General features: G+C 41.7%; 2 protein-coding genes and 3 long non-coding RNA genes across 5 annotated transcripts in view; all 5 read left to right on the forward strand.

The window, feature by feature from the left end:
• The first annotated feature begins 9,494 nt into the window (after positions 1–9,494).
• Positions 9,495–14,227, forward strand: LOC135092851 (uncharacterized). Its single transcript, XR_010263091.1, has 3 exons — positions 9,495–9,666; positions 10,107–10,191; positions 13,860–14,227. It is a non-coding gene; the product is annotated as an uncharacterized LOC135092851 (long non-coding RNA).
• An 11,336-nt stretch (positions 14,228–25,563) lies between these two features.
• Positions 25,564–36,014, forward strand: LOC135092780 (ionotropic receptor 93a-like). Its single transcript, XM_063991463.1, has 5 exons — positions 25,564–25,778; positions 28,256–28,436; positions 34,825–34,924; positions 35,455–35,584; positions 35,784–36,014. The coding sequence occupies exons 1-5, from the start codon at positions 25,596–25,598 to the stop codon at positions 35,868–35,870; spliced, it is 681 nt and encodes a 226-aa protein (XP_063847533.1). The 5' UTR covers positions 25,564–25,595; the 3' UTR covers positions 35,871–36,014.
• Positions 36,015–53,448: 17,434 nt separating this feature from the next.
• LOC135093122 (uncharacterized) lies at positions 53,449–106,985 on the forward strand. The gene is made up of 5 exons (XR_010263215.1): positions 53,449–54,037; positions 59,679–59,776; positions 72,959–73,391; positions 106,266–106,394; positions 106,775–106,985. It is a non-coding gene; the product is annotated as an uncharacterized LOC135093122 (long non-coding RNA).
• A 4,960-nt stretch (positions 106,986–111,945) lies between these two features.
• LOC135092861 (uncharacterized) lies at positions 111,946–113,939 on the forward strand. The gene is made up of 2 exons (XM_063991610.1): positions 111,946–112,339; positions 112,675–113,939. The coding sequence occupies exons 1-2, from the start codon at positions 112,149–112,151 to the stop codon at positions 113,894–113,896; spliced, it is 1,413 nt and encodes a 470-aa protein (XP_063847680.1). The 5' UTR covers positions 111,946–112,148; the 3' UTR covers positions 113,897–113,939.
• A 22,234-nt stretch (positions 113,940–136,173) lies between these two features.
• Positions 136,174–144,179, forward strand: part of LOC135092782 (uncharacterized) — a 19,476-nt gene continuing 11,470 nt past the window's right edge. Inside the window, exon 1 of the long non-coding RNA XR_010263057.1 lies at positions 136,174–136,258. This is a non-coding gene — a long non-coding RNA (uncharacterized LOC135092782). The remainder of the gene's footprint in view (positions 136,259–144,179) is intronic.

Below are 144,179 nucleotides of genomic sequence, written 5' to 3' on the forward strand. Positions count from 1 at the left end.
TCGTTTTAAAAACTGGCCCCTCATGATTCAAAAGTATGTCCACGGCGGAGCTAAGACCTCCCTCCACAACGCATCCCAGCCCAGACACCCAACCATCCAACACAAGAGGCCTCAAAAGATGGCCCCTTTGGTGAACGGCACTGCTGACCTGTACTGGCAGCCTAACTCTAGTAACCATTTAGTCTGGTCCCTCACTGGCAACCTTGTTAGCATGGGTAGCCCTCCCCCCCTAAATAGGGTAGAGCAGGAGCAGTTTAATGAAGACAATGGTAATACATCAAGTAGATGGAAAGTCATTAGACATTGTTCGCAACGAAAAGTTCTAAAATACAGGTGTATCATTTTTCAACAGGTTGCAGCAACAACAACGAAAGTGTTGGTCTTGGTGGCGAGCGACGACCCAAACTTCCTCAGCATTTTTGCCGAGTGGTCTCTGCGGAGCCACTTATTGGTGTGGACGACTCGGCTTCTTGTGTTTACACGACTGCAGGTTCAGAGAGTCCAACACTTACACGAGACCTTGTCCATGACTAACTCCTTGCTGCTTACACCAGCAATTAACAATGAAAGGTATGGTCATGCCTCTCTGTCTCTCCCTGTCTTTCTTGTAATGCAGTCTCTCTCTCTCTCTCTCTCTCTCTCTCTCTCTCTCTCTCTCTCTCTCTCTCTCTCTCTCTCTCTCTCTCTCTCTCTCTCGTTTGCCCGAAACCCTAATTTCTATCAAAATACACTAAAATGTGTGTGTGTACGCCCGATGGGAAAAAATAATATAACCGAGTAACTCCAAAGGCAACAACGCTCATAGGCTATTAATGTGACTTCCCCGGTCATAGCAGACATATTGCAAGTATGTAGCTTAATATTTCGCTCATACCTTTACTCCAAATCCAACTCTGGATGATTCAGGGTTTGTTGCTTATCTCTTTACCTCCAACTATTTTATGGGCCGCTTTTTTTTTTTTTTTTAATGGTGTTAATAAATCCCAACACCAAACTCCACGCCGTATCTCGTCTTACTAATTATGCAAATGCGTTTTTTTTTTTTTAAACACGGGGAAGGAGACACGATGTGGTATTAGGATAACCCAATACCAACAGCACTCTTCGCACATGCTGGTAGCTCTGAAGAGTCTCATGTGCCCGCCAAAGCGATCAGCTGATCGAGAGAGAGAGAGAGAGAGAGAGAGAGAGAGAGAGAGAGAGAGAGAGAGAGAGAGAGAGAGAGAGAGAGAGAGAGAGAATCTTTAGTTTTCCTGCATAAACAGTCTACATTGGACAGTGCATTCGCATATATATATATATATATATATATATATATATATATATATATATATATATATATATATATATATATATATATATATATATATATATATATATATATATATATATATATATATATATATATATATATATATATATATATATATATATAATTAATAGCCACTACACAGTTATCCCCCGGGTGAAAAAAAAAATCGACCAAGAACAGGCGAGCACGTAGTCGACAGACGTCAGGTACGAGTCCTAGATAAGCGCTACGAGGACTATTATACCACTAAAATAACTCACCCAAGATATTCCCTTGGTAAGGCTTCCCAGAGCTGTTCCCAGAGACCGGCAAAATCTGTTCACATGCAAGCCGTCACCTCTTTGTACACTCCAGCTAATAGAGATTAGAGAATGTACAGCCCAATTACGAACAGATAATACATATACATATATATATATATATATATATATATATATATATATATATATATATATATATATATATATATATATATATATATATATATATATATATATATATATATTATCTGTTCGTAATTGGGTTGTACATTCTCTAATCTCTATTAGTTGGAGTGTACAAATAGGTGAGGGCTTGCATGTGAACAGATTTTGCCGGTCTCTGGGAGCAGCTCTGGGAAGCCTCACCAGGGGAATATCTTGGGTGAGTTATTTTAGTGGTATAATAATCCTTATAGCGCTTATCTAGGACTCGTACCTGACGTCTGTCGACTACGTGCTCGCCTGTTCTTGGTCGATTTTTTTTTTTTTTTCACCCGGGGGATAACTGTGTAGTGGCTATTAATTATCTCTTGCAACGTTACATGATGGCGTGCCATCGTAATGTAATTCCCTGCTCGTTCACTTCCCACGTGGGTGCGTAGTGGTGTCTACAAGGGAGAGACATTCTTGTGTGCCGCTCACAAGCCACAGGCCTTCGTTACTGTTCTCTTTGTAAATATACCCTAACAAAAGAAAACGGTTCTTTCCTTTGAGTGTTCCACCCTTGTCTTCCGGGAGATTGAACCAGGAATTGCGTGTGACTGTGGAGTGTAAGTGCAAAGTAATCCGATCATATATATATATATATATATATATATATATATATATATATATATATATATATATATATATATATATATATATATATATATATATATATATATAATAGCTCTTAACATCTCTTCAAGAGTTGCAGAATTCATAAATATTGCACTGCGTAATTTCTAATTGAAGGAAGAATATCTAATTCATGCAATATATACTAATAATGAAAACAAATTGTCAGAAATTTTTTGAAATCTCCAGAAATTTAGGCAACAAATCTCCAAAAAAATTATCTATGAGCAGTACATCATTGAACATGTCCCAGGCCCAGAAGCAAATGCGTGAGATGAGGTGCTTGGCGGAGGAGAGGGGGAAAGACAGTGGTGTTATGTTTATGACGGAGAAGGCTGCGGCGCGGCGTCGGCGACTTCGTTACCGCGAACACCTAAATGAAAGTGTACCCACTGAAGAGTTATCTCCCAGCCCTGGGCGAGAGGGAGAGAGAGAGGGGAAGGGTGGTGTGTGGGAAGCGAGGTTATCACTGACATTTAGGTTCTATCCGATGTCAGTAGAAGGTTTGGCAGTGCAACAAGCCAGGAAATCCCGGAAAGGACAACGCCCAAACACTAAGGATAAAATGGTTAAACCATACATAGGCTGTACAACAGTCTAATGAAGACAAAAACATAACGAATCCAGTCAGTCGTACACAGCTACAGCCTCAAGGTCGCTACTACTGCCTCGCAATGCAGGAGAAAATATATAAACTCCAAACTTATCCAAACAGCTGGAAAGGACTCAAGCAGCTACACGCTAGGTGGGGGTGGGGGGAAGATAAGTGACTCCACACATTGAGGGTTTAATATTCTGGGAGCAACTGCCCACAGGGTAACCCTCCTGTGGCCAGTTGCTACCGGAATATCAAAGCCTCGTCCTTCAGAATATTACAGCACTACGAGTTCAGCTTATCTCCAGGCTCTCGGAAGACAGACTGTCAAAATGATTCCTAACTTTTTTCATCTTCTTACCCGTTGAGACTTTCCAAGATATTACCTTGAACTTTGAGTAAGATAGGATAAAACAAAGCTATAAGAAGATCCTGACTTATTGAAAATATTACAAATAAAAGACATTGAAAAATTCCAAAGAGCTTCTACAAGCACTAAAATTTGCGAAATCCATGGAACTACTGAGCATCATGCAAAACCTACTTATTCTTTCAGTGGGAGGGCTGACATTATTCTGCAGCCTGAAATACATCAATGCGAGGACCAATGCTCTACAGGAAACCCTTTCATGTCGGCGTCAATCACAAGCCTATTGCGTGCCTTCGTTTTCAGTGCCATCATTGCTGAGAATTCAGCCTCGCAGCGATAGATCGAGGGGGACTGGAAGAACATGATCAGTGCATGCACTTAAAGAAGAGGACACTTGTCCTTCGCTTTTACTGAAAATGTCGGCAGCTCTTGTTCTAATTCGTCAAACTACCGTCCTATTGCTTAAATTTCCTTCCTCTACATTTTTTTTAATCTATCCTCAAAAGAAAGGTTCTTGAATATCTATCACTTCACAACCTTCTATCTGATCGCTAGTAAGGGTTCCGTCGAGACCGTCCTACTGGTGACCTGGTTTTCCTTATTGCGTCTTTTTCATCCTCTTTTAGGGATTTTGATGAAACTTTCGCTGTTGACGTAAACGCTTTTGATAGTCTGGCACAAAGCTTTGATTTCCAAACTACACTCCTACGGTTTCTATCCTTCTCTCTGTAACTATCTCAAGTTTCCTTTCTAGCTGTTCTATTGCTGCTGTGTTAGACGGTCACTATTCTTCTAGGTCTACTAACAGTGGTGTTCCTCAGGGTTCTGTCCTATCACCCACTTATTATTCATCAATGGTCTTCTAAACCAAACTTGTTCTCTTCATTCCTATGCTGATGATACCACCCCTGCACTTTTCCACGTTTTTTCATAGACGTCCAACCCTTCAGGAAGTAAATAGCTCAAGCAAGGAAATCACAGAACGCCTAACTTCTGAGCTTTCTAAAATTTCTGACTGGGGCAGAGCAAACTTAGTATTGTCCAATGCCCCAAAAACTCAGTTCCTCCGTCTATCATCTCGACACAACCTTCCGATAATTATCCCCTCTTCTTCAACGACACTTAATTGTCCCCCTCTTCTACACTGCATATCCTCGGTGTGTTCTTTACTTATAATCTAAACTGGAAACATCACATCTCATCTTTAGCTAAAACAGCTTCCTGAGTCCTGAGTCGTCTCCAGTTTTTCTCACCCCCCAACTGCTAACTCTGTACAAGGGCAGTAGACACCTGCCGAAACGATAATTACTCCCAGTGAGGTCTAAAGCACTGTTCAGGGGGTGCTGTGAACTTATCATTAAACCCAGCTGTGACCTCACTGAACGTTTCCCTTTGTGTCTCACAACACAAGGGGGTAGTCACAGCCTGCCCTCTAAAGACAACTCTCTTCCTCCACACAAAACTACAAGCACCTAATAACACACACACCCTTCACTCCAAAAATTTTAAAATCATGGCGACTCCTACACCAGCCTCGGAGTCCCCATCTGGGGAGGGGACCATAAATGTCCCCAGGTCGGACTGCCTTTCCGTCGACGACCCTAAGTGTCTTGACACCCCCCTCAACTTTTTCTTCATTAACTTCTGCAACATTCGCGGTCTAAGATCTAATTTTCAATCTGTAGAACACCACCTCTCCTCTTCTAAACCTCATCTTCTTTTCCTCACTGAAACTCAGGTGTCTGAGGCAACTGACAGTAGCCCCTTTTCTGTTCCCTCCTACTTTCTCTATCCTCATTTTCGATCCAAAGCTGGATGCTGCGTTTATGTGCGCAATGACTTAACCTGCTCTCGTGCCCACGCTCTTGAATCTTCCGAGTTTTCCACCATCTGGCTACGACTACAGAGTCATTCTCATACTAAATTTATCTGTGCTGTATACCTCTCTCCTAACTCCTCTGACTATAAGAAATTCTTTGACTACTTAACTTCCAAAGTGGAGCACATTCTGACCCTCTTCCCTTTTGCAGAGATCTCCATTCTTGGAGACTTCAATGTTCACCACCAGCTTTGGCTTTCCTCTCCCTTCACTGACCATCCTGGTGAACTAGCCTACAACTTTGCTATCCTCCATGACCTAGAGCAATTGGTGCAACACCCTACTCGTATTCCTGACCGTCTTGGAGATACGCCCAACATTCTTGACCTTTTCCTGACCTCTAATCCTTCTGCTTATGCTGTCACCCTTTCTTCTCCGTTGGGCTCCTCCGATCACAATCTCATATCTTTATCTTGTCCTATCACTCCAATCCCTCCTCAGGATCCCCCTAAGCGAAGGTGCCTCTGGCGTTTTGCCTCTGCTAGTTGGGGGGACCTGAGGCGGTATTTTGCTGATTTTCCTTGGAATGACTACTGCTTCCGTGTCAGAGACCCGTCTTTGTGTGCTGAGCGCATAACAGAGGTGATAGTGTCTGGCATGGAGGCGTACATTCCTCACTCTTTTTCTCGTCCTAAACCTTCTAAACCTTGGTTTAACACAGCTTGTTCTCGTGCTATACATGATAGAGAGGTGGCCCACAAAAGGTACTTAAGCCTTCCTTCACCAGAATCTCATGCACTTTATATTTCTGCCCGGAACCATGCCAAGTCTGTTCTCCAACTAGCCAAAAACTCCTTCATTAACAGAAAATGTCAAAACCTTTCAAGATCTAACTCCCCTCGTGATTTCTGGCATCTAGCCAAAAATATCTCCAATAACTTTGCTTCTTCTTCTTTCCCTCCTCTACTTCAACCAGATGGCACCACTGCTATCACATCTATTTCTAAAGCTGAACTCTTTGCTCAAACCTTTGCTAAAAACTCTACCTTGGACGATTCTGGGCTTGTTCCTCCCTCTCCACCCTCTGACTACTTCATGCCTCGTATTAAAATTCTTCGTAATGATGTTTTCCATGCCCTCGCTGGCCTAAACCCTCAGAAGGCTTATGGACCTGATGGGGTCCCTCCTATTGTTCTCCGAAACTGTGCCTCCGTGCTTGCACCTTGCCTAGTCAAACTCTTTCAGCTCTGTCTGTCAACATCTACCTTTCCTTCTTGCTGGAAGTTTGCCTACATTCAACCTGTTCCTAAAAAGGGTGACCGCTCTAATCCCTCAAACTACCGTCCTATTGCTTTAATTTCCTGCTTATCTAAAGTTTTTGAATCTATCCTCAACAGGAAGATTCTTAAACATCTATCACTTCACAACCTTCTATCTGATCGCCAGTATGGGTTCCGTCAAGGCCGCTCGACTGGTGATCTTCTGGCTTTCCTTACTGAGTCTTGGTCATCCTCTTTTAGAGACTTTGGTGAAACTTTTGCTGTTGCCTTGGACATATCAAAAGCCTTTGATAGAGTCTGGCACAAAGCTTTGATTTCCAAACTACCCTCCTACGGTTTCTATCCTTCTCTCTGTAACTTCATCTCAAGTTTCCTTTCTGACCGTTCTATTGCTGCTGTGGTAGACGGTCACTGTTCTTCTCCTAAATCTATTAACAGTGGTGTTCCTCAGGGTTCTGTCCTGTCACCCACTCTCTTCTTATTATTCATTAATGATCTTCTAAAACAAACTTCTTGTCCTATCCACTCCTATGCTGATGATACCACCCTGCACTTTTCCACGTCTTTTCATAGACGTCCAACCCTTCAGGAGGTAAACATATCACGCAGGGAAGCCACAGAACGCCTGACTTCTGATCTTTCTAAAATTTCTGATTGGGGCAGAGCAAACTTGGTATTGTTCAATGCCTCAAAAACTCAATTCCTCCATCTATCAACTCGACACAATCTTCCAGACAACTATCCCCTCTTCTTCAATGACACTCAACTATCCCCCTCTTCTACACTGAACATCCTCGGTCTGTCCTTTACTTATAATCTGAACTGGAAACTTCACATCTCATCTCTAGCTAAAACAGCTTCCATGAAGTTAGGTGTTCTGAGACGTCTCCGCCAGTTTTTCTCACCCCCGCAGCTGCTAACTCTGTACAAGGGCCTTATCCGTCCATGTATGGAGTATGCTTCACATGTCTGGGGGGGTTCCACTCATACTGCTGTTCTAGACAGGGTGGAATCAAAAGCTTTTCGTCTCATCAACTCCTCTCCTCTAACTGACTGTCTTCAGCCTCTCTCTCACCGCCGCAATGTTGCATCTCTAGCTGTCTTCTACCGCTATTTTCATGCTAACTGCTCTTCTGATCTTGCTAACTGCATGCCTCCCCTCCTTCCTCGGCCTCGCTGCACAAGACTTTCTTCTTTCTCTCACTCCTATTCTGTCCACCTCTCTAACGCAAGAGTTAACCAGTATTCTCAATCATTCATCCCTTTCTCTGGTAAACTCTGGAACTCCTTGCCTGCTTCTGTATTTCCACCTTCCTATGACTTGAATTCCTTCAAGAGGGAGGTTTCAAGACACTTATCCACCAATTTTTGACCACTGCTTTGACCCTTTTAGGGACTGGCATTTCAGTGGGCATTTTTTTTTATTAGATTTTTGTTGCCCTTGGCCAGTATCCTTCCTACATAAAAAAAAAAAAAAAAAAAAAAAAAATCAATGTATGGAGTATGCTTTACGTGCGCTCTTTTAGACACGATGGAATCAAAAGCTTTTAGTTTTATCAATTTTCTTCCAACTGACTGCCTTCAGCTTCTCTTATCGACGCAATGTTGCATCTCTTGCTATCTTTTACCGCTATTTTCATGCTAACTGCTCTTCTGATCTTGCTAATTGCATGCCTCTCCTCCTCCCGCTTCCTCGCTACACAAGACTTTCTATTTTCTCTCACCCCTATTATGTCCACCTCTTTAATGCAAGAGTTAACCAGTATTTTCAATCATTCATTCCTTTCTCTGGTAAACTCTGAAACTCCCTGCTAACTCTGTATTTCCTCCTACCTGTCTTGAACTCTTTCAAGATAAGGTTTCAAGACACTTATTTGATAATTCGATTTGTCATCTATTTGGGAATTGGCATTCGAGTGGATGCTTTCTGTAATCGAAATTTTTGTGGCCCTCTTGCAAAAAAAAAAAAAAAAAAAAAAAAAAAAAAAAAAAAAAAAAAAAGTGCTATCTTGGATGATCTTGACATCATATTCTGGAACAGTCTTTTAGAGGTCATAATTCCGAATCGAATAATAAGAAAAAAAAATGTAATGAGTAGCCAAATAACAATACATTATAATTATAACAATACACAGACACATCAAGGGAAATCATCCATCTGTACATTCACCTAACAGGTGTTTCTGGAACGGTTATTGCCTGATACTTCGACTGAACTCTGTGGCTGCCATCTGCAAACTCCATCCATAGATCAAATGACTGGTAACAGAGCATGTGTGGTGGAGTTTATTTTCTTTTTAAAATTATATACTACCACAGCATTAGGCTTGAAGTGAAGGGATTAGTCTTTGATAAGATATGAAAAGTTATTGAGGTCATACCGTTTCATGAAACATGAAACATTAATTTTACTCTTTGCTACCTTAAACCTGTATAAGTTTCCATAATGAAACTTATATTATTATTAACGACATACTCCACTAGTAAAAAAAACACTACTGGCACTATTGCTCCACATAAGTTTGGCATTTGATGCACACACACACACACACACACACACACGCGTGAGTATATGCTGGTAATACTGTTGCAGGGTAGTGGCATATGTTGTGCTCCCGTACAGCAAACCTAACCTGCAGCCACTTGTGGTCGCCGTCTGGACGCCAGGCTCAGGAATGAACGTGACACAAGATCATCAGACTTTCCCAGAGAAGTTTACTAAGTTATTAAGAAGTGATATTCTGTTTTATAATTCAGCTGTTGATCGATAATTTGTAGAAAAAATAGTATCACTTTATTATCTATTTATTTTTTCTTTGTCACATAACGTTAATGAATTTACTGCAAATTTGGTATCCACAAATTAAGAAAAAAAAAAAAAAAAAACATTCTAGTATGATTTTAAACTTTGCAGGGTGTTGGGAATCAACTTTAGGCTACAGTATAAAAAAAAAACTTCCCAAGCCTTTTTTTTTCACTCACATAATTTGTTTATTATAATTAAAATGTGTATCATTCTTTTATGAATTTTCAGACTAAGCACCATGCCGAACCTTCTCGTGGCCATGACGGAAGACGCGATGCACCGGAAGTTCACTGTGGAGGACGCAACCTCCCACTCTGGGCAGAGAGTCGTGTTTGATGGTTACATGGTCGACGTGATGGATTACGTCGCTCAGGGAGTAAATTTCTCGTACGTTTTCAAACAAGATAATATTATAGCTTGTGCATTTATAAGGTGCATGCAATTAATAACCCTGAAAATATATCTTCATTTCTGTCACGACATCTCAAGTCCGGTCCCTGGAAATTGAACGAAGAAGCTACACGAGCAGACGCGAGTTTGCAAGTTGCACGCTGATTCGTTACTGCCAGGTCATAACAAGTGTATTTTTTTTTCTTGGTGTGTGTGTATTACATTTTCTTATATTACCAAACCATTCTGTGCCAACGTAAACAAATTTTCCCTACAAACACCATATACTCCGCATTTGTTGATAATGCCTCTCATGCTGAGATTGCTTTGACAAATCAGAAATCGGGCGTTCTGTGGCTGGTTTCGTGTATAATATGTAATGTACAATTTGCATATCACATTTGCACATCTCCTGAAGAATTATGTTGTCATTCCAGGTACAGTTTCGTCCATGATAACTCATACGGCATGAAGAGAGAAGATGGTACTTGGACTGGAATGGTGGGGCTGGTCTACAGAGGGGTAATTTTTTATTTTTTTTTCAAGCTTATTTTATTTTTCGGTGAATGAAGTTTGCTTTGAATTATTTGAATAATTTGGATAATAATAATAATTATATATATATATATATATATATATATATATATATATATATATATATATATATATATATATATATATATATATATATATATATGATAAACAGTGCTTTACATTTTTTTTTTTTTCATGTAATTTCATGATCTAGCGCAGTGGTTCCCAAACTGTAAAGCGCTCCCACACAGTGACGTGAGTAGGATAGAAGGCGTGGAGTCATGTTAGAGAAAAAAAAAAAAAAAAAAAAAATAGATAAAATAAATAAATAAACAATGAAATAAAAATAAATAAATAAATGAAAAATATAATAGTATGTATTTAATGAAATTACTCCAAGAACAAGTATCTGATCTGTACTCATCAGAAATCGAATTAATAGGCTCGTCATGTCTTCACAGTTCATGCTTAGTGTGCGGAATATATCATGGTTTCTGTTGCTGGAGGAAGTAGCGGTAATATGGCGATCGTGACCGGGTCTGTTTTTTTTTTTTTTTTTTTTTTTCGGAATCAGTATAAGAAAAAAGAAAAAAAAAAAAAAATCCGAACTTGCTCCCTATAATAAAGCAGGAATGAAAACGAAGGGAAGTGAGCCCCACGCAGCCGCAATACGCCATTCCGCTCGCGGCATGCCATGCCGCTGTGGCAGAGTGAACTGTCCAGGGTGTCCGGATGCGGATGCTATGTTCGCTGCCAGACGTGCGTGGCATTACCCACTTGCAGCCCACCAGTGCCCGACGCATATTTCCGAATACTTGCCAATCACTCTTGAACTTGCTAGACTGGTTTAGGCTAAGTTAGGAATAGGTTGGGTTAAATTTAGACTCATGAATAGGAAAGGCGTCTTAAAAATTGTTTGAAATCGTTACAATGGTTATAATAGTTAAATAACTTTTTAACAACAGAAAATGAAAAAAAAAAAAAAATGATAAGCTACAACCGAACGATGACGTACGTCAGCCACATTCCTTTAATATTTCCCTTTATAGTATCAATATACTTGTTACTCAATGATCTTGTAGCATGTTAATATTCGCGATACACTATTATTAGCGTTAACAAAACTTTTAGGGTATTAGGATAATGAATAACTAAAAAATCGAACTTCATATGAAACATCGTGCTGATTGATCCAAAATATCATAGTTTACTATATCAAACAACATCGTCAGCTTACCTCCCCCCTCCGACGCTTTGATAAACCACCTCACCGCACCCCGCTCCACGAACAAGTGTCTACGATAAGTTGGTCGCCCAGACTGTCCGGATATTTCATTCTGCCACACCGGTGTAGGTTCGTTCGAGGTCTATCAAGAACTCGGGATCAGCGCACGAGTGAACAGCATGCCAGATACAGTTCGATGCCTCATTTGCTCCACCATGCCGTCACAGAGTGAGCATCTCCCTCTTGCTCTGAGAATGAATTCGGCAGATGGTATATTCGGCTCATGGATTCTTGTGACAGTTTGAATTCTCAGATACATTATTTTCGTGTCTAGTGCTATTGCTCTCACGTTTTATGTGATCTTCGTTGCCTGAGTAAAGTCTTTCGGTTTCCAATGGACCACACTCGATAAGGGACGAATTCGCTTGTAAACACTATCACCTTTGCGCTTTCGCCATGTTCAGTATTTACATGAGAATTCGTCCCTTATCGAGTGTGGTCCATTGGAAACCGAAAGACTTTACTCAGGCAACGAAGACCACATAAAATGTGAGAGCAATAGCATTAGACACGAAAATAATGTATCTGAGAATTCAAACCGTCACAAGAATGTTTACTCTTTTGCTTCTTTTGAAGCAAATGTACACATACTAAAAATGCCTCGTGCCTATATTTTTATTATTATTTTTTTCTCTCTTATTTTATTTTATTTTATTTTATTTTATTTTTTTTAGCCCAGCAAATTTGTTTATTTTCTTAAACACCGGAAAGATACAAACTGTAAAAACATGGCTTTATTAAAATATAATGAAGAGGTGAAAGGGACGTGCTGTTTAAAGCAAAAGCGGGCGTTATGTAAGATAGTTTGGGAACCACTGATGTCCGTAGTGTGCACAATATTATTTAATGAAAACTAAGCAACGGTGAAATATGGAAATTGCATGGGCGTAAACTTCTTTTCCATGAAGTACATGCAAAAACTAAAAGTGTTACAAAGCACATGTAAAGCTTAAATCTAATCCTGGAAAGAGTGATGTTGCAGAAACAAGACGGCGGACTTGTCTGTTGATGACTCTTGGAACTAATAAAGACTGAGCAACAATTAACGGTTGTGACGCTTATGGGTTCCTATTTTGATCACTGACTGTGAACATAAATGTAATATCTGAATACTCCTAGGAAAGGAGTAGCCATTATAAATTTTCTGACACCATTTAGATTATACCAACCGTGATATTTTTCAAATAAAAATAAAACAAATAAAACAAAGGAAAACACAAATATAATTGTCACACACATCTCAGGCTACCCAGTTAAGATTTGAACTCATGTAAAAGTTACCAAATTTACGCAAGTGTCAATCATGACTGATATATTTTAATCAAATTAGTTTTTCTCGTCTTTACCAAAATAAATTGATTAATATTGTAAAACTCCCATGTTTATCATTATATAAGAAATCAATCAATGTATGAAATAGCTATATAGGCTAATATTGTATGAAATAACTATATAGGCTAATATTCTAATGTTTATTTATGTATTTATTTATTTATTTTATGTAAGAGGGCCATTGGTCATGGGCAAAAAAAAAAAAAAAAAAAAAATTAATAATAATAATAAAGCCCACTTAAATGCCAGTTCCCAGAGCAATGTCAAATAGAATTCAAATGGCAGAGGTTAAGTGTCTTAAAACCTCCCTCTTGAAAGAGTTCAAGTCATAGGAAGCAGGAAATACAGAAAGGGGCAGGGAGTTCCAGAGTTTTCCAGAGAAATGGGTGAATGAGAATACTGTTTAACTATTGCATTAGAGAGGTGGATAGAATAGTGGTGCAAGAAGCGAGTAGCGAGGCTTCAAGATCAAAAGAATAGTAAGCGTGAAAATAACGGTAGAAGATAACAAGATGCAACATTGCGGCGATGAGAGAGAGACTGAAGACAGTCAGTTAGAGGGGAAGAGCTTTGATTCATCATGTCTAAAATTAATGGAACCCCCCACCCCTCTATACATAATTAGTTAAATGTTAGTTTTGCATGACTTTTTCCATATCTCAACTGTCAACCATTATGACGAAATATATGAATTTGTTAGCTGTTTTTGCCATTATATTAGCACCCATTCTTATAGGTAATAAGGTGTACAAAATACACGTATGTATACCTCACATTAATTTCAATTTTATAATTTTTTTACGCACTTCATATAAAAATTCTGTAAAGAATGCATGTAAAGCTGATAAGATACTCGTATGTGTGTTCTTAACAAGTACGTTTTCATGAGAAACGATCGATGTTACAATTACAAGAGAGAGAGAGAGAGAGAGAGAGAGAGAGAGAGAGAGAGAGAGAGAGAGAGAGAGAGAGAGAGAGAGAGAGAGAGAGGGAGAGAGAGAGAGAGAAATATAAATATTGTTTTGGCTTGCTTCTACAGGACGTAGATATCGGCCTTGGCCCATTCACTGTGACAACTGATCGTGCAAGGGCAGTTGATTTCACTTATCCCGTGGAGGTAACCTCAAGTCGCATATTGGCTGGACAGAAAAAATTGGAGGTGGATCCTTGGGGTTTCGCGCTGCCACTCAGCCCCAAAGTGTGGATGGTAACATTTATCTCCCTCGTCATTCTGCCTGGAATCATATGTCTACTTATGTTCCTCTTCATTAGCAAGAAAGAAATAATTAGCCAGTGGAATAAATTACAGTTTGGTTTCCTTGTGATGTTTCTTCAGGGAAGTGAGTGTTTCTCTCTCTTACTTACACACACACACACACATACACACACATCTGTGTCCATGCACAGGTCAGGTACAGGTTTCTGCATAGTTATTAGTTTGGTGGTCTTCACGATATAACCATATTCTTGGTAATACACACAAAATATTATTACATGAACAGGTTTGGTCATGGGCATGATTAATATACTGTCTTAAGGAAAAATCAGAAATTCACATAGTAAATTCTGGCTGTTGCTTTAATTCACTCATTCAAAAGTTCAAAGCTGCTGTGTGTCAAAAGCTGAATATTAGTAATATTATTTATTTATTTGTTTTTCGTATAATTCAGTGTTGTAAAGATTTTTGTACAAATAAGATTATCACTACTGTACATACTGCTCTAATTATTTGTGATTCAAACTTGACACAATTTAATATTATATTGGGTAACATCTCACTTTAATACTTTATTATATAGTCAGGTTCATACCCTAGACAGGTTAACCACGGTTGTGGAAACTGTAAGAGCAATCATCACTAATTAGAAGCGCACTGTTTGCACGGATAGTGAAATCACGGTAAACGTCATAGCACCAAAAATGTGTCAATTCTGTCCACATACTAATGCAAAAGTTTGTCAATATCGTTCATCTCTTTTATTGGCAAACTCTGAATCTCTGTTCTGTACTGCCTGTTACCTACGAACAGAACTATTCAAAAGATGAATCTCTGTTTTACATACGTACTTTTTAATTTAATTTAGGAAGTGAGTAGAAGGGAAGGGAAAGGCATTCTAAGGAGGAATTTTATAATTTCTTTTGTATCCCCGGCCGGTGGCAGTAAATATATATATATATATATATATATATATATATATATATATATATATATATATATATATATATATATATATATATATATATATATATATATATATAGTCATAGGAAGGTTTAAATACAGAAGCAGGCAGGGGGTTCCAGAGTTTACCAGATAAACGGATGAATGATCGAGAATACTGGTTAACTCTTGCATTTGAGGTGGACAGAATAGGGGTGAGAAAAAGAAGTATATATATATATATATATATATATATATATATATATATATATATATATATATATATATATATATATATATATATATTATATAAATATTTATATCTATATGTATGTATCTATTTATCTCTCTCTCTCTCTCTCTCTCTCTCTCTCTCTCTCTCTCTCTCTCTCTCTCTCTCTCTCTCTCTCTCTCTCTCTCTCTCTCTCTCTCTCTCTCTCTCTCTCTCTCTCTCTCTCTCTCTATATATATATATATATATATATATATATATATATATATATATATATATATATATATATATATATATATATATATATATATATATATATATATATATTGTAATGAACAGCGAGATAACGGAATGAAGAAAGTAATAATGATGAAAGAGAATAGACAATAAACGATAAGAGAGAGAGAGAGAGAGAGAGAGAGAGAGAGAGAGAGAGAGAGAGAGAGAGAGAGAGAGAGAGAGAGTCAGCTGTTCTGTTCTGGAAGATTCGCCACTCAGGGAGTGGCGCGGGCCTTGATGCCTAAGAGCGGCCCACAGGTGATGTGTTCGTTATGGTGTTGGAGAGTACGGTCCCCTGCCACAAGAGGAGTCTGGCTTACTCGCATATAGCAGAGTGTCAGATACACACTCGTGGTCTATTGGGACAGTCTTCCCCTGATCAGTGATGTGTCATGCGGTTGTCATTATATGTTCTCGGCAGAGTTTTCTCAGAGTTACCTTGGTGGCCTGAACGCGTTCACGAGCGCTATGAGACTGTTTGTGTTTGTGTCGTGTATAATGTATGGTGCGTCATGTGTTTGTCTGTTTAGGAATGGAGCTGTTTGAGGGCAATCTTCTATGTAATGTCTTAGTGGCGTGTATGTGGGTGTGTCACAGTGCTCGCAAGTGAGAGGAAGTGTGTTGTTTAGTTCGGCAAGGCAGTGATAGCCGAGTCTCAGTCTGTGTAGTCGTGTTCGTGTGTGTCGTGGCAGTGTGTTGTCGAGTGGCGGGGTGTTGTGTGTTGCAATGGTGTACCAGTTTGAGCTCGGAGACCCTTCTGCTGCCTGGTTTCTCACTGCTTGTTTGTATAGCGTCCTGCAGGCATTTTTAGCTGTGCTGGTGATGTGTGCTCTGGATGGCACTACGTGATGCGTCACAGTGAGGAGTAGGAGGGCGTCTTTCGCTGCTGCATCGGCTTTGTCGTTCCCTGGGATGTTCGTGTGGCTGGGTATCCAGTTGAGTGTGATCTTTCTGTTTCTTCTCTGGATGGCTTGGGCGTTAGCGTGGATGCTGGTGATTAGGTTGATGTTGTCGTTTGTGTGTCCTCGTTGGAGGGACTGTATTGCGCCCATGGAGTCAGTGTGGATTACCACGTCCTTGTCCTTGTGTCGCGCGTCGTCAAGTGCCTTTACAATGGCTACTAATTCTGTCTGCAGCGTTGATGAGTGGTCTGGTAGGCGGAAGATGCCAGTGTTATCGTAGTGCACAAAAGCAGCAGCAGCTCTGTATGTCTCAGGATCGACTGATCCATCGGTGAAATATATCTCAGCGTCTGCATCATCCACGGCGCGGAGTGCCTGTCTAGCTTGTGCTGTGAGGTCGTCTGCGCTGAGGGACGCTTTGCTGGCTGTCAGCCTGGTTACAGAGAAGTGGTATAGTGGCTCCTGCCATGGCGGTGGGGGTTCGTAATCAGGGTGTTGGGCGTCTGTTGTTCGGGAGAGAAGAGGTGCTTGTACCTGCAGTGTTTTGATGCCCTGCGCTGTTGTGTGTGCCCATGTTCTTTTCGTGAAGAGGTCTTCATCCTGGGCGAGGCTCTGTTGCACCCTCCTGGCCGAGCAAGGAAGTGTTCATTGCGTGTACTCGATGGTTTATCTGCGGGAGGTCGGCTTCGGCTCTCATATTTACAATCTTTGTCCACCCTGGTGCGCCAAGCATGATGCGCAGCGCTTGATTTTGTAATTTTTCGAGGTGTTCCATCTCGTTTGGAGCTAGGGAAGCTATGAGCGGGGCAGCGTAGTCTACGATGGACCTAATGGCGTGTACGTAGAATAACTTTAGAACCTGAAAGTTGGCGCCACCCTCCGTTGAGGTGATTGCTCTCATGGTCTTTAGTCTGGTGGTTATCCTTTCCTTCATGGTCGTCACCTGTCGTTTGAAGTTTAGCTCTTTATCTATCAGTATTCCTAGGTAGGGGTGGTAAGATGTCCACTCTATGGCATGGGGCTCGATTTGGAGGGGCACTTGGGGTGTTTTGCCGTTGAAGTACACCGCCTTTGATTTCCCGAAATTGATCTTCAGCCCAAGGGCACTGCACTTTTTTGCAACAGTGGAGATGACGTTATTTGCCTTCTTTAGGTGGTGTGCCCCTGTTGTTATAATGGCTATGTCATCGGCATAACAGAGAATCTTGGATCCAGCTGGTAGTTGTAGAGTCACAAGTTCTTCCATTAGGGTGTTGAATAAGTACGGACTGAGTATGCTCCCCTGGGGCGTGCCATTTTCGAAAGTTTCGTAACTGGAGAGGCGCCCTTGGTAGCGAACTCGCGCCCTTCGGTCAGTGAGGAAGTCCTGCACCCATGTCAACAGTCTCCCTGCGACTCCCTTTCTCGCAAGGGTAGTTAGTATTGGTCTTGCATTTGCCAGCTCAAAAGCCTTTTCCATGTCTAGGAAGGTGACTACTGCCTTCCTTCCTGATATTGTTGTCATCATATCAAACAGACAGTCCCTTGTCCCTTTGTTCCGGGTGTAGGCAAATATGTTGTTGTGCAGCGGGCCGGCAGCCCATTGCAGCCTGTTTAAGACCATCTTTTCAGCAGTTTTGCCCAAGCAGCTGAGCAGTGAGATGGGTCTTGTTTTGCCCGGATCTTTCGGTTTCGGGACAGGCTGTATCGTCGCTTCTTTCCAGGCAGCTGGGAGGACTCCTGCTGTGTAGGAGGCGTTGATTAGGTTGAGAAGCTCTTCATGTGCAGCTTCTCCTGCTTGTCGTATCATTGCGTATGTGATTTTATCTGCGCCAGCCGCTGTGTCGGGTCTGGGCTGTAGAGCATACTTTAATTCACGCATTGTAAAGGCTGTGTCTGCAAGGTGCTGTTGCTCACAGGCGCGTCGGATGGTGGCGTCTTGTGCTGGTCTCTGCTCCTCTAGCCTGGCGCGTGTCTCGTGGCTGAGTTGTGCGTTGCTGGCTCTATCTACATAGGCTCTTAGAAGTCTGGAAGCTTCTCTCTCTGGTTCGGGGTGCGTTGGTGCTGCTGGTACTCTTCGGCCTCTTGCGGTGTTGACATGTTTCCACAATGCGCTGAGGGTGGTGTGAGCGTTCATTCCGGAGCACCATTCTATCCATTTTTCAGATCTGATTTTCTTCGTCCCCTCCCTCGCTGTTCTTATGGCGGCACGCAGGAGGTCTCTTGTGGCTTGTGTGTGGTGCGCTCGGTTGAGCTTTCGCGCCTGGTTGACTCGGTGGTGGTACTCCTTAACTCTCTGGTCGTAGTACCAGTGATCCTTGTAGTTTCGTTGAGGCTTCTTGGTTTTTGGTATAGCCGTATTCGCCGCACGGTGAAAGGCGTCTACCAGACGACGTTCTCTATCGTTGACGTTGAGGCCGGGGTCTACTTGTGTTAGATGGTGGAGAAGTTCCTCCCGGAATCTCGGCCAGTCGGCTTTTTTAATATTCCACCGAGGGGCGAATGTTGGGGTGGCAGGCTTCTCACACTCTATGGTGATGGCGGTAGCAAAGTGGTCGCTGGCGAGGTGGTCGTGCAGTTTCCACTTTGCGCCGTGGCCGAGGTGGGGTGAGGCGAATGAGAGGTCAAGGATCCCACCCTCAATGTGTGTTGGTTCTCCGGTGGTGTTGAGGAGGATCGCTTCGGGGACAGTGGCCATCACTTCAGCGAGGTGTCGCCCGTTTCTGTTGTTCCCTCCTGATCCGAGGATTGCATGATGGGCGTTGAAGTCGCCCCCGATGAAAGCCCCTGTTGTTGCACAGAGGGCTAGGAGCTCTCCGACTTCCAGTGGTGCCTCGCTGTGGTGGTATAGGTTGTACACCTGAATGGATTCGTGCCGAAGGTGGAGAGTGACGCCTAGTACTTCTGTCCGTTCACCGCAGTCGACAGGATGGGCTATTCTTTCGCTTTGTATGTTCTGCCTTACGAGGATGGAGCAGCCAAGTGTACGCCTGTCCCGGGCTGGTAGATGGTGAGCTGTATAGCCAGGAAAGCGGATGGGTGTGGTCTCGGTTATACTTGTCTCTTGGAGCAGGATGATGTCCCACCTTTCCACTTGTGCGGCAGCCATTAGTAGATAGTGTTTGTTTAGGATTGAGTGACAGTTCCACTGCAGGATGCTGAGCGTCTGTTTTTGTCTTTGTTCTTCTTGCACTGCTTCTTGTCCGTCTGTGTTGCCTGTGTTGTCAGTATTTGTGTCGTGTTCGTTGTGTGTTCCGGCGTTGGTGTTGAGGTTGTTGGTTGTGGTGTGTTGCGCTGGGTTTGTGTTAGTCCGAGGGCTGCCTTTTCTCGTGCAATGTTTGCTGAGGCTGGTGTGATTCCCCTGTTGGCCTGAGGAGCTGGGGGGAGAGAGTCAGGTTATGAACGCCTTATGTACGGTTAAGAGCGGCTGCTCGTTGCCATTAACTTACAATAAAATTTCCGCGCACAGGCATTCTCCTTTTCCGATTAATTTACCTTATTTCCCTTTGTTCAGTCAGTTTGAGTCTCACATAGTTCACAGCAGAAGAGTTGCCTCTGACTATGAAATAATCAGTGTTCATCTGGTCCACTTTCTTTGCTCAGGAGAATCTTTAAAAATAAAGTGGTTTATTCAAGTAGAGACCGCTCGAAAAGTGAGTGTGGGCGCGCGCGCACGTGTGTGTGTGTGTGTGTGTGTGTGTGTGTGTGTGTGTGTGTGTGTGTGTGTGTGTGTGTGTCACACACCCTCTTTGTGACCACCCATCCTTAACAGCAGTACGGGAAGGTAGTTACATAAGAACATAAGAAATAAGGGAAGCTGCAAGAAGCAAGCAGGCTTACACGTGGCAGTCCCTGTATGAAACACACCTACCTATTTCCATCTGCTATCCCCATCCATAAACTTGTCTAATCTTCTCTTAAAGCTCTCTAGTGTCCTACCACTAACTACATGATTACTGAGTCCGTTCCACTCATCTACCACTCTATTTGAGAACCAATTTTTTCCTGTCTCCTTCCTAAACCTAAATTTTTCAAGCTTGAACCCGTTATTTCTTGTTCTACCCTGGTTGCTGATCCTAAGAATTTTGCTTACATCTCCCTTGTTATAACCCTTATACCACTTAAAGACTTCTATCAGGTTCCCTCTTAACCTACGTCTCTCTAGAGAATGTAAATTTAACCGCTTCAACCTCGCTTCGTAAGGAATACTCCTCATCCCCTGTATCCTTTTAGTCATTCTCCTCTGTACTGATTCTAATAGACCTATATCTTTCCTGTAATGTGGGGACCAGAACTGCACAGCGTAGTCTAGATGAGGTCTGACCAGCGCCAAGTATAACTTTAATATTACTTCCGGCCTTCTACTTTTAACACTCCTAAAAATGAATCCTACTACCCTATTTGCCTTGTTTCTGGCTTCTATGCATTGTTTCCCTAGACGGAGTTCAGAGCTAACTATAACTCCTAAATCTTTCTCGTACCCTGTACCTACCAGAGTTTGGGTGTTTAATGTGTACCTATTGTGTGGGTTTCCTCTACCTACGCTAAGCACTTTGCATTTATTGATATTAAATTGCATTTGCCATCTATCCGTCCATTCATTCATTCTATCTAAGTCTGCCTGCAAGGCGATGGCATCCGATTCTGACCTAATTAATCTACCTATCTTTGTGTCATCCGCAAATTTACTAACATCGCTACTAATTCCACTATCCAAGTCATTGATATATATTAGAAATAATAATGGCCCTAATACTGATCCCTGTGGCACCCCACTAATGACATGACCCCACTCGGATTTCGAGCCGTTTATTAGCACTCTCTGTCGCCTGTTACCAAGCCATGACCCTATCCAACCTAACACCTTCCCATTTATCCCGTGCGCCCTAACCTTTCTCAGGAGCCTTTGATGGGGCACCTTGTCGAATGCTTTACTAAAGTCCAGATATAAGATATCATAACTATCACCATTATCTACTGCCTCGTACACCTTACTGTAAAAACTTAACAAGTTTGTCAGTTTGTTTCCCCTTCGTGAAGCCATGCTGTGACTGATTTATCAAGTTATGTTTGTCTAAATGTTCCCTAATGTTCCTGGCTATTATTGACTCTAACATTTTACCTACAACTGAAGTTAAGCTGACAGGTCTATAATTAGACGCTAAAGTTTTATCCCCTTTCTTAAAGATGGGTACTACATTAGCCTGCCTCCACATTACTGGTACCTCACCCGACTCCAGTGATTTCCTAAAGACAGAAACTAACGGCTCACTAATAATCTTTTTACATTCCTTCAGTACTCTGGGATATATTTCATCAGGTCCTGGTGACTTGAACTTTTTTAGCCTATCTATCTCCTGCTCCACTATCTCCCTAGTTATGGAAATATCCGTCAGCTTCTCATACTCATCTGCTCTAAACACCTGTTCACTATCTGGCATATCCTGCATGTTTTCCTGAGTGAAGACAGTTAAAAAATAATCATTCAGAAGTTTACTAATCTCCTCCCCAGAACTAACCAGCTCCCCATCTGCTGCCTTTAATGGACCTACAGTATCCTTATTTTTCGTCCTGTATACCTGATAAAATCCCTTGGGGTCCGTCTTCGCCTGGCTGGCTACCTTTAATTCATAATTGTCCTTAGCTTTCCTCGTTAACTTCCTGACTGTTCTAACTAATTCATTATACTGTGTCCTTAAAACTTCCTCACCTGCCCATAATCTCTTATATATACTTCTCTTACGCCCTATATAATGCTTTAACATAGCAGTCATCCATTTAGGGTCATTTTTTTGTGATCTTATTGTTTTATACGGGATATTTGCTAACTGACCTGTATGAACTTTATCTACGAAATATTTATACAATTCATCTACATTTACTTCACCTAATCCCCTCATCTCGTTCCCTACCATCCTCTCCCCTCCCTCATCAACTCGCCTCGACCTTACCTCTCTCATTTCAGCATGACCTGACATTCCAACATACTCACACCTATCTCCCCCCTTCCTCTTTCCTCCTCCCTTCTGGAGCCTCACCTCACCTCCCTCATCCTGCCTTATCTCTCTGAACTCCGTCCCTGACCTGACCTCACCCTGCATCCTTTGCCAGTCCACTCCTTGGAGGTACCTTTTTAATTCTTCAAAATCTGCTCTCCTAAAGTCAGGTATTTTACTAGTGTTTTTATTTCTAACAGTTTCTTCCCATTCTAGATTGTACCTAATTTCCCTATGGTCACTGTTACCTAGCTGTCCTCCAACCTCTACCTGCGTGACTGCTTCCTCCCTGTTAGTAAGAATTAAATCTAGAATATTATTCCCCCTTGTGGGTTCTACGACTACCTGTTTTAAAAAATTATCCTGAATTACCTTAAGGAATTCCTCTGCTTCCTTGTTACCCACAATCAGACTCCAGTCGATATTCCTAAAATTAAAATCTCCTACCACACATACCTGACTGTACCTGCCTGCTCTATTTAATTCCTGCCACAGTGAGGTGTTAATTTCCTCTGTACTGGTCGGTGGTCTGTAAACTACCCCTAGTACTACTGACTGCGATCCTTCCTTAATATCCACCCATATCGACTCTGCTTTGTTATCTGTTTTAATTCTATTGTTCATACAGCACTGTAATGTGTCCCTAACGTATAATGCGACACCTCCTCCTCTCCTGTTTTCTCTATCTTTATAGAACATTGTATACCCATCTATCTTAACCTCTGGATTAAATACTTTTCCTGACATATCTAACCAAGTTTCAGTTAAAGCAACGATATCAAATTTCTCTACACTCGCTATTCCTCTAAGCAAGTCTATTTTATTCAGAATACTTCTACAATTTGTGTAGTAAACACTTAAGCTATTTCTCACCATCCCTAAGCTAGCTTCCTTTCTAGATTTAACTAATTTGCCCCTTGCCTTCTCCTCACTACCCCTTCTTCCCTCCCGACTAACGAAAAAAGTGCTGGAGTGCAGTTACCTCCCGCTCGAGTGTTTCGGCCAAAACACGAACACCCTGGCGTGACAAATGCACTCCATCCCTGGCGTACAAGGTGTCCCTGCCATAGAAAAGGTCCCAGTTGTCGATGAACGTCCATCCATTACTCCTACAATGATTCGCGAGCCTGCGATTCACTGTAATAGCCCTGGACAGCCACTCAGCACCAACTCCCCTCCTCGGCAAGACACCACATACCACGGGGATCCCTCCCTTGTCCCTAATCCTGTCCAAAGCCTGTCGAAACCTCCAGATAAGCTCCTCACTCCTGACCTTACCAAGGTCATTCCCTCCCGCACTGAGAAAAACAATGGGCTTGTTCCCATCTTTTTCCAAGCACGTGTCTAGCCTATCAGCTACCTTCCCTATCCCGGCCCCCGGCAAACACACCCTCGACCTACGCTTCCTATCCCTAGCACAGAACGCACTATCTAAGTGCCTAACCTGACTATCACCAAACACAAGCACTCTACCTTGGGGCAGGGTAACTGCATCTGCCCCCTCCTTCTTGCCTTCTCCAGCCCTGTCCACCTCCTTCTCCTTCCCCTCCTCCAGCACATTGAAGGGATTCTTCGTCTCCACGGAAGGTGCCCTGAGCACCTTCACCCTCTTGGCTCCCCTGCACACAACCGACCACTGCTCCTCCGTCGCCTTACTAGGTAAGGTGACGGTGGGGCACGACCCTCCCACAGGTGCTGAGATCCTCTCATAGAACTCAGCCTGCAGGTCTGAGATCCTCTCACGAAACTCAGCCTGCACCTCCGAGATCCTTCGATGGAACTCAGCCTCCACCTCTGAGACCTTCGCAACGAAGGCCTCGAGAACAGGAGAACTAACACAACCTGTCGACTCAGGAACACAAGGCGCCATGTCTACACTAGCCAGCTATATTAGCGTCAGGTCACTGCTCACTAAACACGTCCGTTCACTAGGAACCCTGACCTGAGAACACTTTCCCATGGGGAATCACTACCCAGTCGTTGGAAGAAGCAAACGTACTGAGACATGGTCTAACATTTATCGGAGACTAATGCGGGATACCCCCAGCTGGGGATACCCCCAGCTACCCGCACTTATCCCCCTTAAGGGGGATAAGTGAACCATTACTGACCGTACGACCCGGCCTGTTTACATATAATAGGAGTCTCCATAGAAGTCTGCCAGTGAGGGTAGTTGTGTATACTACACACTATACCCAAGGAAGTGACTCCTCGGCAGGGTGTATGCATGCACTGTTTTTTGTGCACAGGGAATGGTGATTGATCCTTCTGTGTGTTCGTGGGCACTCTTTTGTTACATAATAGTTTCTTGTGTCTTTTGTTAATAACCCTGTTTGTCTTAAATGCTACTCTGGGCTGATGCAGTATAGCCGCAAAAGACCTAAGTAATTAGCTGCGTAGTAAACTTTACTTTCTCCCCAGGTCCTGACAAAGCCTGTCGCCCAGGAGGCAATAAATGATACTATTTGGCTTGAGGCTATAACACTCTGTTGGGCAGTGGGAGGACTGTCATGGTGGGTGAAAGTCCAACGGGGTATTATACCTCAATCATATTCGTGTTATTGTATGTTGACTGTTTTTTTCTAGACGTGGTTGTCGATTCTTCTGCAGCTATGGGTGTTAAGTGTTGTTTGAATATTTCCTTTGTCTGTGGGTAGGTAAAACAGACTGGCTACCTCAAATTAGTATGATTTGGAGTTACGACAGTTGTGAGAAGAGTGCAGGAGTCACAAGGGACCCTCTACGCCCATATTTGAGCACTGCATTGAGTCCACGTAGGAGGTGGCTAAGTGAACCTAGTCCAGGTGCAGCAGCCTGGTGAAGAGGATGAGAATTGTGGTCGCAATATATATATATATATATATATATATATATATATATATATATATATATATATATATATATATATATATATATATATTATCTATCTCTATTTATCTATCTATCTGTGTATCTATCTATCTATCTATCTATATATCTATATATCTATATCTATATCTATCTATCTATCTATCTATCTATCTATATATCTATATCTATATATATATATATATATATATATATATATATATATATATATATATATATATATATATATATATATATATATATATATATATATATATATATGAATCTATGGATAAATAAATATACATATACTTATATCCAATGAATCTGAACACACATCTAGGCATCACAATTGGACACAAGACATGGTGGTGGGAGCGGATGGTGGTGGGCGTTTGGCTGCTTACAACTCTGGTACTAAGGCGGAGCTACGAAGGTAACCTGATGTCCCTTCTGGCAGTAAGACACATACCTCAGCCCTACCAGAGCCTGAGAGCTGTCCTCGATGACCCATCCGTCACCATGATCTGGAAGAAAGGGGGTTCATTCATAGAGCTTATTGAGGTTTGGAATGACTTCCACAGCTTCGAAAGTTGAGCACATCGTACTACACTTATCTTTCAGGGAGATCTCCATTTAAGGAGACTGCAGTGTTCCTCACCACCTTTGCATGTTTTCTCTCTGCACTGATCAATCTTGTGTATTATGCTTTAATTTTGAATATATATATATATATATATATATATATATATATATATATATATATATATATATATATATATATATATATATATATATATATATATATATATATATATTGTATAGTAGAGCGTTTTTTATTAGATTTTTTTTATTATTTTTTGGCTGCTACAGAATAGGTGCTAGCTGGAAGGTGAAAATAAAAGTGCGAAAAGCATTTCTCTTTTGGACGATATCTTCTGTCCCCGCTAGCTCATCAGAGTTTGAAAAGTCTACAGAATGGGTAAACTTCCAATAATACCCATTTTTACAATTTATTATGAAATATTTGTGGCTAGTGTGCAATATTGTTTTCTAGTGTCATAATGATAGCATACTAAATCTGGAAACTATACAGATATATATTGTCTCCGCAATGTGCTTAAAATACTGAAAAATGTAATTTTTCTCAATTAAATTATTTATATTTATTTATTTATTTATTTTATTTATTTTTTTTGTTCCCAAAAGGTCAAATACAATGACTAGTTCCTAGGATATTTTACAATACATATACTTTATTTGTGTGATATTTCAGGGAGATTGGTTAACATTTTTTCCTACCATGTGACTTTTAAATATTATATAATTACATTTATTTATTATATATCGAAATTGCAAGTGATGCTAAAAGGGGATGTGCGTCTTAGCTTTTTTTCTAAGATATATCTAGAACAAATAATAAAGCACAGCCCTTTGCCTGTTTTTTTATTTACATTCTTGTAACTAGAAAATCGCCCAGAACTCACCACAAGTGGGTGGTTCCAGTCATTCACCAGCCCATCCACCCAACGTTAGGTTAGGTTAGGATAAGGTCACGTTAGGATTACTGGATTTAATTATATCTTGCATTACTTCTAGGTGTTGAACTTAGGGATGTTCTTTCTTGATTCCTATTGTGAATCCTTGTCTTTCTGTTTCTCCGGAAACATGCTTCTGGTAATTCAATTAATATTTCATCAGCTTCCGTGTGGCAGGGGATATCTTTGTAGTGTGATGATGGCATGCCTCCTGTCTGAATTCTTTTAGTTCTTTCTGACTAATGTTCTTTGTTTAATGGTGGATCTGTTACTTCTGTGTTTTGCCTGTTGATCATATCTATGAATGTAGTGTAATTTAGATTTATCTTAAATACTTGAAAACTTCTTTTTTTTTTTTTATGTAGGAGGGACACTGGCCAATAACAGTAAAAATCTACCTTCTCCCCAAAAAAAGTCCACTGAGATGCCAGTCTCCGAATAAGGTCCAAAGCAGTTGTCAAAAACTGAAGGATAATTGTCTTGAAAACTACTTCTTGAAAGAATTCAAGTTATAGGAAGGTGAAAATACAGAAGTTAGGTGGGAGTTCCAGAGTTTACCAGAGAAGGGGATGAATGACTGAGAATACTGGTTAACTCTTCCATTACAAAGGAGGAAGTCTTGTGCAGCGAGGCCGTGGGAGGGGAGGCAGGTAATTAGCAAGATCAGAAGAGCAGTTAGCATGAACATAGAGGTAGAAGATAGCAAGAGATGCAATATTGCGGCGATGAGAAAGAGGCTGAAGACACTCAATTAGAGGAGAGGGGTTGATGAGGCGAAGTTTTCCACTCTGTCTAGAAGAGCAGTATGAGTGGAACCCTCCCTCCTCCCAAGACATGTGAAGCATACATGGACGGATAAGGCTCCTGTATTGAGTTAATAGCTGGAAGGGTGAGAAAAACTGGTGGAGATGTCTCACTTAATTTCATAGAAGCTGTTTTAGCTAGAGATAAGATGTAAAGTTTCCATTTCAGATTATAAGTTAGGACGGACTGAGGATGTTCACTGAAAAAGAAGGAGACAGTTGAGTGATACTGAAGAAGACGGTATAGTTGTCTGGAAGGTTGTGTTGAGTTGATAGATAGAGGAACTGAGTCGTTGGGGTATTGAACAATACTAAGTTTGCTGTCCCAATCAGAAATTTTAGATAGATCATAGGCCAGGCGTTCTGTGGTTTCCCTGTGTGAATTCTTAATCTGTCTGATATTCCGAGCCTCAAAAAAAATTTCGCCATCCCAACTCTGATATTCTTATACACATCATTTATTATATAAAGTCGGATGTTCTCCAGATAGCCAAAGTACATATTTCGCTGAATAACTATTTAGCTATTGCAGCTCTTGTAACAGTTTTATGAAGACGTTCTACTCCAAAAATAATTGATGGGTCGCTTTTAATTTAAATTCCATTATGTATTTTACTATTGTTTGTGTGTGTGTGTGTGTGTGTGTGTGTGTGTGTGTGTGTGTGTGTGTGTGTGTGTTTAATTATCGCTTATCATACAGACTTCAAAATCTGGAATCTTTCGGGAAGTGATGGACACGGAAAAGAATGGCCGACTTCGATTTCTGCTTGTGAAAGAGTACCTGTCTGTGCTTGATAAAGATGTAATCGAAGGGAACCAAGTAATCATCGACTTCGCGTTTAATCTTGTGCCAATCAGTGGAAATTACTTCTCTGATACAGGTACAGTACGTACGTTGTGTCAGTGTATTAGCAGATATGCAAGGCTGATATCCGCAAGAATACCAAGACCTCATGAATAAATTTCTCTATCTGTCTCTCCTTTTCTCCCTCGTGGCGCTTCGTGTTGCTGTTGAATCTCCCGGCGGTATTAGCCCTTATGATTTACTTGATCTCGTTGCTGCGAGTGATTGATTGATTGATTTAGGTTATGGCGCCGCAACATCGCGGTCATACGGTGCCGCTACAAAACTTTAAAAGCAGCAAACATATAAGATTTAATTAGTGATATCAAAAACAAAATTATAGGTATGGTGAAAATGTTATAAAAAACACATGAAAATTAAAAAAAAAAAAAAAAAAAAGGGGATGAAGCATCGTAACCCTAAGTGCTGAAAATGAAAGGGTTGACATTTTGATGTATTATTTAATTTAATTTAATTTAATTTAATTTAATTTAATTTGAAGTGACTGGGTACTGACACCACTGACCCAGAACACTATGTCTGGCGTTGTTCTTTTCGCACCTAAGACATGGTGACCCCACTGAACCAGATATCTGGCGTTGCTCATTACATGTCCAAGACAATGACCCCACTGAACCAGGCCCCAAGACGCAGCGTTGTTCGTTACGTGCCTTATGTGCTTTCCTCTATGTTCTTCCCAATGCAAGGATAAACTGCCCAATACTTTATTTTTGATATAATAAATAAAAGAACAGTTGAAAGGTAATCAATAATTTGTTTAAAAGATCAGCCTTCTCCACAAACATAAGAACCTCATGTCTCGGGAAGAGAGCTCTCTCTCCAAGTTTCTACGACATTTGGAAAGTCCGATCCTTATCGCAATGACGGAAAAGATATCGCTCCCACAGCTCCATCAGAATAGAACACTCCACAAGAAAGAGTCGCACTGCAAGGGTAACTAAATAGTCATCACAAAATGGTTGGGTTTCCTGGGACACGAGGTAACCATGGATAGGATGCGTGTGACCCGTCCGGAGATGGACTAGTGGAGTCTCTGAGCGATGCTCCTCCACATGGACGCCCACAGACAGGAAGAAAGTGAAGTAACCTTGCCTATCTTCGTAGTGGCAACGAAAGCTTCCTACCCATTCTCCTAATTGTTATGAACTGCCCCCCTAATGCTGGAGTATAAGTTGTGAAATGGGATGGGGTTGGAAGGATTGATTGTTTAATTTGGGTTATGGAGCTGCAACATGAAGGTCATATGGCGCTGCTACAAAACTTAAAAAGCAACAAAGATTGCGGTTTAAAATATTGATATTAGAAACAGAATTATAGGTATGGAAGGAATGTAAAAAAATAGATAAAAATAAATAACTGAAAAAGGAAACACACACACACACACACACACACACAAAAAAAATGTACCATCAAAACCTAAACTGCTAGAATTGCTTTTTTTTTTTTTTTTTTTATGTAGGAGGGACACTGGCCAAGGGCAACAAAAATCAAATTAAAAAAAAAAAGCCCACTGAGATGCCAGTCCCAGAAAAGAGTGCCATACATCCAGTTGGATCTTCTCTACATCATCAGGATTTCTGATTAACAAACAGGTCGGCAACTGTCTTAGGGTCTGCTACCGTGCCCCCTCATGGGATAAAACAGGTGGGGGAGGTGCAGAATATTTATCAGATATCTTGCGAACTTCGTTGAAGACCTCGATGAGTGGAGTGCGAATTGTGATGGAAGACATAACTCTTCCAAGACTCCCGCTGAGCCCAATTTAAGGTGCGATGCGCGCAGGCACGCGCTTGTCAAAAAATCTCCAAGCATTGGCCATCCCCACGATGTTGTTGAAGACGAGAAAAGGCAGCACGCTTTTCTCGAACAGCGGCTGTACAATCCGCATTCCACCAGGGAACACGACGTTTAGGAAGCCGGCCAGAGGTTGTAGGGATGGATTGAAGAGTAGCGGAGTGTAAAGCATCAGTGAAGTATGCAGCAGCCTCATCACAATTTCCTGTCTCATCTACTGAGTTCCATGAATAGCTGCCTATCTACCTTACTAGACACCACCGGGGGAAGACGTGAATATAGTGCAGAATCTGTTGACTTTAATGAAAGTGGGAAGTGATCGCTTCCATATAAATCTGGTAAAACATTTTATCCAATTAAAATCAAGAAAGGAATTAGAGGTACAGAGAGAAAGATCTATTGCTGTAAAAGTACCAGTTTGACTATGGAAATGGGTCATGTCCCCAGGGTTTAAAATCTTTAATCATGAATCCTCGATAAAACAAGGAAGTAAAAGACCACGATGGTTGACAGCGTCATTATCCCACAAAGAATGGCGACCACTAAAGTCTCCCAGTAAAAGATGAGAAGGAAGATCATTTAAAAGGTTATCAGATTCATTCCTTTCGATAGGGTCACTGGGAGGCAGACAAAGGCTAAACAATGTATAGAAACGATTTAAAAACCTTAACAGCAACAACCTGCAGCAGCGAGTGGATTTGCAGGAGGTGCAATAAAAAGGAGATCTGTGCGAATAATGATGGCAGTGCCACCGTGGTGGCCATGATTAGGAAATGGAGAAAAAAGTATGATACCCAGGAGGACTAAAGTCCTCCACGACGATTCCACTGCAGGATCTTGAATGCTTTTATTTTGAGCTCGTTTTCAAGTGAAGCTTCCATTTCGCAACCTGACTAGTTACTTTATTCGGGTAGCGAGGCTTATTCGAATCTACGTTGCTTGTAGGCACAGAAACTTGAGATTGAATAAGTGGTATGGGGATAGCTACCTGCACACGAGCCTCTGAAACTCCTGACAAGACCGGAGAAGGAGGAGGAATTCTCGGCCTTGACGTTTTACTATTGCTCATGGAGGAGGACCTATTGGGAAGATGGGCAGCGAGACCCTGTATATGCATTTCAGATGTGAAAGAACCGCTATGATTAATTATGTCCGGCATAGCGTCATCTGATGCTCCCACAGGGATCCTTCTAGGGGCACCCATTGAGTCTAGGGACTTAGCAGAAAGTCAGGAACGTTTCTGGTGGCATTGCAGAGGGAGCCTGGGGGACATTTGTATTTGTCTGTGGACATCTGCAATGTCTAATTTTGTATGAGAAGACTGTGATGTAGCTGGTGAAGAAGCAGTGGAAGGCTTTGCTGGAGATATAGTGGAGGGCTTGGCTGAAGATGCAGAGGAGGTGACACTTTCCAAAACAAAATTTGTTGGACACTGTAAATGAAGGAGCGGCTACTCACAAGAACGGGAGAAAATACATGGTGGTTGAGAAAGGCAGGAAAGTGTTACAGCCTTATTGCCTGTGGTAGAGGAGATCCAACTGGAGTGGAGGGAAGAGGCATAGGTCTCTGCCCCTGCATCTTTTCTTTTTTTTTTTTTTTTCTAAAGAAGTTCCTGCCTGGCACTACCAAGACTAATGAAATGAGAATTAGTCAGGTGAAGAATGTCATGCTCAAGACAGTACCTCTTGCATTGTCGAGAACGTAGCGGGTGAGCCTCCCTACACTAGAAGTCATAGGGTTCTGATTCGCACTCGGTAATAGGGTGTGTAATAGTGTGTGTGTCAAGGGCTGAACAGTGACCGTACCGGAGACGGTTGGGATTGTTCTTCCTTCCATGACCGAACTCATAACACCAATAGCATTGTAGAGGTCGATCAATAAAAGCTTATACTGCGAGAGAAAGACAACCAGTCCTAATACGGTCAAATAGAAAAGAACCGTAGAAAGTGAGTATGATCATGTTACTATTTTCTCTAATTTTGGTTTCTCGTTGAACATTATCAGGGAATAGCTGAAAGAAGTCATCTTTTGAAAATTCGTACAGGTCTTCGTTGTAAATGCGTCCTTCCCAGTAAATGAATATTTGGTGTGGCTTGATGGATTCGAAGATTCCTTCAGAAGGGCAAAGTTGATGGAGGAGCATCATTGCCTGTGTTAAATCTTTAGCTCTGATAAATACACCTCTGCCATATTTTTCGATGTTATTTGTAGGGAGGACTCCAATCTCCCTTTCTAGATACTTGACTGCTGGAATAAAGTTTCCTCGATCTTCCCTATAATATGCTACAAGCCAGTAAGGTGTAGGTGGGTGCCAAACTTTGGAAGCACGTTCTTCAGCATCATCAAAGACATTAGGGTAATTACCATTCTCGTTGTCCACTACATTGCTTGATCAAATGATTTCTGCAATTAAATTGTTGTCTCCAAGGGGCAGAGAATTTATTGCCTCAAGAGCAGCTTTGGTGGCAACGTCAGATGTAAATGTCACATAGCACTGATTAGATAGATAATCACTGTCGTACTTAAGATAAATACGAGAACCGTTCCAAAAGGCTTGAAAACTGTGCGGTTGACATGGAGGCATAGACACTGATGATCATGAGTGTCAAGACAAGAATTGACCCATAAGGTTTTCTCCCATGGGAAGCAACAGCAGGGCGAGTACGAGCTCCTCCCTGCACATCACCATTGTGACCAGAGGATGGCGTCTCGAGGGCATAGTCGACCGCCCCTCGTGAACCAGAGGCGTTTTTATCTTTACCCATGAGGATATCATAAAAATAAAAATGGATCCAGGGGCCAATGGAAGCCATCTATCGGGATTACAAGGGGGGGCGAGCTCTAGCCGCTGCGAAGGGGGTACCTCGTCCCCATGGAGGCCACTCGTTTTAGAAAGTGGCCTCTCACGATTCGAAAGTTTGTCCACGACGGAGCTAAAACCTTCCCCCAAAACGCATCTCAACCAAGACACCCAGCCATCCAACACGTGACGACTTCAAAAGGTGGCCACTTTGGTGAGTCGCACCATAGATCCGTACTGGCACCCTAACTCCTGGAATCATTTAATCTGGTCCCTCACTGGCGACCTTGTTAGCATGGGTAGCACTCTTCCCCTAAATAGGGCTGAGGAGGGGCCGAAGCCCACTCTAGCCTTGCTCGCCAGGTCATAGGGACACACAAGCCCCCCCACCACGACAAGGCGGTTCCCACCAACGGGTGTGCTACGAGCGAAGCGAGAGCGTGGGATGACTTGAGCGTTTTTTTACTACACAAACTGTAATTATCCTAAATAAACATATCTTCTTAGAAGCCTGGCATATGTAGAAAATTTTGATTTTGTCAAAGAACGTGGATGGAGACCAGAAATTAAACTAATCTGATTTAGGAGTGATAAGTCCTAAGTGTTAGTGGTTATTTTTTTCATTAGTCCGACTAAATTTATGATTATGCTATTATAGTTTTGGGCGCGATTTTTGAAAAGACTGTTCTCTTAAGGTTCTCGTAAAGGTTTTTCACATTGACAGTATAAAATTTTCAATAAATTATGACTAGAATAACGAAAAGTACTTTTGAAAGCATCAGTAATTTGCACGAGAGCCTCTTCAAAGTAGTCGATAGGACATCAAAACATTTAAGAATGTATATTACAGGAGGTAATATACATGTAGGATTGTTAATTATAGAATGACTATGATACAAGGGATGAAAAATGCACTTGATAAGACATAGGTTAAAAGGGTATCTGTGGGAAATCTTCAGTGGCATGAAAGAAAAAAAAAAAAAAACTATAAAAGGTCCTTCTGGTCAGTAATCTGAGGATAGGATTAAAAGTAAGGGGTTTAAAATGAATAAGATGAGATTTGAAAAGAGGTAGAAAGAAACCGGTTCTCAAAATAGAATGGTGGATGACTTGAAGACTCGGTAATCAGATTGCCGGTGCGAGTCAATAAGGAACTTCTTAAAGACCAGATAAATTTATGGAGAGGGTTGATAGATGGCTGTAGGTAAGTTTCATGTCGGGACTGCCGCGTGTAGGCCTAAAAGCTCTGCAACTTTCTTTATTTTCTGATCTTAAATATATTTTCGTTTTACGTAAACAAAAGCTGAGAGGTGTTAACTGTAGTGTCTTAAGTACTTGCTTCTAACATTAAAACACCTTTGATAAACTCACATTTCATTGTTAGTAATTTGTCGACTAAGTATTATTAACTGTTTTCTGCGATATATATATATATATATATATATATATATATATATATATATATATATATATATATATATATATATATATATATATATATATATATATATATATATATATATATATATATATATATATATATATATATCCACTGTATTTAGATAAGACAGCTGCCAACACCTTGCAGTAGAGACCTGAAACATTTCAATTTTACTTGTCCTCTAGCGAGGAGGGAGATAATTTGTTTGAGATCATTGAACCTGTCGACAAGACTTTTTCTTGCCCTCAGATAAAGATGAAACTTATATTTAGAAAGAATTTTGTATCTCCTTATTCAAGATCGATATTTGGAAAGATCCCAAATTTCGAGAAAAGAACAAAGTTTAATACCACTAACATCTTTTTTCAGGCAAATGCAACTTCTACATTGGACGAGAAAGACTCGTGGCACAAAGTCTTGGTATGATTGGAAAGAAAGGAGATCCCATTGTTCCAGCAATGACCAAAAGGTAACAAGTTGGAGAGAGGAAAAAAATTTGAAATAAAAAAAAATAAAATAAATAAGAAATAAATAAGAAAATAAAATAAAATAAAGATGGTAAAGGATTTAGTCACAACCGTGAATAATGAAGTTCGTATCTCGCTCGTCAACCGACGTAGAAAGCTATAACTGTATGTGTGTTTAATTATCGCTTGTGCGTGTGTATGTGTGTGTGTGTTATCCACACTAAGCCTAAGTAATATCTATTGCACATAACGACGAAGACTGCATGAAAGAAATGCATGCGCGAATTACTGAGTTAATAGATGGATGAAAGAGAAGCAAGTTGTACACTGACAGACTTTTGAAGATGACAGTGTATGCCAGCAGCAGGAGCAGTTAAACACACGACTCTTTTACTTCACTAAGAACATTATGGTTTTGTAGTCAGTGCCTTCTGTTAATTAGGACTCAGCTGTTGTAACACATTGTTAAAAAAAAAAAAAAAAATCGTACTTGCTATAACTCTAATGTTTCTTATTTATTGGTCTTATTTAGGATCATGGCCATGATTGAAGCTGGTCTTTACCACCACTGGTACATCCAGGGCATTCCGAACGCTACGTCATGTGATTCATTTTCAAGCAAAGTTACTGTCATCACATTGTTTTCACTTAAGAATACATGGGTACGTATCATTTACATGACTTTCCCTCATTATTTCCTCCGTTAATAAAACTTAAACTAGATGCACAAAATATTATTCCATCACTCTCTCCAGCTGGTGCTGGAAGAAATGTGTCTCATCCCTGGACATGAGGTTTCTCTTGCTGGGGAAAGTTGGCATCCTCAACACTCTTATGTTTGTATCCTCTTTTCCTTTCCAGGCCATGTTTGCAATACTTGCTGGGGGACTTGCAGTCAGCTTCGCTATTCTTATTTTAGAACACTTCGTTTGGTGGATAGTGAAATAAACATCTTTAAATGGACAAACTCTATGAGACTGCCACATAAGTCACTATATGTATTATCGGAAGAGGGTCTACGCTAAATATACCGCTTATTATGTCCATTAATGTAGTATCGATAGCTAAAATTTGATATACTATATGGTGTAATTCATAATATCCATAACTGTAGTACACAAGTATTCTTCAACATCAGACATCTCATAGAAATTCAAAACAATAAAAGGCTAGAAAACATGATCCTCGTGTTTGATCAGACCTATTGTTGGAATTGCTTTGAACATAAGAACATAAGAACATACGAAATAAGGGAAGCTGCAAGAAGCGACCAGGCTTACACGTGACAGTCCCTGTATGAAACACACCTACCTATTTCTGTCTGTTACCCCCATCCATAAACTTGTCTAATCTTCTCTTAAAGCTCTCTAGTGTGCTAGCACTAACTACATGATTACTGAGTCCGTTCCACTCATCTACCACTCTATTTGAGAACCAATTTTTTCCTATCTCCTTCCTAAACTTAAATTTTTTAAGCTTGAACCCGTTATTTCTTGTTCTACCCTGGTTGCTGATCCTAAGAATTTTGCTTACATCTCCCTTATTATAACCCTTATACCACTTAAAGACTTCTATCAGATCCCCTCTTAACCTACGTCTCTCTAGAGCAGTGGTTCCCAAAGTGGGCGGTACCGCCCCCCTGGGGGCGGTGGAAAGATCTGGGGGGGGCGGTGAGGAAGAAGGGGGTGGTAGGGGGGCGGCAGTCCGAAGTCGAAGTCAGAAGTTCGAACGTTTGTTTGACGATTTGTACACAACACGTGCAGCAGGACGAGTCAGTGGACGACGCATCAGGGTCCGGTTACTGCACGCCGCTCTGGCCCAGTCAGATCCGACAGCATATGACTACAAAAGCAAAAGCTCAGGTTTGTAATTTCAAACTTGTAATGTTCAGAATTTTATTATATAATAAAGATATAATGGAAGGACGCCAAAGGGTTTCACCATTAAATTTAATTTGGAAGTGTTACTGTGCTAAGGCTGTCCTTGCACATGCTTGCACCACTCTTCACAGGAGTATTTGGTGATGGTTAAGGGAGGTGGTGGTTAGGGTGGTGCATTCACTGATATATATTGTTACGAATGTATATGACTTTGTACCTGTGTGTGCATGAGTGTGTGTGTGTGTGTGTGTGTGTGTGTGTGTGTGTGTGTGTGTGTGTGTGCGTGTTCGCGCGTGTGTCATTGTGTGGGTGGCGAGGGCGGCGTGCCTTAGATCATGTCCGCCACCATTTTGTTTGTTTCCATATGTGTCTGTGTGTGTGGGGGGGGGGGCGCTAGGAATTCACCGGGGAGCCAAGGGGGCGCCAGCCTGCAAAAGTTTGGGAACCACTGCTCTAGAGAATGTAAATTTAACAGCTTCAACCTCGCCTCGTAAGCAATACTCCTCATCCCCTGTATCCTTTTAGTTATTCTCCTCTGTACTGATTCTAATAGACCTATATCTTTCCTCTAATGTGGGAACCAGAACTGCACAGCGTAGTCTAGATGAGGTCTGACTATCGCCAAGTATAACTTTAATATTACTTCCGGCCTTCTACTTTTAACACTCCTAAAAATGAATCCTAGTACCCTATTTGCCTTGTTTCTGGCTTCTATGCATTGTTTCCCTAGACGGAGTTCAGAGCTAACTATAACTCCTAAATCTTTCTCGTACCCTGTACCTACCAGAGTTTGGTTGTTTAATGTGTACCTATTGTGTGGGTTTCCTCTACCTACGCTAAGCACTTTGCATTTATTGATATTAAATTGCATTTGCCATCTATCCGTCCATTGATTCATTCTAAGTCTGCCTGCAAGGCGATGGCATCCGATTCTGACCAAATTAATCTACCTATCTTTGTGTCATCCGCAAATTTACTAACATCACTACTAATTCCACTATCCAAGTCATTGATATATATCAGAAATAACAATGGCCCTAATACTGATCCCTGTGGCACCCCACTAATTACATGACCCCACTCGGATTTCGAGCCGTTTATTACCACTCTCTGTCGCCTGTTACCAAGCCATGACCCTATCCAGCCTAACACCTTCACATCTATCCCGTGTGCCCTAACCTTTCTCAGGAGCCTTTGATTGGGTACCTTGTCAAATGCTTTACTAAAGTCCAGATATAAGATATCATAACTATCGCCATTATCTACTGCCTCGTACACCTTACTGTAAAAACTTAACAAGTTTGTCAGGCAAGACTTCCCCTTCGTGAAGTCATGCTGTGACTGATTTATCAAGTTATGTTTGTCTAAATGTTCCCTAATGTTCCTCGCTATTATTGACTCTCACATTTTACCTACAACTGAAGTTAAGCTGACAGGTCTATAATTAGACGCTAAAGTTTTATCTCCTTTCTTAAAGATGGGTACTACATTAGCCTGCCTCCACATTACTGGTACCTCACCCGACTCCAGTGATTTCCTAAAGACAGAAACTAACGGCTCACTAATAATCTCTTTACATTCCTTAAGTACTCTGGGATATATTTCATCAGGTCCTCGTGACTTGAACTTTTTTAGCCTATCTATCTCCTGTTCCATTATCTCCCTAGTTATGGAAATATCTGCCAGATTCTCATTCTCATCTGCTCTAAACACCTGTTCACTATCTGGCATATCCTGCATGTTTTCCTGGGTGAAGACCGTTAAAAAATAATCGTTCAGAAGTTTACTTATCTCCTCCCCAGAACTAACCAGCCCCCCATCTGCTGCCTTTAACGGACCTACAGTATCCTTATTCTTCGTCCTGTATACCTGATAAAATCCCTTGGGGGTCCGTCTTCGCCTGGCTGGCTACCTTTAATTCATAATTGTCCCTAGCTTTCCTCGTTAACTTCCTGACTGTTCTAACTAATTCATTATATTGTGTCCTTAAAACTTCTTCACCTGCCCTTAATCTCTTATATATACTTCTCTTACGCCCTATATGATGCTTTAACCTAGCAGTCATCCATTTAGGGTCATTTTTTTGTGATCTTATTGTTCTATACGGGATATTTGCTAACTGACCTGTATGAACTTTGTGTACGAAATATTTATACAGTTCATCTACATTTACTTCACCTAATCCCCTCATCTCGTCCCCTACCATCCTCTCCACTCCCTCATCTACTCGCCTCGACCTCACCTCTCTCATTTCAGCATGACCTGACATTCCAACATACTCACACCTATCTCTCCCCCTTCCGGTCACATCTTCCCTCCTTTTGTCCTACACCCTCACGCCTCACCTCACCTCTCTCATCCTGCCTTATCTCTCTGAACTCCGTCCCTGACCTGACCTCACCCTGCATCCTTTGCCAGTCCACTCCTTGGAGGTACCTTTTTAATTCTTCAAAATCTGCTCTCCTAAAGTCAGGAATTTTACTAGTGTTTTCGTTTCTAACAGTTTCTTCCCATTCTAAATTGTACCTAATTTCCCTATGGTCACTGTTACCTAGCTGTCCTCCAACCTCTACCTGCGTGACTGCTTCCTCCCTGTTAGTAAGAATTAAATCTATAATATTATTCCCCCTTGTGGGTTCTACGACTACCTGTTTAAAAAAAAATATCCTGAATTACCTCAAGAAATTCCTCTTCTTCCTTGTTACCTACAATCAGACTCTAGTCGATATTCCTAAAATTAAAATCTCCTACCACACATACCTGACTGTACCTGCCTGCCCTATTTAATTCCTGCCACAGTGAGGTGTTAATTTCCTCTGTACTGGTCGGTGGTCTGTAAACTACCCCTAGTACTACTGACTGCGATCCTTCCTTAATATCTACCCATATCGACTCTGCTTTGTTATCTGTTTTAATTCTATTGTTCATACAACACTGTAATGTGTCCCTAACGTATAACGCGACGCCTCCTCCTCTCCTGTTTTCCCTATCTTTATAGAACATTGTATACCCATCTATCTTAACCTCTGGATTAAATACTTTTCCTGACATATCTAACGAAGTTTCAGTTAAAGCAATGATATCAAATTTCTCTACGCTCGCTATTCCTCTAAGCAAGTCTATTTTATTCAGAATACTTCTACAGTTTGTGTAGTAAACACTTAAGCTATTTCTCACCATCCCTGAGCTAGCTACCTTTCTAGATTTAACTAATTTGCCCCTCGCCTTCTCCTCACTACCCCTTCTTCCCTCCCGACTAACGAAAAAAGTGCTGGAGTGCAGTTACCTCCCGCTCGAGTGTTTCGGCCAAAACACGAACACCCTGGCGTGCCAAAGCACTCCATCCCTGGCGTACAAGGTGTCCCTACCATAGAAAAAGTCCCAGTTGTCGATGAACGTCCATCCATTGCTGTTACAATGATTCGCGAGCCTGCGATTTACTGTAATAGCCCTGGACAGCCACTCAGCACCAACTCCCCTCCTCGGCAAGACACCACATACCACTGGGATCCCTCCCTTGTCCCTAATCCTGTCCAAAGCCTGTCGAAACCTCCTGATAAGCTCCTCACTCCTGACCTTACCAAGGTCATTCCCTCCCACACTGAGAAAAACAATGGGCTTGGTCCCATCTTTTTCCAAGCACGTGTTTAGCCTATCAGCTACCTTCCCTATCCCGGCCCCCGGCAAACACACCCTCGACCTACGCTTCCTATCCCTAGCACAGAACGCACTAAGTGCCTAACCTATCACCAAACACAAGCACTCTACCTTGGGGCAGGGTAACTGCATCTGCCCCCTCCTTCTTGCCTCCTCCCGCCCTGTCCACCTCCTTCTCCTTCCCTTCCTCCAGCACATTGAAGGGATTCTTCGTCTCCACGCAAGGTGCCCTGAGGACCTTCACTCTCTTGGCTCCCCTGCACACAACCGTCCACTGCTCTTCCGTCGCCTTACTAGGTAAGGTGACGGTGGGGCACGACCCTCCCACAGGTGCTGAGATCCTCTCATAGAAGTCAGCCTGCAGGTCTGAGATCCTCTCACGAAACTCAGCCTGCACCTCCGAGATCCTTCGATGGAACTCAGCCTCCACCTCTGAGACCTTCGCAACGAAGGCCTCGAGAACAGGAGAACTAACACAACTAGGTAGCTTTGCAGGTAGCTTTGATTATACTTAGGTAATCTTTGTACCTGTCATATATATATATATATATATATATATATATATATATATATATATATATATATATATATATATATATATATATATATATATATATATATATATATATATATATATATATATATATATATATATATATATATATATACAAAGTGTCCATAAAGTCCGTGTGCACTTTTATAATTTTATAACAATACTAGTATTTGTGATAAAAAATCTGTAAAAAGTATTAAAGAAGAAAATCTATACATTTTTTTTATTGTTTATTGTATTTTTTTAAGTTTACAAATGTCCACCATCATTAGTAATACAAAGGGTAATATGATTTTGCAGTTCTCTAAAAACATTTGTTAATTGATTTACAGAAGTACCTGAAAGCACTTTAGTTATTTTAGCTTTCAATTCGTCTAACGAAAGAGGTTTGGTTGCATACACAATTGTTTTCATGTCCCCATAAAAAGAAAAAAAAAATCTAATGCAGTGAAGTCTGGCGAGCGTGTAGGCCAAGAAAAAGGTCCACCTCTTCCAATCCATCTGTTAGGAAATTTTTGGTTTAGAACTTTCTTGGACTTGCCGTGAAGGATTCTTCCATGGATGCTACACTTCGCTGACGCGTGGCCTACTGGACCGTAGGCCATCATGGACAGAGCCTGTCTCTTTGAAATTTTTTAATCCATTTGGCGATAGAGTTCCTATGAGTTTTTTTTTTTTTTTTTTTTTTTTACTGTATTCAGTTCTAAACTTTCTTTATACAGCAACAGTAGATTTCAGTTCACCCAACCAAAGGACGCAGTTTACTTTTTCTTCCGTTGAAGCCATAGGTCATAAGTACGTCTGAAAAGGAAGAATTTTTAAAGTTTTGTAAAATTGTTAAAAATTGTGTTGAAAATACTAAAAAAATATTAATTAAAATTAGGTGCACTAAGCTCTCTAATACTTTTTAAAGATTCTTTCTAGCACAACTATTTACAAAGTTATGATTTTTTTTTAAAGTGCACAGGGGCTCTATGGACACGCACTATAGCACTTTGTCGTTGATAGGCTACTCCTCCACGTTCGCCAGACTTGGCTCTATTAATTTTTATTTATTTATTTATTTATTTTTAATTTTTTTTATGGGAACATGAAATCAATTGTGTATGCAACCAAACCTCGTTCGTTAGACGACTTGGAAGCTAAAATAACTAAGGTGCTTTCAGATAATTAACGAATGTTTTTTTAGAGAACTGCAAAATTGTATTACCCTTTGTATTACTAATGATGGTGGACATGTGGAAACTTTATATATATATATATATATATATATATATATATATATATATATATATATATATATATATATATATATATATATATATATATATATATATATATATATATATATATATATATATCATGGCCAGTGAATTACAGGCCATGAAGCCATGAAGCCAGAAGATCACCAGTACAGTGGTCTTGACGGAACCCATACTGGCGATCAGATAGAAGGTTGTGAAGTGATAGATGTTTAAGAATCTTCCTGTTGAGATATATATATATATATATATATATATATATATATATATATATATATATATATATATATATATATATATATATATATATATATATATATATATATGCGGTGTGGCACCACCAGATCTGCTTCTGACCGTCAGGCACAGCAACACTATTATGCTTTATTCCTCCCGCCGGCCTCTTGATGAGACAAGTATCGCCACAGCGAGCTGACGGCTGTTCCTTTCCAGGACACAGCACACACGGAGCCAAACAAACATACATGGCCGTCACAAAACAAACCCCGGCTCCAACATGAGCCCGGCCAACGTGCCACTGGGCCAGTCCCACTGGTCTCAGCAACTGTTCACTTGTGCAAGCCTCTCTCATCACACCCGATACCTTGTCGCTTCGAGAAAGCCGACATCCATCATCACATACTACACTTCTCTAGCTCAGCACCTGACAAGTACTAACAACAACTCGGCCACAGGCAACCCCCAGCAACATTGAGGGTACTTCCTGAGCTGCAAGCAACACATTCACCAGCAGCCTACACAGCAGGACAAGGCGCAGACAGATTTGTCGTCTTAGAGCGAGTAACAACAAGAACAGAGCCAGGACTCTCAGCAGCCTCCACATCCAGGTCGGCGTCCGCGGACGGGAGCTGCACCCAGACTCTTCCACCTGCCAGGTCATTCCCCAGAAGGAAATCAAAAGTAGACACTGGCAGGTTCTCCGCCAGTGCCACCCGTGCCTCCCCAGTCTTTAGCGGGCGTGACAGCCTAATCTTCGCCGTGGTGAAGCTCTCCGCGGCGCCAGTTCCCTGGCACCAGACAGGCAGACCGGAGGCAACTCGCCTCCCAGTCATATTCCTGCACAGCGTCTGCTGTGCCGCTGTCTCTCAAAACTGTGACAGGATATGTAACCCCATTAATCTCAACAGTGTCCTTATACAAAAAAGACGGCACCAGTCCAACTCAGACCTCAGAGGGGACAGTGAGGTAACAACAGATGAGGGGGAGGCCACACCAGCCTTTCCACCCTCCTAACTAAACACTGGCCGGATCTCGTCACCCTGCTGGTCCCGACCCTGGGACACAATCAAGGCCACCAGCTTCTGGGACGTCTTTGAAGTTGTGACTGTTATTAATTTGGGACAATTAAATTTGAAGTATCCCGTACTTCTACAATAATAACATGTGGGCTGCACACTATACCTGGGAGTGCTGTGTTGCATGCTCCCCGACTGTCTCCGTCGTGGGCTGGGTGGAGACTTGTTACCTACAGGGCTGACTCGCCCAGACTTGTTACTGGAGCCACTACTATAACGTGGACACCCAGGCAAACTGGCGCCGTCCGCACCACCGGACATAATATCACCAGCCCCTCCAGACGTACCACCAATCCACCGTGGCACAGGCCAGTGCGGCAAGACGTGCCAATCTGCCCACGTAGCTGCCTCCTTCAAGATTTTAAACCTTTCCTCGCGAACCAACGGTACTAACTCCTCGGCTACATTAAGAAACTGCTCCATTACCATGAGTTCCTTCAACTTACGGAAGTAGGAGGTGGCCTGTTCGCTAGCAATCCACTTTTCAAATGTCTCCTCCAGATAGTGAGCACACTCAAGATATGAGTCACTAGGCCCTTTCTTCCCTCGGCGGAACTGCAGCCTATACACCTCTGGCTCATATGCTCTCAGGATGTCAGTCTTAAACTCTTCATAATCCTCCAAATCCTAAACTGACATCCTGTCATACACTTCCAAGGCCTTACCTTTCAACATATTAGCCACCAGGACAACCCACCTCTCCTGAGGCTTTCTCAAATCTTCTAAACCACTCCGTCATCCTCTTTTAGTCAAACTCAGGAATCAACTTCAAACCCCTCACCATCTGGCTTTCTACTGTATCCTCCTTAATTCCTTCTCCTCTCCTCAAGCCATGAGATGAACTGAATTCAATCCGAGTCTTCTCCAACTCAAACATCCTATTCTTCTCAGCCTCCTGTCTCTCATATATCTTCGCCTCCTTCTCCGCCTCAAGTAATTTCATTTCGTTCTCCTTCTCGTCCTCAAGTAGCCTCATCTCTTTTTCCTTCTCAACTTCAAGCATCCTGGCTTCTCTAGCCTCCTCAGTCTTCGACCTCCTTTCCTCGCCTTTAGCTTCCAACTGGAGCCTTCTTAATTCTCTCTCCCTCTTGTCCTCAAGCTCCATTCTCATCTCCAACTTAAATCTCATTTCCTAAACATGCCTTCGGTCTGGGAGAAGCCACCAACGCTGCGGGCAGGGCTAACACGTCCGTGGACGCTGTGTGTGGGACTAGGTGAAATCACAAGCATTTAGGTCTGATATGAATCTAAGTTTTCACTTTCCCTCATACGTTTTGTATCCATCTCTCTACACCTTTACTTCAGGTTCTGGTACTTCTATTGATTATATATATATATATATATATATATATATATATATATATATATATATATATATATATATATATATATATATATATATATATATATATGATGCTGTAGGTCTGTAGCGCTGGTAGAGAGTTCTACTGCAGCATTTTCGCTTTTAAAGGCTTAGGTGTTCAGATATATTAGTCGAGGAATAACTGGTGCGTCCCAGCCCGTGGTGTCGCCAACAGTACATTTTTGACTGATGCCTTTGCAGATGCTCATGCTATCGGATAGATGATTAATAAGAAGCATGTGGATATTCTTTGGCACAACATTGCACTTACTCACATCTTTATCCTGTTTATCATAAAAAAGCAAAAAAAATCTCGATTTTTTGTGATATTGGCTGATCTCTGAACTTGACAATAGTCAGCTGGTTAAGTGTGTACAATGCGTACAAAGATAAAGCTAGCCATAAAAAAATGCAACGCAATAATAATTATTTAAGAAGGAAAAGAACTGAGGAAACGCTTGCAAAAAAGAAAAAAAAAATATAATAGACAAGAACTTTAACTTCTCTCGGCCAATAACACTAAATCAAAAGGATAAAATATGAACAAGGAGAAAGAGGATTATTATTATTATTGTTATTATTATTATTATTATTATTATTATTATTATTATTATTGTACTCGTGTGTGTACACACACACACAGAGAGAGAGAGAGAGAGAGAGAGAGAGAGAGAGAGAGAGAGAGAGAGAGAGAGAGAGAGAGAGAGAGAGAGAGAGAGAAAGAGAGAGCCTCTCCGGGAAGTACGAGAGTTTAGGTTGAGATGACCAATATAAAAACCTCTGCGGGTTGATGCGAGGCAGCGACTGCTGCGTTTCGTCAGCGACTGGACAACAAAGGTGATGTAACCTGGGAAGTGAGAAACATAATTAGCGAATATGGTGTGTGTGTGTGTGTGTGTGTGTGTGTGTGTGTTTGTTTCTCTTCTGCCATCTAACGCTCTCCTAGCATTGTTTTTCCCCTTGTGCCATCTAACAATCTCTGCATTATCTTCTCTTCTCAGTCATCTTTCTTTTAACATTGTTTTCTCTTTCTCCTCTGTAATCTTTTAATCGCATCATTTTTCTCTTCTCTGTCATCTAACGTTTTCTTTGCATTGTTTTCTCCTCCTTTGCTACCCAACGCTCTCTTCGCATTATTTTCCAATTCTCTGCCGTCTAATGTTCTCTCATTATCGTTTTCCCCTTCTTTAAAATAAACGTTCTCTTAGCATTATTTTTCCTTCTCCGGCATCTAACTCTCTTTACATTGTTCTTTCCTTCTATGTCATCTGACGCTCTCTTCGTCCCTGTCGTACATCTCTTAACATTACATTCAATAACTTCTCGCAAGTCGCCCACACTTGCCGGAACCATCGTAACATTTCCTATCCTTTTTTTTTATTTTTTTTTTATTATATTACGTTTTACACTGTGTTCCCTTGCCCTTGATTCCTCATTCGATTCTTACGTTTGTGCAGTGGCGGTGTAGTCAACGTAAATGGACTAAATGAAATAAAAAAGTCGCCGCAACATTGCGGTCATATGGCGCCACTACAAAATACTATTAATTAAATTGGGTAGAATAAAAAAAAATATTAAAGTAACTAATAGTAGAGTAAAACAATAATGATACCAATAACAATTCTTTGGTAGAGTAAAAATATAGTAAGAGTCATTAAGTAAGAAAAGGCGCAAAAGTAAGTTGAAGATGAATTCAAACTAGATTCGGATTAGAGGCTGTCAACCCATTTGAACTACGGTGAATTATGGTGATTCATTTGGTAACATTCGAGTGTTCTGTGAGCATGTCGATTGTCGGAACGTTCCCTCTCAGAGACTAATCTATTGCATCTGCGTAAAACACTAACTTCACACACACTCCCCAAGTACATCATTATCTCCATTGCATTGAATGTCTGCTACTCCGAAATTCCTTTTCTCTGTAATAATAAAGCAACCGATGCGCACACACTCTTAATATATGTGTGTGTGTGTGTGTGTGTGTGTGTGTGTGTGTGTGTGTCTGTGCTCGTGCGCGGTTTCAGTTTTGCTTTTACACCTCAACTGAATGTATCACCATATGGCATATATATATATATATATATATATATATATATATATATATATATATATATATATATATATATATATATATATATATATATATATATATATATATATATATATGGTCCCGCGAGGTAAGATTCATAATTTGGGATATAATAATTTAAGTAATTCCAAGTCGAAAATACTCTATATACATATGCTGTGCTTTGTTTTATTTTGCGAGAAATTAACGTGTAAGTTGTGTGTTGCAGGAACCGCTCGCCTTGGTGGGGCTCCGCCTTCTTTCCCTCCTCGGCTTGCTACATACTCAGTGGCGCCGCGCGGCAATGTTATTATTTTTTGTGTACAATCTACGCCGTCAAAGCCGTATAAGAAACAGCAAATGACAGATTAGATTTTTGTATGTGTCAGTAAAAAAAATGTACATGTAACACGGTAATACAGAAGATGTTAAGTGGTCCTTCTTAAACATACATGGCAGCGTCATGACCGCCTGGTGTTCCCGTCACTCCTGTAAATGTCCCTTTAGATTATTTGATATTCTTTCTAACTGATATCAAATTGTGCTATGTTCCAAGAATTTTACCCCTTTATGTATTTGTTTGTATTCTTGTACTGATGGTGGGGCTTCGTATTACCATCCGGACAATACCGCCTTGAGCTGCTCCAATACGTTCAGCTGCTGCAGAAGTACCAGGAAAACATCCTCTCTTACTCTACTATCTGGATGTCTTCTGTCTGGGTACCTGCGTTTGTATTCTGCTGCTGCAGCCCGGGCATCCCCATCACAGAATGAATATCATGTCATGAATATCATCACATGAATATCACGTCCAAATACTCAATGTTATTGAATGTGAAAGGCATCTTCACTGTAACAAAAAGATACACTTTGGTAGTCAGCTAATTTGCGAGGCCTGTCACTTAAGTTGTCAAGACGTCAACTGATGAATGTTGAGAGGATGACAGTTGCAATGAGTTACCATGTCTGTTTAAAAAAATAGCACGTAGTAGCACTGTATTGGTGTATTGCCTGTACGTTTTCTTCATTGACACATACAAAAATATAATCTTTCATTTGCTAGAGAGCTTTAAGAGAAGATTAGACAAGTTTATGGATGGGGATAATAGATGGAAATAGGTAGGTATATTTCATACAGGGACTGCCACGTGTAAGACTGGTCGCTTCTTGCAGCTTCCCTTATTTCTTATGTTCTTATCTTCTTATTTGCTAACTGTTTCCTGTAAGGTTTTGACTGCGTAGATTGTATACACACACACACACAAATATTCTTTTTATGTCGCGCGGCGCGACCCGAAGAGGGAACTGATTGATTGATTGATTTAGGTTATGGCGCAGCAACATCGCAGTCATGTGGAGCCGCTACAAAACTTTAAAAGCACCAAATATTGCAATTTAAATTATTGACATTAAAAACAAAATTATAGGTATGGTAAAAATGTTAAAAGACCACTAAAAGGTGAAAATGTCAAAAGACCACTAAAAGGTAAAAATGTTAAAAGACCACTAAAAGGTGAAAATGTTAAAAGACCACTAAAAAGTAAACAAAAAAAGGAAATGGGATGAAGCAACAAAACCTTAAGTGCTAAAAATGAGATAAATTAAGTTGTGCCGCCGCAACATCACGGTCAGATGGTGCCGCTACGAAATTTTAAAAGCAGCCAAGATTGTTGGTTAAAATATTAATATAAAACAAAATTATTAAAATATTAAAAAAAAAAATCTTTAAATATTAAGAATCGCTGAAAAGAGAATGTACACACAAAAAACAGGAAATGGGATGAACCATCAAAACCTTAAGTGCTAAAAATGAAAGGATTGGTATGTTACTGTATTAATTAATTTGTTTTGATTTAAATTGAGGGGGTACTGACCCCACTGACTCTAGACCAGTATGTTTGGCGTTGTTAGTTTCGTACCCAAGACACTGATCCCAATGACCCAGATCCCAAGACTCAGCATTGTTCGTTACGTGTCTTCCTCACTCGCGCCGAGGAAAGAATGAAGAAGGAGGAAGCTCACCCAGGCGAGCGTCTCCCGCAACACACACGTTAATTTCTCGCAAAATGAACAAAACACGCCATGTCTATAGAGTATTTTCAACTTAGAATTAGATAACTGTCAGATCCCGAACTATGTACCTTGACTCGCGGGACACCTTGTATTGATATATATATATATATATATATATATATATATATATATATATATATATATATATATATATATATATATATATATATATATATATATATATACAACGATTTTTTCACTTCATAACCCCACCTATAATGTGCACGAGACTCACAATCAGTCATTTTCAGCATATGTGGTATTATTCCTAATTAATAACATGTAAGTTTTAAATGCAATAATAGATAATAAAGATAAAGTCATAAATAATGCCGACCGGCCAGATATCCTTTGAGGTCAAACACTCGTACGTCACTCAGGCTTTTCCCGCATTTCCTTCACTGCAATGGTGATGGAACCCTTTGTCCTCTAGCTGGGGACAATCAGCTTCCTTCCTGGCACGGCCACGAGAATAACATGAAAAGAACACATGAATAGGAATTAAGTCGTAACATCACGGGAGACTGCATGTGTAGCACCAACGGGCGGGACGGGTCATACATGTCAAAAAACGTAGGCGGCACATTATTTTTCGGAGAAAAAATTGTATTCTGGATTATATATATATATATATATATATATATATATATATATATATATATATATATATATATATATATATATATATATATATATATATATATATATATATATATATATATATATATATGGATGGATGGATGAGTGTACGTGTGTATTACCTTTGGAAAAAAAATTACACATATATATATATATATATATATATATATATATATATATATATATATATATATATATATATATATATATATATATATATTGTAAGTGAAATGGGGCCTGTAGGCATTGTCTACGTGCAGAGGTGTAAATATGTATGTATGTACTTTGCTTATGTAGAAGAGGGGTTCTCAACCTTTTGCAAGTTGGGCCCCCCTCAAGTTGGTTCAATGCAGTTGGGTCCCCCTCCTCCCTGCGGCACCCACTCATCCCTCCCCAAGTGTGCCACCAGAGACAGATAGATAGAATCAGATAGATAGATAGATAGTCCTTGCTGCATCTCCTTTGTGCTAATAGGCAGTAAGTCCGTGATTTTTTCCCCTTCCGTCCTGTGTTCGCGTCCCCCCCGGGAGAGTGTCCGCGCCCCCCCCAAGGAGGCGTGCCCCCAAGGTTGAGAATTACTAGTGTAGAACACCAAAATGTAATGTGAGTGTAGACAGCGCCTTGGAGAAAGTGATCTGCTGTCGTGATCATTAACGGGAAAATTCCATCAGAGCCATAAGCTTTTCATAAACCAATGCCAGAAATGTCACAGAAAACAATATTATGAAGGAATTTCTTACCAGGCATGATGCGATCTGGAAAGGGAAAATGAGGGAGGAACAAGTCCTGAATCTTCTAGTGTGGAGTTGTCGGCAAAGGTCTGAGAGCTGAAAAAGTAGAGATAGCAGTGATTTAGAAAAATATTTGGTGGTTTTGATGAAGATGAACTGTGTATATTGTGACATTTCCTACTGATGAACGAGTTTGGTTGAAAAAGATAGTGAAGAGATCTGGCATGATTTCAGGATAGAGATACAAAGACGATTCTTAAAAGGCTTATCGGTCTGATGAAGTCCCTCTTATCGCTTTCTGTAACTGTGCTTGCGTGCTAGTTTGACTAAAATGTAATCCATAAATTTCCTACAGACTCTCATCATCTTTGTTTTACGCCGAGAGGAAATGAATCACCGCCAGCCGTACAATAAAATATGCATGGCGGAGCGCATGTGGTTCATGTGGCAGTGGAAGCGTGGTCATTCAATTAGAAACATCGCAAAGCAGACGCGGAGAAGCCCCACGACAGTCAGAAAATGGGTAAAACGATTGCAGAAGGAGGAACACCAGGTCACTAAAGGAATCAAAGACAAACTTATTGTACCTTTTTTTAACTACACGATGACAAATCTGATGAGGTACAACAATGTACACGTGGGATGTTTCCATCCAATGCGTTTAAATCACCTAGCCAACAATGAACACTTGAGAAGCATTGGATTCTCTCCACATTTCTCGTCAGGTTTAAGCGATACACTATCGCCAGTCATATAAAGTAGTATCTCTGCTCTTTAATAGTCATGTGAATCAATCGAAAAATAGTGATTAATTTTTCGCGATGATTTTCATAAATACATTTGTGATGGTAAACAAATGTAAGTACCGTTTTAAACTTGATGACACCTCTGTTAATAAACCAAATAAAATATAGATGTCTACTAGGTATTGAATATTCACTCACTTTAATATTCACGCTTTTGTTTTTCTTAATTGCGAGTGTAATGTAAGTAGAAGTTCTTATAAAATACATATTATTATCAGCATTGCCATAAAGCTCATTATTATGAGAACTTAACTTATTGTAGTTTGAAACTGAAGCCAAGAACTACATCAACATATGATGATGACGATAATAACAATAATAATAATTTTAACAAAAGCAACAGCAAAAACAATTATAACTATTCTGTACTGTTGACAATAAGTAACAAAATATAAATATTGAAAGTACCCAGAACACCATATTGGGCATAGACATACTTCATAAAAGCAATGTAGCTCAACAGTTACTTTCAGAATTTGACACACACACACACACACACACACACACACACATACACACACTCCTTCATTAGGTATTTTGTTTACATGTAATGACTCAAATATGGTGATAACACACATTCAACCATTAAAAATGTAGTGATGTCAAATAACCACAGACGATTAAGAAGGATCTCTCTCTCTCTCTCTCTCTCTCTCTCTCTCTCTCTCTCTCTCTCTCTCTCTCTCTCTCTCTCTCTCTCTCTCTCTCTCTCTCTCTCTCTCTGTATATAGATACACTGAATGAAATATTTCGTGCATTACGCTGCAGTAATATGGTCATAAGGCGCCAGATATCTACTATTAATTGAAATGATTCATTGACAGAATGAGAGACTGATTGAAATATTTCGTGCATTGCGTTGCCATAACATTCTAGGAATAACAGGCAATAAGGCGCCAGATGTCCATTATCAACTAAAGGATAAAACAAATACATTATATGTAAAAAAAAGAAAAAAAAGAAAAAAAAGAAGAAAAAAAGAAGAAAAAAAAAAAAAAAAAAAAAAAAAAAAAAAAAAAAAATATATATATATATATATATATATATATATATATATATATATATATATATATATATATATATATATATATATATATATATATATATATATATATATATATATATATATATATATATATATATATATATATATATATATATATATATATATATATATAGAAGTATGAAACCAGTGAAAATGAAAAAAAGACTTACTGAAAAGCCAAACACAAGAATCTCGTGCCTCTGGCAGAACTAAAAAAAAAAAAAAAAAAAAAAAAAAATAAATAAATAAATAAAATAAAATAAAATAAAATAAATAAATAAAATAAATAAATAAATAAGAATAAATAAATAAATAAATATATAAAAATTAAAAAAAACAAATAAATGAATGAAAAAAAAAAAATCTTTCCTCTCTTGGACATTGGGAGAGGTACCGCTCACGTACATCCTCTAAACCCTCTTCCAACAAGTGTCGTACAGTGAGCGGGACCAAGCAGTCATCACAGAACGGCTGCATCTCACAGGACACAAAGTACTTTCTCAGACGCGTGTGAGCAATCCAGTCAAGTCTGAGCGACGCCTTTTCACATGGATATAATTCCATGTATGAATTATTGACATCTCATGTGCAATTTTCTTCCTCACTCATGCCCATAGCAAGAATGACCAGTATTCATTGTGTCTTTGGTGACGCGGAACTGACTTTTTTTCTCGTGTTGAAATGCATTATGTTCTGTTCATGCTATGATCTTTGGAGTGATGAGTGCGAGGCAGACGTCACTGTGATATCATTTAATCATAGATCTTCACATGTTGGACTTGAATGGCGTCGATGTAGCAAAACGTGAATTAGAAAACAAGAAACTTCCAGAACTTAATACGAAAATTCGTCAAGATGCAGTAGAGATCTGTCTTCTCAGTCACGGTGGTGGCATTTCCACTGCTGCTTCCCTTGAGCTGCCTTGCTGTAACAGCGAGTCAGATTAGAGTCCAACTGCCTTCTTAGAGAGGCTAGAAGCCGTGAGGTAAAAATTATTCACTGCGTCCCTTGATGAATTTTTCATTTGACGTTCTGGCAACTTTGCATTTTCAAATAAACGTTTTCCTATATCGACACCATTCAAACCCGACATGTGAAAATATTAGAATGAACATGAACCGAACAAACACCACAGCATGAACAGAACAATGTGTTTCATCCCGAGAACAGAGCCGATCACGCGTCACCAGACGCGTGAATGACAAGGAAAGGTGCAGGTGAGATGCCAGTAAATCAATTTTTCCCAGCCCGATTATTGTTTGTCAGGAGGCCTAAGTAAAACGCACTTCCCGAGTAGCGTGTCATTCCGACGAAAGATCGGCGTTCGCAGATTGTATGCTGCCAGTTGCCAAGACCTGCCACACGAATGGGAAGAACATGTCAGAAGAAAGGACGAGGAGTGTGAGGGGAAGAGAATACTGGAGATGGATCTGTTCGGTAGGAGAATTAGAGGGAGACCTAAAATGAGATTTATGGATGCAGTAAAACAAAACATGGTTGTAATAAGCGAGGTTGAGGAAGGTGCACAAGACCGAGCACGTTGAAGATTAATCTGCTGCGACAACCCTTAACGGGAGTAGCCGACAGATGATAGTTTCTTTTTTTAATAATTACTGATGTAATGAATATGTTTTCAGATGCAGCCGAGTGTGGTCTTATCGATGCTCTGGCTGTCTCCCGCCATCATAACATACGTTTTTGCGAGACTGCCACAGATTCACTGTAAGTTGTATATAATAATATTTACTTTTTTTTTATTTATTTGCTATGCATGCACCTATCGTCAGTGATGATTCCTTTCTATGAAATTAAATGAAAGAAAACTATGTTTCGACTGGTTTCGAAAAAGTTAATGGTAATATTGTCAGTGTATTTATTTTTTCAACGATGCGGCTCGCAGGAAAAAAAAAAAAAAATCAATACACTGTTAGGTTCACGGAGGATTTGGCTTATTTGTTATTCTATTGCTACTTTTAAGATTCACCTTTTATTCCCCAGGCGGAGCGATGGGGGTTTCTAATTTTGTCACCGCATATCGCTACAACCCACCGCTCCGCCTGGCCCCTGGACAGTACAACGATGGATTTAGCCAGGAGCACCTTTTAGTGTCGCATATAAAAATTGCGATTTCAGTCTCGGAAATATCTAGTAGGTAACGTTTGACGGCGCATCTTTCTTATTTTAAGACGTCTTCGTCAGACCCACCGTTTTGCCGTACTTTGCATATTTCGACTTATCGCGCGCGAGAAATGCGCGAATTATATGCCATAACTCACTTCATATACGGGATAGCCAGTTTTGGTTACCTGCTGGGAGGGGTTTCTGAGACTGAAATCACAATTTTTATATGCAATGGACACCAAGAGGTGCTCTTGGCCAAATCATCGTTGTACTTTCCAGGGGCCAGGCGAAGCGGTGGGTTGTACAGATGTGCGTAACAAAATTAGAAAGTAAAAAAAAATAATAATAATAAAAAAATAAATAGATAAAATTATAATAATAATAAAAAAAATAAATAGATAAAATTATAATAATAATAAATACAAATAAATAAATAAAAACAATAATAATAAAAACGAATGAATAAATAAATAAATAAATAAATAAATAAATAAATAAATAAATAAATAATTGTAACTCTATTAGCTCTTACCTTAAAACAAACACTCCAGTCGAGAAGGCAGAGCCAGAAGAGAGGGTTGGCGAACACAAGCTTTCGGCTTGTCCAAGTTGGTGATCACCAAAACGGATTGAACGCCTACGGTGCAGCACATTCCCTGATACCTAATATTATACATAATATTATACAACACTTTTATGATGCCAATTTATACTGTACAGGCCAACAATTTGATCACTGTGGGCCAGAGCCAACCTACAACAAGCTATCGTAAAAATTTAACTACGAACCCCAGCTTGTCTTCTTTGTACTCGTTAGAAATAAATAATTTGCGCATATTAAATAAAACTAACATACAACACTAAACTGAAAAGTAAAAAGAAAAGAAATAATGACGTGACGTGTCATCCAGAAAGCATCGTGACGAACACAAACGGCTCAAGTAGGCTGTGTGTGTGTGTGTGTGTGTGTGTGTGTGTGTGTGTGTGTGTGTGTGTCTGGAGAGGAACAACTGAGTGAGATGGCTCTCTGTGCACCAAGTCTCTACAATCTACAAGTCTCTCTCTCTCTCTCTCTCTCTCTCTCTCTCTCTCTCTCTCTCTCTCTCTCTAATAAGGTATGCATAATATAAGGTAACTGTGTAACCTGTAACTCAGTTCAGAGTGCCTCAGTCTCAGGTCAGAGTTCTTAGCGAACGGAAGTGTTTAGTGAGCAGTGAGCTGACGCTATAGCTGGCTAGTGTAGACATGGCGCCTTGTGTTGCCGAGTTGTCTGGTTGTGTTAGTTCTCCTCTTCTCGAGGCCATCATTGCGAAGGTCTTATAGGTGGAGGTTGAGTTCCATCGAAGGATCTCGGAGGTGCAGGCTGAGTTTCGTGAGAGGATCTCAGATCTGCAGGCTGGGTTCTGAGAGAGAATCTCAGCACCTGTGACGGTCGTGTCCAGCCGTCACCTTACCTAGTAAAGGCGACGTAGGAGCAGTGGTCCATGTAATCCATGTGGCTCGACTTAAGGCGAGCCACGTGGAGACGAGGAATCCTTCAGTGTGCTGGAGGGAGTGAAGGAGGAGGATGTGGACGTGGTGGGAGGAGACAAGAAGGAGAGGGCAGAGGCATTTACCTTGCACGAAGACAGATTGCTTGTGCTTGTTGATAGTCAGGTTAGGCACTTGGATAGTGCGTTTTGTGCCAGAGATATGAAGCGTAGGTCGAGGGTGTGTTTGCCGGGAGCTGGGATCGGAAAGGTAGCAGATAGGCTAGACACGTGCTTGGAAAATGATGGGACCAAGCCCATTGTTTTTCTCAGTGCGGGAGGGAATGAGGAGCTGTTCAAGAGGTTAAGGCAGGCTTTGGAGAGGATTAGGGACAAGGGAGGGATTCCTCTGGTATGTGGTGTCTTGCCGAGGAGGGAGTTGGTGCTAAGTGGCTGTCCAGGTCTATTACAGTGAATTGCATCTCGTGAGTAATGGATGGACTTTCATCGACAACTGGGACCTCTTCTATAGTATGGACACCTTATATGCCAGGGATGGAGTGGATTTATCACGTCAGGGTGTTCGGGTTTTGGCCGGAATACTGTAACTGCACTCCAGCGCTTTTTTCATTAGTCAGGAGCGAGGAAGGATTTGTGAGGACTAAATGAAGAACCATTTAGATAAACCTAAAAAGGTATCCAGCCCAGCGAAGTCGAATAATAGCTTAAGTGTTTACTACAGGAATTGTACAAGTATTTTGAATAAAATAAGATTGCGTAGAGGAATGGTGTGTTTTAGAAAATCTTGATATCATTGCTTTAATAGAAACTTGGTTAGATATGTCAGGAAAAGTATTTAATCCAGAGGTTATACACTATTCTATAAAGACAGGGAAGACAGGAGAGGAGGCGTCGCGCTGTACGTTAGGGACACATTATAGTGTTGTATTAACAGTAAAATTAAAACTGATAGCAAAACGGAGTCGATATGTGTAGATATTAAGTAAGGAACAAAGTCAGCAGCACTGGGAGAAGTGAATAGACCATCGAACAGTACAAAGGAAATTAACACCTCACTATGGAAGGAAATAAATAGAGCAGGCAGGTACAGTCAGGTATGCGTGGTAGGAGATTTCAATTTTAGGAATATCGACTGGAGCCTGATGATGTATAAGAGTGAAGCAAAGGAATTTCTTAAAGTAATTCAGGATATTTTTTTTTTTAAGCAGGTAATCTTAGAACTCACAAGGGGGAATAATATTATATATTTAATTCTAACTAACAGGGAGGAAGCAGTCACGCAGGTATAGGTTGGAGGAGAGCTAGGCAACAGTGACCATTGTGAAATTAGGTACAAATTAAAATGGGAGGAAACTTTTAAAAGCAAAAACGCTAGTAAAATACCTGACCTTAGGAGAGCAGATCTTGAGGGATTAAAAACGTACCTTCAAGGAATTGACTGGCAACGGACGGACGGGGAGGTAAGGTCCAGGACCGAGTTGAGAGAGATAAAGCAGGATGATGGAGGTGTGGTGAGGTGTAAGAGTGCAGGGCAAGAGGAGGAAAGAAGTGTCAGGAAAGGTCGGATGAAGGAGAGAGGGGGAGATATGTGTATGTTGGAGAGTCAGATCATGCTGAGATGGGCGAGGTGAGGTCGAGGAGAGTAGATGAAGTGGAGAGGATAGATGGGGCCGAGATGAGAGGATTAGGGGAAGTAAATGTAGATGAGTTGTATAAATATTTCGTTGATGAATTACATACAGGACAATCAGCAAACATGCCTTTTACAGCAATAAGATCACATAAAAATGATCCAAAGTGGACGACTGTTATGTTAAAATACTACATAGGGCGGAAGAGAAGTATATATAAGAGAAAAGAGGCAGGGGAAGAGGTTTTACGACCACAATATAATTAATTAGTTAGAATGTCAAGAACTTAACGAGGAAAGCTAAAAACAATTATGAATTAAAGGTAGTCAACCAGGAGAAGACGGACCCCAAGGGATTTTATCAGGTATATAGAACGAAGAACAGGGAAACAATAGGTCCATTAAAGGCAGCAGATGGGGAGCTGGTTAGTTCTGGGGAGGAGATTAGTAAAATTCTGAATAAGTAATCTTTAACTGTCTTCAACCAGAAAAAAACATGCAGGAAATGCCGAATAGATTAGATCAGAAGAGAATGGGAAGCTGATATATATTACCATAACTAAAGAGATAGTGGAACAGAAGATAGATAGGCTAAAAAGTTCAAGACACCAGGACTAGAGGAAATATATCCCAGAGTACTTAAGGAATGCAAAGAGGTTATTAGTGAACCGTTAGTTTCTGTCTTTCGGGAATCATTTAAGTCAGGTGAGGTACCGGTAATGTGGGGGCAGGCGAATGTAGTACCTATCTTTAAGAAAGGAGATAAAACTTTAACGTCTAATTATAGACCTGTCAGTTTAACTCCTGTTGTAGGTAAAACAATGGAGTCAGTAATAGCAAAGAACATTAGGGAGCATTTAGATAAAATAAAACTTAATAAATCAATCACAACATGGCTTCACAAAGGGAAAGTTTTGCCTGACGAACTTGTTAAGTTTTTACAGTAAAGTTTACGAGGCGGCAGATAAGGGTGATAGTTACGGCTTCCTAAATTTGGACTTTAGTAAAGCGTTTGACAAGGTACCCCATCAGAGACTCCTGAGAAAGGTTAGGGCGCACGGGATAGATAGTAAGGTAGATGTTAGTCTCGTTAAGGCGACAGGCGACAGAGAGTTGTAATAAACGGCTTTAAATCCGAGTATGGTCATTTAATTAGAGGAGTGCCACAGGGATCAGTATTAGGGCCATTGATGTTTTTAATATATATCAATGACTTGGATAGTGGAATTAGTAGTGATGTTAGTAAATTTGCGGATGACACGAAGATCGGTAATTAGGTCAGAATCGGATGCCATCGCCTTGCAGGCAGATTCGGATAGGATGAACAAATAGACAGACAGATGACAGATGCAGTTTAATATCAATAAATGCAAAGTATTTAGCGTAGATAGAGGAAAACCACACAGTAGGTACACAATAGACGACAAAGCTCTGGTAGGTTCAGCGTACGAAAAAGATTCAGGAGTTATAGTTAGCTCTGAACTCCGTCTAGGAAAGCAATGCGGAGGCCAAAAACAGGGCAATCAGGGTATTAAGATTAATCTTTAGAATTGTTAAAAGTAAAAGTCCCGAAGTAATATTTAAGTTATATTTGGCGCTGGTCAGACCTCATCTAGACTACGCTGTGCTGGTCTGGTCCCCATATTACAGGAAGGATCTATTAGAATCAATACAAAGGAGAATGACTTAAAAGGATAAAGGGGATGAGGAGTATTCCTTACGAAGTGGGACTGAAGTTGTTAAGTTTATATTCTTTAGAGAGACGTAGGATAAGAGGATACCTGATAGAAGTCTTAGTGGTATAAGGGGTATAACAAGGGGTATAACAACGGGTTCACGCTTGAAAAATCTAGGTTTAAAAAAAGAGATACGAAGAAATTGGTTCTCAAACAGATTGGTAGATGAATGGAACGGACTCAATAATCAAGTTGTTAGTGCTGAGTCATTGGGGAGCTTTAAGAGAAGATTAGACAGATTTATGGATGGGGATGATAGATGGAAATAGGTAGATATATTTCATACAGGGACTGCCACGTGTAGTCCTGATGGCTTCTTGCAGCTTCCCTCATTCTTATATTCTTATGTTCTTATGTTTATCTACATAGTTTGTGATATATTTCAGATGGAGGTAAGACGATCGAGGCTGAATCCATAGGTACAGTACTTCAGTCAACTTCTGAAAACCACATCGTCTTATTGATTCATGACCAGATTTATTCGGTAATGCATTCCATTAAGAAAGATTCTCTCTCTCTCTCTCTCTCTCTCTCTCTCTCTCTGTAGTAGTAGTAGTAATAATAGCACTCTCTCTCTTTGTAGTAGTAGTAGTAGTAGTAGTAGTAGTCATTGTGATACTACTATTACCACATCGTCTTATTGATTCATGACCAGATTTATTCGGTAATGCATTCCATTAAGAAAGATTCTCTCCCTCTCTCTCTCTCTCTCTCTCTCTCTCTCTCTGTAGTCGTAGTAATAATAGCACTCTCTCTCTTTGTAGTAGTAGTAGTAGTAGTAGTAGTAGTCATTGTGATTCTACTATTATTACTCGTACTATGATACCAATATAACAATTTATACTACTAATACTACTACTACTACCACCGTCACCACCACTACCACCACCACTACTATGCACACAAAAAGATAAGAAAATAAATAAAATAGATAAATAAAAATAATAATAATTAAGAATTTTATTATATGATGGCATTCATGGTACAATAATATATCTGAATATGAAAACATTACAGGATGGTTAAAATTAAGACTTCAATAGGATTCTAGGAACAACTAAAGCCTAATCAACGCTCTTTCGGTATGTACGTGTGTGTGTGTGTGTGTTAATAATAATAATAATAATAAACGGTTTATTATTTAGGCAGTTGACAAACTGAAAATGTACATAGGGGATGGGGAAAAACTTAACATTAATCCTAAAGGTAAGTCTAATCTAGGAGGGAAATACTATTGATTGATGGCTCGTACCATGGTGGGAATCGCACTGAGTCTGTACCGGTCCGTGCGCGGCGCCTTCAGGGGCGTTATTTTGTTGTGGTGGCTGGTGGCACGGACCGGGCGAGGCGCGTCGGGCGGCAGCATGTTTCTGAGCCGCGGATGATGCAGTAGTCCCCTCCCAAACTTCTCCAGAGCCTCTCGGTGCCTGGTGGATATTCTGGACAGACTCAGGGTGGTCAGGGCTTCTTCATAGGTGGTGTATGCAGGGCCAAGGATGACCCTGCACGCCCTTTTCTGCACACTCTCTAGCTGTAGCTGTTGAGTGTGTGTGAGGGAGGAGGACCACGCTGGGGAGGCGTACATGAGTTTGGGGAGGATGAAGGTAAGGTACACCCCCCTTAACTCATCTGTCGGCGTCCCCAGCGACCTGAGTCTGCGCAGCATGTACAGCCTGTAGGTAGCTGATCTCACGGTGCTGGCGACATGCTGCTTCCAGGTCAGCTGGTCGTCCACCGTGACTCCGAGAAGCTTGGCACATTGGACCACCTGGAGGGGGTGAGGGCCCACTGTGAGCCGGGGAGGGGGCACTGGTACAGAGGAGGTACAGAAATGCATCACCACCGTTTTGCTGTGGTTGATGGTCATCCTGCTCTCCTCTGTCCACGTCTGCAGTCGCTCCAGAATTGCTTGCAGTGGCGAGTAGTCCGGGTTCTTGGTGGAAACTGGGACGCCCACGGTGCAGTCGTCCACATACTTCCAGCGATGGGGGGTGTCGGTGAGGGCGTCGTTGATGAGGAGGAGGAAGCATAGAGGACCCATCTTGGTCCCCTGGGGGACTCCACATGTCAGCTGTTGGAAATTAGAGACAGAGCCCTGATAGCGAACGGCCTGACGTCTCCCTGTGAGGAAGTCGGCTAACCACCCTATCAGATTAGGAGGGAGACCCAGACTTACTGCCTTGCTGATGACAACAGTGTGATCAACAAGATCAAAGGCTTTTTTGAAGTCCACAAAAGCAACAGCTAGAGAGGTGTTTCGCTTGTCCAGGTGGCTGTGGATGAATTCAAGGAAGCTGGTCAGGTAATGTGAGGTGGAGGTGGCTTTAATATTTCCGAATTGTCTGATATCCACGGTGTTACAAATTTTGGTGTATGCCCAGTCATATACAAAATCTTCACAAATAAGGCTAGGGATGGGGGTGATAGAGACTGGCCTGAGGTCACTGAGTGACTGAGGACTGGAAGTTTTGGGGATGGGGGTGACGTAAGATGTCTTCCAGTCCGCAGGGCAAGAGTGTTGGGAGAGTGAGGCGTTTATTATGGAGCATAGCGGTGTTGCTAGCTCTACAGCAAATTCCTTGTAAATTTTTATAGGAAGGTCAGTGGGTGTGGTGGATCTTGGTTTAAATTTAAGTATTCTCTTAAAAACATCCATCGCCTGGACAGTGTGTGGAGGGGAGGGAGCGGGAAGATAGGCAGGAAGCGGAGTGGTGTGGAGGGGAGGAAAGGTTTGACAGATAGCAGCAAAGTGATCGTTCATCTCCTGAGCCGCGAGATTAGCAGGAAGGTGTGAGGTGCAAGGAAGAGATGAAGTGTGCTTTTGTAAGCCACACAAAGCTTTGATCTTAGCGTACCACTGCCTGTTGTTGGTCAGCTTGAGGTGGTGAATCTTGTCTGGGTAATAGCTTGCCTTTGCATTCTTAATCTCCCTGATTACTCTGTTTCTTAGTTTCCCGTAAAGGACCGGGCAGGAGTGGAACGCCCAGGTCCGCTGACGCATGAGTCTTTTAATGCGGGGCGTCATCCAGGGAGCATCAGACGGGTGCGTTGTGACGCTCTTGGCTGGGAAGTAGTGGTGGAAGGCTGCTGTGGTAGTGGCGACGTAATTTTGCCATTTTAAGTGGACGTCCTCCTCATCCAGCACCTCGGTCCACGGGTGTTGTGTCACCCACTGCCCAAACTCCCTCATGGCTGAGTCAGGCATGGGGCGGTGGGTCCTGGTGACAGCTGACCGGGGGGTCGAGGTGGTGGGTGTGGGTGGCCACAGTATGGAGAGGTGGGTGCTCCGTCCCATGGGAGGCAGCGGCTTGGGTGGCGAGTACTGCTGGCCCAGGTCTGTGAGTATAAGGTCGAGGATGGCTTGCTGGTGGGTGGGGAAGTCCACGACCTGGGTGAGGTGGAGCTGGTGTAGGATATCGTTGATATCTAATCTGTTAAAGTCCCCACAGATGACCAGCTTGGCAGCAGGATACCTCACCCTCAGGGCATCAGCAGTGTTGATGATGTGAGCGGTGAGTAACTGTGCAGCGGCGGCTCGTGGGGGGTGGTACACGACGCAGACTATGATGGAGGCCGTGTTGCTGGGATGGGAGGGGGGCGTGACTCTCACCCACAGGGCCTCCACACCGGCAGGAATATCGACAGGGAGGTGTGAGGGGCTGAGGGTAGAGCGGCAGAAAACGGCCACTCCCCCCCCCCTGCGTCCTGACCTGAGGTGATGGTAGAGCTGGTGGTCCTGCATCGTGCACACCTCAGGAACAATCTGCCACGCTTCAGTAACCGCCACAATGTCCGCACAAGTAGATCTCACCGTCACAATCAATTCGTCCATCTTGTTGGCCAGAGACGTTGCATTAAATAAGAGGAGTGAGGGAAGACTATACCACATTCTCGGCACCTCAAAATGTTTGTATTCCCTCTTCTCCACCCTGCGGTCGTCTCTGGCACTGGAGGTCACTACCTTGATGGGACGCACTACACTTTTGCCTCCTCTCGATCCTCGGTTTCGAAATAGTTTCAAGGACTTAAGGCACTGTATCACGTTGGGTGGCGGGTACCCAGATCCTCGTCTGCGACGCAGGAGGTAGTTGCGTTCGTACGTTTGCACTGAAGCACTCATATTTCTTTATGTATCACACGCATTCGCTACAAGCGTTCACAAAAACAACAATCCCACCAGGTCGAGCCTCAAACTAAACGCTAAAAGTTGAAAACAGAAAAGGAAAAAACAAAACAAACTGAGGTCACTATCACTAAGGGGCGGGGAAGGCCAACAAGCTGGCCGCGGCTGCTCGAGAGCGCCTAAGGTCACACGTCCTGCCCGTGTGAGGTCAAGACGTGTGTGTGTGTGTGTGTGTGTGTGTGTGTGTTGTTATGTAGGGCATAAGTAGCGGGGGAGTAAGATTGATTGATTTAGGTTATGGCGCTGCATCATCGCAGTTTTATAGCGCCACTACAAAACTAAAAACACCAAAGATTGCAATTTAAAATACTGATATTAAAACAAAATTAGAGACCACTAATTTATTGCAGTTCTTAAAATTTTGATATTGTCGGTATAGTAAATATGCTAAGAGACCACTATAAAAGTAAACATAAAGAAGGAAATGGGATTGATTGGTTAAGTTATAGAGCCGCAACATCGCGGTCATATGGCGCCGCTATAAACCTTTTAAAGCGACAAAGATTGCAGTTCTTGAAATATCGGTATTAAAAACAAAATTATAGGTATGGTAAAAGTATCAAAAGACCAATAAAAAAAATAAAGGTAAAAAAAAAGTAAGTGGGAACCGCCATAATGCGGCGCATTAAGCTGATTTAGCTTAATCGCGGTCATATGGCGCCGCTACAAAAAAAAAAAAAAAAAAAAAAAAAAAAAAAGCAACAAACTTTGAAGTTTAAAATATTGATATTAAAAACAAAATTATAGGTATGGTAAAAAATGTTAAAAGACCACAAAAAAAGGTAAACATAAAAAAGGACATGTGAAGAACCATAAAAAAAAAAAAAAAACTGCTAAAAATGAGAGGCTTGGTATATTAATGTTTTAACTATTTAGTTTGATTTAAATTGAGGATGTACTGACCCCATTGACCCAGACCACTGTGTCTGGCGTTGTTCGTTTCGTACCTAAGGCACTGACCCCATTGACTCAGATATCTGGCGTTGTTCGTTACGTGCCAAACACACTGACCCCACTGACCTAGACTTCTGGCGTTGTTCGTTACGTTTCTTCCTCACTTGCCGCCATGTTCTACCAGTGCAAAGATAAAGTTCTGTCCAATAATATATTACTGATAAAATAAATAAAATAAGAACAGTTCAAAGGTAATCTATAGTTTGTTTAGAAGACCAGCGTTCTTCATAAAATTAAGGAGCCCTCTCTCCACGTATCAGCGACATCTGGAAAATTCCATCCTCATCCCGGCAACGGAAAAGATATCGCTCCCGCAGCTCCACAAGACTGGGACACTCCACTAGAAAGTGTCGCACTTTAAGGGGAACTAAGCAGTCATCACAAAATGGTTGATTTTCCCGGGACATGAGGTAACCATGAGTGAGACATGTGTGACCCGTCTGGAGACTGGCCAGTGCAATCTGAGTGGCGCTCATGCACGTGGAAAGTTACAGAAGTTATCTCACCTATCTTAGTGGTGGCAACCAAATCCTCCCACCTGCCCTGCCAACTGGCAAGAACTGGAGTATAAGTCATGAAAGGAAATGGAGTTGGAAGGAGCAACCTGAATTGCCGCCTCTTTAGCCTTCTCATTTCCCTGAACTCCAACATGTGCAGGGACCCAGTAAAATGCGACATAGTAGCCTCTACGCTGCAAAAGGTATAGCAACTCAAGAATCGATAAAACAAGTCAGTGAAGGGAAGAAGAGCTAAAATATTGAATAGCAGAAAGACCACTGCGAGAATCGCTAAAAATTGTAAAAGATGACATGGGAAGAGTTAAAATAATTCTTAGATCTAAAGTAATGGCAGACGTAAAAACGGAGGCAACACCGGGAAAGCTACCCTCCATAGAATGAAGGAAAGATAACACCAAATCCGACTCCATCTTCGGATTTTGAACCGTCCATGAATCAAGGGATGGAGTCGGAATGTGTGGAATAGTGTTCCAAGAAACGGATTTCATAGAACGGTAATATTCGCAAGTTCTTATTAGAGATAGCAGAGCCGTAGACAAAAATATCTGGGAATTACCAGTAACCAATTGTAGGATATCTACAGGAACGGAGGGTACATTTAATGCCGCCATACCAAATGCAACCCTAACACCAAAAGGTTTACGCAAACTCCGATGAGACACATATAAACGGGGACGTAAATCACAGGAAACAGCCACACAAGGAACAGAGTCGGGAAGACGTTGAACACGATACCAGCAATTCAATATTATAGACTGGACGCAAGTCAAGCGGGAGGACACCAGCATCCACCAGTAAGCTAGGGATTGGGGTTGAGCGCAATGCACCAGTTGTGAAGCAAACACCGGCATGCTGCACTGATTCCAATACACGAATCCGAGCCTCAGTATTAAAGGATTAAATTTCACAACCATACTAAATCTTTGAAAGAATAAGATTTCGGTGCAAGAGAAGGAGGGTTTGTTTATTAACTCCCCAAGAGGTATGAGCCAAGCCCCTAAAAAGTGACAGCGCCTTCGTACAGGCTGCCTTAGTATAACGAAAGTGAAGTACCCAAGTCTGTCAAATACAAGTCCCAGGAAACGAGTTTCCTCCGCACAAAAGATTCTTCCATCATAGATATAGATTTGGATCAGAGTGAACACCACGGAGGCGGCAGAAATGTATGGCCACAGTCTTCGAAGCTGAGAAACGAAATCCCTGAGTTGCCTCCCAATGAGAAATCCTATTAGATGCAAACTGCAATTTTCTCTCAATCAAAGGCATCCGCGCCACAGAAAAAGAGATCAACAAGTCGTCGACGTATAAGCTACCACGAATTGCTTCAAAGGCGGCACGCTTTTCTTGAACAGCGGCTGTACAATCCGCATTCCACTATGGAACAAGACGTTTAGGAAACCGGCCAGAGGTCTTAGGGATGGAATGAATACCAGCGGAATGCAAGACATCAGTAAAGTATGTTGTAGCCTCATCATTTTTTCCTATCTCATCCACTGAGCAGGCAGGCGTACTGAGTTTTGTGAATAACTGCCAATCCGTCTTATCTACACCCCACCATGAAGGACAATGGCTGTGATATAGAATCAGCTGACTCTAATCATACTCGGAAGTGATCGCTTCCATATAAATCAAGCTCATTCCTTTCAATAGGAACACTGGTAGGCGGATACAGACTGCACAATGTATATAAACGACTTATGAAAACCTTAACAGCAATAACCTGCAGCGGCGAGTGAACTTCTAGGTGGATAAAAGGAATGTCTTTCCTAACAAAGATGGGAGTGCCACCATGGAGGCCCTGACCAGGAATTGGAATGGAGAAGAAAGCACGATATCCAGGAGGACTAAAGTGAGTGGAGTCTTCGAGCATTGCCTTTTGTAAACAAATGCAAACAGCAGAAAACCTAGAGATCAACACCGTTCCTCCCAGGAGACACATAAACCGCAATAATTCCACTGCAGAATCTTGAATTTTACTATTTTGAGGGATTTTTAGGGAAGCCCCAGAGAGAAGCTTCTCTTTGCCAACCTTACTCGGCCGGCGAGGCTTATCTGATCCTACATTACTTGTAGGCGCAGAAACCTAAGATAGTGTAACTGGTGTGGGGATAGCTACCCACACACGAGTCTCTGAAACTCCTGTAGACCCAAGGAGGAGAATTCCTTGACAAAGACGTATCTGTATCGGTCTTGGAGAAGGACTTATTTGCATGACGGGCGGAGAAACTCTCTGTACCATATCAGAATTCAATGAATTACGTTGATTACTTCTGGCTTAGGGACATCTAACGCTCCCACAGGAGAGTTGAATTGAGTCTTAGGGACTCAATTCAGACCCCCGAGAACGTTTCTGGTAGGACTGAACGGGATGCATGGGAGAATTGTCAGTATGTGGCTGTGGCAGCTTAAAAGTCTTGAAAGTTGTTCGTGGTTGGGAATCCATGGGGATGTGGACTTTGACAATATGTACTTTAGTACGAGGAGTCTGTGATGTAGCTGGTGAAGATGCAATGGAAGGCTTTGCTGAAGATGTAGTAAAGGGCTTGGTTGAAGATGCAGAGGTGACACTTTTCAAAAGACAAAAACCTGTTGCAGACAGTAACTGAAGCAGCGACATTCTCAAAGGAACGGTAAAAGAAAGGCGGGAAGGTGTTGCAGTCTTATTACCTGTGGTAGAGGTAGAAAAACTAGAATGGACGGAGGAGGTGTATGTATTTGCCCCTCCATCTTTCTGTCTAAAAAGTTCCTTCCTGGCACTACCAAGACTAATGAATTAAGAATTAGCCAGCTGAAGTATGTCTTGTTCAAGGCTGTACCTCTTACATTGTTGAGAGAGCAGTGGATGAGCTTCCCTGGAGAAGGAGCAATAAGGGTCTGATTCGTATTCAGGAGTAGGGTGGGAGTCAAGCAAGGGCAGAGAAGGGCCGCACCGAGGAGACTTGTACAGTTGTTCCTCCTATGACCGAACTCGGAACACCAGTAACACTGCAATGGACGATCGATGAAAGCCTTTACTTGGAGGAAGAGAGGACCGATCTTAAGCGACCGTAGGTGTACAAGAGTGAAGGTTTTTAATATTTTTCCATTCTCACTGGTAATTTCATGGATGATTACCCATTACATGATAGTTTAAGTCCAGAAGCCGTCTTATTTTTCTCAGGTACGTATTAAGCGTAGTGGATTTTTTAAATTACTAAATTGATATTTAAAAAATACACTTCTGTATGGAAATTTAATCTTTAAGGCTCTACTGGGCAGTAAATGGAAGTTTAAAGTCTGGGGAACAAAAGTACTAGGGTGATTTGCAATGAAATGCTCCTGTGATTTTATATGAATTTATTCATGCAAACAACAAAAATTTGGCAACTTAAAGTAATAATAATGTAATAATAAATTCACAATTAATCCTCCCATAAGCAAAATAAAAATTCGTTTTGCAAAATTGAAGAGTAACCTTTACTCTTTTAAACAAGAGCAAAAAGAACAAAAACGGTCCATAAATAAAGAAGAAGTACACAAAAATAGAACAAAAACTTGAATTTTACAGGACGGAGGATTTAAAGTTTCCGCACGCCATTTTTAAAACGCCCTGGCCTCGTAGTCCCCCCTATCTTTCTCTTTAACCCTGTTTTCTTTGGCCTTTAACTCCTTTTCACGTAATTTGTCCATTCTCACAAGGGCAGACTGCTGAATATGAGTGGAAGGCTCCCCAAGTGATGGAAGGACAAAACCATCCTGGTAGCCAACATTGTAGTCAATGACAGCTTGGGCAGCAGCGAAGTCCAAAATGTTCTTGTTTGCATTCTTGTATTTAGAACAATATCGCCATACTCTTGAATGCGAATGCGTCGTGGCATTGTGGAATAGAGAATAATAAGACAGAACTCCGTGATAACTGCGACCACCTGGACTGATATACTCACTCTCTGACTGTCTGTTGGACACTGAGTCTGTACAAAGGCTCATTGGCTCACGTGTGGTTGTCTGGTGGTAGGAAAAGATGCCAGCAACCTCCAGACACATAGTTTATCAGCCAAAAACCAAAATTTTTTGATTAATTTTGGGTTTTTGGCAATGTAAACAAGGAGTAGGGATTTAAAAGGGTTGCCAGATATTGCCAATATTTCATCTATTATAATTTTTGTAGGAAAAACTAAACGAATTCCAGTTATAACACTTGGTGAGAGTGAAGTCACCTACATAGTGACGCTAGCCATAGGTTTTCCTAAAATACGTTAATGTACCAGATTTTTTCGATTTTTCGCCTCCTACGGTCCCTTAACATGGTCAGGGAGAAAAGAGCCATAGGTGAACATTATCATATTACCATTGCGTTTAATCTTGGCCACTCGTTGAACATTATCTGGACATAATTGAAGGATGTCATCTTCTGAGTGTTCGTACAGGTCATGGTTGTAAATACGTCCTTTACAGTAACTGAATGTTCGGTGTGGCTTGATAGATTCAAAGATTCCATCAGAAGGGCATGATATATGGAGGAGCATCATCGCCTGTGTTAAATCTTTAGCTCGGATCACGACACCTTTGGCATATTTCTTGATGTTATTTGTAGGGAGTACTCCAGTCTCCCTTTCTAGATACTTGGCAGCGTGAATAAAGTTTCCTCGACCTTCCCTATGTAAGGTCTGGGAGCTTGTTCTTCAACATCATCAAAGACATTAGGACAATAATCATTCTCGCTGTCAGCTGCATTGCTTGGTCGAATGACCTCAGCAATTCATTGCCTCAAGAGCGGCTTTGGCAGCAACGTCTGATGCAAATGTCACATAACATCGATTAGAGAGACAATCACCATCATATTTGAGACGGATACGGAGAACTGTTCCAAAAGGCTTGAAAACTGAGTGAATAGCACGGTATGACATGGAAGCATAGACATTAATGATCAATGAGAGTGTCAAGACAAGACTCAAACACTGACTCAAGTCGTCTTTCACCTTGGAAAACAACAACAGAGGGAGTACGAGCTCTTTTCTGCATAACTCTATCACGAGCAGAGGTTGACGTCTCGAGGGACCTGAGGAGTTTTTATATTTATCCATATGGATACTATAAAAATAAATTGGCTCCAGGGACCAAGGGAGACCGCCCACTGGGATAACGGAGGGAGCGAACGCTAGTTGCTGTGAACGTCCCCCTGGAGACTTCTCGTTTTAAAAAGTGGCCCCTCGAAAATTTGTCCACAACGTGTGAACTTCCCCTCCACAACTCATCCCAGTACAGACACCCAACCATCCAACACAGGACGTGGCCCCTCTGGTGAGTGGCACCGTTGGCCCGTACTGGTAGTCTAACTCTAGGAACCATTTAGTCTGGTCCCTCTCTGGCGACCTTGCTAGCGTGGGTAGCCCTCTCCCCCCACTAAAGAAGGGTGGGGCAGGAGCCGAAGCCCCCTCTAGCCTCGCTCGCCAACTCGTAGAGAAGCACACCTACCACGACAAGGCGGTTCTCACTAGGGGGATGATGGATTCGAAGATCCTATCAGAAGGGCAAGGCAGATGGAGAAGGACCATCGCCTGCGTTAAATCTTTAGCGCTGATCAAGACACCTTTATCGTTATTCTTGATATTATTTGAAGGGAGATGACTCCAATCTCTCTTTCCAGATACTTGACAGCCGGGATAAAGGTGCCTCGATCTTTCCTATAATATGCTACAAACCAGTAGGGTATAGGTGGGTGGCGAGCTTTAGGGACACATTTCTCAGCATCATCAAAGATATTAGGACAATAATCTTTCTCGCTGTCAACTAAAATGCTTGATCGAATGACTTCAGCAATTTAAGTTGTTGTCTCCAAGACGCAGAGAATTTTTATTGCCTCAAGAGCAGCTTTGGTAGCAACGTCTGATGTGAATGTCACATAACATCTATTAGAAAGACAATCGCCGTCATATTTGAGATGGATACGGAGAACGGTTCCGAAGATCTTGAAAACTGAGTGACCCAGAAGGTCTTCTACCATGGGAAACAGGAGCAGGGGGGAGTGCGAGCTCTTTCCTGCACATTGTCATCACAAAGGGTGACGTCTTGAAGGCCTGGTCGACCGCCCCTCGAGGACCAACGGAATTTTCATTTTTACCCAGGAGGATATCATAAAAATAAAATGGCGCCAGGGGCCTACCGGGATTATGAAGGGAGAGAGCGCTGGACGCCGCGGATGGGGTACCTCGTCCCCATGGGGGTCACTCGTCTTAAAAAATGGCTCTTCATGATTCGAAAGTTTGTCCACGACGGAGCTAAGACGAATAAGTAATTTGCTTGCTGTCCTGTTTGCCGCATCAGTGAATGAGTGTGCAAGTTTAAGATAGCAGAGAGAGAGAGAGAGAGAGAGAGAGAGAGAGAGAGAGAGAGAGAGAGAGAGAGAGAGAGAGAGAGAGATTCACGACTTGGCAAGGATTCTGGGTGCCTATCTGTCAACATGGCAGAGCGGACCGAGGCGACGCCACACTCGCCCCGGTCATGCCAGGTACTCTTCCCATGGCGGCGCTGGTGATAGGATACTTGTGTGTGACGTGTGGTTGATTCTGAAGTGCATTTACAGTGTTGGGTTTATGCTGTGCATTGAGGAGAGGAGTGTGGTTATATTGTGAACCAGCGCCGTCTGAGCTATGGGTAGCAGTCAAGGGCTTAGGTGATGATAGGCGGGAGGTGTGAAGAAGTGTGTGGCTGTGGACGTGGACGTGTGTGAGCAAGCTGCTATGAAGATATCGGTGTTGCTTCTGTGTTGGTGAATGGTGGATGGCAAACAGTGAATTAGGTGGCGTTGGAGAATGAACGAATTGTGATGGGAGCAAGTGATATGTGTAAGTGGGCAGTCGTGTTGCGTATTGGGGATGTGGAGGTACTGGTGTGTGAGTGGGGCGATTGCATTGAAAGTTGTGACGGATATTGTGGTGGTGGTCATCTGATGGGTTCAACATTTCTTCTATTTCTCTTGTAAATATATGTAAGTATTATACTCCTGATTGGCATACTGAAGTTAACTGGATGAAGGGAGCGCAACACATTTCTAATTGTTCCTCATTTTTCAAGGTGACGCTAGTGACAAGGGTGGAACTTACCATTGTTATCTAGCAATTTTCACTTTGTTAACAAGGCTTGCTATTTGGGGAACTAACCCCATTAGTTGGGGTATGAGATAAGGTAGACTCCAGAGTTTGGTACAACAGTTTATGGGGTTGTGACAGGTAGTAATGACCACAGTGACCAAAAATAGTACACCTGGTGTTGTTGTCTTCGTAACCCAATGACCCAGATACCTGGCATTGTTTATGTGCCCAAGACATTGCCCAACTGACCTTTGTGTAGTTTGTTATGTGCCCAAGGCACTGACCCCACTGACACATACCTGGCTTTACTTGTTATGTGCCCAAGACACATATATATCTGGCGTTGTTTGTGATATTCCCAAGAGGCAACAGACCCAGTGGTCTGTTGCCTCTTCCGCACTGGTTTTCCGGTTAGCAGTGATACAACGAACGACATGTAGCAGCTCTTAGAATCTAGATTATTGAGTGAATGGTATCCTTTACGATTTATGTATGAATATTAATTTTCGCTAGGTAATATTATTGCAATATGTTCACCATCTATTGTCCCAATAATTACATTGAAAAAATTACCTTTCGTTTATTTATTTATTTTTTCAAGAAGTGGGTTAGTGGGAACTATCTTAGCGGAATTATATTACAAGGAATTGGAGGCCACTTGGATCAGTAGACAGCAATAACAATATTATGGGAGGTCAGGATGGGAAGTGAATGGATATTTATGCAGCTGATCGCGGTTAAAATTTCGTAAGAAATGTTATATTTCTTCTTTTCAATTACATACATGTCCTATATGCTATTATAAAATCGTGGTTAGGGCATGGCATGAATTTTTTTTTTCTTCAAGATAAAGTCCTTCCTGAGCTTTCTCTCTTTCCTACCTCATTCCAGAACAAAGTTATTTATAAAATTTAAGTTACAGTTTGGCGTTGCCTTGGCAGAGAGGTGACATTTTGCATCACATAAGAGTGCCACGGGGTGTCGGACTATTCGAGATGGGACGGCAAGCCATGGATGCTAATTCCACTCATATACAAGTAACCTCGCTCATTAGGAAAGCACACTTGGCAAGTTGACTATCAATATTCTGGTCAAAAATAGCTATGAAAATATGGTTTATTTATAATGTTGATACAGGTGTATCATCTTTCAACAGATAGCAGCGACAGCAACGGAAGTGTTGGTCTTGGTGGCGAGTGACAACCCAAACTTCCTTAGCATTTTTTTCGAGTTGTCTCTGCGGAGCCGCTTCTTGGTGTGGACGACTCGGCTTCTTGTGTTTACACGACTGCAGGCTCGGAGAGTTCAACACTTACACGAGACCTTGTCCATGACCAACTCCTTGCTGCTTACACCAGCAATTAACAATAAAAGGTACGATCGTGCCTCTCTGTCTCTCCCTGTCTTTCTTGTAATGTAATCTCTCTCTCTCTCTCTCTCTCTCTCTCTCTCTCTCTCTCTCTCTCTCTCTCTCTCTCTCTCTCTCTCTGCCTGAAACCTCGATTTCCACTGAAATATACTAAAAGTGTGTGTGTAGGGTAGTTGTGGTATACACCCAACAATAAAATAAAGTGGTGTGGTAAATAGCTGGGTGACAAGAAATCGGTGGAGATTCCAGATGGTTTGTCTAAGAACCTCCACAATCGAGTTCTGGCTGACTTTGCCGCCAGAACAGAAGTGACATATAACTCCCACTCCCATAGCTCTCCCACAACTCAGGAATCACCGGTTAAGAAATCTGTCTGTGAAACAGTACATTGCCCCTTCTTCAATGTTTAATTCGTGTTGCAGTTGGGCTGCTTCACTTTTTTTTGTTTTTATATAGGAGGGACACCGGCCAAGGGCAAAAAAAAAAAAAAAAAAAAAAAAAAAAAAAAAAAAACCCACCGAGATGCCGGTCCTGAATAGGGACCGAAGTGGTGGTCAAAAATTGAAGGGTAAGTGTCTTGAAACTTCCCTCTTGTAGAAGCTCAAGTCATAGGAAGGTGGAAATACAGAAGCAGGAAGGGAATTCCAGAGTTTACCAGAGGAGGGGATAAATGACTGGGAATAATGGTTAACTCTTGCATTAGAGAGGTGGACAGAATAGGGGTGAAAGAAAGAAGAAAGTCTTGTGCAGCGAGGCCACAGGAGGAAGGGAGGCATGCAGTTAGCAAGATCAGAAGAGCAGTTAGTATAAAAATAGTGGTAGAAGACAGCATGAGCTGCAACACTGCAGCGATGAGAAAGAGGCTGAAGACAGTTTGAGGAGAAGAGTTGAGACGAAATCTTTTAATTCCACCCTGTCTAAAAGAGCGGTATGAGTGGAACCTCCCCAGACATATGAAGCATACTCCATACATGGACAGATAAGGCCCTTGTACACAGCAGCTGTGGGGGGTGAGAAAAATAAATAAATAAAGGAGGGAAAGAAGAAAAAGCAAAGTTATTGGAGATGTTTTTCGCTAGATGCTAGAAATCACGAGGGAATTAGATCTTAAAAGATTTTGACATTCTATTAATGAAGGAGTTTTTCACTGGTTGTAGAACAGATTTGGCATTGTTCCGGCCAGAAAGCAGAAAGAGCATGAGATTCTGGTGATGGAAGGCTTAAGTACGTTTTGTGGCCCTCCTCTCTGTCATGTATAGCACAATAATAGGCTGTGTTAATCCAAGGTTGGAAGGTTTAGATTGAGAAAAAGAGTGAGGAATGTACGCCTCCATGCCAGACACGATCATCTTTGTTATGCACTCGGCCCACAGAGACGGATCTCTGTCACGGAAGCAGTAGTCATTCCAAGGTAAATAATTAAAATACCTCCTCAGGCCCCTCTCAACTAACAGAGGCAAAATGCCAGAGGCACCTCTGCTTAGGGGGATCCTGAGGAGGGATTGGAGTGATAAGACAGAATAAAAATATGAGATTGTGATCGGAGGAGCCCAATGGAGAAGCATAAGCAGGATTAAAGGTTAGGAAAAGGTCAAGAATGTTGGGGGTATCTCCAAGACTGTCAGGAATACTGGTAGCATGTTGCAGCAGTTGCTCTAGGTCATGGCAGATAGCAAAGTTGAAGGCTAGTTCACCAGGATGGTCAGTGAAGGGAGAAGAAAGCCAAAGCTGGTGGTGAACATAGAAGTCTCCAAGAATGGAGAACTCCGCAAAACCTTTAGAGGGCAGGCTGTGACTGCCCCCTTGTATTGTGAGACACAAAAAGAAACGTTCAATGAGGTCACAGCTGGGTTTAATGATAAGCTCATAGCACCCCCTGATCCAGTGCTTTAGACCTCACTGGAATTACTTATCGTTTTGGCAGGCGACTACTGCCTCCTTCCTGCCTTATTGCTTAAAATGTAATTTCCTGCCCTGCTTTGTTTGTGTTAGTGCCTTAATACCTGAAAAAATGTACTGTTCTGCATATTGAAATTATTTTGCTAGCATGATATGAGTTCAGTAGCGTATCAGATATGCAAGTAGTCATGTGGTTTTAATATTTAATTTCAGCATACTTTTATCATGACTTTCTGACCTCAACTCTTCTCACAAGTAACTAATGGTTATATTTCTTTTAAACAGCAGTGTGTTTGTGCTTAATTTTGTAAATATTCTTTAATCTGCCCCCCCCCCAAAAAAAAAAGAAAAATAAATAAGTAAATAAAAAAAAAATACAAAAAAAAAAAATAAAATCCTGCTAAGTATTGACTATTTTATTAGCCTGATTGGTATATATATATATATATATATATATATATATATATATATATATATATATATATATATATATATATATATATATATATATATATATATATATATATATATATATATATATATATATTTTTTTTTATAGTAAAATACAGAGGATGGAGTAATTTAGGTGGTACAGACTATGAAACATAATAATCGTTTCAATTAGATACGTTTTTTGCTATATAATCTTTTCGGCCTAGGTGGTAGCACTGTTCGGTCTCGAAGCTTTACTGAAGACTTCCTTAAATATTTATATTTCTTGGTCAGAGACTGGTCAGGCATGGAGGAGGGTACACGCCCTAATACAGGAAGGGGAGGGGGACAAATGAGAGATCAGGAAGTTTTCTTAGGGTCAGATTTTCCAGCCAAACCGCTGTAAGGAGACCAGACGCTGTTATTTCACCCAAAAAGCGCGCTCACTGAGGCAGATCCTCCATAGGTGCGAATAATTCTTAAAGCTAAAATAATGGGTAATATACAGCGAGATAATATAATGAAGAAAGTAAGAATTATTAAAGAGAAAAGTTAATAAGAGAGAGAGAGAGAGAGAGAGAGAGAGAGAGAGAGAGAGAGAGAGAGAGAGAGAGAGAGAGAGAGAGAGAGAGAGAGAGAGAGAGAGAGAGAGAGAGAGAGAGCAGGCTAGGGTAAGCACACCAGATGTATTTTAAGAGTGGCCGCTTGCTGCCACTAATTTACCATAAGAGTTTCCGTGCCCAGACACTCATTTTAAGATAAATTTACGGAATTTCCCTTTGTTCAGTCAGTTTGAGTCTCATATAGTTCAGAGCAGAAGAGTTGCCCTTGACAAAGAAACAATCAGTATTCATCTAGCCCCCCTTGTTTGTTCAGAAGAACAATCGGAACGGGTTCCGGAACCGATTTCGCTGGTAATCGGTAGAGCGCGGCTGGTGAATACCGAAGTCTCGGAATCGCCAGCGGGGTGCTTCGCGGTTACTACGGTGCAGCGGTTCCGAAACCAGTTCCGTGGGGAATCAGTAGAGCGCGGCTGAATGATTACAGAGTACCGGCTCCCGGTGCCGAGAGACCGAGGCTCTGGGATGGATACTGAAAGGGTGCACCATTTAGTTGATGTTTACTCTTATCTCACACAGGGTTCAATCAATAATAAACATGCTTGAGTTCATATCAACTCACATATTCAGTGGAATGTCTGGTGCAGAAGTGTTTCATGTCTGATATAATTCCATTGCATTTCAGCTTGTCTTTACAGACTTTTGCATACAATGCATCAGACAGCGTGTGCTCTAAATAATTCCACACTGGAGCTGATCTAGTTCTCTTTGATGTCATTTTGTTAAACTGACTAGGTTTAAGTGTGATAAATACCGCAAGTTTATATATAATATCGATATGTGCATCTTTAATGCGCTGCATTTGAAAAATCCTTGGTGTTTGAAAAAGTGTTGCATTATACTTTGGGACAAGAAGGATTACAGAACAATCAACATATTAGATATTTTATATATCTATGCAGATAAGGTTTTTATTTACTCATGAGGACAAAAGTCATAGCCCCCTTTCGTTTGGCAGTCTTAACTCTTATGATATGTCATCAGGAGTGCGCTAATATATAAGTTATTATGTCAGGTATCTACCAATCAAAGTACAAAAAAAGATTACACTTATGGGAACACTAAATAGGTGCCTCATATTGGCTAACATGAACAAAATATTTTCATATTATTTACGCAATTTCTTTAAATACTAGACACAGGGACACATGAATATTTGATTGTATTACACTACTTCGTTCATTGGTACATACCATTTGCAAAACTTCCTAAATAATATTAATGATTACATACATATTTTAAACACTACATAATTGATGTAAGCGTATCTGCCATCAGTACTTGTTTGGAACCGTTAAGGTGGAACCGGCTCCAAGACTTGGAGCCTTAAGTTGCCTTAAGGGGAATAAGTGATTCATTACCGGCCGTACGCCCTGGCCTATCTATATATATATATATAATAGGAATCTCCATAGAAGTCTGCCAGGAACGGTAGTTGTGTATACTACGCAATGTACCCAGGAAAGTAATTCCTTTGCTGCGTGTGTGCATGCTGAGTTTTGTGCACAATGATCGGTGACTGACCCTTCTGTGTGTTCGTGGGCACTCTTTCGTAGTTGTTTCATGTGTCTTTTGTTAATAATCCTGTTTGTTTTAAATGATACTGATGCAGTACAGTAGCAGAGGACCTAAGTAATTAGCTGTGTAGTTAACTTTACTCCCCCTCCAGGTCCTGACAAGGCCTGTCGCCCAGGAGGCGGTAGACAATACTACTTGGCTTGAGGCTATAACACTCTGTTGGGCAGTGGAAGGACTGTCATGGTGGGTGGAAGACCAACAGGGTATTATACCTCGATCATGTGTGTTATTGTGTGTTAACTGCTTTTTTTTCTAGACATGGTAGTCGATTCTTCTGCAGCTTGGTGGAGGGGCTGGGGATTGTGGTCGTAACAGAAATTGGCGACCTCACCAGGATAGCTGGGAGCTTCGTCGCCACGTGGGAAAGACAGTTTATCGTTTGTTTGATTGTTTCATGTGTGCTCACATTTAGTGTAAATCATGGAGGGCAGGGCTGGTAGCAGGGATGACTCACGAACCGAGTCCCCTCAGATACCCTCTGCTGGGTATCTGTCTGCTTTGCTTGGTGTCTATCTCGTCGATTTTTTTTATGGGTGCAGGTTGGTGGCGATCTGTCAGGAGTTCACCCACTTGATGATGGTGTGCCGCAAGGAAGTATACCTAATATCACCCGTTTCGCTGTAGCTATAAACAGTGTCATTGGTGTACTTCCGAAAGGAATTCGTGAGATCCACAAGTCATTGACATATAAATGTCAATGACTTGTCATTGACATATAAATGTCAATGACTTGTCGATCATTTTCTGCGGTGCGGATGCCTTTGATTGAGAGGAAACTGCAGTTAGCAATTAATGGGATTTCTCATTGGGCGGCAACTCGAGGATTTCGTTTCTCAGCTTCGCAGACTGTGGCCATACGTTTTAGCCGCCTCTGTAGTGTTTATTCTAACCTTATCTATACCTGTATGATTGAAGAATCTTTTGTGTGGAGGAAACTAGTTTTCTGAGAGTTGTATTTGACAGACGCCTGGCTTGGGTACTTCACCTTTGTTATGTTAAGACAGCATATATGAAGGCGCTGTCACTCCTTAGGGTCCTGGGTTATTTGGGGAACTAATAAACAAACCCTCCTTTTGCACCGAACTCCCATTCCTTCAAAGTTGGAGTATGGTTGTGAGGTTTATTCCTCTGCTACTGAGGCTCGGTTTCGTGTGTTGGACTCGGTGCACCATGCCGGTGATCGCTTGTCAACTGGTGCATTCCGCTCATCCCCAATCCTTAGCTTACTGGTGGATGCTGGTGTCCTTCCACTGGACTTGCTTCCAGTCTATATTATTGAGATGCTGGTATCGTGTTCAATATCTTACAAACTCTGTTCCTTGTGTGGCCGTCTTCGTGATTCATATTCCCGTTTATATGTCTCACAAAAGTTTCCCTAAAACTTTTGGTGTTAGTATGGCGGCATTAAATGTACCCTCCGTTTCTGAGACTCCCTGTAGATATCCTAGAGTTAATTACCGGCAGTTCCCAGGTCCGTCTGTCCATTTGATCATCCTATCCGAATCTGTCTACAAGGCGATGGCATCCGATTAATTAGGTCAGAATTGGATACCATCGCCTTGCAGACAGATTTGGATAGGATGAACAAATGGACATGCAGATGGCAAATGCAGTTTAATATCTACAAATGCATTGTACTTAGAGTAGGTACAGAAAACCCACACAACAGATACACACAAAAAAAACAAAAAACAACGAAGCTGTGGTAGGTTCAGGATACGAAAAAGATTTAGTAGTTAAAGTTAGCTCTAAGAAAGCAATGCATAGAGGCCAGAAACAAGACAAACAGGGTATTAGGATTAATTTTTAGGAGTGTTCAAAGTAGAATTCCCAGAGTAATATTAATGTTGTATTTGACGCTGGTCAGACCTCATCTAGACTACACTATTAAATTCTGGTCCCCATATTACAGGGAGGATATAGGTCTATTAGAATCAGTACAGAAGGAAATTAATAAAAGGGTACAGGGGATGAAGAGTATTCCTTACGAAGCGAGACAGGAGCTGTTAAATTTACATTCTTTAGAGAGAGACATAGGTTAAGAGAGGACCTGCTAGAAATCTCTAAGTAGTTTAAGGGTTGTAATGGGGACATAAGCAAAATTCTTAGGATCAGTAACTAGGATAGAACAGGAAATAAAGGGTTCAAACTTGAAAAACTTGAAACTTTAGAAAAAAAAAAAAAAGAGATAGGAAGGAATTGGTTCTTAAATAGAGCGGTAGATGAATGGAACGGACTCAGTAATAAAGTTGTTAGGACTGAGTCATTAGGGTCTTTAGGGGAAGATTAGACGGATTTATGGATGGGGATAATAGGTGGAAACAAGTAAGTATATTTCATACAGGGACTGCCACGTAAAGGCCTGATCGCTTTACATCTTATGATATTTCTGTCTGCGGCTCTGCTATCCCTAATAAGAAATTATTACCGGAGTGAGTCCTGTGCATTATTCTTGGAACACTTTTCCACATATTCCAACTGCCTTAATGTAACGAAGGTGAGGTACCCAAGTCAGGCGTCTGTCAAATACGATTCCCTGGAAACTAGTTTCCTCCACACAAGAGAATCTTCAATCATATAGATATAGATAAGGTTAGGATAAACGCTACGGAGGCAGCAAAAATGTATGGCCACAGTCTGCGAAGTTGAGAAACGAAATCCCCGAGTTGCCACCCAATGAGAAATCCCATTAATTGCTAACTGCAGTTTCCTTTCAATCAAAGGCATAAAAAGGCATAAAAAGGCAAAAGTCATCAATATTTATATGTTGATGACATGTCGACCTCACGAACTCCTTCCGGAAGTACACCAATGACAGTTTATAGCTACAGCGAAATGGGTGATACTAGGTTTACTTCCTTGTGGGACACCGTCATCAAGTGGGCAAACTCCTGACAGATCGCCACCAATCTGCATCCGTAAAAAAACAACGAGATAGAAACTGTTGTATAAAAATAAGGAGTCGGTCACAGAGACCAAACTCGAAAAGACTAAGTAAAATGCCATGATGCTAGGCTGTCGTAAGCTTTCTCTCTAAAAAAAAATAAAGAAAGAAAATGAATAAAAAAATAAAATAAACTGACATTGTGTTGCTTATTAGCTAATGCCTCTGAAATAGAAGATTCCAGATACAATAAATACATAAATAGTAGTTGTAGATCGCATTTTCCAGAAACCATACTGAACAGGAGACAAGTAATTGCCTTCCTTCAAGTACCGAGCCTGATAGTCACCATTTTTTCCAGCAACTTACAAATACACTACCTTGAATAAATGGGGCGATAATTGGTCGATAGCTGATCTTTTCCAGGCTTTGGATTGGGAATAATTACAGCACCACCCCAAGATGGAAAATCACCGGTATTCCAAATAAAAATGATAAAAGTTGAGTAAAAACGTAAAAGCTTCATCGGACATGTGGCGCAAATAGTAATATGGGATTTCATCAGGAACCGTGGATGAATCATGGCACTGGGACAAATCCATGCGTAGCTCAGACCGAGAAAATGGGACACTATAAAGCAAAATTAACGCCAGCAGATTCCAATGTCGACGATGAAGTGCCATAGGTGCTGTTGGACACTTGCAAAGTACTCAGCAAGCAGCTCGGAAACTGTCTTTGGGTCTGCCACTTGTCCCAGTCATGGGATAAAACAGATGGGGGAAGTGCAGAATACTTACCAGGTATTTTGCGGACTCAGGTCTGTCTGTCCATTCGTTCATCCTATCCAAATCTGCCTGCAAGGCGATGGCATCCGATTAATTAGGTTAGAATTGGATGCCATCGCCTTGCAGGCAAATTTGGATAGGATAAACGAATGGACAGACAGATGGGAAATGCAGTTTAATATCACAAATGCATTGTACTTCGAGTAGGTAGAGGAAACCCACACAGTAGATACACAACAAACAACGAAGCTCTGGTAGGTTCAGGATACGAAAAAGATTTAATAGTTATAGTTAGCTCTAAGAAAGCAATCCAGAGAAACCAGAAACAGGCCAAATAGGGTATTAGGATTAATTTTTAGGAGTGTTAAAAGTGGAAGTCCCAAAGTAAAGTTATATTTGGCGTTGATCAGACCTCATCTAGATTACGCTATGCAATTCTGGTCCCCATATTACAGGAAGGATATAGGTCTATTAAAATCAGTACAACAGGGAATCAATAAAAGGATACAGGGGATGAAGAGTATTTCCTTACGAAGCAAGATTGGAGCTGTTAAATTTACATTCTTTAGAGAGAACATAAGAACATAAGAACATAAGAAATAAGGGAAGCTGCAAGAAGCGACCAGGCTTACACGTGGCAGTCCCTGTATGAAACACTCCTACCTATTTCCATCTGTTATCCCCATCCATAAACTTGTCTAATCTTCTCTTAAAGCTCTCTAGTGTCCTAGCACTAACTACATGATTACTGAGTCCGTTCCACTCATGTACCACTCTATTTGAGAACCAATTTTTTCCTATCTCCTTCCTAAACCTAAATTTTTCAAGCTTGAACCCGTTATTTCTTGTTCTACCCTGGTTGCTGATCCTAAGAATTTTGCTTACATCTCCCTTGTTATAACCCTTATAGCACTTAAAGACTTCTATCAGGTCCCCTCTTAACCTACGTCTCTCTAGAGAATGTAAATTTAACCGCTTCAACCTCGCTTCGTAAGGAATACTCCTCATCCCCTGTATCCTTTTAGTCATTCTCCTCTGTACTGATTCTAATAGACCTATATCTTTCCTGTAATGTGGGGACCAGAACTGCACAGCGTAGTCTAGATGAGGTCTGACCAGCGCCAAGTATAACTTTAATATTACTTCCGGCCTTCTACTTTTAACACTCCTAAAAATGAATCCTACTACCCTATTTGCCTTGTTTCTGGCTTCTATGCATTGTTTCCCTAGACGGAGTTCAGAGCTAACTATAACTCCTAAATCTTTCTCGTACCCTGTACCTACCAGAGTTTGGGTGTTTAATGTGTACCTATTGTGTGGGTTTCCTCTACCTACGCTAAGCACTATGCATTTATTGATATTAAATTGCATTTGCCATCTATCCGTCCATTCATTCATTCTATCTAGGTCTGTCTGCAAGGCGATGGCATCCGCTTCTGACCTAATTAATCTACCTATCTTTGTGTCATCCGCAAATTTACTAACATCGCTACTAATTCCACTATCCAAGTCATTGATATATATTAGAAATAACATTGGCCCTAATACTGATCCCTGTGGCACCCCACTAATGACATGACCCCACTCGGATTTCGAGCCGTTTATTAGCACTCTCTGTCGCCTGTTACCAAGCCATGACCCTATCCAACCTAACACCTTCCCATCTATCCCGTGCGCCCTAACCTTTCTCAGGAGCCTTTGATGGGGCACCTTGTCGAATGCTTTACTAAAGTCCAGATATAAGATATCATAACTATCACCATTATCTACTGCCTCGTACACCTTACTGTAAAAACTTAACAAGTTTGTCAGGCAAGACTTCCCATTCGTGAAGCCATGCTGTGACTGATTTATCAAGTTATGTTTGTCTAAATGTTCCCTAATGTTCCTGGCTATTATTGACTCTAACATTTTCCCTACAACTGAAGTTAAGCTGACAGGTCTATAATTAGACGCTAAAGTTTTATCCCCTTTCTTAAAGATGGGTACTACATTAGCCTGCCTCCACATTACTGGTACCTCACCCGACTCCAGTGATTTCCTAAAGACAGAAACTAACGGCTCACAAATAATCTTTTTACATTCCTTCAGTACTCTGGGATATATTTCATCAGGTCCTGGTGACTTGAACTTTTTTAGCCTATCTATCTCCTGCTCCACTATCTCCCTAGTTATGGAAATATCCGTCAGCTTCTCATACTCATCTGCTCTAAACACCTGTTCACTATCTGGCATATCCTGCATGTTTTCCTGAGTGAAGACAGTTAAAAAATAATCATTCAGAAGTTTACTAATCTCCTCCCCAGAACTAACCAGCTCCCCATCTGCTGCCTTTAATGGACCTACAGTATCCTTATTTTTCGTCCTGTATACCTGATAAAATCCCTGGGGTCCGTCTTCGCCTGGCTGGCTACCTTTAATTCATAATTGTCCTTAGCTTTCCTCGTTAACTTCCTGACTGTTCTAACTAATTCATTATACTGTGTCCTTAAAACTTCCTCACCTGCCCTTAATCTCTTATATATACTTCTCTTACGCCCTATATTATGCTTTAACCTAGCAGTCATCCATTTAGGGTCATTTTTTTGTGATCTTATTGTTTTATACGGGATATTTGCTAACTGACCTGTATGAACTTTACGAAATATTTATACAATTCATCTACATTTACTTCACCTAATCCCCTCATCTCGTTCCCTACCATCCTCTCCCCTCCCTCATCAACTCGCCTCGACCTTACCTCTCTCATTTCAGCATGACCTGACATTCCAACATACACCTATCTCCCCCCTTCCTCTTTCCTCCTCCCTTCTGGAGCCTCACCTCACCTCCCTCATCCTGCCTTATCTCTCTGAACTCCGTCCCTGACCTGACCTCACCCTGCATCCTTTGCCAGTCCACTCCTTGGAGGTACCTTTTTAATTCTTCAAAATCTGCTCTCCTAAAGTCAGGTATTTTACTAGTGTTTTTATTTCTAACAGTTTCTTCCCATTCTAGATTGTACCTAATTTCCCTATGGTCACTGTTACCTAGCTGTCCTCCAACCTCTACCTGTGTGACTGCTTCCTCCCTGTTAGTAGGAATTAAATCTAGAATATTATTCCCCCTTGTGGGTTCTACGACTACCTGTTTTAAAAAATTATCCTGAATTACCTTAAGGAATTCCTCTGCTTCCTTGTTACCCACAATCAGACTCCAGTCGATATTCCTAAAATTAAAATCTCCTACCACACATACCTGACTGTACCTGCCTGCTCTATTTAATTCCTGCCACAGTGAGGTGTTAATTTCCTCTGTACTGGTCGGTGGTCTGTAAACTACCCCTAGTACTACTGACTGCGATCCTTCTTTAATATCTACCCATATCGACTCTGCTTTGCTATCTGTTTTAATTCTATTGTTCATACAGCACTGTAATGTGTCCCTAACGTATAACGCGACACCTCCTCCTCTCCTGTTTTCTCTATCTTTATAGAACATTGTATACCCATCTATCTTAACCTCTGGATTAAATACTTTTCCTGACATATCTAACGAAGTTTCAGTTAAAGCAATGATATCAAATTTCTCTACACTCGCTATTCCTCTAAGCAAGTCTATTTTATTCAGAATACTACTACAATTTGTGTAGTAAACACTTAAGCTATTTCTCACCATCCCTAAGCTAGCTTCCTTTCTAGATTTAACTAATTTGCCCCTCGCCTTCTCCTCACAGCCCCTTCTTCCCTCCCGACTAACGAAAAAAGTGCTGGAGTGCAGTTACCTCCCGCTCGAGTGTTTCGGCCAAAACACGAACACCCTGGCGTGACAAATGCACTCCATCCCTGGCGTACAAGGTGTCCCTGCCATAGAAAAGGTCCCAGTTGTCGATGAACGTCCATCCATTACTCCTACTATGATTCGCGAGCCTGCGATTCACTGTAATAGCCCTGGACAGCCACTCAGCACCAACTCCCCTCCTCGGCAAGACACCACATACCACGGGGATCCCACCCTTGTCCCTAATCCTGTCCAAAGCCTGTCGAAACCTCCTGATAAGCTCTTCACTCCTGACCTTACCAAGGTCATTCCCTCCCGCACTGAGAAAAACAATGGGCTTGGTCCCATCTTTTTCCAAGCACGTGTCTAGCCTATCAGCTACCTTCCCTATCCCGGCCCCCGGCAAACACACCCTCGACCTACGCTTCCTATCCCTAGCACAGAACGCACTATCCAAGTGCCTAACCTGACTATCACCAAACACAAGCACTCTACCTTGGGGCAGGGTAACTGCATCTGCCCCCTCCTTCTTGCCTCCTCCAGCCCTGTCCACCTCCTTCTCCTTCCCCTCCTCCAGCACATTGAAGGGATTCTTCGTCTCCACGGAAGGTGCCCTGAGCACCTTCACCCTCTTGGCTCCCCTGCACACAACCGACCACTGCTCCTCCGTCGCCTTACTAGGTAAGGTGACAGTGGGGCACGACCCTCCCACAGGTGCTGAGATCCTCTCATAGAACTCAGCCTGCAGGTCTGAGATCCTCTCACGAAACTCAGCCTGCACCTCCGAGATCCTTCGATGGAACTCAGCCTCCACCTCTAAGACCTTCGCAACGAAGGCCTCGAGAACAGGAGAACTAACACAACCTGTCGACTCAGCAACACAAGGCGCCATGTCTACACTAGCCAGCTATATTAGCGTCAGGTCACTGCTCACTAAACACGTCCGTTCACTAGGAACCCTGACCTGAGAGACATAGGCTAAAACCTGAGAGGAACTGATAGAAATACCTAAGTGGTATAAGGGTTGCAAATGGGATGTAAGCAAAATTCTTAGGATCAGTAACTAGGATAGAACAAGAAATACCGTGTTCAAACTTGAAAAGTTTTTGTTAAAAAAAGAGATAGGAAGGAATTGGTTCTCAAATAGAGTGGTAGATAAATGGAATGGACTCAGTAATCAAGTTGTTAGTGCTGAGTCATTAGGGGGCTTTAAGACATCCATTAGACAGACTTATGGATGGGGATGACAGGTAGGTATGTTTCATACAGGGACTGCCATGTAAAGGCCTGATGGCTATTTGCAGTTTCCCTTATTTCTTATATCTTATTTCTGTCTGCGGCTCTGCTATCCATAATAAGAAATTACTACCAGATTATGAGTCTCGTGCATCATTCTTGAAACACTTTTCCACATATTCTGACTCCGTCTCTGTATTTAGGGACGGTTCAAAATCCGAAGATGGAGTCGGATTCTGTGGAGGCGGTAGCCTCCCGGGTGTTGCCTCCATTTTTTATGGCAGAACTGTTAGCCATTTGTTACGACCATAATTAAGTCCCTTCAACAAGCTGCCGCACCTGGACTAGCTTCACTGAGTTACCTCTTATGTGGACTCAGTGCATGGCTGAAACACGAGTGTACATGGTTCCTTATGACTCCTGCTCCATTATCACAACAGTTGCAACTCCAGGTCACACTAATTTGAGATCGCCAGTCTGTTTTGCCTTCCCACAGATAAGGGAAATACTCAAACAACACTTAACACCCACAGCTGCAGAAGAATCTACAACCACGTCTAAGAAAAACAATTAACAAACACTAACATGCATATGATCGAGGTATAATACCCTATTGGGATTCCACCCACCGTGACAGTCCTCCCACTGCCCAACAGAGTATTATAGTCTCAAACCGTTTACTGTCTCCTGGGCGTCAGGCGTTGTCAGGACCTGGGAAGGGAGTAAAGTTTACTACATGGCTGTACTGCATCAGCTCACAGTAGCATTTAAGACAAACTTGGTTATCAACAAAAGACACAAGAAACTACTACGAAATGAAAAAGTGTCCACGAACATATAGGAGGGTTGGTCACTGCCCACTGCGCACAAAACTCGGCACATGCATACACGCATCGGAGCAATCACTTCCCTGGGTATAGTGAGTGGTATTTTTTTTTTTTTTATGTAGGAAGGACACTGGCCAAGGGCAACAAAAATCTAATAAAAAAAATGCCCACTAAAATGCCAGTCCCATAAAAGGGTCAAAGCAGTGGTCAAAAATTGGTGGATAAGTGTCTTGAAACCTCCCTCTTGAAGGAATTCAAGTCTTAGGAAGGTGGAAATACAGAAGCAGGCAGTGAGTTCCAGAGTTTACCAGAGAAAGGGATGAATGACTGAGAATACTGGTTAACTCTTGCGTTAGAGAGGTGGACAGAATAGGGGTGAGAGAAAGAAGTAAGTCTTGTGCAGTGAGGCCGCGGAAGGAGGGGAGGCATGCAGTTAGCAAGATCAGAAGAGCAGTTAGTATGAAAATAGCGGTAGAAGACAGCTAGATATGCAACATTGCGGCGGTGAGAGAGAGGCTGAAGACAGTCAGTTAGAGGAGAAGAGTTGATGAGACGAAAAGCTTTTGATTCCACCCTGTCTAGAAGAGAAGTATTAGTGAAACCCCCCCCAGACATGTGAAGCATACTCCATACATGGACGGATAAGGCCCTTGTACAGAGTTAGCAGCTGGGGGGATGAGAAAAACTGGCGGAGACGTCTCAGAACACCTAACTTCATAGAAGCTGTTTTAGCTAGAGATGAGATGTGAAGTTTCCAGTTCAGATTATAAGTAAAGGACAGACCGAGGATGTTCAGTATAGAAGAGGGGGACAGTTGAGTGTCATTGAAGAAGAGGGGATAGTTGTCTGGAAGGTTGTGTCGAGTTGATAGATGGAGGAATTGAGTTTTTGAGGCATTGAACAATACCAAGTTTGCTCTGCCCCAATCAGAAATTTTAGAAAGATCAGAAGTCATGCGTTCTGTGGCTTCCCTGCGTGATATGTTTACCTCCTGAAGGGTTGGACATCTATGAAAAGACGTGGAAAAGTGCAGGGTGGTATCATCAGCGTAGGAGTGGATAGGACAAGAAGTTTGGTTAGATCATTAATGAATAATAAGAAGAGAGTGGGTGACAGGACAGAACCCTGAGGAACACCACTGTTAATAGATTTAGGAGAAGAACATTGACCGTCTACCACAGCAGCAATAAAACGGTCAGAAAGGAAACTTGAGATGAAGTTACAGAGAGAAGGATAGAAACCGTAGGAGCGTAGTTTGGAAATCAAAGCTTTGTGCCAGACTCTATCAAAATCTTTTGATATGTCCAAGGCAACAGCAAAAGTTTCACCAAAATCTCTAAAAGAGGATGACCAAGACTCAGTAAGGAAAGCCAGAAGATCACCAGTAGAGCGGCCTTGACGGAACCCATACTGGCGATCAGATGGAAGGTTGTGAAGTGATAGATGTTTAAGAATCTTCCTGTTGAGGATAGATTCAAAAACTTTAGATAGGCAGGAAATTAAAGCAATAGGACGGTAGTTTGAGGGATTAGAACGGTCACCCTTTTTAGGAACAGGTTGAATGTAGGCAAACTTCCAGCAAGAAGGAAAGGTAGGTATACACAACTATGCTTCCTGGTAGACTTGTATGGAGACTCTTGTTATTTCTAAGTAGGCCAGGGGCGTACGGACTGACTTACGTTTCTTGAGGCAACTAACCCGGCTACCTAGTATCCCTCTTTAAATGATAAATGTTAGAGCACATCTCAGTACGTCTGCTCCTTCCAGCTACTGGGTAGTGACTGCCATGGGAAAGTGCTCCAACTGCCTTCCCACGCTGCTCCTAAGGAGGAGGTACAAGGAAAGAGGTGGGGGAGGGGGTTGCGACACACACACACACACACACACACACACACACACACACACACACACACACACACACACACACACACCTGCTCCTTGTGCGGTTTCTACTTGAATAAAACACTTTACTTTAAAAAATTCTTCAGAACAAAGAGGGTTAGATGAATACTAATAGTTTACCAGTGGTTTCCTCGTTTATGACGTCATCTAGCAGCAGCAGCAGCAGCAGTAGTAGTAGTAGTAGTAGTAATAGTAGTATATTGACAAAAAAGCTATATAAATTTTGGCCAACTTAAATAGAAAAATATAATATCATTTAGTGGGCTATGTAAATTAACCATTATAGTAAAAAAAAATAAAAATAAATAAATAAAATAAAATAAAAAAAAAAAAAAAATAATAATACCAATAAAAACTGACTATCGCTTATGAGCCGCAAAATACGTAGAAAAATAAAAGTTCAACATTTATAGAAAAAATTAAAAGCTATAAAGAACTACAAAACTATAAAACGATAAAGGCTATATATATGAGTTATATATGAGAAAACGCTAAAATAGAAACCTAATAAAAAATACTAATACATAATACATCCCAACAGAAAACATATGCATGCTAAAATTAGTTGTATATAACAAGTCACCAAAATAGAAAACGCTAAAATTAGTTGTATATAACAAGTCACCAAAATGGAAAACTGACATGACTTACTTTCATTCTACTAAATTAGTTATATATTTCAAGGGCAGCATATACATAATTGAATAATTCCTCCAAGCAAGTTTCTTCACATCACCACCCCGCCTCTGTATTGACCTCTTGAAACGTTCTTGTAGACATTAAATCCTGGAACCTTTAAGTTGAAATATTTCCTTGCCTCAAGAATCCATACTATATCATACTGTAAAATAAACGAGTATATTCTGCTCCTGCAGCTTATCCTCAAGTCCAGCGACATTCCATGAACACAGATTTATGTTATGGGGTGGGGTGAGACTAGAAAAAAAAAAGGGTGAAAACCTGTCTCTTACCATCCCATCTCTCAGCAGCACCCGGTCTTTCCAGTCATATTTAATGTTTATTCCCACGTTTTCTGGCTTCTCCTTCTCCTCTCTTTCTTTCTTTCTAAGATGTGCAGTTTCTTTTCTAATAGCAGGATGAATATCTTTCTTAATATATACTCTTGACAGTGATTCGTTTGCTGCCTTCAGATACTTGGCCATTTTAAGGATGCTGTCTCTGCTTCTGGTCGTTTACAGTAACGTGGATCGGGCGCATGTTCCTTTTGTTTGGTTTCCTTAGACGCTTCATTATCCAACCGCTTCGATCATTTGCTTCAGTAGATCCCGCTGCTTTTATCACATTCCCAATCTTGTCCTCGCCCGTCCTGCCGAGCTCGTCAGCAGCATCTGGCACTCCAGTCACGATGAGACGTTGGTTACGATCTCTACTGTCCAGTGCCTCCAAGAATAGTTGCTACTAGTGAATGATTTTGTACGCATCATCCAGCTTCTCAGAGAGGCATGTCACCTGCTACTTCAGTGTTGTCAGCTGATTCAGTGATTGCTTTATGCTCTGTATCTCAGCCAGTAAAACAGAGTTTGAGGGTTCATCATTTCGACTTTCATTAAGAAATGTAGCCAGTGCTTGCTACAATTGTGCATTCTTTAGTTTTTCTATGTCGCCTGCAGCTAATGAGACATTGACATTTTTAAGGTCAGGTGAGTCTGCCATTCTGTTGTGTTCGAGCTTTCGAACTTTCGAACCGGGTCGCAGGGAAGGGTTAGCTAACCATCCCAAAATATTTCGGGTTAGTTTGACTAAGTTCAAAAAACATTAGCGTCACCACTTTTAACCTTACCAAGTTCTAGCAACTCTTACACATCTTTTTAGACCAACAATGGTCTGCATGTTCTTAAGAGCGTTGAAACGGGGAAAATATGAGGAGCTGGCCAGCACACTATTTTGGTCTGAGCGCGCCCTCTACCTCCACTCTACACTACACTTGTGATCGCCTTCGGCACCACAAAATAGATAGCAGTGTCTGCCCGCCGTGCATTTGCCCTTCATGTGGAAGGGGCTTATATGTGGAAGTGAGGATATTTGTTTCTTGTTGCAATAAAGGGTTGCTTTACTTTGTGGTCACAAAAAAACTGCCCCCTGTGCGGGTAGCCCATGTGTGTGTGTGTGTGTGTGTGTGTGTGTGTGTGTGTGTGTGTGTGTGTGTGTGTGTGTGTGTGTGTCCTATTTATTTTAGACCATTTTTCTGTGGCGGCCATTGACCGTTAAAAATGGTTCGTGTGGAGCCAGCCTCAGGCCCTTTTTACCCCGTCCCCTATTTTTTTTTTTTTTAACAAACGTTTGGGATGGAGGGGAAAATATAATGAAGATGAATAAAGAAGGCCTTATTTATGAAGTAGGAAAATGCCTAGCAATTTGGTTCTCTTTGGTTCTCAAATAGAGTGGTAGATGAGTGGAACGGACTCAGTAATCATGTAGTTAGTGCCAGGACACTAGAGAGCTTTAAGAGAAGATTAGACAAGTTTATGGATGGGGATAACAGATGGAAATAGGTAGGAGTGTTTCATACAGGGACTGCCACGTGTAAGCCTGGTCGCTTCTTGCAGCTTCCCTTATTTCTTATGTTCTTATGTTCTTATGTTCTTAATTAAGTATTTATCCACCGATGATTACAGCAATAACACAGAGGAGGAGCGCCTCCTGGTAAGGTTGAGAAACTCGTGAAAGCTTCCTCAAACGAAATAAATAAAAAGAATTTATTCTAATCAGCACATAATTCACTGTGCTATGAAGTAGGCTTCTGTCCATTCTAAATAGAATCTGATGCACATATATTGCCTTTCGAGTGCTTCTCTTTTTCCTTGGCCAGTAAAGTAAAGATAAACAGCTCCTCCTTTGACGCCATCCTTTCGAGTGACAACAATGAAAAGCATGACACGAATTAGTAGCGACCATCGGTGTTGTTATGAAAAAGGGTGTGACGAGCCGAGTGCGCCTCTTTTCACTTCCCTCTCCAACTAGAAACCAGGAACGCCAGAGCAATATTGAGTGAGGGCCGTAGGTAAGGTGGCACAGGTATATATGAACAAATGTGAGGAGATTCACCGAGACACTACTCGCTCACATGATCCAAGATATGTAAAAACAACAACGAAGGAACTCCACTCACTACTGCCCGACACACACCACTATCCTCTCGGATTTACTAGTGTGAGAACATACACTGGTACGAGAATCTTGGAGAAGCAGACCGAGAACAATGACAAGACGCCACTTGGAATAAGCAGGGAGGACTCAACCTAGTCGAGGAGAGCGAAGAAGCAGTGTTATGCCACGTCCACACGGTCTAGCTGTGCCTGGCAGAGTGTGCCCTTACCGGGCAAAGTCTGCAGACTCTGCCCGCGAAGGTGTCCACACGGCTGACGATGGTGGTTAGAGGTTAGTCGGCTGTAAGCAGAGATTGTGAGCGAGTTGTTTAGCGCGGTACGATAACCATGGTGCGCGCCATACTTCGAAAGAGGATAGCACTTTATAGCATTATAATTGCTGCCTGCATTAAAAAAGAAAAACAAGAGATCACGGAGACATGTCTGGTGCCAGGAGTGGTTACAAAGACGTGAGGCATTGGGAAGCTCTGTGACAATCCTACGTGAATTCAGGATGAAAATTAACATTTGCTTCGCAATTACATGAGGATGAACACAAACAGGTTTTATGTTCTCCTGTCGAAAGTGGAGTCATGCATACAGAGGCAAGAGACAAATATGAGGAAAAAGCATTGCACCAATAGCACGTCTAGAAGCAACTCTCAGATACCTGGCTACTGGGTGTTCCTACACATCACTACAATACGGTACGAGGATCTCCAAACAGAGTTTGTCCATCATCATTCCAGAAACCTGTGATGCTATATATGAAGTTCTGAAGGATGATTACATGCAGGTAAGCTATGTAGATATCCTATTTACTACTGAAAATGTGATTATATATATATATATATATATATATATATATATATATATATATATATATATATATATATATATATATATATATATATATATATGAGAGAGAGAGAGAGAGAGAGAGAGAGAGAGAGAGAGAGAGAGAGAGAGAGAGAGAGAGAGAGAGAGAGAGAGAGAAAATACTATCAAGTTTCAATACGGAATGTAATTCTGGATATACTGATCAAAAGACATTTCGCTGGCACGTTGTATTGAATATAAACAGGCTATTGATAACAACTATTTAGTACAGCAATAATTACCTTAATGGGGCTAAACTAAACACGGATGAGTAGCTGAGGGAGAAGGCACGGCCGTTAGTCAAACAAGGACATTATACAGTAAATATGGTTAATACCATATATATTTGTTTATGAAAAATATAACTTAGAATAACATAATTCCCTGAAAATTACATATTCTATGTAATATTGTATAATGTTAATGATAAGTAGAGACACCTACATCATTTGCGAAATGACACTTACTTTTAAATGAGTGATAAGAGCTACAACTAAGTTGGGTTTAGGAAGGGGGATAAAAACCCAGGGAGGAGTTAGGATTCTTTTAATCTCTTTTTAATCTCAAAGGTTCAGAGATTAAAAGAATCCTAACTCCTCCCTGGGTTATTATCCCCCTTCCTAAACCCAACTACTTGTCAACATGAACAATTCACAGCTACAACTAAATATCAAGTACATATTGCACCTTCAACAAATTATCACACATTCCTAACTCCTATCACCTGCATATACCACTTCTCTACTCCATTTTTTTTTTCTATATCGGTACACTTTGTGATACAGTCGTCTCTTCCGTGGTCCACTCCAATTCTGTTTCCCATTATTCGGTCAGCTTTGTCGACGCTGTTAGGTTACCGAGTTTACCCATAAATGGTACATCATTAATAAGTTTTTCTGCATATATTTTACTGCCTCCATGGATCTATCGTAGACCGTTTGCGACTACAATACCAAAATCATCGTCGCAGTCATGTGTAGATGACAATGCATTCGGTTGTTCGAGAGCTTGTTCAATGGCTTTTTATCTGTGTCATTTGATACCCGATCCCTCTTGGTGGGTCTTTTGATAATGGATGGCACAGGAGAGTGTTCGCGTATACGGGTATTGTCCATACGACAGCCAGAAGTGGATGCAGTTGAAGAAGCTCTGTAGGAGTCCTGTATTTCGATCAGATCGGTAAAAATCTGTTAAAAAAAAAAGGGGAACATGAATGTGTGCCACAGATCATATTTTTACCTCTATAGCATGTATGATAACTTTTTATATACTTTAGGATAGTCAATGAGAACCTAAACACCTGTGCAAAGGTTCGGATAATTCTATTTAATTATCTTCCTACCCTACATCAGTAGTTCCCACCTTCCCTTACCAAACATGCTCCCTCATCCCTCTCGCACACCCATCCTTCTATCACCTCTCCCCCCACCCACTCTCTCTCTCTCTCTCTCTCTCTCTCTCTCTCTCTCTCTCTCTCTCTCTCTCTCTCTCTCTCTCAAAATTGCACATAGTGAGATATTGCACATAAATATTTATTTATTCTATTTATCTATTTTTTATGTAGGAGGGGCACTGGCCAAGGTCAACAAAAGTCCAGTAAAAAAAAAAAATGCCCACTGAAATGCCGGTCCCATAAAAGGGTCCAAAGTGGTAGTCAAAAAACTGAAGGAAAAGTGTCTTGAAATCTCTCTCTTTGAACGAATTCAAGTCATAGGAAGGTGGAAATACAGAAGCAGGCATGGAGTTCCAGAGTTTACCAGAGAAAGGGATGAATGATTGAGAATACTGGTTAACTCTTGCGATAGAGAGGTGGACAGAATAGGGGTGAGAAAAAGAAGAAAGTCTTGTGCACCGAGGCCGCGGGAAGAGGGGAGGCATGCAGTTAGCAAGACCAGAAGAGCAGTTAGCATGAAAATAGCGGTAGAAGACAGCTAGAGATGCAACATTGCGGCGATGAGAGTGAGGCTGAAGACAGTCAGTTAGAGGAAAGGAGTTGATGAGATGATGTCTAGAAGAGCAGTATGAGTGGAACCCCCCCATATTATAAGAAAAGGACACACCGAGGATGTTCAGTGTAGAAGAGGGGGACAGTTGAGTGTTACTGAAGAAGAGGGGATAGTTGTCTGGAAGGTTGGGTCGAGTTGATAGATGGAGGAATTGAGTTTTTGAGGCATTGAACAATACCAAGTTTGCTCTGCCCCAATCAGAAATTTTAGAAAGATCAGAAGTCAAGGGTTCTGTGGCTTCCCTGCGTGAAATGTTTACTTCCTGAAGGGTTGGACATCTATGAAAAGACGTGGAAAAGTGCAGGGTGGTATCATCAGCTTGAGATGAAGTTACAAAGAGAAGGATAGAAGCTATTGGAGGGTAGTTTGAAAATCAAAGCTTTGTGGCAGACTCTATCAAAAGCTTTTGATATGTCCAAGGCAACAGCAAAAGTTTCACCAAAATCTCTAAAAGAGGATGACCGAGACTCGGTAAGAAAAGCCACAAGATCACCAGTAGAGCGGCCTTGACGGAACCCATACTGGCGATCATATAGAAGGTTGTGGAGTGATAGATGTTTAAGAATCTTCCTGTTCAGAATAGATTAAAAAACTTTAGATAGGCAGGAAATTAAAGCAATAGAAAAGTAGTTTGAGGGATCAGAACGGTCATCCTTTTTAGGAACAAGCTGAATGTAGGCAAACCTCCAGCAAGAAGGAAAGGTAGATGTTGACAGGCAGAGCTGAAAGTGTTTGGCTAGGCAAGGTGCAAGCACGGAGGCACAGTTTCGGAGAACAAAAGGAGGGACTCCATCAGCTTCATAAGCCTTTCGAGGGTTTAGGCCAGCCAGGGCATGGAAAACATCACTGCGAGTAATTTTAATAGGTAGCATGAAGTAGTCAGAGGGTGGAGGAGAGGGAGGAACAAGATCAGAATCGTCCAAGGTAGAGTTTTAAGCAAAGGCTTGAGCGAAGAGTTCAGCTTTAGATGTGATAGCAGTGGTGCCATCTGGTTGAAATAAAGGAGGGAAAAAAAGAAAAAAGCAAAGTTATTGGAGATATTTTTGGCTGGATGCCACAAGTCATGAGGGGAGTTAGATCTTGAAAGGTTTTGACACTTTCTATCAATGAAGGAGTTTTTGGCTAGTTGGAGAACAGACTTGGCATGATTCCGGGCAGAAATATAAAGTGCATGAGATTCTGGTGATGGAAGGCTTAAGTACCTTTTGTGGGCCACCTCTCTATCATGTATAGCACGAGAACAAGGTCTGGAAGGTTTAGGTCGAGAAAAAGAGTGAGAAATGTACGCTTCCATGCCAGACACTCACCTCTGTTATGCGCTCAGCACACAAAGATGAGTCACTGACACGGAAGCAGTAGTCATTCCAAGGAAAATCAGCAAAATACCTCCTCAGGTCCCCCTAACTAGCAGAGGCAGAACGCCTCTGCTAGTTGGGGATTGGATTGGAGCAATAGGACAAGATACAGATATGAGATTGTGATCGGAGGAGCCCAACGGAGAAGAAAGGATGACAGCATAAGCAGAAGGATTGGAGGTCAGGAAAAGGTCAAGAATGTTGGGCGTATCTCCAAGACGGTCAGGAATATGAGTAGGGTGTTGCACCAATTGCTCTAGGTCGTGGAGGATAGCAAAGTTGAAGGCTAGTTCACCAGGATGGTCAGTGAAGGGAGAGGATAGCCAAAGCTGGTGGTGAACATTGAAGTCTCCAAGAATGGAAATCTCTGCAAGAGGGAAGAGGGTCAGAATGTGCTCCACTTTGGAAGTTAAGTAGTCAAAGAATTTCTTATAGTCAGACGAGTTAGGTGAGAGGTGTACAGCACAGATAAATTTAGTATGAGAGTGACTCTGTAGTCGTAGCCAGATGGTGGAAAACTCTGAAGATCGAAGAGAGTGGGCACGAGAGCAGGTTAAGTCATTCCGCACATGAACACAACATCCAGCTCTGGATCGAAAATGAGGATAGAGAAAGTAGGAGGTAACAGAAAAGGGGCTACTGTCAGTTGCCTCAGACACCTGAGTTTCAGTGAGGAAAAGAAGATGAGGTTTAGAAGAGGAGAGGTGGTGTTCTACAGATTGAAAATTAGATCTTAGACCGCGAATGTTACAGAAGTTAATGAGAAAAAAGTTGAGGGGGGGTGTCAAGACACTTAGGGTCGTCGACTGAGAGGCAGTCCAACCTGGGGACATTTATGGTCCCCTCCCCAGATGGGAACTCCGTAGGAGTCCCCAAGATAATTTTGAAATTTTTGAGTGAAGAGTGTGTGTGCTATTAGGTGATTGTAGTTTTGTGTGGAAGAAGTTGTCTTTAGAGGGCAGGCCGTAACTGCCCCCTTGTGTTGTGAGACACAAAGGGAAACGTTCAGTGAGGTCAGAGCTGGGTTTAATGATAAGTTCACAGCTCCCCCTGAACAGTGCTTTAGACCTCACTGAGAGTAATTATCGTTTCGGCAGGTGTCTACTGCCTCCTCCTGTATATAATATTAGACATTTATTCTCTGGTAATTGTGATGAATAGTTACAGATACAAATGAAGGATGATATAATGATTCGATGGTTAGCGGACTAGACTGCTTTGACTATGTTGCCAGTGTGTTGTGTAATTCAGACGAGAGAGAGAGAGAGAGAGAGAGAGAGAGAGAGAGAGAGAGAGAGAGAGAGAGAGAGAGAGAGAGAGAGAGAGAGAGAGAGAGAGAGAGAGAGAGAGAGAATGGGAGGGGGAGGTAAGAACAGCCTGTCATTGTTATTTGAATTTTCCTATTTACAGGTGCCTATAACCCCAGTGGAATGGATGCGTGTGGCACAAGGATTTTTTACAAGATGGAACTTCCCCAATTGCCCAGGTGCCATAGCCAGGAAACATATATTAATAAGGCCTCCACAAGACAGCGGGTCATATTTTTTCAACTATAAGGGTAGCCACAGTATTGTCTACTTGCAGTATGTGATGGTAATTTGGAATTTATTTATATAGACACTGGTGTAAATGGAAGAGTTTCAGATGGTGGAGTGTGGAGCAACAGTGATCTCTGCCATCATATTGCAAACAACACTGCAGGCTTACCAACAGACAGAATTATTCTGGGGAGTGACAGAATCTTGCCGTACGTATTTGTGGCAGACGATGCTTTCCAGCTGCAGAGGCATATAATGAAACCATTTCCACATCATAACCAAACACGAGGAAAAATTTTTTTCATATAGACTTTCTAGTGCTAGACGCAGTATTGAGAATGTATTTGGCATTTTCTCTATTTTTTCTAATAGGTTTATTTTTTATTTATTTATTTTTTTTTGGCGCCAATTGAAAATTGAAAAAGTTGTCCTTGCATGCACGGCGCTGCATAACTTTCTCAGACGGGATTTTGCTAGCCACTACACGCCTGAGGGATTTGTGGATTCAGAGGATTTTATTGGGGATACAGTAACTCCGGATGACTGGCGCGTAGCATCGCAGTTGACTGGACTGCAACGATTGGGTTCGGGCGCCATCACTGTTGGCAACAAAATCCGTACCGAGTACATGAACTACTTCAATGTAGAGGGCGCTGTGTCATGGCAATATAGAATGCCAAATGTAGTTGCGTAGCTGCCCCCACTCCTCCTCCAGGTTAACCCTCGTTCCCCACCCTCTCCACCTCGGCCTCTCTGCCATTTCAAACTTTTCCCTCCTCCCCGCCCTGTCTACCATCCCTCTGGAATTGTGTTAACACTCCCATTTCCACATTTACATAAGAATTATGTATAAATTAGTGATCGAAGTATTGTGCATATTATGATAATGTACATTATGAATATATTCATTTCAGACATTGAAGCCATTCTAGCCATACAGACAGTAAAGGACAATGCTACTATGAAATGCGTGTTTAACGTTAACTATTTAAGTTTCAATAGACTCAAAAAACCTGTTTCACATTACTTGGTAAAACTCAACCCTGGGTTATGTTGAAATATATACAGCCAGTCTGAAAGTTAATGGTTGAATTTTCTTACCCTAATGTTACAGAGATAATGGAAAATTACAGTGACATAACGGGGGGGGAGAGAGAGAGAGAGAGAGAGAGAGAGAGAGAGAGAGAGAGAGAGAGAGAGAGAGAGAGAGAGAGAGAGAGAGAGAGAGAGAGAGAGAGAGAGAGAGAGTATACGTACCTCAGAATCAGAAACATCATCGGATACCGTTGCTGTAGTCTGCTGATTGCTGGCAGTGTTTGTCATATTTGACACCGATAGCCGCACACAGTCACCATCATTGTGGAGTGACAGTATGTCAAAACATCACAATTTAGGTGTGCAGATTTCTTCCGTCCCAGCTCCTGACTTCTGGGATGTGCCCATTAACCTCATTTCCCTCCGATGTTGGTTTCTGAGGGAATCTAATTTCTTTTTCACATCGCTCTCACTCCTGCTTATTGTCTCTGCTACGTGTTTCAATGCTGCAGCACGTTTGTCTCTATTTTTATAGTCAGCACACTTCACATTCCATAAACATTTGTGCGCTCTATATAAATCAACCAATGTTACTGCGTCTTGTCGAGAACAGTATACACTAGTACTAGGTGTGAACATTGTGTTGTTAACTTCGGTCAGTAATTGAGTGGGTCTGCTCGCACCTTACGTCGTGTCTTTGGCAGTGATGTCTGATCTCTATCCACTGCCCGCAGATAGCGCCGGGAATGGACAGTTTGATGGTTTGGCCCTGAAATTACCCGTTGGCGAGCAAAGCCTTCGTGTCCGGCGGGCAGTGCTCGACCGTGGACGTGGCATTAAGCTTCCAAATATGGGAACTCTCTCTACCGTGGACACGGAAAGCCAGGCGACACGTAGCCTCGGACGGAGTCGAATGACTCTTGGCCTAGAGAAGCGTCGGCACGGCGATGACGTGGCCAGCCAACGGAGTAGAGCTGGCTTCGGAGTGTGCCAAGACAGAAGAGGGAGAAATGGGTAGACAGACCAGCAGCGAAGTAGCAGTTGGGTGGTATAGAGTTTCCCCCCTACAAAAAGGGTCTTATCATCGAAAGATATATGGTTATCATTAGCTTCAGTTTGCCTGGTGCAAAAGAGGTGGACTGTACGAAGTTAGTAAAGGTGCAGTGCTAATTATCTGTATCTGGTGCAACGTTCAGATCTAAGGAGCCTCTCCATCTTCAGCTAAACGAAGATATTATTGTGGTGAAATTGAATAAGAAAAAAAAAAAAAATCCTTCTTTTCCTTAATGCTTTACTTGACAATAAACCCAGCGTGTGTACAGAGGGATTGCTGAAGTTAGCGCAATAGACCAAACATTATACGAGTAGCTGCGTGCGACAAGGGGCCAAGCGCCAACTACCGTGAAATGTATTTTCTTCCATAATTTACCCTACTTCATAGAAATAATATTGATGTGATCGTATGTCTATTGTGCGTGCAGCTGAGGTCCATTAATCACAGTAGTGTATACCTCATCAACCATGCTATCGCCATCACTGTCTCATTCGGTAAATATCAGATGTTTGAAGAGGTAGCTGTTGATAATGATGGTTAATTCTAACGCAAAAACATTAGTATACACTATTGTTAATAACTTTCATGTTACACACATGAAAGTTTCCATAAATGAATTAATAAATAAAAATAAATATATCAATAAGAAAAAAGTTTAATTAGAAGGGGCACGCTAGTTATCTATATCAACAAATGCCACACTAGCCAGCCCAAACTGTCGTACGGCATTGCTAATGCCAATATGCTTATGTTTTGTGTTATTATAATAAACTACGTTATTAAGGTTCAATTATTACTTATTTATTGTTATGACACACACACACACACACACACACACACACACACACACACGCACTCTCATAGCAATAGATAATAGATAATATGTGATTTTGAAAAGCAAAGGCAAATCAGTTACGAATCTTTCAAAGGTAGAAGATAAAAAGACAACAGTGTCAGTCAACATCACAGTGTCAGTCAACGTCACAGTGTCAGTCAACGTCACAGTGTCAGTCAACGTCACAGTGTCAGTCAACATCACAGTGTCAGTCAACATCACAGTGTCAGTCAACCTCACAGTATCAGTCAACGCCAAAGTGTCAACCTCACAGTGTCAGTCAACGTCACAGTGTCAACGTCACAGTGTCAGTCAACGTCAAAGTGTCAACCTCACAGTGTCAGTCAACGTCACAGTGTCAACGTCACAGTGTCAGTCAACGTCAAAGTGTCAACGTCACAGTGTCAGTCAACGTCAAAGTGTCAACGTCACAGTGTCAGTCAACATCACAGTGTCAGTCAACGTCAAAGTGTCAACCTCACAGTGTCAGTCAACGTCACAGTGTCAACCTCACAGTGTCAACCTCACAGTGTCAGTCAACGTCACAGTGTCAACCTCACAGTGTCAGTCAACGTCACAGTGTCAACCTCACAGTGTCAGTCAACGTCAAAGTGTCAACCTCACAGTGTCAGTCAACGTCACAGTGTCAACCTCACAGTGTCAGTCAACGTCACAGTGTCAACCTCACAGTGTCAGTCAACGTCACAGTGTCAACCTCACAGTGTCAGTCAACGTCAAAGTGTCAACCTCACAGTGTCAGTCAACGTCACAGTGTCAACCTCACAGTGTCAGTCAACGTCACAGTGTCAACCTCACAGTGTCAGTCAACGTCACAGTGTCAACCTCATAGTGTCAGTCAACGTCACAGTGTCAACCTAACAGTGTCAACGTCACAGTGTCAGTCAACATCACAGTGTCAGTCAACGTCACAGTGTCAGTCAACATTATAGTGTCAGTCAACCTCACAGTGTCAGTCATCATCACAGTGTCAACCTCACAGTGTCAGTCAACATCATAGTGTCAGTCAACCTCATAGTGTCAGTCAACATCACAGTGTCAGTCAACGTCACAGTGTCAGTCAACATCACAGTGTCAGTCAACATCACAGTGTCAGTCAACATCACAGTGTCAGTCAACATCACAGTGTCAGTCAACATCACAGTGTCAGTCAACGTCACCGTGTCAGTCAACATTATAGTGTCAGTCAACTTCACAGAGTCAGTCAACCTCACAGTGTCAGTCATCATCACAGTGTCAACCTCACAGTGTCAGTCAACATCAGTGTCAACCTCACAGTGTCAGTCAACATCACAGTGTCTATCAACCTCATAGTGTCAGCCTCACAGTGTCTATCAACCTCAGTATCTATGAACTTCACAGTGTCTGTCAACCTCAATGTCAACCTCAAAGTGTCTGTCAACCTCACAGTGTCAGCTTCACAGTGTCTGTCAACATCACAGTGTCATTTTCACAGTGAACGTCACAGTGTCATCCTCTCATTGTTTGCCAACCTCGCACTGTCTGTCAACTTCACAATGTCAATCTCACAGTGTCTGTCAACATTGTGGTACCATTCAACCTCACATGTCAATCTTACAGTGCCAATTAATCAAACTAGCATTGTTTGTCAACCTTAGTGTCAATCAACTTCACAGTCCGTCTGTCAACCACACACTGACTGTCAAGCTCACAGTCTGTGTATCAACATCAGTCTTTCTGTCAACCATACAGATTTACTATCAACTTCAATCTACATATCTATTCTTGCTTCTTTTCTCTTACGTGTCAAGTGTCTGTCCAACCTGTTGGAGTATGCAAACGAGATCCTTATTATTATTGTTATAATAATAATTATTACTACTACTACTACTACTACAAATACTATTATTATTATTATTGTTATTATTATTATTATTATTATTATTATTATTATCATTTTACAATTTTTTTTTTTTTGAAAGCTGCTGACGATGTACGACCCTGCCAGAGCAGTACAAGTAACAACATCCTGACACACACACACACACACACACACACACACACACACACTCGGCTGTGTTAGGTGACTACGAGGACCGGAGACGGTAACGCACGGAAACACCATTATCAACTTTTATCTTTGATTATAATATAATTAATGGGAAAACTCAAGGTTGTTTCAATATTCTTACTATGAATCAATTACATCAGGATTATACATTTATTTTCACTTGACTGCCAGAGCAGTAATATGACATGGCGTGACCTGCAGTATAGTGAGTCGTTGCTTGACATCAATTCACTTTCAGACTTGACAAACATTATTCATGTACTGATGATGAATTACCATCAATGATTGCTCTTCTGAGTGTTGGGGGTAAGGTTTCTGTGAGGTTGACTCTGCTGAGTGTTTTCTGTTATAAGGGTGACATAACTGAAAGATTCACATGATAAAAAAAATAAAAAAAATGAGGATACGTACAATCAAAACACTGCCAAGGAGTTTGTAATGTCTTGTTTTACCAGTAACATTTATGGCAATAGTAAGAGTGATTGAGTGAAATGAATAATAATAATAATAATAATGTGGTAATTGTAAAACCCTAAGCATTCTAGAGAGAGAGAGAGAGAGAGAGAGAGAGAGAGAGAGAGAGAGAGAGAGAGAGAGAGAGAGAGAGAGAGAATAAAAATAAATAAATAATAATAATAATAATAATAATAATAATAATAATAATAATAATAATAATAATAATAATGTGGTAAGCATTCTAAAGGAGAGAGAGAGAGAGAGAGAGAGAGAGAGAGAGAGAGAGAGAGAGAGAGAGAGAGAGATGAAGGGGAAAAAAATAGTGGAAGATATCGTACGTCTGGCAGCGCCCTCCCTCCCTCTCTCTCCCTCTCTCATTAATATCAAGTTTGTGTTGATTCCATCTCACATCAATATTACCGGCAGTGACAGAGTTGATGCTCTTGATAAGGCCGCCGGCAACTTGCTTCTTCCCGCGGCTGGCTTGGTGCCCTCACTCTCAGGTGCCCTAACTGGCATTCGAACTGTTGCCTTCTGCTAAATCGATCAAGCCTGTGATCCCCAAAGGGAAGAAAGAGAGTGTCACCACCCGGCACTATGACACCTTTCTCTACCATTGCTACAAGTATCGCCGTAAAAGGACTTATTGTGAGGAGGAAGAATGTGCTCATCCAAGCTCCGTCTTGGCTACAGGCCAGTGTGAGGAAGTTGCGGGACTGCCAGACGTGCCGCATTTCTCTTCCTGTTCCCTGTGTGGTTCCCCTGACTATAACACATGGAACGCCACGGTCTCCACCACCTTTTGATGGCTGACAACCTGGACGTCATCCTTGCACGTTTCCCTGAATTCGGTGGTTGCTGACTTCCGTTTGTCCGTTCTTTAATTTGATATGGAACCACCAGAGGCCTAACAGCATCTCCACACAACACCACAACACGTTCCGCCACCATCGTCACAAGCACCGTCGGCGGGTTTGCCTCATTTCTCTTGCCCTCTGTGTCACTCCCCCAACAACACACTAGACCATTACTGCCTGCAGTGCCCGGACTGACGCTAGCACAACTGTGTCAGCATCTGAACCACGACACCTAGGTGAAGCCCTCGTCCGGTTCCCTCGTCTTGGTTGTTAATGGATTGCCTTACGCGACTCATTTTGTTTTCTCTACTTATATTCTTTAATTCTTCCCTGGTACTGCTGACTGTTGTATATTAAGTTGTCTGCCGAAACAGCACAACTGAGCCAGCGGGAAACACTAAAATTATTGTCATAGACTGTTTTACTTAGGAGTCTGAGTCTGTCCTTTATGAATTATAAGATGTTGCATGCCAATAGATCTTTTTGTCCTAAGGTTTACTGGGCCATGTGAAAGCTTCAATATCTAAAAAAAATGTTTCCTGCTTAACACACCATTATCCCTCATTTTCTCTCTAATTACTCAACATAATGAAATCAGATGTATATCACGTGAAAACCAAGTAAATGTAGTCTACAACGAGGTATAACAAATAACTGCATATACTCTTGTCTAAGACACACTAGACAGGTAAAATAAAGCGATGATGAACGACCGACGCACGCTGTGCTTATCTTTAAGTGCGATTTACTCGTTTACTTTTGGCGCTTGACCCCTTGTCACACTCAGCGCGTCATATGTTCGTACCAGAATCACAGACGCTTCACAACACACGCTTATAAACCACCGAACAGAATCAACTGCCAGTTTATAGCACCACCACAATACTTGTGCACAGTGGTGGTATCTATTTGTCTATTGTTTTTCATTTATTTATTTATTTTTGTTACTAATTTTCATGTATTTTGTATATCATAGTGATATCTGTATGTAATCAAGGAATAAAATAGGAAATCGATATTTGACAGTAATAGTTTGTATTGCATGATGATTTTAACTTTCACTACATCGATAGATATTATAAATGAAAAGCTTTTTCTGTCTTGGATTGGTAAATGCGCTGGTGGAGTTTTCAGCTTCCCGGAATATATTCTGGCCTTTTCCAGATGATCCAAGAAAATCATATCACAACTTGATCATCTCCAACCCCCTCGTGTCCTCTCGGGGCTCTTAACATAAAGTTTATTGTCACCGTCCCATGTTCAGTTCTCATTATTCTGAGACGCCCAATTGCCGGCATTGGGTTAAATAAAAATTAGCTTACCAAAAGCTGTGCAGTCACTTGGAGCAGAATCCATTTCTTTTGTTCTCTCAAGCATATTAGCAATGATGTTTTCTTGTATTAAGTCTACCTCTGCTGTCACTAAACAGGGCCAGTGGTTGGATGTTACCTAAGATCAGCAAAACTTGCCTTGACAATATCATCGACGTCCTTGTAAGTAACCATAAAACTGATGAACTGGTCACTATTCGGTTCTGTGATTCACCAAGGTATGTAACCAGCGCATCTTTCAGAGCCGACATGCAGAAAGCTGTACACCTAGCAGGAACTTATCCTTGATCAAAACCAAAGTCACTAACTCAATACTCTAGCAAAATTTTGCCTTTGGAAACTTCGGCGAAGTTAGATAACTTCACTGACTTTTTCAGGTCTCAGGAATTTTTGAATATCATGATGATTCATACTATAATGACACACGTATATTATATTGATCATATTGTTGCAGGTTGGTGGCATCCGCTGTGCTCCCGTACAGCGAACCTAGCGTGCAGCCCCTTGTGGTCGCAGTCTGGACTCCACGTTCAGGAATGAGCCGAACACAAGATCATCAGACTTTCCCAGAGAAGTTTACTAAGTTAATAGAAATCCATGCAGTATAATATTTTATATTTCTGGTGGTGATCAAAAATTTGCAATAATCTTTAAAAGATATCAGCTTGTAAATTATACTTTCTGCTTCTATTTGTCATAAAAAAAAAATAAATAAATAAAGTGCCAATATACATACATTAATTGATTGAGGATTTGGTATTTATAAAGTGAGGAGAACTGAAAATAACTGACAAGCCTTAGGACAGGTTGTACAAGGCATATTAATGCAAATAAAAAAAATTGACGTTAAATGTTTAGACTGCCGCATAAAAAACAAATGGCTTGAGACCTTTTGTTCATTTGAACACATTGTGAACGCTTCTCGTGCTGAAGAATTTATATATAGTGTGCATTAATTTCCAGACTGAGCACGATGCCTAATCTTCTCGTGGCCATGACGGAAGACGCGATGAACCGGAAGTTCACCGTGGAGGACCCAACCTCCCACGCTGGGCAGAGAGTCGTGTTTGAAGGTTACATGGTCGACGTGATGGATTACGTCGCTCAGGGAATAAATTTCTCGTACGTTTCCAAAAAAAAGATAATCTTATAGTTGGGTATTTATAAGTTTTTAGATTCCTGCAATTGAAATCCCCAGAAAAATGTTCTCATCTCCGTCGTGGTTTTTTTTTCTTTTTTATTTCTAGTCAGTCTATTGGCAGCTGAACGAGGAGCTGCACAAGACTAGGCGAGTTCGCAAGCTTAAAGGTGATTTGTTACTGCCACATAATAATGTATTACATTCTCTGATCTTACCTTCGCCTCCCTCATTTTGCACCTATTACGTGAATTTTCCCTACAAATACGACACTTCATTAATCTTGAAGGTAAAAATTTAAAATAATTCCTCCACTTTTGCGTCAGAAAGCGAGGTCTTATGAAGGGAGCCAAATTAGGCCAAATTTTCGACATTCATGAAAAGTCTAAGTATGACAAATTAGGACATTTTTAGCTTAAGCTGTGTTTACCTTACCTAATTTAACGTCATTCGGGATTTCGGATCCCTTTGGAACCTCTTTAAGGAGACACTAACCTAACCTACCCGGGAGTGTAGTTACGCGGTATTCCTCGCCGGGCCGGCATCTGAAATTATCATATATTAAGAAATAAAATACATAAACACTCACCAATAGAGGAAATAGTGCTAAACTTCAGGGTTGTAAAGATGAAAGCTCCCATTTTCAAAAGCATAACAACAAACGTAAATCACAATCTTGCAAAGTCTCCGTGATGACGGCTGGAAGACTGGTCGTGATTCCCTCCCTGATGGGGCAGCGCGGAATAATAAACTCGTAGTGTCCTTTATATATCTCGCAAAAAAAAAAAAAAAAAAAAAAAAAAAAAGTCCCTCACAGTAAAATGCCCATAATAAAATGCTTATCATTCAGTAGTTTCGATACAGCGAACAAGCTGAAGTTATGTATGGACAAAACAACGACTTTATATATATATATATATATATATATATATATATATATATATATATATATATATATATATATATATATATATATATATATATATATATATATATATATATATATATATATATATATAATATTATATATATATATATATATATGAACTACTTCCTGCGGCGCATAAGAAGTGTTCCAGGGCTCAGTGTGTGAAAGGAACCGTACTGTGCACCCAGTTTGTGGCCTTGGCTCTGGGTGGCACCTCTAATTTCAACGCAGATTTGTGAGTTAACTATAGGAGGACGCTGTCTAAAACTTTAACAGACACACACTACAGTAAGTATACTATATCATCATGTCAGTGTTCAGCGGCAAAGAAGGAAGGGATTATTGTAACATTAACCATGGTAGCTGAGAGAGGTTTGTGGAGAAGTCAGCGGAGTGTGTGTGTGTGTGTGTGTGTGTGTGTGTGTGTGTGTGTGTGTGTGTGTGTCACATTAAACTCTTCGGCTGTCATAATCATTCACTTCAACCTGAAAGATAATCTTACGTTCTTCACGTCTGCGATTCCAAGCACAGGAGACAGGCTCACTGTCCAGACAACTCCTCTTACTGTTGCTGTTATCGGCGTAAATGGTGTACACAAAGCTATACTGTTACTTACAGGACTCGGGCACCAGCTCCACAACTGATACGAACATACTTGGGCACCCGGGCCCTAAGCACAGAACACAATATAGGCACAATTATGAGGCACAGTACATGGCACAGTTACCAGTTCATGGACACGTCTCTCAAGGTACAGAAGATGAAAGCTTGATATATATAACTCCCTCACGCGCTGACTTTACTAGACTTCTACAAGCACTTCCCCGTCCTTCTATGTTCAGCCGCCAACTGCCGGGTCACGTTTGCGGCTTGCAGAGTTCAATGCCGCAGTTGTCATATACACCCGTCGAAAATTATCGTATTTCAACCTGTCTACTGTCACTGACTGTCTATTGTCTGTCACTGACAGGTTCAGCTTACCTCCATTTGTGAAATTTATGCTGACCAGAATCACGTGGACTTTTACAATAAATCTTAGTATCTAAAAACTCAGCAAGGAACTCCACATCCTCTTTCTTCATAGCTACTTGAGCATGGATAAACTGAGCTGCGCTTGACATAGTCTTCAAAACATATTTGAAATCAAGGAGACGGCGCAGGCTTTCTGAGGCTGTCAAGTAAAAACATTTTCTAAACAGTCCCGAGTGAATCTTGAAGTGAACAGAAAACTGTGACCAACATCGTCTCTGGGACCGAGGATGTTGAAATGGTTGCTCTAGTCTGAATGGGTTTCCAGTCTCCTTTGGTACCAATTTTCATACTACTGAATATGTGCATCACGTCTTGTAGGAAATTTACTGCTTCATCATATTTCTTAGAATCCATTCTACTAAGTGCCAACACAGGATGGCGACTGGTCATAAGCTGAAACCAATAACTTATTACTTCTATTAGCCATGCTGCAGTAAAATATTCTTCCTTCTTTATCAACTAAATATTTCTGACCACAGCTCTCATGACGCAAAATTCGTTTAGGAAATGCAACCATCTTATCAAACTGATTAGTTGTAATGCTGACATGGTTATCTTGGGATGCTGCTTTCAAGTCTAAATTTTCCTGAAACTTATTTCAATCAGTGATTCAACATTATCAGTACTAGACTTTAGCTGGTGCTTCTCTACTGTTTTGTCAGAAAGTGTGAAAGTGTTTCCCCTAACAACAGCTGACTTGATGCTCTTGAGTACATGTGCTAAGAAGTACAGCCACTTACCGGGAGCTTCAGGATGAGGTATTTTGTTCACAGTCTTACAATTCCTGCCACGTGTCACCAAAAATCCTCCACATCGAGCGATTAGAAGTCCCCATATCACAGGTAACTGCAGATCTATATCAGCAGCACGATGTGGATAGTGTCTAGAATCATGCTTCTGAAGACTGTGCCATCTGTCTCAAGGTTTGTGTAATAGTATGCTACTGATTCCTCCTTACATGTAAACGAGAGCATGATCAGCACTGCCAGTGTGCTGTGGTAATGTCACACAGCCTAGTTAATTTCCACTACTTGCATCATACTTCACATCTGCTGAGAGTGACAGCTCGTCATGTGTGAGGCAACATTTTTTTTTTTATTATTAATTATTTTACCTTCATTTCAAGCATATAAAGATATTAGTTAGAACCCGAGGTTCAAATGATATGTTTTGCAGACTTCTTCATAATGTTGTTTCAGAGGGTAATGGTACTGGTGCTACAAAAGGACTTTATATTCTGATGCATCACATGCAAATCGCAATTGAAAGGCTTTTCTAACTGTGCCTGATGACCAGTAAACCCCTCTCATGTTAAATTTAGACAGTGCTTGAAGCTGATATGGTTTAAATAACCTTAAAATCATTCCCTCCTGCCTTGCCTTTGCCTTAAGTAAGGTAATCTGTTTCTTCACCTTCCAAAGTTCTTTTTTTCAGTTCCGCGAGTTTACTGCTAATTTCATCTGATCTTGACCCTTCACCTGGAACTTTGACATCTTCATCACACTCGTGGGTACTGTCCAAGGGAGGTGGGCAAGGTTTTCTTTGCGAGTTTCTTGTTTCTGTTTAAATTTATTAGGCTTCAACTAATTTTTTGGTACTGATTTAAAGTTGGTATTGAAGTTCTTGTGCTTTAAGTTTAAAGTTCAATTTATTTATTTATTTATTTTTTATTTTGTCAATAAAGATTAAAAGGAATTGACATAGTAGCTGCCACCTACCATGATTTCTTTTTGCCTAATATATATATATATATATATATATATATATATATATATATATATATATATATATATATATATATATATATATATATATATATATATATATATATTTTTTTTTTGTATGGTAGCGTTTTAGCTGAAGGTCTTTAAAGCACTGGAAAATTCCATGACGGCCAGATTGAGTTTTATTGATGTTGGTCTCTAAATGACAGTAAAAAATTCATATAACTTTTCTCTTGGAACATACACTGATATATCTAATAATTAATTCTGTTAATGGAAACAATGTTATCTAATCAGTTCACGATAAATACTTTGAATAAATATTTTCCACCACTAATTTGAATGTGCCAAGAATTCCTTAATTTTCATAAAAGAGCATCCTAAAAACAGTGCAGATGTTACATTAAAACAAAGTATGTATATATCACTGGTTATCACTATTGCATAACAAAAACAATTCACACTAAAAGTTCACATCCTAAATTTTGGGTTTTTCCCTCCCTAAAGACCTGAGTAAACTTATTTCAAGGTGGATTTACATATCTCTAGTAAAAAAAAAAAAAAAAATCGCCATAAATGTTACATTAAGTTTTGGTTCTACTCCCTCTAAAACACACACAAAAAAAAAAAAAAAAAAAAAAACAGCTAATTTGGCCGGGAAATTTACGTTTTTTTCTCTTGTATGTCACGATGATAGTCGGTTAGCGTCTCAATATATATATATATATATATATATATATATATATATATATATATATATATATATATATATATATATATATATATATATATATATATATATATATATATATATATATATTATATATATATAGTTTGATAAGTAGAATGTTTTGAAGAAAACGTGTTTTATTCAAGTAAAGACCGCGCGGGAAACTGTGCGGACGGTTGTCCGTATGTATGTGTGTCGTCCTCCCCCTCCCCTTTCTTGTTCCCTCTCCCCTTTAGCAGCGGAGCGGGAGTGTGTTTGGCGCGCGTGCGCTTTCCCAGATAGTCACTACACAGCACTTGGATTTTTTTTTTTTTTTTCATTTCATTTCATTTATTTTATTTTTTTGTATATGTAGGAGGGACACTGGCCAAGGGCAACAAAAATCCAATGGGGTAGAAAAAAAAAAAAAGCCCACTGAGATGCCAGTCTCAGAAAAAAAGTCCAAAGTGGAAGTCAAAAATTGAAGGATAAGTGTCTTGAAACCTCCCTCTTGAAGGAATTCAAGTCATAGGAAGGTGGAAATAAAGAAGCAGGCAGGGAGTTCCAGAGTTTACCAGAGAAAGGGATGAATGATTGAGAATACTACTAATGGGTTTCACTGGCCATGTTACACTGTTTTTCGCAAATAATTCCTAAACAAATTGTCGGATCAGTATGGTATTTCAACACCAAGCCTTTTACACCCCTACATAATTTATGGCCCACATAGCATATTGCTATATGTGTTTACGAAGGAGTTTACTCCTGTATATTAAGCCGAAGCCAGGCATGGTCACTAAGGTCGTATGCACATTCGAACGAATGTGGGGTACTCGTCTAGCCCCGCCTACACCCGCCTACAAGCACAACAACCATCAACGATGTCAGGCATGTTGCTCCATTGCCCACGTGGATGCAGGACGGCATTTGTTCTTCGCCTCGCCACATTGTACAGGAGTGAGAGGACCCGTGGTGCAACATACATAAGTCTGAATAGGTAGGTGGATATTTTTATTTTCGTCTAATTACTGGTTTGCACAGGTGGTGGGGAAGGGGGATGGGGCTGACGAGAATGTGGGTACATCATAAATGTTACGCGCCAACACCCATTTACATCGTCTCCCCCACCATTTAATTGGTATGTAAGAGAATTTGTTATACATAACATAGCTCGTTCCATGTTTACATAATACGGACACGTTTCATTCGTGCCCGTATAGATATTCATATGCATGATCATTCATATAACAATATCGTGATTTTAATCAAGAGAATAACGAAGAAATACAATTGACCTATACATTATAGTAACGTTAAGCATTATCCAAACAGGCCATATGACCGGGTTGCGCACACCATGGGCATGACGGTGAGAGGAGTGAGGCAGATGGTCCACCGCGCCAACACATCTTCCCTTTCCACACCGGCAACACCAATTACACCGACCGTCTTTGACAACTTTGCAGTTAGTGCCATACGGCGTCACATTCATCGGAGGTTTGCCGACAAGCAACATCTCACACTCAGTGTGTTGTCGATGGAGCTTAAAGCAGAAGGTGTTATCCCTGAACATACCTCAGAGACGGCGGTTTGGCGGCTTATACACACCATGGGGTTTAAATACAAGGTATCTCAGCGAAAGATGTACGTGAGAAGGGAATCCCCTGATGTGGTGTGTCGCCGGATTGGTGCTCTCCGGGCTCTCCAGCACTACCGGGAGGAAGGGATGATGGTGGTTTATGTGGACGAGACGTGGTTCACCACCAGAATGGGTCATAGCAGGGAGTGGGTGGATACCACACAGGCTGTCACCAGCGCCACCCACAGTCGACAGGTACCACCTGGAGAAGGGGAGCGTTTTGTAGTGGTCGCAGGTGGCACGGCCGGCGGCTTTGTTGAAGGCTCTTATCTGTGCTACCCGGCCAAGTCCTCCCAGGGTGATTACCATGGTGAGATGAATGGCGATCTATTCCAGCGGTGGCTAACGACCCACCTCCTGCCGTCACTGCCAGAACCCTCTGTACTGGTGCTTGACAGTGCACCGTACCACAGCCAACTGACAGAGGAGAGTCGATGCCCTACCACAACCACCAAGAAGGCGGACCTCATCAGCTGGCTCGAGCACCGCAGTATATCCATCCCACCCGCTGCCGCACGCCATCAGCTGCTGCTCCTCTGTCGGCAGAACCGCCCAGAGCCCCAGTACAAGATAGATAACACCATTCATGAGTGGGGCCACCAGGTCGTACGACTGCCACCTGGCCACCCTGAGCTCAATGCCATTGAGCAAGTATGGGGGTGCATGAAGAGCCATATGCGTTCCTCCCTCCGGCGATTCACTCGGGCAGACCTGCAGGCCAGGTTAGAAGAGGCCAAGCAGTTAGCAAATAAGGACGTATGGTTGGCAGCGGTCAGACATTCCCAAAACTATGAAAAAGGGTACTGGAGGTCTGATAACATCCATGAGCCGGTGGGACCCGTAATCATCAACGTCGCCAGCGATGATGAAAGCGAGGAGGATGATGATATGTTCCTGGACAGTGACTGCGATTAAATCGTGTACTATCATGTTTGCCTATTTTTATTCCTACAATGCATACTCGTATATCGATCATAATACTTTCATTTCATAAAAATAATACAATGTATAACATACAGTAACTTCATAATATCCCACAGCATATTTTGTATATTTATTGCCTCAAATGTATTTGATAAAGCTACAACGCCATTATTACCATTAGGCATCAATAAACAAAGATGCAGTGATGCAGAGAAGAACAATTGTGCAATTTATATGGAACCCTGTGGTTATGAACGACACAAGTCAACAAAATAATATAATGTCAACTTGACCATGTTGTGTGATAAATACACTATGTTCTAAAGAAGAACAAGTTATTACAAGAAAGTCAAGGCCACAGGTAATACAAATAGAGCGTGTTCATTCGGCTGGCCATAGGACCTACGTACAGCACATTTGCCTCCTACTACATTTGCGTAAACATGATGTTATACAGTAATAAACAACGTGATATACGTTTTGCCTCCATGAAAGCTTGCAGTACTCCCACGTTACATGTTAAGTAATATTGAAAGCTGCACACACTGCATTACTTAGATGCATACCTATATGACATATGTAGCTATAAGTACAGTACATAAAGTAAACGGTATAACATAATGGAAGAGGCAAGAAATTGAGTAATGAGGGGAGGGGAGGGTAAGGAGGAGACGGGGAGGGATACGAAAGGAGGATGGAGAGGGGAAATATGGGAGGGTGGTGGGGGTGTTTGGGGGGTGGGGACGCGTCCTCTGAAAGTGTAGACGTGACCTCCTGGCTTCGGCTTAATATACAAGAGTAAACTCCTTCGTAAACGCATATAGCAATATGATATGTGGGCCATAAATTATGTAGGGGTGTAAAAGGCTTGGTGTTGAAATACCATACTGATCCGACAATTTGTTTAGGAATTATTTGCGAAAAACAGTGTAACACGGCCAGTGAAACCCGTAGTAGTTAACTCTTGCATTAGAGAGGTGGACAGAATAGGCGTGAGAGAAGGAAGTCTTGTGCACTGAGGCCGCGGGAGGAGGGGAGGCATGCAGTTAGCAAGATCAGAAGAGCAGTTAGCATGAAAATAGCGGTAGAAGATAGCTAGAGATTGTGGCGATGAGAGAGAGGCTGAAGACAGTCAGTCAGGGGAGAGGAGTTGATGAGACCCTGTCTAGAAGAGCTTTTGATACCACCAAGTCTAGAAGAGTGGTATGAGTGGAACCCTCCCAGACATGTGAAGCATACTCCATACATGGACTGATAAGGCCCTTGTACAGAGTTAGCACCCTTGGTGGTGAGAAAAACTGGCGGAAACGTCTCAGAACGTCTAACTTCAAAGAAGCTGTTTTAGCTAGAGATGAGATGTAAAGTTTCCAGTTCAGATTATATGTAAAGGAAAGATCGAGGATGTTCAGTGTAGGAGAGGGGGACAGTTGAGTGTCATTGAAGAAGAGGGGATAGTTGTCTGGGAGGTTGTATCAAGTTGATAGATGGAGGAATTGAGTTTTTGAGGCACTGAACAATACCGAGTTTGCTCTGCCCCAATCAGAAATTTTAGAAAGATCAGACGTCAGGCGTTCTGTGGCTTCCCTGCGTGAAATGTTTACTTCCTGAAGGGTTGGACGTCTATGAAAAGACGTGGAAAAGTGCAGGGAGGTATCATCAGCATAGGAGTGGATAGGGCAAGAAGTTTGGTTTAGAAGGTCATTGATGAATGATAAGAGAGCGGGTGACAGGGCAGAACCCTGAGAAACACCACTGTTAATGGATTTAGGAGAGGAAGTGACGGTCTGCCACAGCAGCAAAAGAGTGGTCAGAAAGGAAACTTGAGATGAAGTTAGAGAGAAGGATAGAAGCCGTAGGAGGGTAGTTTGAAAATCAAAGCTTTGTGGCAGACTCTATCATAAGCTTTTGATATATCCAAGGCAACAGCAAAAGTTTCACCAAAATCTCTAAAAGAGGATGACCAAAACTCAGTAAGGAAAGCCAGATCACCAGTAGAGCGTCCTTGACGGAACCCATACTGGCCATCAGATAGAAAGTTGTGAAGTAATAGATGTTTAAAAATCTTCCTGTTGAGGATAGATTCAAAAACTTTTGATAGGTAGGAAATTAAAGCAATAGGAGGGATTAGAACGGTCACCCTTTTCAGGATCATGCTGGATGTAGGCAAACTTCCAGCAAAGGTAGATGTTGACAGACAGAGTTGAAAGAGTTTGACTAGGCAAGGTGCAAGCACGGAGGCACAATTTCGGAGAACCATAAGAGGGACCCCATCAGGTCCATAAGCCTTTCGAGGGTTTAGGCCAGCGAGGGCATGGAAAACATCATTGCGAAGAATTTTAATAGGTAGCATGAAGTAGTCAGAGGGTGGAGGAGAGGGAGGAACAATCCCTGAATCGTCCAGGGTAGAGTTTTTAGCAAAGGTTTGACCGAAGAGTTCAGCTTTAGAGATAGATGTGATAGCAGTGGTGCCATCTGGTTGAAATAAAGGAGGGAAAGAAGAAGAGACAAAGTCATTGGAGATATTTTTGGCTAGATGCCATAATTCACGAGGGGATTTACATCTTGAAAAAAATGACACTTTCTATTAATGAAGGAGTTCTTGGCTAGTTGGAGAACAGACTAGGCATGGTTCCGGGCAGAAATGTAAATTGCATGAGATTCTGGTGATGGAAGGCTTAAGTACCTTTTGTGGGACACCTCTATATCAAGTATAGCACGAGAACAAGCTGTTTGGAAGGTTTAGGTCGAGGAAAAGAGTGAGAAATGTACGCCTACATGCCAGACATTATCACCTCTGTTATGCGCTCGGCACACAAAGACGGGTCTCTGACACGGAAGCAGTAGTCATTCCAAGGAAAATCAGCAAAATACCTCCTCAAGTCCCTCCCAACTATCAGCGGTAAAACACCAGAGGCACCTTCTCTTAGGGGGATCCAAAGGAGGGATTGGAGCGATAGGATAAGATACAGATATGATATTGTGATCGGAGGAGCCCAACGGAGAAGAGATTGTGACTGCATAAGCAAAAGTATTAGAGGTCAGGAAAAGGTCAAGAATGTTGGGCGTATCTCCAAGACAGTAGGTGCGAGTAGAATGTTGCACCAGTTGCTCTGGGTCGTGAAGGATAGCAAAGTTGAAGGCTAGTTCACCAGGATGGTCAATAAAGGAAGAGGAAAGCCAAAGCTGGTGGTGCACATTGAAGTCTCCAACAATGGAGATCTCTGCAAAAGGGAAGAGAGTCAGAATGTGCTCCACCTCGGAAGTTAAGTAGTCAAAGAATTTCTTATAGTCAGAGGAGTTAGGTAAGAGGTATAAAGCACAGACAAATTTAGTTTGAGAGCGACTCCAGATGGTGAACTTGGAAGATTCAAGAGCTTGGGCACGAGAACAGGTTAAGTCGTTGCGCACATAAACGCAACATCCAGCTTTGGATTGAAAATGAGGATAAAGTAAAAGTAGGATGGAACAGAAAAGGGGCTACTGTCAGTTGCCTCATATACCTGTGTTTCAGTGAGGAAAAGAAGATGAGGCTTAGAAGAGGAGAGGATTGAAAATTAGATCTAAGACCGCGAATGTTGCAGAAGTTAATGAAGAAAAAGTTGAGGGGGATGTCAAGACACTTAAGGTCGTTATCAGAAGAGCAGTCCTACCTGGGGACATTTATGGTCCCCTTCCCAGATGGTGACTCCGAAGCTGGTGTAGGAGTCGCCATGATAATTTTGAAATTTTGAGAGAAGGATGTGTGTCTTATTAGGTGGTTGTAGTTTTGTGTGGAGGAAGAGAGTTGTCTTTAAAGGGCAGGCTGTGACTGCCCCCTTGTATTGTGAGACACAAAATGAAACGTTCAGTGAGGTCTTTTTTTTTTCTTGTTGTTTGCATGGATGACAGTGACCCTCCACTCAGCGGAGTCTCACTTACCCTCGTGAGCAGTGTGTGAGATATACCACAGGATCCATTTGTCTGGAAAAAAAAAATAAATAAATAAATAAATAAAAAAAAAAAAAAAAAAAAAAAAAAAAAAATTTATATATATATATATATATATATATATATATATATATATATATATATATATATATATATATATATATATATATATATATATATATATATATATATATATATATATATATATATATATATATATATATATATATATATATATATTATATAATCCAGCTTTGGATTGAAAATTAGCATAGAGAAAGTAAAAGTAGGATGGAACAGAAAAAGGGGCTACTGTCAGTGGCCCCTTTTCGATATATACTCGTGTATATATATATATATATATATATATATATATATATATATATATATATATATATATATATATATATATATATATATATATATATATATGTGTGTGTGTGTGTGTGTGTGTGTGTGTGTGTGTGTGTGTGTGTGTGTGTGTATAATGAAAATAAAACAAATAAAAAAAAAAAAAAAAAAAAAAAAAAAAAACACGTGGTGGTGGGAAGTCACCAAGCGCACTAGTGTATTAACTGATGTATCACACATAATGTTTGGTGCGTTGCCGGACGTCCTGTTCAGAAAGCTGGCAGTGGCCTGGCAGTCTTCTATGTACTCGTAGTGTGAGTGTGGTGTAATGGTTTGTGTGTTGCAGTGTGTACAGACCTCGGGTAAAAGATCTTCTGACGCGAAAATACGCACCGAACCTTATATATTAAAACCGTAGCACGCCCAAAAGGGTCCTTCCGCCACAACTATAAGTCCTGATTTTGACAATATTCTTAATAGTTTATCACTTTCCACATTCACAAATTATTCTTGAAAATTTCTGGTAATGGCCCCACGTACTCCCGGATTCTAACACTGTCTACTATTAAGTTTTGTATATAATTATTAACAAAGAATTTCTCTCAAAATACATAATATTATAAGTTCTGACATATTTCCTCTTAATCTACAATATTTTGTGAAAGAGATTTTTCATATGACTGGCACAGGAGAAACCGGGATATGGTTATTTTACCGTTGCCTTGTAAACCGAAGAATATTCACCTTTTCTTGTTCTAAAGTTTTACTGATTGTAAAAATATATACTTAATTTTATTTACATAACCAAAAAGAAAGTAATTTTTTATATGCATGACCATTCCTTTAGGCTATACATGGTAGGCTATATATGTTGTCTTTTTTTTTTTTTTTTCTTCCTAGTTGCTATTTTGTCCCATGACAGTAGAATCCTCAGTTTCACTTAAGAAAACATGAAAATTAAATTTGTGGACAATACTTATTATAAATAAGTGAATTCGACATTAGTAGAAAAGTAGGATGATGGATGAAAATGTTTAATTAATAATCGTAAATATGTACGCAAGTTTACGTTTATTTGGATTATTATTTTTTTTTTAAATTTAGTACCATATAAAACTGTAGAGCAACGAGAAAACTTAAAAACACTGAAGACGGTTTTCTTATGTTGAACTTAAAAATACGTGCGATCCAACTATTAATTTTTCATATGTGTCTCAGGGAGGTTTCGCTTTAAATGAGATTTTCTGTGTTTAAGCATACTAGGGTGAGAGAAGACGGTTGGTACCGCATTCCGCTTCAGCTTTCTTTTTACATCTGCTCGTTTGTTTTCAAACCAGCCTCTGGCCGCCCCGGCCGGCTATCACTACGTGGAGTGAGGTCACCCTCTCTATGTCTTCAGACTCCAGTCCCTGCCGTGACCTGAGCCGGCCCAGCAATCACCCGATCATAGGTAGTCCGTGTCCGCCTAGCCTTGCTGGCGGACATAGAGTGTCTTTGTCAGCCTGGCCTCAGTAGTGGACATGTGACACGCTGGCAGCTTCACTTATTATTGTACAGTTTTATTATATCATTATTATTGTACAGTTTTATTATATCAATATACGTCAGCTGATATTTACCACCGTGTTTCCTTGGCCACCACCTTTACAAAGTAATAGAAGTAGAAGTATATATAAGAGTATTATCTAGTACACTAAAATGATGACCGCGATGGAAGAAGTCGACGCTACAAGTCCTCCTGGCCCACGTGCCCTGCCCGCTCGTCGCCAACTACTCCAGCTACCTTCATCGCCTCCAGGTTACCTGCTAAGCCGTCACCGACGCATTTCTGCTAAGCCATCACCCTCACAAACTGCTACTACGCTGCTACATGTCTACGGTGCTTTCTTCAAGCTGCTTTTGGGGCCTCTTTCAAGCTTTATATGCCAAGCATGGCCCGCCAGCCTGCTCCCGTATGACTTCAAGCCGTCACCAACGCCGCCCCTGTTTCAAGTCTGGACTTTTTAAGCCGTCACTAATGCAACTCGACTGCATTGCTGCTGATCCCGTCGTTCTAAGACTTTGGATCTCATGCCGTCAATCTTCGCATCTGCAAGTTTTGGCGTTTCCTGTCCGTGTGGTCTTTCCTGCTTGTGGCTTCTAGTGCATAATCTGCCACGATCCGCCACACTTGAAAATTTTATCGCCATCATGTGCATTATTTGTGCAGCGTTATGATTTTTGCAGTGCACTGTTGTTATTTTGCAATTTATTTGGCATAGAAACGCCTTGATCTTTTGTTTTATGGCCTCTAGTGTTGTCCTAGTTTTTCTTGGAATGTGAATCGTTGTGCTGATGTCACAGCTAGTATGAGTTTTGTGTTTGGCCATTGTGCTCTCTTTTCTGACGTCTCTGCTATGTGGGTTTTGTGACTCGCCAGTCCATACTTATTTTTCTGACGTCATTGTTCTGTGAGCCTTGCGATTGACTATAGTGCATACATCACGTGCCTTAGAAAGATAAGAACGTATTCATGGTGCGAATTATGTGTTTCAATGTGCCTGCATCACCCCATATGTTTTGTAGGCATGAGGGCATGCCTAGAACGGTGGTAGAGCATTGTGTTGGTGTTGGGAGACACGCCCACACCTTTGCCACCCACATTCCGTGGCGCGCCTTTTCCCTTGGGATTCGACGGCCCCGGCCAACCTCACCTTTGTCCCCGACCTAACCCAGCCTCTGGGCACCCATTTATTATATCGATATACAGCAGCTGATATTTACTACCGTGGTTCCTTGGCTACCATCTTTACAAAGTATTAGAAAAAAAAAAGTATATATATTATCTAGTACAACTAGTTTCCTTCAGAGTGCTATTGTGAAGTGTAGAGCTATGTTATTAATAAAAACATGAGGTAAGAAAAAAAATAATAAAAAAAAAAACGTTATAGGTAATGAACCCTTTACAAAGTATCGGTTTTTTTTTTTTTAAATGTAGGAAGGACACTGGCCAAGGGCAACAAAAATCTAATAAAAAAAAAAAAGCCCACTGAAATGCCAGTCCCATAAAAGGGTCAAAGCAGTGGTCAAAAATTAATGGATAAGTGTCTTGAAATCTCCCTATTGAAGGAATTCAAGTCATAGGAAGGTGGAAATACAGAAGCAGGCAGGGAGTTCCAGAGTTTACCAGAGAAAGGGATGAATGATTGAGAATACTGGTTAACTCTTGAGTTAGAGAGGTAGAATAGGGGTGAGAGAAAGAAGAAAGTCTGGATCATATGAAGATCAGCCACCCCATCTTATTTCACCTGAAGAAAAACCTTATTAAACCTAACCTAACCTAACCTAACTTAACCTAACTTAACCTAACCTAACCTAGCCTAACCTAATCTATATAGTTAGGTTAGGTTAGGTTTAATAAGGTTTTTCTTCAAGTGAAATAAGCTGGTGTGGCTGATCTTCATATGATCCAAAAGTCTTGTGCAGCGAGGCCGCGGAAGGAGGGGAGGCATGCAGTTAGCAAGATCAGAAGAGCAGTTAGCATGAAAATAGCGGTAGAAGACAGCTAGATATGCAACATTGCGGCGGTGAGAGAGAGGCTGAAGACAGTCAGTTAGAGGAGAGGAGTTGATGAGACGAAAAGCTTTTGATTCCACCCTGTCTAGAAGAGCAGTATGAGTGGAACCCCCCCCCAGACATGTGAAGCATACTCCATACATGGACGGATAAGGCCCTTGTACAGAGTTAGCAGCTGGGGGGTGAGAAAAACTGGCGGAGACGTCTCAGAACACCTAACTTCATAGAAGCTGTTTTAGCTAGAGATGAGATGTGAAGTTTCCAGTTCAGATTATAAGTAAAGGACAGACCGAGGATGTTCAGTGTAGAAGAGGGAGACAGTTGAGTGTCATTGAAGAAGAGGGGATAGTTGTCTGGAAGGTTGTGTCGAGTTGATAGATGGAGGAATTGAGTTTTTGAGGCATTGAACAATACCAAGTTTGCTCTGCCCCAATCAGAAATTTTAGAAAGATCAGAAGTCAGGCGTTCTGTGGTTTCCCTGCGTGATATGTTTACCTCCTGAAGGGTTGGACGTCTATGAAAAGACGTGGAAAAGTGCAGGGTGGTATCATCAGCGTAGGAGTGGATAGGACAAGAAGTTTGGTTTAGAAGATCATTAATGAATAATAAGAGAGTGGGTGACAGGACAGAACCCTGAGGAACACCACTGTTAATAGATTTAGGAGAAGAACAGTGACCGTCTACCACAGCAGCAATAGAACGGTCAGAAAGGAAACTTGAGATGAAGTTACAGAGAGAAGGATAGAAACCGTAGGAGGGTAGTTTGGAAATCAAAGCTTTGTGCCAGACTCTATCAAAAGCTTTTGATATGTCCAAGGCAACAGCAAAAGTTTCACCAAAATCTCTAAAAGAGGATGACCAAGACTCAGTAAGGAAAGCCAGAAGATCACCAGTAGAGCGGCCTTGACGGAACCCATACTGGCGATCAGATAGAAGGTTGTGAAGTGATAGATGTTTAAGAATCTTCCTGTTGAGGATAGATTCAAAAACTTTAGATAGGCAGGAAATTAAAGCAATAGGACGGTAGTTTGAGGGAGTAGAACGGTCACCCTTTTTAGGAACAGGTTGAATGTAGGCAAACTTCCAGCAAGAAGGAAAGGTAGATGTTGACAGACAGAGCTGAAAGAGTTTGACTAGGCAAGGTACAAGCACGGAAGCACAGTTTCGGAGAAAAATAGGAGGGACCCCATCAGGTCCATAAGTCTTCCGAGGGTTTAGGCCAGCAAGGGCATGGAAAACATCATTGCGAAGAATTTTAATAGGTTGACAGATCACGTGGATAGCTACGTCCACATATAAATGTATTTAAAATGAGCTTACTACACGTATAAGATACCACTATTACACGAAAAAAAAACATATAAGTTTGCAAGATGAACGTATCTTAACAGCCTCACAATTCACGAAATAATAATTGTAGCCTACATGAAGTGTAATAGGCTACAAATTACGAGATGTCATAGGGCATACATGTAAAAAATACGGGACGCGATAACAAAATGTACGTGACTCATTCGAAAACTCAACGTCATACAAATATTAGCACAGTTGCTTATAAGATAGTATAAAATTAGGTTACCAAGGAATGAAAAACTCGGGCTATTATTTCGTGAATCATAGGCTATATATACTTTTTAATACAGTCATGATGCACAGAACGCACAAGAAAAAGAAAGTACAGTAATATGCATGCAAGAGAACACAAAAAATAGCCATACACAATAACTATACATGTAAGTAAAAAAAAAAAAAAATGTAAATGATTTTCATGAATTATAACTTCCGCAAACTAATTTTCAGTGGTTAACTTGCTCTGATATTGTAATATCCTCTAGTACTTCGCTGTTATATATGTCAGTTCATTAATTCCTATCGCACACAGAAACAGTCCGCCCACATAAAAATATGCATAATACACACCTCACACTAGACAGATGCGTGTTGGTTCCCACTCCAAACGATTAACTTTGTTTCTCCTTATTTTCCTTCTCTCTGGATTAGAGGGAAATCTGTAAACCTGTAATCTGTAAAATTTGTAAACCCATACACAGAACGGCCCGGCACTGTATCCACTAAGCTCACCACCATGCAGCTTGAATTGCGAAAACTGAGTGCATTTGAGCGACAGACTGAGTCAGTGGCCGACTGGAAACAAAATGGGGCCCGGCAGCCCAACTTCCGCTACCCATTATGTCGCTACTCCCACAATATAGGTACTCTAGCTTGGGTCACTTTCTTCACCAGTTGGATTTTGTACTTGGGAAGCCATGCTCCTGGATGGCTCGAATGAAGTACGAGTACAGTTACGGTTTTCTTTGCTTGTTACATACTGTTTTCCTGAAGGAATATCTCTTGCTGTTTCTGTTTCGAGTTTGTTTCTGTCTTTAGTTTTCATTTCTATTTATGTTCGAGAAACATCTTTCGCAATCTGCATTTGCATGGAACAATGAGAGGCATGCTAGTGCAAAGTCAGACTCGCATTTGTATTTTGGACATAATTCGCTATCCAGAATCAGTCTTATCTCACTCCAAAACAAATCAGGAACTTTATCTTTTACTTTTTTCCCTTATTTGCGTCCACTTATGATGTTTGCTGGGAGATCTTTGAACTCAAGCTTCTTCCATTCGTTATCAGTTGCTGCAGTATGGCATCATGTCCAGTAATTATGTTTGGAAGCACTGCCAGAGGAACCAAAACTAGGTTCGCGTACTCCTTTCTAAGCCAGAACGTAGGCCTGCTCCAAGATAGACAGTCTTGAGAGAAATAGGTTCCCAAAATTAAATCTCTTCTTGATCTGTTCTGCACCTGTAATAAGGAAAGATCTGCATCTCTTCCAAAATTCAGTCATTTAGTCCCTATCCTTATACAGATCAGGAGCACCTGTTATTCTCTTAAGTGGAGCATGTTTATTTCACTCTCATTTCTTGGTTCGATATCCTCAAAAGGCTGCTTCATCACAGTCTCTCTTCATGAACATCAACAGTATATCCTTGTACAGACTGCAAACTTAATTATGAAGTGCAGTTATCACAACTCTTTCATTTTGAAAAAGGAGGTTAAACTGGGTGAATTTGGGCAACACTGATTTAGGGAAGCAATAATACAGTTTGACAAAAAGATTACCCAATAGTTGATAAACATTCTTTAATGCGTGTGAATAACTCTGGCTCTGCTGATTGTGTCATTCTGTGGAAAACAGCTGCAGAGCCCCCCATTGTTTCAGCATCCTCTTGAAGACTGTATTATAGGAGAACCATCGGGTACGTAATGGTGATAAAATTCTGTCTTTCTACTCTTGAACACTTTAAATTCACAAAACTGTGCCAGTCGTTTGGAAGAATGTTTCAGTGTATTACGCACGTCAAGTGTTAACTGCACAATGCACAGTGGCACTTGTTTACATGCCTCAGAGGCACACAGTTGTGCTTAGTCACATATACATTTCATTATGTATACACCTGGGGAAGTAGTCTTAAGTCTGCTACTAACAAAATTTTTTGCGCCCATCAAAGTGCTGCAGCCATCTGAACCAAAGCCAATCATATTATACAGAATCGCTGAGTGATTTCATTAAGGCTGAGAGAAGTTCTATTGCTTGTGACACCTTCACTTGCAGTCTCTGGGTCATCACTGCTGAAGACTGGCACCGGGTCCCAAAACTTGCTAACAACTGCCTTTTCTTCTGTATATATATATATATATATATATATATATATATATATATATATATATATATATATATATATATATATATATATATATATATATATATATAGTAGGGACATCGGCCGGGCGGCAACAAAACTGTAATAAAAAAATAAAAAAGTCCACTGAGGTGCCGGTCCCTGGCACCATTATACACAAGTTCTGAGATACTGAAATGTCCACTGACTCATCCACTAGAATGCTTAACTTGCTTTGCTTCAATTTATCTGCCAAGTTCTGCTTGTTATGCCACTTAGCCATAACATTACTACTTCGTTCTTTTCATTTTTACGTCTTTAGCAATAGCTAAGTCAAGAAAACATTCTTTCGTAATATCACATAAATGATCATCTATTCTACAATTTACATTATGCTCAACCATCTTCTCTGTTAGCTTAATTTTAGCAGCTCCAACTGAAACTCCCTTGCTAGAGGGCCCTTGTGCACTAGCAAACACCTCTGCTATAGCTTCTGTTGAACTAGAATCTGGATGTTGCACACATTTTTTGATGCTTCGCACTTTTCTCGTGAAGCTGTATTGTTATAGAAAATGTATTATTGCTAATTGCGCTGTAATTTCAATACCATATTTTCTATACAGTGCTTTACACGAGTCCTTTCTGGATGGTCTTAACCATTGGAAGCCTTTTCCCAAATTTCTCCCTGCTTTTTTCTTGATCTCCACTATGCTTTGACTATCTACGGCGCTACGTTTATTTGCTATTGGCTTTGCTTTGAGCACACTATCAAAGCACACTATCCACGGTGAATGTGAATCACACAAACTTGGAACAGTGGGAAGCGAGGAGAGTACGTGGCAGTGCTACAAGTATAAGGAAAATAATGCCTTTTTGTCATCCACACAGGCACTAATGACGTTGAGAACACCAGATCCGAGGAGCTGGTGGAGAAGTACAAGAGGATGATTCAGCAGTATAAGGTTAAATCTCAAAGTATTATTGTTTCAGGCATCCTCCCCCGGACAGAGCACCGATCATTTTCTATGATAGAGCCTTCAGTACTTCAGTCTAAGATCTCTCAGCGCAGATAAAGGTGTGGACTACGTGAACCTCTGGGACGACTAACAAACCCTTCCTATTCCAGGAGGACGGATTGTACCTCAACGGGGTGGGAACAGCAATATTCGGGAGGCTGCTAAATAACACAGTTTCTAGTTTCAAGCCAAAAAACACCCAGCAGGATCGTACAGTCTCATCCACATAAAAAAAAAAAAAGACTCCCTACCTACTCGAAATAAGCTTTAAGTCTTCTGTGTGAACACTCGTAGCTTGCGTAACAAATTTTCAGAGTTAGAAGAAAGTGTTCACAGAAGACTTCGATATAATAGGCATAACAGAGTCATGGTTAAATGTAGAAGTCAGGGACTATATTGCAGAATATAAAATTCCCAGCTGCATAATATTTAAAAAAAAAGTCGTATAAATAAAAATGGAGGCGGCATCTTATTCTACATCAAAGCCAGTCTCAACCCAGTTCTCTTATCAAAACCTCTCATTGCAAACGTAGATACTTTATTTATATTACTAAAGAATAATTACGGGACCAAACTAGCATTAGCTCTTATGTACAGACTGCCAGCCCAGCCAGTCCAAACTGACAGCGACATTTTCCACCAAATTAGCGAAATAAGTGACACGCACGACGCCGTAATCCTTGGTGATTTTAATCTTCCGGTGACTAAGTGGGGCGAATCATTCACCTCACATCATGGACACGACCTGTATGATAACTTACACTTACATAACGTTCACTTACACAACTTGTGCAAAACCCGAGACGTGATAACTATGTCCTTGACCTCGTGCTTGCTAAGAATGATGGATTGGTAGAAAATGTGAATGTCGGCGAGGAATTTAGTAACAGTGACCACCGCGCAGCCACCCTCATTATAAACTTCATGGCTAACGAGTCAAATACAAGCAAAAAAAAAAAAAAAAAAAAAAAAAAAAAAAAAAAAAAAATCCGACTACAGAAAAGCAAATTTCTGCAAATTCAAATGAATGCTTAACCAAATAAACTGGAGTCACCTGCTTACCACCACATATGTTAATACTCACTGGAAATTTTTCATGGATAGATACTTAAAAGCAATGCAAGAATGCGTACCCATGAAAAATCGTCGTCCCACTCAAAACATTAAGTCAAAGTGGTGGAACACTCAGATAGCTGAATGCTTGCGTGCCAAGGGGGATCCACATAACAGATTGAAAATCCTTCACTTATAACGAAGAACACACAAGATTCGTTGAGTTAAGACGTAAATCTAAGAGGTCAATCAAACACAGCAAAAGGTACACCGAATTACATGTTGCGAACCAGAATAAAAAGAACCCAAAGGAATTTTATAGCTTTATCAGGCAAAAGAAAGTGATTACTTCAACTACTGGACTCATAATTGACGAAAATGGAAATTACACCAACGAGGACCAAATTAATAACATTCTGAACAATTTCTTTGACTGAATATTTAGAGTAGAAGACCTCAACGACATTCCTACAGCGCCAGCAGTCCAAATTAATAATAACAACAATAAATCCCTGTAGTCCGGTACAGTGCCTCATGAGCGGAAGCTTGCTACCGTAACTTTGATTTTCAAAAAAGGCAGTAAATCTTTACCATGTAATTACCGGCCAATTAGCTTAACCTCAGTCGTATGCAAAATGCTTGAAACACTAATAAGAGATAAACTCGTTAATCACTTAGAAGAAAACAACTTATTTAAAAATACTCAACACGGTTTCCTCAACAAACGCTCTTGTTTCACGAACCTCTTAGATTTCTTCTTTGATATTCTGAACCAGTATAACGAGAGTAAAGCGGTAGATACAATATATCGATTTTCAAAAGGTCTTTGTCTGAGGTCCAAGAGGAATGAAAGACTGCGTCCTGCTCTGACCTTTACTGAGTGCTGACTGCCTTTGTTACAAGTGGCGCGGGCTGGTGCTGCCGCGGGCATCTCTCAACATATCGTACACCCTACATCTCCCCTCCAAAATAATAGTACTCTTTTATTTGATAGAAAAGAAAGGGTGTACTGGAAACAAATAAACAGAAATTACAATAGAGCAAGGTAAACAGGGCGAGTAGCCTACGCCTCATAATCTTTCAGCCACAGTGGACGCTTCTTGTTCCTGCTTGGGCGTCTGTCCTGGGGCGCCGAGGTCGTGCCGGTGGGTGTGCTGCTGGGGTTTGCGGTGGGTGGGGCACCAGGGGTACTGCCTGTTCCAGCTTTCACACACCTTAAGTGTCTCCGGTTCCTCAGAGACAGACGGCCGCTACCGTCTAGCCTGACGGTGTATTGGCGGTAGGGCAAGACCTCTGTTATCACCCCCGTCCGGTCCCACCGGTTAGAGGCCTGATTCTGGATGCGGACCCTGGCACCTGTCGAGAGGGGTTGGAGGCTCCTTGGAGTGTCCGAAGCTGTCACTGCTTCCTGCTCCTCCGCCATCAGTCGTTCTCTCTTTCGCAACGTTTGGCTCCAATATTGGTCCAATCGCAAGTGTTGTCCAGCCATGGGTACCCCGTCGCGAAGTTGTCTGCCAGTGGCCAGCTGTGCTGGTGACTTGTTGATACACCGCAGGGGAGTGTTCAGGTATTGCAGGATGGCCAGAGTTGCTTTGTCATTGTCAAGGCTACCGCCTGGGGAAGTGTTGTCCCTGATGATCCTCTTGGCTGTCTTGACTGCCACCTCAGCCCTGCCATTAGACTGAGGGTACTGGGCAGACGACAGGCGCACCGAGACCCCCCAGTTCCTGTAGAAGGTGTCCATCTCCGCGCTTGTCAGGTTGGTTCCTCCGTCCATAGACATGTGTTCAGGGGCTCCGTAGCGAGAAAAGTACTTCCTAAGCTGCGTCTGGATCTTGTAGGAGCTGGCACCGTTGGAGAAATGGGCCACCTCGAGCCAACCTGTCAGCCGGTCAGCATAGGCCATGTAGGTGTGGCCCTCCCACTGGAACATGTCAACGACAGTGTGCTGGAACGGGTAGTCGGGAGGCGGGGTGAGCTCCATGGTCTCCCGTGGCAGTGATGGACTGTGGATATCGCAGGACTCGCACGATGCTCTGTGATGCTGCAAGTCTCCCTCCATGCCGGGCCAATACACGGACTGTCTGGCTCTTCGCATCATAGAGTCTAATCCCTGGTGACTAGCGTGGAGGTTGGAAGCGACTTGGTTACAGAGACTCTCAGGGACGACAAGGCGGACGTTTCCTTGATCGTACGTGTACGTGAGGAGCCCTTCGTTCATGGCCAGTCGTTCCCTTATGCCGTAGAACGGACGGAGGCAGGGGACTTCAAGTGACCTGCTTTCTCGCCAGTCTCCGCTCGTCACTTTGGCGACCAACATCTGATACACGGGGTCGTCAGCAGTTGCTCTTCTCACTGCTTCTTCATCCATTGTGCACCCATCTTGTATGGTAGCCATGGTTACTGTAGCGACGGAGGCCGTCAGGTCTTCGTCGAGTTCGATGTCCAGGGAATCAGGAGCTGCTCTCAGGGCCGGGTAGCGCGACAAGAAATCCGCTGCAGAGTTTTTCTTCCCCGGCAGATACTTTATTGTGAACCTGAACTGTAGGGTTTTTTCCTTCAGTCTAAATAGCCGGGGTTTGGTCACGTCTGTTAGTGCCTTGTTCCCCAGTAGCTTGACGAGCGGGCGGTGGTCAGTAACTAGGCAGAGGTTAGGGCAGCCCAGCAGAAACAGCCTGGCCTTCTGAAGACACCATACAACTGCTAGGGCCTCACCTTCCACCGCGGAGTACCCAGACTCAGCCGGGGTGAGGTGGCGGCTTCCGCAGAGCGCCAGACGCCAGCCTCCCTTACAGCAAAAGGGTGTGTCGACCGTTGAGCAGTTGTAGTACTGTTGAAGGACGACAAATCCCACTCCTTCTTTGCTCCAGTCAGTGATGGCTGTTGTGGGTCGGGATCTGTCGTAGTAGACGAGACCATCCTTCGCTAGCTGGCAGATCGTGTTCTGGGCCTGTCGGAACTTGGCCTGCAGTTGTTCATCCCAGTATATGTGCTTTCCGGAGGGTTTCTTCAGAAGCTCTCTGAAGGGGCTCATTACTGGTGCGGTGGCAAGGAACGGGCCCAACTGGTTGACAAAGCCGTACCATGATCGGATATCCGATATGGTGGGCTTGACTGGCATGTGGAAGCTGTCGATCGCGGCTAGTCGATCAGACGTGGGCTTGTACGCATCCCAGCCCAGGTGGAACCCCAAGAACTCCACCTCCCGCCTGCAAAACTGGAACTTCTCTGGCTTCAGTGTGATTCCTGCCTCAGCGCACGTCCTCAAGAAGTCATAGGCGTGCCAGAACGCCTCTTCAATGCCCATGTCATACAGTAGGGTGTCGTCCACGCATTTGTATTTTCTGGGGATGTCTTGGATTGCGTCGTCGAAGCGTCTTGTATAGGCGTCAGAGGCAGAGCAGTGACCCATTGGTGTCCTACAGTACTGGTATCTTCCCCAGGGAGTGATGAAAGTAGTGAGGCGGCGACTCTCCTTATCAAGCTCCACCTGGTGGAATCCCCAGTACGCATCAGCCACGGTCTTGTAAGAGTGGAGAGGCACGCCTGAAACCATGTCGAATGGGGCGGGAGTGTGGTGAGTCTCCCGCAGACACTGGGCGTTTAGACGCTGGTAATCCACAGTGCGTCTCGGTTGGCCGGACTTTTTAGCTACCACAACCATTCTCGTACACCATTCTGTGGCTTCGCCAGCTGGGACAGGCTGTATCACGCCCCTCCGCACGTCCTCGTCGAGCTGTGCATTTACTTCCTCTTCCCAGTGTCGAGGGACGGACGCTGGAGTGTGGCAGGCATAGGGTGTAGCGCCGGGCAGGAGATGGATGTGGTGAGGCTTGCCAGACATCACAGGGAGGGGTGTTCTGCTGGTGTTGAATGCCGTTGCAGAGAAGTGTTGTCGAAGCCAGTTCTCAAGCGAGTTTACATTCTCCTCCAGGGGGGCGAATGGTATGGCAGGGGGCCGCGTGGGGCCGGTGGTGGCGAGTGATTGGGAGATCGCCGCCGCACCAACGCTTGGCAGTGTGCAGTGTGGGAAGGTGTCCGGCACGAGACCCAAAGCCTTGCACGCCGCCAGGGAGAGGTAGAACTGCCTCACCGACTGGATGATGTACACGTCTTGGATAGTCGAACGTTTCCCCAGGGTGACTTGACATATTGTTGATCTCATGCACCGTAGACGTAGGTTAGCCACATCGCGGAGGCCGGCCCGGCTTTGAAGCTGGGAAGGTTCGATACCAAGGGTGTGGAGTAGTGACGGGCCAGCTACGTACACCTGAGCCCCCGTGTCTGCCACGGCGGAAGCCTTGCGTTCCTCCTTGCCGTCCCCCCGTGATACAATGACGTCTATCGTAGGCTGGGGTGTACTGTGGGCGTCGGCTACAGTCACTGCACTGGACACCTCCGATAAAGGTGAGGCTGGAGCTGCCTGCTTACTGGCGGAGGCGGGGTGTTCTCTCCTGCTTCTGCAACATTTCTTCATGTGCCCCACTTTGTTGCAGTAAGAGCATGTGACTGTCCTGGCGGGGCAATTTGAACGGCCAGGGGCATGGCTGTCCCCACAATATCCACATGGTGGCAGGTTCTTCCTTGACGGGGCTGCAGGTGTGCGCGCCGCTGCCACGTCTGCCGAGGCAGGCTCTCCTCTCTCGGCTGCGGTGCCAGCCGCACAGGCGGCATGAAGGCGGCTACCCCCCGCATCGCGGCGGGCCGCCTCGAAAGCACTGCACACGGCCCTCAAGGCATCGACACTCGTGTATGGCTCGCACGTCTGGAACACGTGACGTTTTAACTCTTCGTCACTTAGGCCTACCACAAGCTTCCGAAGCAGAACGTACTCCGCTAAATCACACTGACACTCTGGGCACTGAAACGCACAATCCGCGGCCTTCTGCGCACAGCGTCGGAAGAACTCACCGATGGGCTCGTCTTGCCCCTGCGACGCACCGAAGAAGTCCGCCCACAGGGCCGCTTGGTTGGAGGAGCGGAGCACTAACTTGCCAAGCGCGTCCAGGGCCTCCTCCGGCGTGAGAGCGCTCCACTGGGCGTCGGTGTATCGGGTGTCCACTGCACGCTGCAAGGCGGGAACACAAGTGAGTCGTATGTGTTGTACCGCTTCTCGTGGTGGGAACTTGCAGAGTTGCATCCATGCGGTCATAGAGCGGCGCCAGGTTCTGAAGGTGGCGGACGTCATTTCGATCTCGCACTTCTCCGGGGCAGAGGTCAGGGGTTGACGTGCTGGGTGGCCGCCATGGCCGTTGCTGTCCGCTGCGGTGAGGCCGGCTTGTAGAGAAGACAGGGCCTGTTGCTGGACCTGGATCACGGCTCTTGCTTGTGCCAGGGCGCTTGTGAGGCCCCTGGACGTTATAGCAGGGGACCTGCGGGTCCTAACGACGGGTCTGTTGGGTGTGGCCATGGTGAAGGTCCGGAGTCAGCTCACTGCGCCATGTCTGAGGTCCAAGAGGAATGAAAGACTGCGTCCTGCTCTGACCTTTACTGAGTGCTGACTGCCTTTGTTACAAGTGGCGCGGGCATCTCTCAACATATCGTACACCCTAGTCTTCGACAAAGCCCCCCACAGACGTTTACTGATTAAACTAAAATCACACGGTATCCAAGACGTGTTAAGATAGGTAGAAAACTGGCTAAACAACCACCATAAACAAAGAGTAGTAATAAATGGAAAAACATCCAAGTGAACTAACATAACCAGCGGGATGCCACAGGGATCAGTCTTAGGACCTGTTCTCTTCCTTGTTTATATCAACGACATAGATGAGGGTGTTACCAGTATAGTATCGAAGTTTGCTGATGACACCAAAATTGCGAATTCCGTGGTCTCTAACGAACAAGTAAAAGAAATGCAGAAAAATCTCAACAAATTGTCAGAGAGGGGACAAACCTGGCAAATGAGTTTTAATGTAGTATAAGTGCAAGGTGCTTCACATAGGGTAGAAAAACGAGAAAGCAAAATATATTTTAAATGGTACCCAATTTAAAAAGGGTTGACAGCGAAATTGATTTAGGAGTAACAGTATCGAATAGCTTAAAACCTAGCCAACAATGTTCAGAAATCGTAAAGAAAAGCGAATAAAATAATTGGCTTAATCGGCAGATCTTTTGAATATAGATCTAGGGATAAAATCTTCACTTTGTATAACTCTTTAGTCTGTCCCCTATTGGAATATTGCGTTCAGACATGATGCCCATACTACCAGAAAGACATTGATGAATTAGAACGAGTTCAACGTGGAGTAACAAAAATGATACCAAGCCTAAGAAACAAATCATACGAAGAGCGTCTTAAGAATTAAATCTATTACCATTAACACAAAGAAGACTAAGAGGGGATTTAATATGGATGTTTTAAAATCATTAAAGGCACTGATTAAATGGCCTGCAGTAAATATTTCACGGTAGGCTCTTCAAATTTCACGCGTGAAAATGGCTTCAAAATTGTTAGGAAATCCTTCAACTCTCACTAATCAATTTTTTTTTTCTTTTTACCGAGTACTAAATCTATGGAATGGGCTTCCTCGAGACGTGATAGACTGCAACACCGTAGACACTTTTAAACACCATCTTGATAAATATTGTGACTGCAATCCGCGGCTAACAAGGTTTGTGTGTTAGTAATTAACTTCCTGGCCTTCAGAAAATGGGTGTCATCATTTCATCTATTTTCTTTCTTTCTGTGAGATTTCCTTCGGGTTTTTCCTCCTCTAACCCGGTAAGGTATTTCTTTCCGACCTGAGCGTAGGGTAGGGAGGATCACATTATGGCTCTCTTCCCTTTTGCGGAGATCTCCATTCTTCCAGACTTCATTGTTCACCATCAGCATTGGTTTTCCTCCTGGTGAACTAGCCTTCAAGTTTGCTATCCTTCATGACCTAGAGCAATTGGTGCAACACCCTACTCGTATTCCTGACCGCCTTGGAAATACACCCAACATTTTTTACCTTTTCCTAACATCTAATCCTGCTTATGCTGTTACTCTCTCTTCTCCGTTGGGCTCCTCCGATCACAATCTCATATCTTTATCTATCGCTCCAGTCCATCCTCAGGATGCCCCTAAACGGAGGTGCCTCTGGCGTTTTGCCTCTGCTAGTTTGGTGACATGAGGAGGTATTTTGCTGATTTTGCTTGGAATGGCTACTGGTTCCGTGTCAGAGACCCGTCTCTGTGAGCCAAGCGCATAACAGAGGTGATAGTGTCTGGCAAGGAGGCGTAGGTTCCTCACTCTTTTTCTCAACCTAAACCTTCCAAACTTTGGTTTAACACAACCTGTTCTCGTGATATACATGATAGAGAGGTGGCCCACAAAAGATTCTTGAGCCTTCCATCACCAGTATCTCATAATGCACTTTATATTTCTGCCCGGAACCATGCCAAGTCTGTTCTCCGACTACCTAAAATTTCTTTCATTAATAGAAAGTGTCAAAATCTTTCAGGATCTAACTTCCTTCGTGACTTCTGGCATCTAGCTAAAAAAAAAACATCTCCAATAACTTTGCTTCTTCTTTCCCTCCTTTATTGCAACCACATGACACCACTGTTATCACATCTATCTCTAAAGCTGAACTCTTCGCTCAAACCCTTGCTAAACACTCTACCTCGGACGATTCTGGGCTTGTTCCTCCCTCTCCTCCAACCTCTAACTACTTCATGCTACCTATTAAAATTCTTCACAATGATGTTTTCCATACTCTCGATTGCTTAAACCCTCGGAAGGCTTATGTACCTGATGGGGTCCCTCCCATTGTTCTTCGAAACTGCGCCTCCGTGCTTGCACTTTGTATAGTCAAACTCTTTCAACTTTGCCTGTCAACATCTACCTTTCCTTCTTGCTGGAAGTTTGCTTACATTCAGCCTGTTCCTAAAAATGGAGACCGTTCTAATCACTTAAACTACCGTCTTATTGTTTTAATTTCATGTCTACCTAAATTTTTTTAATCTATCCATCCTGCACTTTTCCACATCTTTTCATAGACGTCTAACCTTTCAGGAGGTGAACCGTTTACGCAGGAAAGCCACAGAACATCTGGCGTCTGATATCTCTAAAATTTATGATTGGGGCACACCAAATCTCTAAAACTCATTTCCTTCATCTGTCAACTCGATACAACAGTCTCGTCTTCTTCAATGACACTCAACTGTCCCCCTCTTCTACACTGAACATCTTCGTTCTGTCCTTTTCTTATAATCTAAACAGGAAATTTCACATCTCATCCCTAGCTAAGGCAGCTTCTATGAAGTAAGGCATTCTGAGACGTCTCCGCGAATTTTTCTCACCCCCTACCCCCCCTCTACTTTGTACAAGGGTCTTATCTGTCCATGTATGGAGAATGCTCTTCACGTGTGTGTGCATTATATATATATATATATATATATATATATATATATATATATATATATATATATATATATATATATATATATATATATATTCTTTTTTTTCCGAATTTCACTATTCGATATACATATAAATGATTCTGTGAGTTCTCTCTCTCTCTCTCTCTCTCTCTCTCTCTCTCTCTCTCTCTCTCTCTCTCTCTCTCTCTCTCTCTCTCTCTCTCTCTCTGTGTGTGTGTGTGTGTATGTGTGTGTGTGTGTGTGTGTGTACATGTTAAAATATAGTGACATTTAGTTATTCCTAGTTTCTTCTAAAGATTATTTTTCCAGATACAGCTTCATCCCATCGCCTGATAACTCCTATGGGAACAAGAGACCAGACGGTACATGGACTGGCATGGTGGGGCAAGTCTACAGAGGGGTAAGCTTTTCTTTTTCAATGAAACTTTTTTTTTTTCGAATTTCACTATTCGATATACATATAAATGATTCTGTCAGTTTTATATTTAATAATACATACGTCCGATTGATAACACTTTAGATAGTCGATTATTTACATGTAATCTTATGATGTGGTCACGTGTGTACAGTATTACTTAATGAAAAGTAATGGTTAATTAGGGAAACTGTATGAGCATTAACTTTTTCCACGAAGTACATGCAAGAAATATTTGTTAAAAGCAAATGTAAGGCTTGACATGTCATGGAAAGAGTGAAGTTAGCGGAAAGAAAACGCCGGACTTGTTTGCTGATAACTCGCGGAACTTCACCTAATCAAGACTGAGGCACATTTAACGGTCGTGCTGTTTGCGGGTCCTTCTTCCATTCATCACTGACCGTAAGCACAGAAATGCAAGTTTTTGAATACTAGAAAATATGGATTGGTATAGAAAAAAAAAAAAAAAAATAGTGCAACAACATCGCGGTCATATAGCGCCCCCCCAAAAAAGAAGCCCATTTATGGTCTACCTCCCGAAACCTCAAGTGCCGGGAGCAATCAAAGAAGGTGGCACCACTGGCCACGCTTCAAGCCCTACAACGAGGTTCTAGGAAAGAGGAAACTAACTAATACTCGTTATTCTGACACTAATCATCTATTCTACCCATGCGATATTTTTAATGGAAAACTAACCCATGCTCTTTATCCATGTCATAAGTAATGTGATGGATCCTGCCATAAATCTTTAATGTTTATTTATTTATTTATTTATTTATTTATTTATTTATTTATTTATTTTTTGTAAGAGGGACACCGGCCAAGGACAACCAATATACAATAAAAAAATAATCAATTAATTAATTAATTAAATAAATAAAGCCCACTGAGATTCCGGTCCCCGAACAGGATCCGAAGTGGTAGTAAAAAATTGAAGGACAAGTCTATTGAAACCTCTCTTGAAGTAATTCAAGAAGGAATTCAAGTCATAGGAAACTGGAAATACAGAAAGAGGCAGGGAGTTCCAGAGTTTACCAGAGAAAGGGATGAATGATTGAGAATACTGGTTAACTCTTGCGTTAGAGAGGTGGACAGAATAGGGGTGAGAGAAAGAAGTAAGTCTTGTACAGCGAGGCCGCGAAAAGAGGTGAGGCATGAAGTTAGCAAGATCAGGAGAGCGCTTAGCATGAAAATAGCGGTAGAAGATAGCTAGAAATGCAACATTGCGGCGATAAGAAAGAGGCTGAAGATAGTCAGTTAGAGGAGACGAATTGCTGAGTCGAAAAGCTTTTGATTCCATCCTGTATAAAAAAAGCGGTATGAGTGGAACCCCCCCCTCCAAACATGTGAAGCATACTCCATACATGGGCGATAAGGCCCTTGTACAGAGTTATCAGCTGTGGGGTGAGAAAAACTGGTGGAGATATCTCAGAACACCTAACTACATAGAAGCTGTTTTAGCTCGAGATGAGATGTGGTTTCCAATTTAGATTATAAGTAAAGGACAGAGCGAGGATGTTCAGTGTAGAAGAGGGGGACCGTCCCAGTTGAGTGTCATTGAAGAAGAGAGGACAGTTGTCTGGAACGTTGTATCGAATTTATAGATAGAGGAATTGAGTTTTTGAGGCATTGAACAATACCAAGTTTGCTCTGCCCCAATCAGAAATTATAGAGAGATCAAAAGTCAGGCGTTCTGTAGCTGCTCTGCGTGAACTGCTTACTTCCTGAAGAGTTGGACGTCTACGGAAAGACGTGGAAAAGTGCAGGGTGGTATCATCAGTGTAGGAGTAGATAGGATAAGAAGTTTGGTTTAGAAGGTCATTGATAAATAATAGGAAGAGAGTGGGTGACAGGAGGAGAAGGATAGAAGCCGTAGGAAGGTAGTTTCGATATCAAAGCTTTGTGCCAGACTCTATCACAAGGCAACAGCAAAAATTCACCAGAATTTCTAAAAGAGGATGACCAAGACTCAGTAAGGAAAGCCAGAAGATCACCAGTAGAGCGGCCTTGACGGAACCCATACTGGCGATCAGATAGAAGGTTGTGAAGTGATAGGTGTTTAAGAATCTCCCTGTTAAGGATATATTGAAAAACTTTAGATAGGCAGGAAATTAAAGCAATAGGACGGTAGGTTGAGGGATTAGAACGGTCACTCTTTTTAGAACAGGCTGAATGTAGGCAAACTTCCAGCAAGAAAGAAAGGTAAATGTTGACAGACAGAGCTGAAAGAGTTTAAGTAGGTAAGGTGCAAGCACGGAGGCACAGTTTCGGAGAACAATAGGAGGGACCCCATCAGGTCCATAAGCCTTCCGAGGGTTTAGGCCAGCGAGGGCATGGAAAACATCATTGCGAAGAATTTTAATTGGTGACATGAAGTAGTCAGAGGGTGGAGGAGAGCGAGGAACAAGCCCAGAATCGTCCAAAGTAGTGTTTAGCAAAGGTTTGAGCGAAGAGTTCAGCTTTGGAAATAGATGTGATAGCAGTGGTGCCATCTGGTTGAAGTAGAGGAGGGAAAGAAGAAGAAGAAGCAAAGTTATTGAAGATATTTTTGGCTAGATGCCAGAAGTCACTAGGGGACTTAGATCTTGAAAGATTTTGACACTTTCTGTTAGTGAAGGAGTTTTTGGCTAGTTGGAGAACAGACTTGGCATGGTTCCGGGCAGAAATATAAGGGGCATCAGATTCTGGTGATGGAAGGCTTAAGTACCTTTTGTGGGCCACCTCTCTCATGTATAGCACGAGAACAAGCTGTGTTAAACCAAGGTTTGGAAGATTTACATCGAGAAAAAGAGTGAGGAATGTACGCCTTCATGCCAGACACTATCACCTCTGTTATGAGCTCGGCACACAAAGACGGGTCTCTGACACGGAAACAGTAGTCATTCCAAGGAAAATCAGCAAAATACCTCCTCAGGTCCCACTAACTAGCAGAGACAAAACGCCAGAGGCACCTTCGCTTAGGGGGATCCTGAGGAAGGATTGGAGTGATAGGACAAGAAATAGATATGAGATTGTGGTCGGAGGAACCTAACGGAGAAGAGAGGGTGACGGCATAAGCAGGATTAGCGGTCAGGAAAAGATCAAGAATGTTGGGCGCATCTCCAAGGCGGTCAGAAATACGAATAGGGTGTTGTACCAGTTGCTCTAGGTCGTGGAGGATAGCGAAGTTGAAGGCTAGTTCACCAGGATAGCCAGTGAAGGGAGAGGAAACCCAAAGCTGGTGGTGAACATTGCAGTCTCCAAGAATGGAGATCTCTGTAAAAGGGAGGAGAATCAGAATGTTCTCCGCTTTAGTCAAAGAATTTCTTACAGTCAGAGGAGTTAGGGGAGAAGTATACAGTGCAGATAAATTTTATTTGAGAGTGACTTTGTAGTCGTAGCCAGATAATGGAAAACTCTGAAGATTCAAGAGCGTTGGCACGAGAGGAGTTTAGGTCGTTGCGTACAGAAACGCAACATCCAGCTTTGGATTGAAAATGAGGATAGAGAAAGTATGAGGGAACAGTAAAGGGGCTACTGTGAGTTGCCTCAGACACCTGAGTTTCAGTGAGGAAAAGAAGATGAGGTTTAGAAGAGGAGAGGTGGTGTTCTACAGACTGAGAATTAGAGCTTAGACCGCGAATGTTGCAGAAGTTAATGAAGAAAAAGTTGAGGGGGGTGTCAAGACACTTAGGTCGTTGTCAGAAGGACAGTCCGACCTGGGGACATTTGTGGTCCCCTCCCAGATGGGGACCCCGAGGCTGGTGTAGGAGTTGCTATGATAAATTTGAATTTTTTTGAGTGAAGGGTGTGTGTGTAATTAGGTGCCTGTTGTTTTGTGTGGAGGAAGAGAGTTGTCTTTAGAGGGCAGACTGTGACTGCCCCCTTGTGTTGTGAGACAAAGGTCAGGAATACGAGTAGGGTGCTGCATCAATTGCTCTAGGTCGTAGAGGATAGCAAAGGTGAAGTCTAGTTCACCGGGATGCTCAGTGAAGGGAGAGAAAACCAAAGCTGGTGATGAGCATTGAGGTCACCAAGAATGGAAATCTTCGCCAAAGGGAATAAGATCAGAATGTGCTCCACTTTGGAAGTTAAGTAGGCAAAGAATATTTTATAGTCAGAGGAGTTAGGTGAAAGGTATACAGCGCAGGTAAATTTAGTTTGAGAGTGAATTTGTAGTCGTAGGCAGATGGTGGAAAACTTGGAAGATTTAAGAGCGTCGGCACGAGTACAGGTTAAGTCCTCGCGCACATAAACGCAATATTCAGCTATGGATTGAAAATGAGGATTGAGAAAGTAGGAGGGGACAGAAAGGGGGCTATTGTCAGTTGCCTTAGACACTTGTGTTCCATTGAAGAAAAGAATTGAAGGTTTAGTAGAGAGGTGGTGCTCTACAAATTGAAAATTAAATTTAAGATCGCGAATGTTGCAGAAGTTAATGAAGAAAAAGTTTAATGGGGATGTCAAGACACTTAGGGTCGATACCAGAAGAACAGTCCGATCTGGAGACATTTGTGGTTCCCTCCCCATGATAATTTCAAATTTTGAGTGAAGGGTGTCTATGTAATTAGGTGCTTGTAATTTTGTGTGAAGCAAGAGTAGTTGTCTTTAGAGGACAGGGTGTGATTGCCCCCTTTTGTTGCGAGATAGAAAGGGAAAGGTTCAGTGAGGTCACAGTTGGGTTTAATTATAAGTTGACAGCATTCCCTGATACAGTTCTTTTTATCTCACTGGGAGTAATTATCGTTTCAGCAGGTGCCTACTGCCTCCTCATTTAAGTTAAAAGTACTCTTTCATCCATCCACTGCACATAACCTTCAGAAGGCTATCTTCTCTTTTTGGGTGAGGATGACTCTCAGTTATCCCCTACCTCTATGCTTAATAGGTTCTGCTCAGTTGGGTTTTCTGTGTCACCTTATGCAAAAAAAAAAAAAAACGAAATGCTACCTGATACCTATATATGTGGGCCCTATCCGTTTTTCTATGGAGTACAGTTACCAACTATGTTGTACTGTTCAGTATTTCCATGGTTAGTGTTCTTTTTAACTTACTATTTGCATGTCTTATACTCACCCACCCATTCCCGCATACTGTGGCACATTGTGACCACTAATCTGCTCACTCTAATAATGCAATGATTAGCCAGTATATTCATTCTTTCATCATTTTTAGTGATAACCACATGCCTACGTTTTCTTGTTACTACGAATCGAATCAAAACATGCATGCAGTTAGGAAGAACAGAAGAGTAGTTAAGAGGCTACCACACGGCAAGTTTTGCCTGAAGACAGCATGTTCCGTGAGCATAAATTTCATGAGCTGCTCACGCAATCTCGTACACGGTGCGGGCTACGCTCAGCCATTTCGTCAGCAAGTTTCAGTGTTTACAATGGGGTCTTATTGTTTTTGTGATCAGCTGGTAAACAAAACACGCAGCTCTTCCTCTTCGATATGTCTACCAATATTTACACAGAATAGAAGTAGGCACTGATGGTTAAGTTCATGATTGTTGTCGCCATGGCTGAATACGAGGAGTCTGCAGGTGGTGGAAAGAAAAGAAAAAAAAAAAGAAAAAAAAAACAAAGAGAAGGAATATATGGACTCGACCGTGGATGACAAGACGTACAGAGGGAAGGCAATATAACAATCTTGTTCAAGAATTGGCACTTGAAGACTAAGACAGGTAGAAACCCTGGATGCAGCTAAACAGAAACAAAACAAGTTTCTGAAGGTGTTGGAGCTCACAAGACTCGCCATAGCTAAACAAGACACCAACATGCGAGTTACCCCAAGCGATAGGCTGGCAACCACACTACGTTATCTAGCTACAGGTGAGTGATGTAATGATTTTTGTGTGAGAGAGAGAGAGAGAGAGAGAGAGAGAGAGAGAGAGAGAGAGAGAGAGAGAGAGAGAGAGAGAGAGAGAGAGAGAGAGAGAGAGAGAGAGAGAGAGAGAGAGAGAGAGAGGTGATGTAATGATTGTGTGTGTGTGTGTGTGTGTGTGTGTGTGTGTGTGTGTGTGTGTGTGAGAGAGAGAGAGAGAGAGAGAGAGAGAGAGAGAGAGAGAGAGAGAGAGAGAGAGAGAGAGAGAGAGAGAGAGAGAGAGAGAGAGAGAGAGAGAGAGAGAGAGAGAGAGAGAGAGAGAGAGGTGGCACTACCTACTATTAAAAAACAAAAAGCTGTCATATAGCTAAGTCCATTCTTTCGTTTTTTTTTTTTTACAAGTGCACAAGGACGTCTTTTTTTTTTTAGTGAAACCATAGTATTTTCAATAATATTTTTTTTTATGTGTTTTGATCGAATCTGACCTTAATTTCTGCTGCAAATCAGTATATTTGCAGATATCCCCCACCCTCCTTCCACAGACAATAATGTGGCAGATGGGGGAACAATTCACATCTAACCTAAACTAACCAAACCTAATGCAACCAAACCTTGCCTAACGTTACGTAAATTTGATCTAAAATTAGGCAGGATTACAAAGCATTAGGCTCCGCGACCAGTCTCACGCAATGTCGAATAATTTTTTCGGAAAATTTCCCCCCCCAAAAAAACATGTTTCGCATTAATATTCATTTGCAGAAGGTGTTTCTGGGGTTCAAAATGCTCGCAATGGTGAGATCGAAATATCTGTGATAGTAAAACAGAGATTTCTAATCCCTGTGCACTTGTAAAATATAACTGGTGATCTTTGTTCAGAACTAGAATCGAGGATCATTCAGCTTTCTTTAAAATTAATAATCTAATGTAAAATTTGAAGAAACTGCATGGTAATATGAACACGTTATTAAATTAATATGTTTGATTGTGTGATAATACAAATAAAACTGACAACAAAGTGTTAGAATCCTGTCTATCTAGAGCTCTGCAGAATTGGGTTAGGTTAGTTTATTCATTTCATTTTATTAAACCTATGTATCATGTCATCAAAATCATTATTCCCTGGTAATGTACAACACTCAGTGTTACTTTGGGTCGGGTTAAGTAAGACATTTCCATCCTTGATATGTCAGGAATCTTTTTCAGTTTATTTTTCTCTTTCCCAGGAGAATCACAACGGTCTCTCTGTTATCAGTTTCGTTTCAGCCAGCGTCTGATCTTCTCTGTCATCCCAAGTGTGTGTTCTGCCATCTATGTAGCCCTTAAGCTGAGCTGCCTGAATGATCCTACCACACAAGAAGAATGGAAAAGAGGCAGTAGATTTTTTTTAGGGTATGGAACTATCCATCATGTATTGGTGCCCTTGATGAAAAAAAAGACTATTAATTGCAAAAACCAAGCAAAAGCGGATCAGATTTCTTTTATTACAAGGGTCACTGTAGTAGTGTTAATGGCATTAGTTGATGCAGAATATAAGTTTTTATATTGTGATGTGGCGGCTAATGGGAGAGCCAGTGATGGCGGAGTTGGCAAAAATGCACACTAAACAAAGCTTTCAAAAGCAATTAATTGAAAGTTCCCCATCCTCAACGCATTCCTTACGCACAGAGACTGGCTCCATATGTCACTGTTGCAGATGATGCTTTTCATGCTTTTCTCTTGAAGCCATGGATGATGAAGCTATATAAGGCTTTGCCATATTACTCATATATAACTGCAGACACTCAAGAACCAGAAGGGTGTCTGAAAATACTTTTAGGATACTTGTAAGCCGGTTCCAGATATTCAGGAAACAAATTCGAACATTCCCAGGATGTGTGAGGAAAATTACACTAGCTCTGGTCCTGCATAACTATTTGCGGCAAAATTCAGGATGCAACGACATTCCACTTAAAATGCTTGATAGGGAGGATGTTAATAACGGAAGAGCAGTTGCAAGAGAATGGCGTAACAATGCAGGTAATGCTTGGGAAGAGTTTCAAGCTCCAGGCCGAAGGCCTACACAAGAGGCTGTAGCTGTTCGTAACATGTTCTGCACCTGCTTTAG

This window comes from Scylla paramamosain, chromosome 41 (assembly GCF_035594125.1).
Source record: "Scylla paramamosain isolate STU-SP2022 chromosome 41, ASM3559412v1, whole genome shotgun sequence".
In the NCBI taxonomy this organism is placed as follows: domain Eukaryota; kingdom Metazoa; phylum Arthropoda; class Malacostraca; order Decapoda; family Portunidae; genus Scylla; species Scylla paramamosain.

Excerpts from the sequence above, each read along its gene's own strand:
- LOC135092780 (XM_063991463.1), top strand. The coding sequence starts at position 25,596 with ATGGTGGTGGGCGTTTGGCTGCTTACAACTCTGGTACTAAGGCGGAGC. Across the intron at positions 34,925-35,454 it reads GTTCCAGCAATGACCAAAAG|GATCATGGCCATGATTGAAG; the intron begins GTAACAAGTTGG and ends GGTCTTATTTAG. Across the intron at positions 35,585-35,783 it reads TTTCACTTAAGAATACATGG|GCCATGTTTGCAATACTTGC; the intron begins GTACGTATCATT and ends TTTCCTTTCCAG.
- LOC135092861 (XM_063991610.1), top strand. The coding sequence starts at position 112,149 with ATGCACATTCGAACGAATGTGGGGTACTCGTCTAGCCCCGCCTACACC. Across the intron at positions 112,340-112,674 it reads ACATACATAAGTCTGAATAG|GCCATATGACCGGGTTGCGC; the intron begins GTAGGTGGATAT and ends TTATCCAAACAG.